At 39.7% G+C, this 144,179-nt stretch overlaps 2 protein-coding genes and 1 pseudogene across 14 annotated transcripts; 2 read left to right on the top strand and 1 right to left on the bottom strand.

The window, feature by feature from the left end:
- The first annotated feature begins 17,864 nt into the window (after positions 1–17,864).
- LOC308262329 (chloride intracellular channel protein 4-like) lies at positions 17,865–24,190 on the top strand (annotated as a pseudogene). The gene is made up of 4 exons: positions 17,865–17,919; positions 20,898–20,949; positions 23,227–23,455; positions 23,502–24,190. The product of its transcript is annotated as a chloride intracellular channel protein 4-like (transcript).
- Positions 24,191–47,574: 23,384 nt separating this feature from the next.
- On the top strand, positions 47,575–67,504 carry SDCBP (syndecan binding protein; the record flags this gene model as incomplete). 5 transcript variants are annotated; one of them, XM_080693540.1, is made up of 8 exons in its annotated part: positions 47,575–47,607; positions 54,775–54,853; positions 57,010–57,119; positions 61,076–61,237; positions 63,196–63,371; positions 65,418–65,589; positions 66,294–66,385; positions 67,450–67,504. In XM_080693540.1, 8 exons carry the CDS (start codon positions 47,575–47,577, stop codon positions 67,502–67,504), a joined length of 879 nt encoding a protein of 292 aa, XP_080549666.1. The 5 variants fall into 5 exon arrangements, with proteins under 5 accessions (XP_080549666.1, XP_080549665.1, XP_080549664.1 ...); XM_080693539.1 differs by having other exon boundaries at positions 47,575–47,625; positions 61,079–61,237; XM_080693538.1 differs by having other exon boundaries at positions 47,575–47,625.
- Positions 67,505–69,825: 2,321 nt separating this feature from the next.
- On the bottom strand, positions 69,826–123,865 carry NSMAF (neutral sphingomyelinase activation associated factor; the record flags this gene model as incomplete). 8 transcript variants are annotated; one of them, XM_080695013.1, is made up of 31 exons in its annotated part: positions 69,826–69,920; positions 71,144–71,253; positions 71,381–71,479; positions 71,786–71,940; positions 72,950–73,033; positions 74,155–74,278; positions 74,698–74,765; positions 75,478–75,545; positions 80,448–80,506; positions 82,098–82,197; positions 83,784–83,947; positions 84,358–84,400; positions 86,182–86,313; positions 86,684–86,804; positions 86,889–86,940; positions 87,880–87,943; positions 88,038–88,128; positions 88,600–88,679; positions 90,119–90,295; positions 92,610–92,718; positions 94,710–94,801; positions 96,638–96,783; positions 99,985–100,037; positions 100,144–100,191; positions 100,483–100,554; positions 102,411–102,461; positions 105,588–105,624; positions 105,704–105,771; positions 105,866–105,944; positions 110,799–110,888; positions 123,807–123,865. In XM_080695013.1, the coding sequence occupies 31 exons, from the start codon at positions 123,863–123,865 to the stop codon at positions 69,826–69,828; spliced, it is 2,790 nt and encodes a 929-aa protein (XP_080551139.1). The 8 variants fall into 8 exon arrangements, with proteins under 8 accessions (XP_080551139.1, XP_080551138.1, XP_080551137.1 ...); XM_080695012.1 differs by having other exon boundaries at positions 86,666–86,804; positions 94,710–94,781; positions 96,654–96,783; XM_080695011.1 differs by having other exon boundaries at positions 84,358–84,421; positions 94,710–94,781; positions 96,654–96,783.
- Positions 123,866–144,179: the final 20,314 nt, after the last annotated feature.

Below are 144,179 nucleotides of genomic sequence, written 5' to 3'. Positions count from 1 at the left end.
GTACTTTGAATTGAGGCCTTTACTTCAATGATTGCACCTTTTATCTCTTTTAGAATCTCTCTGAATTCTTTTTTTCTTCTTCTTTTTTGCAGGTCTGGGGATGGAACCCAGGGGCATTCAACCTCCGAGCTACACCCCCTGCCCTATTTTTTATTCTTTATTTTGAAAGTGGGTGTCACTGAGTTGCATTGGGCCTCACTATGTAGCTGAGGCTGTCCGTGAACCAGGATCCTTTGGTCTCAGCCTCCCTAATGCTGGGATTTCAAGTATGTGCCACTACGCCTGGCTTCTCTGAATTCTTTTCAAAGGTCCTCTATAATTTCTACAGTTATTTTCCTGATTTGATCTTCTAGAGATCTCTGAATTTCTGTGTTATCAGGTTCTGATGTTGTGGTGTTGTGGGCATTCACTGCTCCATTGTTATTCCTCTTTCCCAATAATTTCAGAAGTTTGTGCCCTCTCTGGGTTCTTCCCTGGGTCACTACGTCTTCACTTAAGGTGCTCTGGATCTCGAGTCTGTGGTATCTCAGTCACCACTACTCCTTTACTGGGTTGTATCGCAAAGTCTCCGACCCAGGGAATCAATTGAGGCTACTTGAGACCATGGGAGGTGCCTGGCTGGGCGTTCTCCCACAGGGAACTGCGATTATGGTGTGATATCTCTGCCACCGCCACTCCCCCACCGGGTTGGACTGCAAAATCTCAGACTATCAAAGCTGCGCAAGTCCCTGGCGGTGCAGTACTGGAATTTCTCCTCTAGGGGCCGCAATTTGACTCACGGTTGTTGAGTGTGCTGATGTGTAGCTGTTGCGGACTCAGTGAACTCACTGCTGCCACCTCTGGGAATATGACACTGCCGCCACACCCTCGGCTGTGAGGCTGTTGTATTTCTTCTTTGATTTTGAGCTCCACTCTGAGTCCCTGCAGGGTGTGCTGAGCTCAGACCCTGGGAGCTTTAGATGTTCCTTGCGACAAATAAACCTGCTGAATTACACCCAGCTGTTCTGCAGCTGCTCACCTCAGCTCTCTGTCCACCCTTTCTCTCTGGAGCCTGGTGAGTTTTTGAGTGTGCTGATCTGGAGCTGTCTGGTGAATTCGCCGCTGCTGCTGGCAGTATGGCACTGCTGTCGTGTCCTAGGCTGTGAGGCCGACGTACCTCCTTTCTGGTTTTGAGCTCCGATCTGAGTCCCCCTCCTCTCTAGAGCCTGGTGCTGCGAGGGAAGATGGTGCCGGCGCGGCTCTGCACTGTGGCTCTGGCCGTGGCACTGCAGACTGTTTTCTTTCTGGTGTCTGGTTTTTCTTCCAGCCCTCTTTTTCTCTGTCCCTTGTATTTACAGTTTTTATTTCTCTGCTGATTGTGTTTTCTGACTATGAAAGGCACTGATTTTGTGGTAATAGAGATAGATTGTTAGTGGGACTCATAAACACTGCTTTTCTCTGTTGCCATTTTCCTGGAAGTGCATCATATGAAAATTTTTGAGGTATCAAAATTTTCATTTTATTATGGCCAACCTTCTAAAACTTTTTTTTTTTTTTTTTGGTTGGTGCTGGGGATTGAAACCAGAGGCATTCTACCCCGTAGGGTATTATAATTTTATTTTTCTTCTTGAAACAGGGCCTTCCTCGGTTGCTGAGAATCTCGCTAAATTGCTAAGGGTGTCCTTAAACCGGCAATCTTCCTGTCTTAACCACCATAACCAGCTTAGGGCTATTTTTTTTTTACTATCTTCTCTATTGATATTTTTAATTTGACAACTTTTGATAAAATTTTGGTTATTTATATGTAAGAAGATTTAAATGACACTCTTCCTGTTGTCTCATATTTTCAGCAAAGAACTTTGAAACCAAGAAACACAGGCACCAGATGCCTTCTGCAGGACATTCTAAAGATCTGTGAAAGACATTCTGTAAAACCTCAGTTCATGGCAGACTCTGTGGGCTTACAAGGAAGTGAGGGAATTCTTCAGAAGCTGTCAGCAGTGAGAACGTGTCTTATGACAGCTGTCAGTATCAGTGGGTGGGAAGCTTTCTCTAGTCACCTCTCACCCAGTGACAGGTTTTCAAAGAAGCACTCTAAGACTTGGCTATGTACTCCTTTGGCTTCCGGTAGCATAGCTAAGGGGCCTGCGAAAGTCGCTGCAGGTACAGAGGCTTCAGTCAAAGGAGCTGGTGCCTCTGCACTAGTGCAGAGCCCAGGACATCCTAAACAATCCTTAGTATTGAGTCATCTTGAAAAGGTTTGAAAATTGTCGTATTCACTATTCAAGGTATACCTAAATGAAATTCATATACTGTATAATTTAAATATATTTAATCTTTGACAAGTAAATATTTTTAAGTAAGAAAAGGAGAATAAATCAGATTAGGACTAAGATGAAAAGAACTATGAGTTCTGCCTGCAGACTTGGCTATTCAGTAAAAAGAGAATTACTTTAGCTTGGCATGCTAAGGAAGGCCTGTAACACCAGTACTTTGGAGGCTGGGAGAGGAGCATCACAGGTTTGAGGTTAGCCTCAGCAATTTAGTGAGACCCTGTTTCAAAATAAATATTTTATTTTATTTGTCATAGTGAAGATTGGTCCTAGAGGCATTCTACCACTAAGCTACACCTCCGGTCCTGTTTTATTTTAATTATTTTGTGGTACTGGGGATTGAACTCAAAGGTATTATACCTCTGAGCTAACCCCCAGTCCTATTTTATATTTTGTCTTAAAGTAGGTTCTCACTAAGTTGCTAAAGGCCTAAGTTTCTGAAGCTTATCATAAACCTGTGATCCTCCTGTGACAGTCTCCCAAGTACTGACCTTACAAAAGTGTGCCACCATGCCCAGTTTTATTTTGAAAAGGAGTCTAAGTTGCTGAGAGTCTCACTACTTTGCTGAGGCTGACCTTGAACCTGTGATTTTCCTGTCTCAGCCTCCCAAGTACTGGGGTTACAGGCACATGCCTCCATGCCAGGCCAAAATAAAACGTTTTTTTAAATGGAATGGGACTGGCACATGCTTATAATCCCAGTACTTGGGAGGCTGAGACAGGAGGACCGCAGGTTCATATCCAGCTGAAAGATAGATGCGGGGTGTCCCCCAGTGGCACAGAGAGACACGCGGAGATCCATAATCGGTATTATGGATGTCTTTATTCGTGGGAGATCGGCCTCCAGCCCCCGCGGGGGCTGGTGGCGGGGGAAGAGTGCGTCCCTCCCTCTCAGGCTCCTCTCTGAACTCTCTTCTTCCTGACTGGGAGGCGTGGTCCCCTCCCAGAATCACAGAGCTCCACCTCCTAGTTTCCGGCCCTGCCCCCTGTGGGGCAGGGGCGACTCGAACCTTTCATCCCGACCTCTTTGACTAAGGGGTTGAAGATGGGCGATGTTTTGTTCATCTAGCGACTTCCTGCTGAGAAGGGGTTCCGTCAGTCAGTCAGTCAGTCAGTCAGGGCCCCAGGTCAGGAGAAATTGGAATCTGAGTCACCAGAAGGGAGCAGGTGGGTGTGGTCGCAGCGAGAGTTGGAGGTTACCCTGGAGAGCTCGGTGACTGGTTTGCTTTGAGGAGACTAACAGGCAGGGTGCTATTAAAGAAAAAGAAAATTGTGAGAGCGGAACCCAGGCTGGGCAGAAGCCCTTTTAGATACAAGGCAGTCACTAGATCTACTAACTTAAATAGCAGCATTTTCCTGAGGAGAATGTATACCCATTTTAGAAGTTTAATACTTAGGCAATTTGGCATCTGAGGAGGGAGAACATCATAGTATGTAAAAAAAGTGGACCTGCTAAAATATAAACATCAAAGAGAGTTATGTCGAGAGAAACAAAGCTTAGTGGGTCACAACACTGTGCAAGAGAATTTGTCCTTGCCGTCATCACCCTGGACCGAGATTTGAGAAGGAAACTAAGGCCTGAAAGATCGAGCAGGCCACCAAAGAGGAAACTGGCTTACCCTGTACCTGTAGTTACCCTGGGCCAGCAAGGAAGATGGAGGAAGGAGGATGAGGGATTCCAGGAGCTGTCAGTTCTTGGTCAGACCAAATAGGGCCAGCGGCGGGTCCTTGTCCAGAAGGGTAGACCCCCTGTAGTGAGGTACCTGAGGTCCACCGCTTTTTAAAGGACACTTGCCTTTCCAATGGCCATTTACTCCACACCTGAAACAGGCTCCTAGAGGTGGTTGTCTTTACTGTCGTCCTCTCCTGGGTGGCACTTGCCACCCAGAGGGCTGCCCTTCCTCCTCCGGCCTCAGGGCTGCTATCAGGGCTTGGGACTATAAGTCTGCCATCTGACGAAGATGGAGGGTACGCTCCACTTCGGCCTGTTCCTCTCTGGAGTTAAAGACTTTAAATGTCATGTTCATCAAATCTCGAACAGGGGTCTGCGGGCCATCCTCAGCTTTCTTTAGCTTTTTTCTTATGTCAGGAGCCGCTTGCCCAATGAAATGGGTGGCTAATATGATTGAGCCTGCCTCAGAGGATGGATCTAGATGGGTATAGCGTGTAAGGGCCTCTCGCAACCGGTTAAGAAAAACTGCTGGGTTTTCATTTGGACCCTGGGTGATTTCCCTAAGCTTATCATAATTAACCGCCTTATGGGAGGCATCTCGCATACCATCAAGAAGACATTGTATCATATAATTTCTCATTTCTATTCCCTCCTTTACATTATAATTCCAGTGGGGCTCCTCAGATGGAACTGCAGCTGTACCAATAGGAAGCCCTGGATCTGTTAAATGAGTCTGGTCAGCCCTCTCTCTGGCTGCCTTCAGGATCCGATCACGTTCGTCTGGAGTTAGAGAAGAGGTTAGAATGACATGCAAATCCCACCAAGTTAAATCATATGCCTGCACAATATATTGGAATTCCTTGATAAAACCAGAAGGATTGGTAGAGAAGGACCCCAGTCTCTTTTCCAGTTGAGTGAGGTCTGGAAGGGAAAAAGGGACATGGACCCGGACCACCCCTTCTGCCCCAGCCACTTTGCGAAGTGGGGCCAGGAGAGAGGAAGATGGGGCTTGTAACCCAGCTGGGTCAGACCCCGGCCCCCACATTTCATCGCAAGATGGCGGCTGTGGGTCCGCAGAATTGTAAGCCTGTGACCCAGAAGGGCCACCAGGTGGCGCCTGTGAGTTGCCACGTGGTGTCCAAGATGGCGGCTGTGGCTGGCGGGATACTCCAGCCAGCATACCATGGGCAGTAGAGCCAGTAGAGGGAGAAAACAGAAAATGCAGCCGCCAGAAGGGCTGTACATACTTGAGGTCACACCATTTTGCTGACCACGTACAAAATTCACTGAGAGCCATCAGCGTCCTAGGATCTAGCGTGCCCATGGCAGGCCATCGAAAGTTATTGGTTAGATCATATGTCGGCCAGACCTTAGTGCAGAGAGACACGAGTCTTTCAGGGGACAGTTCCCCAGAGAATCCCAAAGCCTGCAGATTAGTCAACACACGGCCCAGCGGAGACTGAGAGTCAATCTCAATCTTTGATGGCTGACTTCCCCCCATGACTTGTAAGTGGGCAAGAACAAAGGCAGGTATCCCCAGCGTCCCAGGGCCCTGCCTAGTTCGGTAATACAGATCAGGTGTGCCAGAGAGAAGACGTCTCTTTTCTCTTTTACACCACTCAATTGTCCTGAACGATTGGAGAACTGGAGGATACTGGTATACCGGGTTTAATAGCAGTCAGTCAGAATCCTCCGAGTTAGGCAGAACCCACTTATTCCCTTAAGAGGAAGCTTACCACTGAGAGAGGCTGCTGTGGAGATCTGGCCTGAAGATGGCTGCGAAAAGTATTTTAAAAATGGCCGCCAACTCCTAGGATTGGTTCGGAGTGGAAACTAGGAGAGATTAAAGATGGCGAGGCCTCCAGTGAGGCCATGAGGTGGGAGGGGTTAAGGATGGCGAGGCCTCCAGTGAGGCCATGAGGTAGGAGGGGTTACAGATGGTGGGGCCAAGATGGCGGCCCCCCCAGTGATTACACATGGGCCAAAGATGGCGGGCCAAAGCTGGCAGCCTCCCCCCCACAGTGATCCCATGTGGCTGCTTACTGGAATGGCTGGGCCCAGGCAGCGGGGGTGGGCGGGCATAGGGTGAAGGGCGCCAGGGCGCGAGTCCGGATGGAGGGATCAGCAGGAGGGCAGGCTGGACTTGGCAGGCCGGGGGCCGTTTAGCAGAGTGGCGGCCGCCCGGGGCGGGTGGGCGGCGGCACTAAGCGGCACAGTACGGCGCGGCGGCGGGGTCTGCGGGCGCAGCGGCGGGGTCCGCGGGGTGGGCGCGGCGGCGCAGTCCATCCCAGCAGCGGGCGGCGCGGGCGCCCGGAGTGGCGTGGGCGCGGCGCGGCCCATCCAGGCGGCGGGTGGCTCGGGCCACGGGCGCGGCGCGGTTGGACGGCGCGCGCGGGCAGCACGGTCCTGTGTTCTTTCAGCTTTTTGCAGAAGCCGGCAGGGCGGGCGGGTGGCTTGTGCAGGCAGCGTGGTCCTGTCTTCTTTCGGCTTTTTGCAGAAGCCGGCGGGGCGGGCGGGCGGGCGCGCAGAGATCCAAGCCAGGCCCCATAAGTCCGGTACAGGTTCGACACCAATATGAAAGATAGATGCGGGGTGTCCCCCAGTGGCACAGAGAGACACGCAGAGATCCATAATCGGTATTACAGATGTCTTTATTCGTGGGAGATCGGCCTCCAGCCCCCGCGTGGGGGCTGGTGTCGGGGAGAGAGTACGTCCCTCCCTCTCGGGCTCCTCTCCAAACTCTCTTCTTCCTGACTGGGAGGCGTGGCCCCCTCCCGGAATCACAGAGCTCCACCTCCTAGTTTTCGGCCCTGCCCCCTGTAGGGCAGGGGTGACTCGAACCTTTCACCAGCGTCGGCTTCTTAGTGAGAGCCTCTGCAACTTAGTGAGACCCTGTTCAAAATAAAGTATAAAAATAGGGCTGGAGTTATAGCTCGGAAGTAGAATGCTCCTGGGTTCAATCTCCAGTACAAAAATAAAATAATATAAACAAAATAAAATAAAATGGGATGTAGCTAAGGGTGGAATGCCCCTGGGTTCCACCCCCAGGACCCCGCATGTGCTATTTTATATATTTCTCTGAATGAGAACTTATTCACTAAATGGATTCAACATATTTTTCTAGACAATCATTTTATCCACATTTCCCAGTGTGTTGATAGAGGTGTACATAGTATTTTCTTTCGCATTAAAAACTCCACCTGTGGTTGTTTCTTTTCTTGTTCCTACTGTTGTTTATTTGTAGCTTATCGTTCTTCTTGATCAGATCGACTGTTTCTTGTTTTTCAACAAACAAGCTTCTGATTTTGTTGGTCAACTCTACACCTTCTGTTTGCTTTAAATTTTACTAAGTTCTGATAAAAGGGATATTTATTTAATCTTTCTCTGGGGATTGCATTGCCTGCCTTCTTGAATCATAGGCCTTGTTTGTACTTAATCTTCCTAGTTTTCTAATATTTATTTTGAAGGCTCCATTTTCACTTTATTGTCATGTTAGTCCTGATTTAAAAATTTTTTGATCAAGATTGAAGAGACACTCTTTTTTTTTTTTTTACAGTACCCAAATGTATTATTTTATAAGGTAGTGAAATGCAGAAAGCCAAAACACAGGCCTCAGGTGAAATCACTTTCCAAGTTAATCCCATATATTTTCTACTTTAAGATCATTTAAGTTATCAGATATTCCCTGATCTAACTTCTCTGCCATCTTTTTATGTTTTACCACATAATTTCCAAGGTCTGGGAAGTAAACAAGCCCCCCCTTAATGTCTTGGGAGAAAATAAATAAAAAGAGGTATTTTCCCAGACAGGTGCACTACACTCAGCCTGCTCTCTGCTAATTGGCAATGAAAACATTTAATTTCTTAACTGTTCATTTTCCCACTAGGAACACTGAAAGGTGTCATAGATAGGGTCTAAGTCATCTGGTGTACATAAATTGAATTTAGTGCAAGTTATAGTAATTCAACAGCATACTTCTATTTTTATTTACTCTCTTACTTTTATATAAATTTCCTCTTAAGAAGAGATGACCCCAAATTTTGAGGGCTTGGCTCTCATAAGATTTAACGCAAACATCATATTCTCCTTTTGAGGTTCTCTAATATCACAAAAGCAGAGTTTGGTGCAGTGCTCTTTGAAGATCAAGAATGGGCCATGAACCAAAGACTGCAGGAAATTCCTAGAATTGAAAAAGAAATTCCTAGATTTGAAAAAGTGAGTTTATATAGTTTACCCCTCCCTTTTTTCCCTTGTGATACTGAAACGGGGGTTTCTTGAGAGAGAACTCCAGCGAGTTCTTGTCTACGGTGAGCAAAGAATGACACCCGCAGACCTCAGGAAGGGGAGTAAAAGGTTTATTGGAAGCAGCAGGGAATGGGGCAAGGGTGGCTGAACACCCCCCCAAAGGGGCTGAAACTCTGGGTCCAGCAGCTGCCTTCAGGACAATACTTGAGAGTAGCCCAAGACCAATTGCCTTCAGGTGCAGGCTGCTTTCTTCCGGAGTCCACGTGATCTGCCAGAAGGGAATAGAGAAAAGTGGCCGAACACCCCATAGGGGTGGTCGGAACTCCGGGGTTTAGTAGCTGCCTTCAGGGTCACTACCCGAGTGTTGCCCGAGCCAAGTGCCCATCAGTTGCAAACTACTTTCTCCCAGAGTCCACGCGATCTGCCAGGAAAGAGGTACAGGTCACCCCTAGGGGCCTGGTCAGCCATGATGTCCAGCAGAGGCCTTCAGGTCACTACTCGAGAGTCGCCCAAGCCACGTGCCCTCAGATGCACCCTGCCTTCTCTCAGGGCCAACATGACCTGACCTACGAGTGAGAACAGCTCCCCAAAAGGGGAGGGGGTTCCGAGCGGGAGTCCCCACTTTTGCCATCTGACTGGCCGATGCCTGACCGCTTGCAAGTCCATTTGTGGTTAGGGCGACTTTGAGATTTCAAGGAGAATTTGCATAGGACATTTGCAAGTTCTTTGAAGGGTCTCCTTTCAGGAATGCCAGACTTGCTAGGTGGGTTTGTTGATTAGGAAACTCAGGATGGCTTTGTGAAGCTCTGGCCTTCTTATCTCCTGAGCCTTTGGAGTTTCAGGCATTTGTCGCCCCTCAGGAAACTCAGGAAATTAGCTTTTTTTCTACCAAGGCCTTTTCCCTATCTGCCTATTTCTTTTCTATCTCCTCAATACTAGGGCTTGAACCCAGGGATGTTTATCTCTGAACTGCACCCTACCCCTTTTTTATTTTTTATTTTGAAACAAGGTCTCGCGAAGTTTCCTGTGCTGGCCTCACACCTGCCATTCTCTTGCCTCAGCCTTCCAGGTACTGGGAATACATACATGGGCCACTGAACTCAGCTAATTTACTCTTTTATTTTTTTCCAAATGAAGAAAGCTTTGTAACATGGCAAGTTAGCAAGAAGCCGTTCACTTGCAGGACAATATCTAAAGAACTCTTCACTTGCTTTTTTTGTTGTTGTTTTGTTTTGTTTCGTTTTGAGGTACTGGGGATAGAACCCAGGGGCACTGTACCTCCGAGCTACACCCCCAGCCCTATTTTTTTAGACTTTTATTTATTTTTAAAACAGGGTCTCACTAAGTTGTGAAGGGCCTCCCTAATTAGCTGAGGCTGTCCCAAACTGCAATCCTCTGGTCCCCATCTCCCAAATGCTGGGATTACAAGCATGCACCGTGCCGGCCCTTACACTTTTTTTTTGTTTTGTTTTGTTTTCGTTTTCGTTTTTATTTTGCATGTTTCTCTGGTCTACATCCTCCCCTTCAGCATTTGCTATAGGTTAGTGCCACCGTCCCCCCTTGGCAAAATGCAAGCGTGACAAATGCTTGCATTCGGCAAGGCCCATGAAGGCCACGCCCCGAGGAAGAAGTCATCTCTGGCAAAAATACTCCCTGCTCTTAGATTTCTACACTAATAAGAAGCTCCAATGATGTAAAACAGGATCCCAAGAATTAGGACTGTGGAAGAAGTTGAGTCCATGAAAGATAAATTTTCTAGTAAAATGTCTGAACCCTCAGAATTTCTCTATATTGTACCAGCTGTAATAAAGGGCAGCCAGAATTCAGGGGTTGCAAAATTCCTTTCAGTTTTTTCCGCAGGCAGGACCTAATCTAAAGATTAGCTCCCAGCACCTCTCTGCCAGCAGGGGAAGCTGCAAACCTACCTCTTGCCCCATTTCCCAAAGAGATGTAAAACTGTCTCTGGAACCTGGGCCATTTGTTTTCCCTTTTAAGAGATGCTAATAAGCTCTTCTCTGGCCTTAACAAAAGCCTACCATTTGTGACTCAGCAGCAGGACAGTAAAAAACTCAAAAGTCTGCCTCAAAATCATGCATTAAAGAACAATTATAGAAATCCAATCACCTGTGTTATAATGTTTTTGCCCTGTCTACTAACTGTAATATAAGTATTGCCTTATAGGGGATGGCGGAGCAGACAGGACCGGACAAATCTGCAATGCAGCCTATGGATCTTGATAAAGGAGTGTACTGGTATTGAGAAGAGGGTTTAAAATGTATTAATGTGTCAATACTGGGAAAGATGTCCAATTTTAAAATATATCTTCTTTACTAAGAAAGCCAGGGATAGCTAACATGTCCTTGCATTCCTAAGAACAATTGAACACATTTTGGGGGATAAGACGAAAGGTAAAAGTGAGGAGATAGAAAGGAAATAGGCAGATAGGGAAAAGGCCTTGGTAGAAAAAAAGCTAATTTCCTGAGTTTCCTGAAGGGCGACAAATGCCTGAAACTCCAAAGGCTCAGGAGATAAGAAGGCCAGAGCTTCACAAAGCCATCCTGAGTTTCCTAATCAACAAACCCTCCTAGCAAGTCTGGCATTCCTGAAAGGAGACCCTTCAAAGAACTTGCAAATGTCCTATGCAAATTCTCCATGGAGTCACCCTAACCACAAACGTCCTGACTTGCTAGCGGTCAGGCATTGGCCAGTCAGATGGCAAAAGTGGGTCACTTTCCCGCTCGGGACCCCCTCCCCAAAACATGCCTCAGTTGCAGAGTGCATCTGAGGGCACGTGGCTTGGGCGACTCTCGAGTAGTGACCTGAAGGCCTCTGCTGGACATCATGGCTGACCAGGCCCCTAGAAGTGACCTGTACCTCTTTCCTGGCAGATCGCGTGGACTCTGGGAGAAAGTAGTTTGCAACTGATGGGCACTTGGCTCGGGCAACACTCGGGTAGTGACCCTGAAGGCAGCTACTAAACCCCGGAGTTCCGACCACCCCTATGGGGTGTTCGGCCACTTTTCTCTATTCCCTTCTGGCAGATCACGTGGACTCCGGAAGAAAGCAGCCTGCACCTGAAGGCAATTGGTCTTGGGCTACTCTCAAGTATTGTCCTGAAGGCAGCTGCTGGACCCAGAGTTTCAGCCCCTTTGGGGGGGTGTTCAGCCACCCTTGCCCCATTCCCTGCTGCTTCCAATAAACCTTTTACTCCCCTTCCTGAGGTCTGCGGGTGTCATTCTTCGCTCTCTGTAGACAAGAACTCGCCGGGGTTTTCTCGCAAGAAACCCCCGTTTCAAAAGCCTGTGTCTGGAGACAGAGATGCCTCCCCCTCCGGCCATAAATATGAGCCCGTGTTTGGAGAGAGATGCCTCCCCCTTTAAGCCATAAATTCGGCTGGAGAGATAACAGAAGCAGAGTCGGGGTTGGAGATAAGGGGTAACATGATCTCCAAAAATCAGAGGGACCTGCTGGACTTAGGATAAAAACTCAGTAAACTGGAGTTCTTTGGAATTTTCATCCAAATTTCCCCCCATGTGCCCCTCTGCAGCACAGGGATGTAACTATCTCTATATTTCTATCTTTTTAATAAACTTCTTTAAATCTTCAGCAGCTGTCCAAGCGATGAATACTTATTCTTAGCTTAGGACAAGAATCCACAGTTTTTCTGTTTGTCTGTCTGTGTGGTGGTGGTGGGAGGATTACTTCTCCACACACACACCCCGCATATCACCCCCCCCCCAACCTATTCCCGCAACAGGAGGGCCTGGACTAAGCCATAGAGACAAAAAGACTCTGGAAGGATCAAAGGAGATCCTAGAAGATAGAATTTCCCCAAAACAGACTTTGGGTGAGACCCCCGCCTTTACGGATGCCTGCCTGTCCAGGATGCCTTTCCGGACTTTTCCCCCTAGGGCTCACCTGTGAGGACAGAAACCTGATTCCAATGACAAAGGCCGAGGGGGCTGACTTTAATCACCTAGTTCCAGACGAATCTTAAACTGTGACGCCATGGATCTTCTTTTATCCTGTTTATCTTGTTTACACTTAATGCCTCACTATTGTCCTTTGATGCTTACACGGGGTATAGGGTATAAATACTGGTGATGGAAATTAAAACAATTCCAATTGCACAGAAGGCAGTTGTCCGCGTGATTCTCTTCAGACTCCTCTCTCCCAGGTCCCCGGGGACGAGACCCCACACTTATGGGGGCTTGAAGGAGCTCTTACCTTCTAAGAGGGAGGAGTCGCTGCAGGTATTAACCCCTGCAGGACCTCAACCGAAGCCCTTGCCTATCTTTCTGAGGATCTCGGTCCCAAACGGACTCAGTGCCAGATTTATTACCCCCAGGACTGAGCAAGTTTGTTGCAGCAGGTTAGGGCATTACAATCCCTTGTATTTGGCCACTGCTTGAGACAAAGTGACAGAATATAAATGCTGTCTGTGTCTGATGCAAAAGAAAATTAGTACAATAATGACACACAAGAGGGCTGTCACACATGAGTGGCTTCATCCAGCCACCTGGACAAAACCATTAATGAGTTCCAAATAAGCTATTAATTTATGCAATGTGTCTGCCCTGTTAGGTTTGTTTAGTGACTAAAACTATGGTATCTTTATAGTGTATTGCTCTTTTATGGAGTGTTATATAACATCATTTTATTTTTTGCTTTATGTTAATAAAGATGAAGTTTTTAGCTTATGGATCCAATGATGTTAGTATCTCATATGTTTTTTATTTACTTGTTTGTCATACTTAGGGTCAAACAGAGGGGCATTCTACCTCCAAGTTACACCACCAGGCCTTTTGTTTTTTGTTTTGTTTTGAAATAGTCTTGCTAGGTCTCTGAGAGTCTTACTACATTGCCAAGACTGTCTTCCATTCTGCAATCCTCCTGTCTCAGCCTCCCAAGTACTGGGATTACTGGTGTGTGCCACCATCCTGGGCTTGGCTCTCATAATATTTAATGCAAACATATTCTCCTTTTGAGGTTCTCTATTATCACAAAAGCAGAGTTTGGTGCAGTGCTCTGTGAAGAGCAGGAATGAGCCATGAACCAAAGGATACAGGAAATTCCTAGATTTGAAAAAGCAGTGAAACAAATTCTCCCCCAGAACCTTTTGAAGAGACACAACTCTGACAACACCTTGATTTGAGCACATAAGCTTTCTGACTTCCTGAACTATAGAATAATAGATTTGTGTCATCTTAAGTCATTACACTGGTGGCAATTTGCTACAGTAGCAATATTAAGCTAATACAGGTAGCATCTTTCTCCAGAAATACTGATTCTTTGGGTGTGGGTTATCAAGACCATGTTACCATCCAACTGAATCAGCCAAAGTATTCCAGAGAATCCTCCATTTCCTCCTTCCCTGACAGACCTGAAAGAATGAACATGTACTGTGCTAGGCACATAGCTGACAGGGAGCCATGATTGTTTACACTGCAGTGGGACAGAGCTCTAGGGCTTCCTGGCTGATGAATGGCAGAATGACTCAGAAATGCAATTGGGACTTAGAAGGGTGAAGTTTTATTCAAGAAGGGAAGTGGGGAGGAGCAAGCAAAGGATAGGCTGCCTGCCCGATGATACTGTCCCTGGTCACTCGCTACATTCTTCACCCTGGCTACTCTCAGAGATTTTTGGCTGACTCTTAGCCCTGGCTCTACCTAGGAGGAAATCTCCCAGGATTGTGTCTTTATAGTTCTAAACTTTTTTCTTACATCTAGAAGCAAGCTGCTTTTTGAGATGGGTAAGTACTTCTGAAGCACAAGTTGACTGAGAAGTTGGATCAGATCTGATGCCAGGACCCAACCTTACAGGACTCAAAAGGTCCATTCTTCACATCTTCTCTCTGACTCAGCACAGAGCTGGCTCCTGCTCCAGCTCCACAGTAACTGTTGCGGGGGGCGGTGGATGTGTGCGTAGGGAGAAGTAATTCCCCCACCACCACCACACACACAGACAAACAGAAAAACTGTGGATTCTTGTCCTAAGCTAAGAATAAGTATTCATCACTTGGACAGCTGCTGAATATTTAAAGAAGTTTATTAGAAAGATAGAAATACAGAAAATAGAAATACAGCCCCATGCCCAGATGGCATGAGGGGATGACTCGAATGAGTACACCAAAGGGCTTACACGTGGACTTGGCCTTTTTATACCCATGACCTCCATCTTGTTTGTGTGACTCTGACATGAACATCCCTGTAAGGTACCTCCCCTAGCAAAGTGTGGTTAGGTGTCTCCTTTCATAAAGGGCAAGGTCAAACCCTGCCCCATGCCCCCTAGATCATGTAGATGTGTCTTTAGAAAGAGGAAGCCCTAGCTCTCCTCTATTGACTTGTTAAGTACTTTGAGCTAGGTTGATTTACACTGGAATAGCTGCCGTTGTTAGGCCGAAACCAAGTCCTTTCTTTATCCATATCTGCCTCCATTTTGACACAACTATTTTGAAATATACCAATTATTTTCTTTTGAAATATATTAATAATCAGAGCTTTCCCAAATCTTCCTAGGTCATTCCCCATACTGGCACAGTAACTACTTCAGGACTCCATTTGCAAGTCCAAGCCTAAAATTCTCTCTGGTCACCCAGGTAGATTGTGGACAATACCCATGACTTCAAATCCTAGTTCCTTTCCTCCAAGAAATCTCTGGTCTTTTTAAACAAATTGGTTCCTCATTCTTTCACAAAAGAAAACTCTGCTTCAAGGTGGATTTGCTCTCTGGCTGTAACTGGGAAGCAGGAGGCAATCAATTGTAATTTTTGGTCTGTAATTACATTTGTTTAAGACACTCTGCCTTGATGGAAACCTTATTCTGTGATTCCCTGTGAATTTTTATGGCAAAATTTGCATATTATAATGTACTGTATGTTTAATGGCAGGACTCAAATTTTACATATGTTTGAATTTCCCACTACTTAATGCATTTTCGTATACTACACATCTCAGCTCATATTAAATACTTTGGATAACACTGAGGAACAGAGAGTGAAGATTGTCTCACAGCATCCACTGTCCCTTCCTCCTTAATAGCAACCCTCAGGAATTTACTTCACTAGGAGATGATATTTCTTAGATCTCATGAAGCCAGACATGGCCAATGAGATGTAATCTAAGTGTTTTGGAACTTGTGGGAAGGCTTTGTAAGAGGAAGAGGGCCTGTGTTCTTCGGGTCACCAGCCAGGGCTCCTTCAGGCTGTCTGGAATGTGGGTGTGGGGACTCCAGCAGGGCTGGAATGTTTGCATTCTGACATGATTTCACTTTAGATCTCTTTTATGTGAGAAAAATGAATGCGTGCATTGCTTAAGTCACTGTATTTTAGGTCTCTGTGTGTAGTTGATCAAAATACTAACTAAATCAAACAGTTATTTCCTTTGCTTCTGGAGAAAAAAATGAAAAGAAAAGAAATTTGGGGAGAACATTAGAAGGATTAGGAAAATATTTTACCCCCCCCCAATCCCAAATGCCAGGTAGGGTGTACTCTCTAAAGTATTTAAGGGAACAAAACAGCTTGTTCTGTAACCACATGTTTCAGTAATGTGAAGTTGCTCATACAAAGCTGCTGAATGGGTTACAGAAGGGGGTTGTTATTGGTGACATCAGTGTAATAATGCTAAATCGCTTTGGTCATATGCAACTGATTTTCCCAGTATGTGAGTTCACTTAGATTAGGGGTCAACTTTATCCACAATTAAGAGCAATTTTTGGCAATATATAAACACCTTAAGAAAAAAAATCCCATAGTAATAACTTCCTTCAGTGAAAGCAAAGGCTAAGTTAGTGATTTCAGAAACTGCTATGAATTTCAGGATACCTGCTGAAGTATGAAGACAAATGAAGAAGCTGCCAGAAAAAAGGAAGAAAGAAAGAATGAAGGAAAGAAAGAAAGAAGAAAGAAAGAAAGAAAGAATCTCTTTGTTTAAAAAAATGATGACAGCCATATAATCAATTTTTTTTAATAAAACTTGAAACCAAATGCTTCTACATCTCAAAAGACAATGCGCAACCCCCTGAGCTGCTAAAGGTGGGTAGCTAGTGGAGACTGACTGATTGAGCCAGTATTTTTTTAATAGAGGTATTATTTTGTTTTCTTTTGTTTTGCTTTGGTTCATCCTTGTTACAAAATTGAGTGATGTGTTCTGTTACTAACCCTATTTGTTCCATATGCCTTTTTATATACAGTGTACACTTTCATAAAATATTAAAGCTTTATATGTGTGTGATAAGTTGGGGTCCCTCCCTCTTCATGTGACCTCTGCAAGGGCAGGAAGTGGAACCCTGGGATTCCCAGTCCGCACAAGGCTGTGTTCTGGTTATTCTCCAGACTCTGTGTTTATCCAGGGAACTGTGCCCCAAGCAGCTAATTTTTTCCATACAAAGGTTTGGCCAACATATGAATTAGGTAATGATTTTTGATGGCCTGAGATGGGTATGTTGGATCTTAGAATGTTGACTGCTCTCAGTAACTTTTGAAAACAGTCCAGTAAATGGTCAGAGGTGCTGTACATACAGGGTTTTCTGTCCCTGAGTTCCCAGCTTTCCTCCCCTCCCAGCAATACTGCTCGAGTCATGCTGGCTGGGGATTCCTGCCAGCCGCAGCTGCCATCTTGGTCGCCATGTGGCAACTCACAGGCGCCATCTGTTGGTCTTTCTGGGTCATAGGCCTGCAATTCTGCTGACTCACGGCCGCCATTTTGCGATGCCACATGGATGCCAAGTCTGACCCGGCTGAGTTACAGGCCCCATTTCCTGATGACCCTGACCCACAAGACAGTCGCTATCTTATTCCGGGGCAGCCTCTCACTCTAACCCACTCCTTTCTCCCCTGCCTTCCTCCCTTAAGGGACCAACCCTTACCTTCCCCTCGCCTACCCCTGTAGGTCACTATACCCATTCCAGAGACCCCCCTTCCCTCTTGGCACTGCTTTGTGAGGTGGCTGGTACAGAAGGCATGGTCCGTGTCCATGTTCCTTTTTCCCTTCCTGACCTTGCTCAACTTGAAAAGCGACTAGGTTCCTTTTCTGCCAATCTCTTCGGTTGATTAAGGAATTACAACATATTGTACAAGCATACGATTTAAGTTGGCAGGATCTTCATGTCATTTTAACCTCTTCTTTAACTCCAGACAAATGCAGTCGTATTTTGAAGGCTGATAGGGAATGGGCTGACCAGGCTCACCTAACCAATTCACAGCTCCCTACCGGAACAGCTGCAGTTCCCTCTGAGGACCCCCACTGGAATTATAGTGATGGGGTGAAGGAATAAAAAACAGAAATCACATTTTACTATGCCTTCTTGATGGTATGCAAGATGCCTCCCATAAAGCGGTTAATTATGATAAGCTTAAGGAAATCACCCAGGGTCCAAATGAAAGCCCAGAGGTTTTTCTTAATTGGTTGCAAGAGGCTTTTACCCTCTATACCCGCTTAGATCCATCTTCTGAGGCAGGCTCAGTTGTATTAGCAACCCATTTTATTGGGCAATGAGCTCCTGATATTCGGAGAAAATTAAGAAAGGCTGAGGATGGTCCTCAAATCCCTATCCAAGATTTGGTGAACATGGCATTTCAAGTTTTTAATTCCAGAGAGGAACAGGCAGAAGTGGAGCATTCACTCTGATTTCGCCAGATGGGAGATTTACAGTCCCAAGCCCTGGTAGTAGCCCTGCAGCCAGCTGAGGATGGTCAGCCCTCGGGGCAATGAGCACCACCTAGGGGAGGAGGACAGCAATGGCAGCCACCTCCAGGAGCCGGTTTCAAGTGTGGATTAAATGGCCACTAGAAAGACTAGTGCCTTTGGAAAAGCAGTGAGCCCCAGGTGCCTCAAAACAGGGGGACCACCCATCCAGACCAAGACCCATCTCTGGCCCTGCTTGGCCTGGCCGAACACTGACAGCTCCTGGATCCCTCAACCTCAATCCTCCTTGATGGCCCAGGGTAACTCTACAGGTACAGGGTAAGCCAGTCTCCTTTTGGTTGCCTGCTTAGTCTTTCCATCCTTTCAGGCCCTAGTTTCCCTTCCCAAATCTCGGTCCAGGGGATTGATGGCAAATTCTCCTGCCCACGTACTACATGCCCTCTTTTACAGGACAAAAATTGCTCTGTCAGAGGCTTAGGCCATATCTAAAAAGGGCTCCATTACAACAGTCCCATGACAAATTCTCTTGCACAGTGTTGGGGCCTACTAAACTTTGTTTTTCTCAGCATAATTCTCTTTGATGTTTTTATTTTAACAGGTCCAGTTATTTACATATTATGGTGCTCTCCTTCTTCGAATCCCAAACTGCCATAAGTATTAAACCTCTGAAATCCGTTACTGATGCTCCTGACCCAATAGCATGTTTTTATTTGACAGACGGACCCAAACCCACTCACTGGTGAAAAGAGTGGTGTGTGTCTCTCTCAGGAAAATGCTGCTATTAATGACTCTGGTCTAATAAAGAACTGCTAAAAGGGCAGTGTATGTCTTCCTCAGGGAAAATGCTACTATCTTATTAATAAATCTAGTGACAATCTACCTCATATCTGAAAGGGCTCCTGCCCAACCTGGGACCTGTTCTCACGATTTGCCTTTACTTTTAATAGCCCCTCTCCTGTTAAAGTCTCCTTGAACGCACATCACCAAGCTGTCCAGGGTAACCTCTGACTCTTGCTGCAGCTACACTTCCACCTGCCCACTTCTGGAGGACCCGACCTCTCCCGGCCAAGGGGCCCCCTTACGATACCCCTTGACAGCAGGAAGTAGTTCGAGATTCGAATCTTCACCTATTATCATCAGAAGGCCAGGATGGTAAGTTGGAGGTCCCTCCCCCTTCCCCCCGTGACCTCTGCAAGGGCAGAAAGCAGAACCCTGGAGGTGGAGAGAGTCTGCCCCGCAAGCAGTATCTCAAGAGAGGAGCGGCGTTCTCACGTTTAGTCCTACCCCCCAAAGAACTGGCTTAACAGGACTACTTCCTCCCCAGGAACCCAGATGACTGCAACGGCCAGGCTGGGACTGATTCATTTCCGTGGCCGGTGGACCCATCCCAAAAGGCGCTGCATAAAACAGATCGCTGACTGTTTGTCTCCTTAGTAGTTTTTTTCAGTGTGCACATGAGAATTTATAAAGAAATGACTATAAGTAAGAAAGCAAGAATAGCTTCAAAGAAAACTACTGATAAACTACTTCTTCGTAGCCGGATGTGGTGGCGCGCACGCTTGTAATCCCCACGCTTGGGAGGCAGAGACAAGAGGATCACGCAGGTTAGAAGCCAGCCTCGCTGGCTTAAGAGACCCTGCTTCCAAAAATAAAAAAAGTATAAAAAAGGTCTGGGAGTGTAGCCCAAAGGTAGAAGGTCCTCCAGGAACCCCAGTACCACCAAAAAGAAAGAAAGAAAGAAAGAAAGAAAGAAAGAAAGAAAGAAAGAAAGAAAGAAAGAAAGAAACTTCTTCGTAAGCATAAAACACAGGAATAACTTTATGATCATCCATGTTGGTCCCCCTGCGTACCTTTATGTAGACTTTTGGCTGGCTGGCTTACCTCTTCCTTTCAGCTATTTGTGTCTAGCCAGATATTATTCCTGACAGATTTTTTGGGTTATTTTCTCTCCTACACAGATGTTGGGTTTATTGGGATGTCTCCTACTCTACAGTGTCAAATTTGGACTTTCATAATACCAATTTCTGGGGAAGAGTTCACTCCTCAGAAATAAAACTAGAACCCTTTAAGTACATTCAGGCTGTGTACTTGTGTGCTGCTATACACATGAATATGCATGCATCATTATGGCATTCTAACTACAATTCTTTGAAAAGATACTGATAAGTGACATAGTTGGGTCATGTAGTGGATTCATTCCTGTCTTTTGAGGATCTTCCATATTCATTTCCATAGAGATTGTATTAGGGACTTTTAGGGAATCACACCAAGACCTGTGTGCATGCCTGTTGGTATGATTTGAACCTCCCTAGGATGAATAATTACAATACATCAATAAAAGTATATAAAAATATGTGCAGGCTGACATAGTGAATTCCCTTTTTCTACCTAGTGGTCTTGACTTACCTCAATGTATAATCTTTTTGAAAGCATTTGCAGCCACAATGAGGGACCTCAATTAAAGTTAAAAGTTTAACAGAGTACTAAACATAAATAATGTGACTGAGGTGACAGTCTGCTGAGAGGACACCACTGGAGTTGAGTGAGGGTCACACACTAGCAGGCAGAGAAAACAGTCTCAACCTATTCCTCATTCTCACAGATGGAATTTTTTTTTAACATCAATGATTACAGAAACCTTGTTTTAAGTTCTTAGGAATTAGAAAATATTATAATTCCCAAATTGTACATTTTCAGTTCCTTAGACATAGTGCCAAAATCAAAGACCATTTAAAGGCCAGCCAGCCCCAGCCTTGAGTAAGTTCCTGTCAGATGAAAGAATGATTAATACTCAAGAAACAACAGGGATTAAAAAAAAAAAAAGAAGAGTACTTCAGATCATGTGAAAATGGTAATGGTTATAACAAGAGCTGCAGCATTAGGGTCAGATCCAAAGGTCAAATTAATGTGCTTGCTTGATTACCCACACACAGGAAGTTAAACCAATGAAAAAAACTAAAGTGATTTTCCATATGAATACAGTTTTGAAATTATGCATTTTCCTGGCTGTGTAAATATAACTAGTGCAGGTTGATTATTCTGAACATCTGGAACACTTGGCTAGTGTGATATGGAAGTGAGTATTTAGCATCCCTTTTAAGGGTGTATGTACTCACAACTGAGAGAAAAATTCCATGGCAGATTCTACAGTTAAAATAAAAAACAGAGCTGGGAGTGATGGTACATGTTTGTAATCCCGGTACTTGGGAGGCTGAGATGAGACAGGAGGATCGCAGGTTCATGGCCAGACTCAGCTACTAAGTGAGCCCTCCACAATTTAGTGAGACCTTCTTTCAAAATAAAAAATAAACAAAATAAGGCTGGGAATATAGCTCAAAGGTATAATGACCCAGGGTTCAATCCCCAGTTCAGCAAAATTAATTAATTAATTAATTAATTAAAACAAAAATTAAAAAAACAGGTTGTAGTGTACTGAAAAAGTATTTCCCTGTGTACTAGAGAGGGACTGGCCAACACAGGATGGTGCCCAGGCAACTCGAATGTCAATGTGACATACTTCCTGGAGAGTACGGGTTCACTCAGAAACTCAGAGATGTGCATGATTTTACTCCCTCAACAGGACTCAGATGCTCTAAAATATTCTAGGTGTCATTAAAACTTAAACTAAATATAAATGGCCACAAACTATTGAAGTTAGTATTCCTATGAAAACTGTCTTGAACACTGATGTATAAAAAGCACTGCATCCTTTTCACCAACATGGCTATTTCAATCCCACGATAGTATATTTTTGTGTATCACTGATCATCTCTTTCTATTTTTTGTTATAGGAATTTTGTGTCAACTGGATTAATATGTTTTTAGATTTCTCTCCACATAAATATTATTCATGACAGCCAGTCAAAGAAGGTCAGATATAGGATATTGTTAGTTGTTGTTGTTGTTGTTGTTGTTGTTGTTGTTACTGGGGATTGAGCCCAGGGGAATTCTTCCTCCTTGCTACACACCTAGCCTTACTTTATTTTTTATTTTGAAATGGTATCGCTAAATTGCTGAGGCTAACTCCGAACCGGTGATCCTCCTATTCAGTCTTGAAAGTACTGAAATTATGAATATTATGAAATTATGACAGTACTGAAATAGGACTTTAAACAAAACCATTTGACTGAAATGAAACCAGACAACTGAAATGCCTTTAAAAACTGAGAATTACAACTTACTAACTTTGCACTAAAATTAAAATATACATATATGTCTGTTTTGTAGAGGGGAAGCATTTCTAAATACAGTAAAATTTGTTACAGTTCTTTAGGAAAGCAGAATTCAACTCACCTTTGAAAGGAGATCCAAAGATAAGTTAACTTAGCTTATATTTACAAGTTATGTTTTATCTATTGGTAAGCCAACCAATAATATTCCTACCACCTGTAAAGGGTCTGGGGACTCAACTTATATAAGTAAATTAACTTATATTTATAAATTATGATCAACTTATTGTTATGTCATCCTACAATATTTACCACTTATAAAAGTCATGGTGTGTGACTGATGGAGTCTTTAACATCATATAATCTTTTCAATATGACAAAATAATCTGAGGGAAGAACTTTAAAAATTAGCCTTCTAACATCACTATCTGGACAAATATTTAATTTAGCTATAGGGATTGTTACATGGGAATGTTCTCTATTACTTCCAATTTAACAACTATATTAACTAAGGGATAAGTATTTACTTTTCACAGTGTCTGGGCTTTACACATGGTTTATTTTAAAATTCTTTTAAAATAGGGAACACTTTTGTTCACATAGAAGGTAGTTTGGATGAAAAACTATGATTTACAAACTTCTTTTCTGGAACACATATTTTTTTAAAGTAGGATTTTTTAGAACTTACATAAACAAATATGTTCCCAGGAAGTCAGCTGAGGAGTGTTTCAAGTGGTGGTTTTACTGTTTAACAAAACATTGATTGTAATCTTGCTGATGTAGCATGAGAACCTTGCGGGGAGGGGATGTGTCTGGAACACAGGTTGAAATAAGGAGTTTAGGGCAGGCTGGTTTGTCATGTGGCTGAGATTTTTAGAAAAAGAGGAAGTTACATAATTCAACAGAGCAAGTGACTTGCAAATGATTGACTCTCTTTTGAACTTTATGGTGAAATAAAATCTTTAGAAAGAGCAATAATGCTAATTTTGATGATACTATTATGCTGATGTTTTAGGAAACTTAAAAAAAACTCTAGCCTCAGTTCTGAAAATTAAATAAAAACGTACGGTCATTGCCTCTAATTGCAGTCTTGTAGCTAGTGGTCCCGAGTTGCCTCATTGTGCAATCTTTTCAAAGGCGTTTGCAGCCACAATGAGGAACCCCAATTTAAATTAAAAAATTAGGGCTGCGGCCGCCTGCCTCAGAGTCCAGCGCTCGGTGGGTGGTGCGGAGGAGCAGAGGCCGCGGCCAGATGCAGCTGGGATTGGGATGCCCAGCGAGCCGGAGGAGCCACAGCACCTCAGTGGTCGGCGACCAGGACAGCCGGCCCAAGGAGGAAGACAAGGAGCCCCCCGGGGAGAGGCTTCTCCAGGGGCTTCTTCTTCATTGTCCAGGCTGGCCGTGATGGCGAAAGTACAGGCAACTATCCCTTTTCTCGGAGTCCTTCAGTTTTCTTTAGGTCAAAGGAGTTGTGTTTGGCGTCAGAACTGTTGTTCTAAAAAGGAAGCTTGCAGACCTGCAGAATTTGGCTCCCGGACCCATCCACCATTTATAACTTTCAACAGTGAGGTCAAAACCAATGTAAGTAAGATTGATGTGTTACTTGAAGAAGTCATAGACTCTCCCAAGTGCTTAAAACTCTCACCAAAACACTCAGAGTCGAATACTGCCAGAGTGGACATCTTTGCCAATTTCTCTGCTTATAACAAGGATTCAAGGCTAGAAGCCAAAGAAACACTGGAGCAGGCGCTAGGCGACACTGCAGAGCCGGGGTGAGCATCTGAATCCTCCTCTCCCTGAGGGAATGGACGAAAATAGTGTGGAGGACATTAACGCTTATTTCTGGATGGCAATGAAATGACATTAGCAGATTGCGACCTGCTGCTCAACTGTACATCATCAAGGTGGTGGCCAATACTGCGGCTCTGATATTCCCAGGAAGAATGACAGACATCTGGAGATATTTAACCAGTGGCATATAGTAGGGGTGAGTTTACCAACACCTGTCCCAGTGATAAGGAGGTTGAGATAGCATACAGAGACATCAAAAGACTGACCAAGGAAATAGCACCTGTGAGAGAGCTGTCTTCAGGCTTGCCCCTGCAACTGTGTTTTTCCTATCAGATTGCTCTTCTTCCTACACAATAGAAATGCATTTTGCATGAACTTGCAGTTATCCAAGATTTGGATCCAGGATAAACAAGATAGTTACTTTAAAATATATACTCCTAAAAGCCGGGCGTGGTGGCGCACGCTTGTAATCCTCGCGCTTGGGAGGCGGAGACAGGAGGATCGCGCAGGTTCGAAGCCAGCAGCGCTGGCTTAAGAGACCCTGTTTCAAAAATATAAAATAGGTCTGGGAGTGTAGCCCGGACGTAGAAGGGCTTCCAGGAACCCCAGTACCACAAAAAAAAATTATATATATTTTAAAATCCTTCTCTTCCACCTACCTCCCTGACCGATCCCCCTCTCCTTTGATCCAGGGATACTCCATCAAAGCTCTTTTCTGAGGGGCAGTTCACCCTCTCTCTGCTGTCCTCACCATTGTGCCATTCACTGCTTGTAGAGGTCAGAACTTCCGAGGGGCAGCGTTCTGTTAAAGTAGTTGCCATGACAGTATTCGACCCCAAAATGATGGGACAAGGAATATTTATGCCTTTTTTGGAATTTTGAAATATTAGTAAGAGTGCATGGAAGGATTGCTGCTGTATCAGAAATGCTCTGTCTCAATCGGGTCCATCCTGGATGTGTGCTGAAAGATATCATCACCAGAGGAGAGCGCCTTCTACGGAGGTCACTCTGGGCTCTACTCTTCTCTTTGTAGATTGATTTTAATTTTGCCTAAAATCATTTATGCATCTTACAAACTATAACATCTGACACTATGTAGAAGGAAGAAGTTTAGGGGAGGAATGGTGTTGTTAAGATCCTCAAGAATTTCATCCTTATCAGAGAGGCCATGGCACTGGGTGCTCTGTCTGAAGGTAGTGGTAGGTTGATTTTGCCCAGTGCCTTTCACTAGGAACATTATCAACATCTTTATTTTGAAAAGCTCCTTTTTTTAGGTAAACATAGACCTTGCGGTTTGTAGATATTTTAAGCATGACTACATAAACAGATACTTAGTTGTTTTAGCTCTAGCAGTAAATTATTCATAATGTAAGAATTACCACTTACAGAAAATAATTCAAGGAATGCAGAGTGAGTTTGTCAAAATATCAAGTAAATTTTGTTTCTAAAGTGTATTTACTATAGATTAAATCTTGAGAGTGCATTATCCATTCTGTATTCAAGGCAGCAAGACAGATCACCGATGCTCATCCCATCTGCATTCACTGTTGGACTTTACATAAAGAACTGTTCACTCCTTTTGCATTAAGTTGTAGTTGTTATGTTGGGTGTGTATTTACCACTTTTGCCTAATCTCAGTCACTATTCTTTCAATTAAATTTTCTTTCAATTAAAATTTTCTGCAGCTGCACTGAGGAATAACACTTGATATGTGTGCTTTGGCTTCTGTTTTTTAAATTGAAGTTCTAAGGCAGAAATCACTTATGCTCCAACAATGAAGAGTGAACTTGGTGAAAGTAGGACAAAAGTTTGCTGCTGTGTATTTATTCTTTTTTCTTTCTTTTTTCTATTTTTTAACAAGGTAGACTAAGAACCACTCTAAAGACTGTGGCTGTGACTCTAATACATTTTTGGCCATTTTTACACCAATTTGTTTAAGAAGTGCTATTTCACATAGACTTTTTAAAAAATTGTAAATATGTTGCTTTAAGATGGCAATGTTCACCAGGCGTAGTGGCTCATGCTTGTAATCCCAGTACTTGGGAGACTGAGACAGGAGGATCAACAGGTTCAAACCCAGCCTCAGCTACTGAGTGAGACCCTGTTTCCAAATAAAATATAAAATAGGTCTGGGAGTGTAGTCCAGAGGTAGAAGGCCCCTGGGTTCCATCCCCAGAACCACACACACACACACACACACACACACACACACACACACACACACAGCAATGTTCTTCCTTTGATATGCTAACATTCATAAACACTGGTTTGGTGAAAGCCACCTTTTCTAGACATGCTACAGTTTTCAACCTAACAGCAATTTGCTTAGAAAGAAAGAAACAACTCCTCTTTGTCGTATCCATTTGGCTTAGGGAGATCCCTTTGCCTCACCCTCCTCAGTACTCCTATTCCTGGATGAGAAGTTGAAGCACCATTAGCTCTTAGATGAGGGTTGGCTCCAGAAGGAGCACCGTCCATTGCAGAGGAGCGGTTCTGTTGCAGCGCCTGGCAGCTTGCAGAGCTGCAGCACTGTCCACCTACTTTTTGAATATGGCACCTTGGCCTTCAGGTGATACTGACCCAGGCCGTGTGGTTAAGGATGAGAAAGACTCAGAGAATCAGTGCTTTCATTGAATGAGTGCTGGACTGAGAGAGGAGAGTCAGGGCCCCAGGGGAGGAGCTGTGTTCCTCAAGACTGAGTGATGGGAACACCATCTGAAATTTAGTTGTGAAACATTTTCACTTTGGATATTTGTTCTCTTCGTTGTTTTTATTTATCCTTTATTTGATGTAGATTCAGATTTTAATAAAATTCAAATAAGATTGTGTTTATTGGTAACTATGGCTTTCACAACTCTAAACCTTTGAGCAATCTGCATACAAATAAGAGATTTCTGACATTTCTTTCACGCTAAGTGGATCTACTCTAGAATTTAGACATTTTTACTTTGGCTTTTTCAATATTTCCAGAGTTGTGTGTATACAGCTTGTATTCCTGTGTATTAAAAAACAACAACAGCAACAACATTTAGCTGGGTGTGGTGACACATGATTGTAATCCCAGCACTTGGGAGGCTGAGACAGGAGGATCTCACAGGTTCAAAGTCAGCCTCAGCTACTTAGTGAGGCTCTCAGCAACTTAGTGAGACCCTGCTTCAAATTAAAAAATAAAAAAATAGTGCTGGAGGTGTAGCTCAGAAGTAGAATGCCCCAGTAACACGCATGTGCATGCACACAAACACACACACCATTTAGAAAATATCTACAAAATAAAAATTAGGGATAATAGAGCTTATTTTTTCATGAACCTTTTGGTACCCATTTTATCAAGCTAATTGATTCACCAGTTTCTTACACTGGTTATAATCAATATATAATTGGAAGCAAAGAAAGCATTCATTATTGATATTCATAGGCTTTTAAAGTTTAATCTTTTACAGATTGTCGAGGTTGGGGCAATTCTAATTATACTTTTATCATGTAAAACAATTCAGCTCCTCAAATCATAATGTTGAATGGAATTGAAGTATTTTCTTTACAATTTTTGAGTAAGGAAATGAAAGGTTATGGAATGCTTGTATTTTCTTTTTTTTTCTTTTTTCGGTACTGAAGATAGAACCTGGGGCATTCTACCTCCAAGCTATACTCCTAGGCCTATTTTTTAGTCTTTATTTTGAAATAGAGTCTCACTGATTTGGAAAGGGCCTAAGTAGCTGAGGCTGTCCGTGAACCTTGATCGTCCTGTCTTGACATCCCAAATGCTGAAAATACAAGTGTGAACCACTCTGCCCAGCTTTTGTATTTTTTTTTCTGTCTCTGCAACATCACCAGAATACTGCTGGCAGCTATTGTGTTAAAGTATATTTTCACTAAAATAAATAATTTAACATATTTATTTTACATAATTATTCCCATCTTTACTCCTATCCAAAAGTGCAATTATGAGCCAGAAAGAGTTGTAAAAATAATCCGTTTGAATAAAGAATGTTACAATTTAGGCATAGAATGAAATATTAAATTTTATAAGCTGTAATGCCTTTGGTTAGTCATACCCTACCATGGTAATTGTTGTTACAGTATATTCATATTTGTGGATTTCTTTTTGTATCACATTACTGGAAATCCTGAAGAAAGAAACATGTTATACAGAACAAATTAGTATCTGTAGCCTACGATCATGGTTTGAGCTGACTAACAATATGCTGATCTCTTCGTGTTTGCATAAAAATTATTCAAAGATGAGCCACGTAGAGTGTTTTGGTGGTACTGGGGATGGAACCTTTCTACCTCCGGGCTACACTCCCAGACCTATTTTTTTATATTTTATTTGGAAAGAGGGTCTCTTAAGCCAGCGTGGCTGGCTTCAAACCTGCGTGATCCTCCTGTTTCCGCCTCCCAAGTGCGAGGATTACAAGCGTGCACCACCACGCCTGGTGATATTCTTTATATTAGTTAATTTTCCTCATCTTTTCCATATCATATTTTAAGCTTTCATAATTAACTTATCTTCTTTCTTTCTGCTAGAAAAATAAAGCCCTCATATGTGCAAACATTATTTTTCTGGAGATTCTGTCCAGAAGACTTCTCCCATGCAACTCCAGCCTGGAGTTCCGCTTCCCAGGCCTTCTGCATGACAGTCACCCAGGCTCTCACTTCAACAACAGCTGCAAGTTTTCACCCTTCTCTTGCTTCTCTGGATTGTGGGAGCTCTCTCACCCACCCTCTTCTCCTTTTTCTTGTTATAGCCTCATTTTGTGTGTGTGTGGGTCTGGGGATGGAACCCAGAGACATTTGACCTCCGAGCTACACCCCCTGCCCGAATTTTTATTCTTTATTTTGAAACCGGGTCTCACACTGAGTCGCGGAGGGCCTCACTAAGTAGCTGAGGCTGTCCACGAACCGCGATCCTCCAGTCTCAGCCTCCCAAATGCTGGGATTACAAGCGTGAGCCACCATGCCTGGCATAGTCTCATTTTTATAGAGCAAATACTTCATTACATTTCTGACAAAAGGAATGTGAGACTTAAGCTTTTTGATTTCTTACGTAGAATACATCTCTTGATTCTGTTACACTTGAATGATGTACTTTGGTTCAGTATAGATTTCTAGGTAAAAAATGCTATTGTATACAATTTTGCACTATTGTTCCTTAGCTTAAAATATTTCTTTTGAGAAGTTCAGTGTTTTTCAGATTCCCACTCATGGCAGTGTGACTTGTCCTTCTAGCTGTGAACTTTTAGAGCCTTTATAATGTTCTAAATGTTGCCATGAGATGTGATGGTGTATTTTCACTCTGTTGTTGCACTGTGTGTTCTGTTCTCTCAACACTTTGTGCCACCACCTGAATTCAGTTCAGTTCTGACATCAGCTACCCACACTTTACATCAGGTCCCACAAGGTAAAGGACAAGGTCTCAAAACACACACACACACACACACACACACACACACACACACACACACCCTTACTTCCAGCTTCAAATGCAGTCCTCATGCTGTTTACACTGCTGTCCAACTTGACTACAAATTCACAGGCTTTTACACCTCCTCAGGCTCAATAATTAGCTTGGATGACTCAACAGAACTAGCTGAAAGCACATACTTGTGACAACAGCCTTATTATATTATAAAGGAAACAAACAGGAAGATGAAGAGGTGCATAGGGAAAAGTCTAGCAGGTGCAGGAGCCTTTGCAGAAGCCCCTGGAGTCCGTGTGCACCACTCTGTGATACACAGGTACATTCACCAAATATGAAGTTCCTTTGAGCCTTGAGATCAGAAGCATTTTTAGTTTGGAGATTCCTTATGTGAGCATGTTGATTAGATGATAGGGCAAGTGTATAAACACAAACTTCATAGCCCAGGAGCTCCAGAGGTCAGGACATGAGCCTGAAAGTTTCAGCTCTAAGGTTAATCAGTTATAGCAAGCATACTATATTAATATGCAATAGGGAAACCCTTTGAGGAAGTTCCCCATTTTGTTTTCCAAACCAGCAATGAACTCACTGTAGGTCAACTTTCCTGTAAACATTTCTAAAAACAATAAAGATAATTAAAAAACCCCAAAGATAATTAAACAAATAAAGTTCAGGTGAGTGTTTAAAGAAAAATCTCAGGGATTATGAAAACCTATTATAATGGAATCAAACCTAAGAATTCAAATGATCTCCATGTCCCCCAAGCCCCTGGTAACTGCTGATCTTTTTACATTCTTTATAATCTTCCCATTTCTGAAATGTCATATTGTTGGAATAATACAGTCTTGTAGCTATTTTAGTGAAATGCATTTAGGATTTTCCACATATTTTTTGGCTTAACTTATTTTATTTTATTGCTGAAGCCAGTGCATGGATGAAGCATGGTTTCTCTTCATCTATTGAAGGAGCATCGTGGTTGTTTTCAATTTTGGGTAATTATAAATAAAGGTGTTATAAATATTCATGTGCAAATTTTTGTGTGGAAATAACTTTTAAACCAATTTGAGTGAATGGCCAGGAGCATGATTAATAATTCAAATGGCAAGATGATGTTTGGCTTTGTAAGAAACTTCCAAATTGTCTTCTGAAGTAGATGTACCATTGGCATTCCCACTAGCCATGAATGAGAGTTCCTCTTGCTCCACAACCTAGTTGGCATTTGGTGTTCCAATGTTTTAAACTTCAACCTTTCAGAAAGATGTGCAGTGTGCTATTCCATGATCTTAGTTTGCAATTCCCTAATATTATCTGATATTGAACTTCTCTTCATATATCTGTTTGACATTTATATCTTCTTTGGTGAAATATCTGAGCTGATCTTTTGTCCAATTTTTAATTGGCTTGTTTTCTGACTGTTGCGAGTCTGGGGATGGAACCAAGGGTCATTAGACCTCCGAGCTACACCCCTTGCCCCATTTTTTATTCTTTATTTTGAAACAGGGTCTCACTGAGTTGCAGAGGGCCTCACTAAGTAGCTGAGGCTGTCTGCGAACCGGGATCCTCTGGTCTCAACCTCCCAAATGCTGGGATTACAATAGTGCACCACCACGCCCAGCTAAGGTTTAAGTGTTTCATGTATATTTTGAATACAAAGCCTTTATCCAACGTTTTTGCAAACATTTCCTCTTGGTCTGGAGCTTTACATTGTCTTTGACAGAGTAAACTTTTTTTTTTTATTTTAATAAGGTCTAACTTGCCAATTATTTTCTTCCATAAATTGTGCTTTGGTGTTGCATCTAAAACTTTTTTGTTAAACCCAAGTTCACTTAAAATTTTTTCTATGTGGACTAGGATCCATTTTTTTTTCTTTTGGTGGTACTGGAGATTGAACCCAAGGGGATTCCACCTGGGTTACACTTCTAGCCTTATTTATTTATTTATTTATTTATTTATTTATTTATTGCAGTACTGGAAATAGAACTTAGGGGCATTCTATTCCCCACACACTCCCCAGCTCTCTATTTTTATACTTTATTTTTGAAACAGGGTCTTACTAGTTTGTAGAGGGTCTCACTACGTAGCTGAGGCTGGCCTCGAACCTTCATTTCTCTTGTCTCAGCCTCCCAAGTACTGGGATTACAGATGCAAGCCACTGCACCCAGCTCCTATTTTATTTTTTGTATGGAAACAGGATCTTGCTAAGATGCTAACAGCCTCACTGAATTGCTGAGGCTGTCTTCAAACCTGCAATCCTTCTGTTTCAGCCTCTAAGCAGTGGGAATAGAGATGCGCACTATCACATCTGGCTTCCAGGATCCAATTTAAGGTAACTTTTATAAAGGTTCTAGGTCCAGGTTCATTGTTTACATGTGGAAGTCCTTTTGCTCCAACACCAGAAGACCTTCCTTCCTTCCTTCTTTCCTTTTTTCCTTCCTTCCTTCCTCTCTCTCTTTTTGTGGTGCTGAGGGTCAAATCCAGGGCCTTATTCATGCTAGCCATGTTCTCTACCACTGAGATATCACAGGTGAAAGGATTTTTCTTTTTTCTTTTCTTTTCTTTTCTTTTTGGTGTTTTGAATGTCTTTGCTCCTTGTCAAAGATTCATTGAACATACTTGTCAGGTGTGTTTCTGAACTTTGTTTTATTTTCTATTGATGTCTTTATTTATTCTTTGGTCCAAACCACTCTTCTTCTTTTTTTTTTCCTTCTTTTTTTCCGGTACTGGGATGGAACTCAGGGGCATTCTACCTCTGATCTAAATTCCCAGACCTATTTTTTTAATTCTTTATTTTGAAACAGGGTCTCACTATCGTCCCCTAAGACTCCGACCCGCAGGGGCTTAGAGAACGACACAGACACCTCTTCAGCTGAAATATGAATTCTTCTTTAATGGATCCTTAACATGTCTCTTCTTCCTTCTTGTTTAATGCGTACAGCAAGTACAATATATAACAGCATCATAATCCCTCCTTCTATTTCCTACCAACCCCAAGCTTCCACAGCTAGAGCATGCACATTTCTGACTTTCTAATAGGCAGGCTGGTGGTAGGCGTCACTGATCATTCTGCAGGCATGTAGCATGGCACACTGCGCATGCTCAAGGAGACGTCCATCTTGTGAGTCTCATGACTTGGCTGCAAGCCTAGGCGCCATCTTGAATCCACGCTGGCAACAAGCCTGGGTGCCATCTCGGTCCAGCCGAGTGGGCCCCGACATCTCACTAAGTAGATGAGGTTGTCCACGAACCACGATACTCCTGTCTCAGCCTCCCAAATGCTAGGATTACAAGCATGCACCACTGTGCCCAACCAAACCACTCTCTATTGATTACCATGGCTTCATAGTTAGTTTTGAAGTTGAGTACTGCTATGGATAGAACGTTTGTCTTCTTTTCCTTAAGTCGTATGTTGAAGCCTATTCCAAAGCGTGATGGTACTTGGAGATTGCGCATTTGGAAGACAATTATATCATGAGGGTCGATCCCTCATGATGGGCCTACTGCCATTAGAAGAACAGACAGGAGAGAGCATGACTTCTCTCTGCTTTCACCCATGTGAAGATATAAGGGAAAGGTTGTTGTCTGCAAAACAGGAAATGGGCCCGCACTAGACCCCAGTCACCTCTATTTTGGACTTGCCAGCTTTCAGACTGTGAAAGATAAATATCTTTTGTTTCAGCCACCTAATACTTGGTAATTTGTTATAGTAGTCACACTAAATTACTGTGAGGCTTCATACTGTCTCTTTGGCATTGACTCTACAGGTTTCCATTTTTTTCCATCTCAACTTTAGAATCAGTTTGTTGATATCCACAAAATGATTTGTTTGAGATTGTGTCACATCTATTGATTAAGTTGGAAAACACTGACATTTTAGCAATCTTCAGTCTTTCTGTCCATTGGTATTGAGTTTTAAAATTCAAATTTCAGTTATTCATTTCTGGCCATGGAAAAACAATTCACTTTTGTATATTAACAGGCATCCTGCAATTTTGCTAAAACTGCTTATTAGTGTGTGTGTGTGTGTGTGTGTGTGTGTGTGTGTGTAGTGTGTGGTACTGGGATTTGTACTCACTAGTGTTCTACCTCTGAGCTATATCTCCAGCCCTGTTTTTTTTTTTTTTTTTTTTTTAACTAAGTTGCAAAGGGTCTCGCTAAATTGCTGAGGCTGGCTTCAAACTAGCAATTCTGCTGTCTCAGACTCCCAAATACTGGGATTACAGGTGTGTGCCACCGCTCCTGGTTTGCCATAGATTATTATGACCTAAATAATCAAGCTAGAAATACGATGCTTGCGTTTTGATGCTGTTTTGTGAAGGATGCTATAGTATTCCAGGGAAATATGACTGTTTCTTTATAATAAGATACTGCAGCTTATGGATAAGAGTATATACATTATGCTCTTATAACAATGCCTGGCATATAAATAACCCTGAAGAGATCATCGGTCTTTGTGTTTTATCTTAGGATACAACCATTACTTTTGCAAAGTATCACACATAACTCTCAACAGCCAATGAATATTAGCTCAGGTGAAAAAAGAGTAATAAAATCCAAAGGGAGGAAATATATACGCACATATATATGTGGAAGTGTGTATATGGAAATACATGAAATATTTCTTTTATATATGAAAAATCGGTTGGGCAGGAGCTGAGAGCGGTGGGCGGTCTCGGAGCTCGGGCGGGGGGCAAGCGCGGCAGGGCAGAGGGGGCGGCTGCGCGAGGAAATCTCTACGGAGGGAGCTTGGCTCTTGGGGCCGCTTTGTGTGGAAGGTAACGGGAACCAAGTCACCCAGAGCGGAAATACACGCCCAGCGCCGCCCCCGCCGCGCCCCCGCGGCGTCGCCGTGGAGACGGGCGTGGGCGCGTGCGGGCGGGGTGGGCGTCGGGGGCGCGCGTGCGGGCGGGGTGGGCGTCGGGGGCGCGCCTGCGGGCGGCGGCGGGCGCGCGCTCGGCGGGGCGCGGAAGTCGGAGCCCGAGGCGGAGGACGGCGGCAGAGGACGCGGCGCTCGCCCGGGGCCAGGTGAGCCTCGGTGCTGGGGAGGCCGGACGCCCGGACTGCGAGCCGGGCGCGGGCGCGGGGCCGGGCACTAACCCGAGCGCCCCTCACGGCGGCGGCGGCGGCGGCGGCGCCCCTCCCGGGGTCGGCGGGCTCGGGGTCCCCGGCTGGGTGGGGCGGCGGGCGGCTGAGCCGGAGACCCCGCGGCCCAGCGCCCCCCTCGGGCCTCCTCGGCCAGGGTCCGGGGTGGTCAGAGGGGAGCCCAGGTCCCCGCCGCCGCCCCTGGGGCCGGGGGCCGCTGTGAGCTCAGCGACGCGGCCCGACTTTGGGCGGGGGCAAGAGCCGGGGGCCGAGGACCGAGCGGGGCCGGGGGGCGCGGGGCGGGAGAGGATCGAACGGGACTGGGGAGGATCGAGCGGGGCCGGGGAGGATCGAGCGGGGCCGGGGAGGATCGAGCGGGACCCGGGAGGACCGAGCGGGACCGGGGAGGATCGAGCGGGACCCGGGAGGACCGAGCGGGGCCGAGACAGAGCGGGGCCGAGACAGAGCGGGGCGGGGACCGACCGGACGGCTCCGAGCCAGCGACCGGAGAACCAGTGACTCAGAGGTTTCATTTCAGGATTTCCTTCTAATAATGCGGAGGTGAAGGCATGTGGAAAGTTTTCAGTTTCATCAGAATGGAATTATTGAAACACCAGAGTCTGAACTGCCAGTTTTTGAAAGGTGTTTGTACGACGATCTAGTTTGGATATATTGGCATAGACATGTACCTTCTCCCTCCCACTCCCAGTTCAGTACTTAGAAAGTACAGTTGGCATACCAAATTCTTAATAGTCACTTCTTTTAGAAAGCCATTGATTAGACAGGACAGTGACGTTGAAAACAGCTGCAGGTTTTGTAAATTATACTAACTTTTCAGTGTAAATGTGATCAGTTACATCTCGAATTTGTTCATTCTTTTAACTTGCTAATGGCTGACAATTAAATTTACTTTCTAATTAAACAGTTGCTGTGAAATAAGCATGACTCAACATTTTTTCCTATTTTTTTTTTTTTTGCCAGACTTGGATAATTTTTTTAGGTAGTAAATGCCAGGAGATTATGAAGAAAAAATAAAAGACCCCCCTGGAACAACTTTAAAATGCTTCCTACATCCAATAATAATAGTTATATTGGCATTTATTAATTTCTTTCCAGGCGTTACCAGCACATTTTGGAAACTTAGTTTTTTTTTTTTAAGCAGATAAGCAGTCACGTGGCTGAAATATTTAAGCAGTAATAAATGCAGACAGTATAAAAATCTTCTCTAGATAGAGGATAAAATCTTCCTATGTGTCCTCTAGGCAATTATAATCCCTTTGGTAAGCAGCCAGCTTTTTTATGTTTCTTAGATACCCATTCAGGGATATTTTGTTTCTCTGTGGACAGTTAAAACACTTAATCCTCCCCCCCTTTTTTTGCATTCCCCGGGATTGACCCAGGGTAGGGTTCTACCAGAGTTGTATATCCCCAGCCTTAAAAAAAAATTTTTTTTTTGAGCCAGGGTAAGGTTGACCTTGTACCTGCCCTGCTTCTTTTCAACATGAATGTTAGCATACTTTATCTTGTACACTACATTGTGCCTTTATTTTTTCAGTTAGTGACAATATTTTGGAGCTCTTTCAATATTAGTATATATAGAACTTTTTCTTTTAAGTCATTTGCTATTAAAAGTCAGTGCTGTAGTGAATGAATTTTACATATGTTACTTCCTCTGAAAAAGTATATTTGTAGGGTTGAAGTGATACTGGTGAATCTGAGAATATCTGAATTTATACTTTTGGTATGTAATGCAAATTCACTCTCCACATAAATTGTACTAGTTTACACTTCCACTCGTCATGTATGATTTTCTTAATGCCTTGCTATCAGGATTTCAAACTTTATTTTTGCCATTCAGGAGGTGGGAATTGGAATCTCATGGATAAGAAGAAATTATTCTGCACGGAGTAGACTTCACATGGCCATGTTTTTCAATGGCTGGTTATCAAAATTTTCTTGGATACTTATTAAAAAGAACAGTTTCTAAGTCCTTTCATGAAATGTGTGTCAGGCCATGGAACTATTTTTAACTAGTACCCCAGGTAATTCTGATGATTAGCTGAGTTTGAGAAACATTGCTCTGGAAAACTTGTTTAGGACTTTTACAAATTGTGTACCTTGACACCATGGATGAACCACTTGGAATGCTTATTGACCCTCAGCATACTAGAAAACAAGGTCATATTTATCTTACCATGTGGGTCCAGCAGTTACTTTTTAATTGTTTACATTTTTAGATCATTTTATATATACTTTTTAGAAGTGAAAATGAAGATATAGGGAGACACAACTTTGCTAGAAATTTTGAGAATAGTTTCAACACAAGAAACCCAATTATCCCCAAATTTCTGGCTTTGAAGATATATATGGCTGAAATAGGCAACTTTTTTCAGTTCATCTTCAACAATAATGTGTGAATGTGTTTTCTAAAGATTGGTCCCGATTTCAACAATATCTCTAATATGTTCTAGTGTATCATTGCTTTTGGTTCTTCTTGCACTTGGAAAACCACAATTCTGATTTCAGATTTCACATATATCTCTAATAGAGTATCATCAGTATCTGGAAACTTTTGCACTTGCATCATCAAAATGCAGTGCTTCAGCTGGGCGGGGTGGCATACTCCTATATCCCCCCTACCCCCGCTTGGGAGGCAGAGACAGGAGGATCGTGCAGGTTTAAGAGACCCGGTTTCCAAATAAAAGTATAAAATAGGTCTGGGAGGTAGAAGGGTTTCCAGGAACCCCAGTACCACAGGAAAAAAATAAATAAATGAAAAATAAAAAAATGTAGTGCTTCATTCCCTGAATCGCCCAGGATCTTGTAGAGAAAATGACTACCTTAGCACTATAGTTCTGAAGAATTTTCATTTATAGTTAGTGCAGTGAGTATTTTTAGAATTTCTACAATACTATTTTTCATTCATCTTTGTTTCTATATCTGTAATTCATTTAGCCTCTTACAAACAGTACCAGTTATATTTTATACAACAGATGAAAAAAGATTGTGATAGCCTTTTAGTTAAACAGAATGGTCCAGGCACTTATCTCAAAATATTGCACGATAAAGTTCTTCCTGCTGAATGACAAAGTGAAAAAATCACATTTCTTTGTAATTACTAAGTAAAGCTAAATTATTTATTAATTGGTAAGTTTGAGGAATTTCAGTTAGGATATCATATAAAAATGCGTAGTTGCTGGTCATGGTGACGCACACTTGCAATCCTAGTACTTGAGAGGCTGGAACAGGAGGATTGAAGGTTTGTGGCCAGCCTCAGCTACTTACTCAGGCCCTCCACTATTTAGTGAGACTCTGTTTCATAAAAGAGAGAGAGGAAGGGAGGGAGGAAGGAAGGGACAGCTCAAAGGTAGAGTGCCTCTGGGTTCCATCCTCAGTACCACAAAATGAATAAATTAATGGATAAAAACACACAGCCTGAGATATTGTTTATAAGATCAGTTTCTTCATTGCAAAAGCCTAGAGTTTAGCTACTTGTCTTTTATTGGGGGGTGTATTAAGGATTGAACTCGGGGGTATTCTAACACTGAGGTACATCCCCAGCCCTTTGAAAATTTTTATTTTGAAATAGGGTCTCCTTAAGTTGCTGAGGCTGGCCTCCAACCTGCAATTCACCCATCGCAGCCTCCCAAGTACTGGGATTACAGGTGTGCAACATCATGCCTGGCTTACTATTTGTCTTCATCTTCTGATTTGTTTAATAAATGTCTTTCTCCTTAAGTTTTCATCTTTTTTCCACCAGGGATGAAAAGGTAAAATTTCTAATTTTTGTGTTCAGTGAAGATTTTAAAACAAAACTATGGGGGTGGTATTCCCAGACATTATGCCTTCTTGAAAGGTTGCTTTCTCTGGGCAGTGCAAACTGAATGATGTGTAATGTGATTCTTTATGTCACTCTTACATCATTGATCTAGGCAACCCTAAAATTTTTGTTGACATTTGTCTTTCCTAGCATAGTTCATAATAGCTGATGAATAATGATAAAATAATTCCTACATTGATAAACTAGCAAAAATGTTTCAAGATGTAGGAAAAATAAGTATACTAGATCTCATAATGTTTCTTAGGCTTATTAAAGTTTCTAGTGGCCGGGCGTGGTGGTGCACGCTTGTAATTCCAGCATTCGGGAGGCTGAGACTTGAGGATCGCGGTTCGCAGACAGCCTCAGCTACTTAGGTCCTTCGCAACTCAGTGAGACCCTGTCTCAAAATAAAGAATAAAAAATAGGGCAGGGGTGTACCTCAGAAGTCGAATGCCCTTGGGTTCCATCCCCAGACCTGCAATCAATTAATCAATCAATAAAAGTTTCTAGTGGACCTATATGATATTTGTAAGAGAGAATGATTTTACTCCATTAAAATGTTTCCCCTTTTTACTCTTTGAAAAATCTCTAAGGAAACGCAAAAGTCATAGAACTGCTCAAAAAAGAAACTGAAAGATTAAACTTGGGTCTATTGAACCCTGATGATGTATGAAGAAATAAAGGACACATTTCTGGATCCCAACCCAGACCTACTGTTTCACTTTCTTTTGGTAGGAATCAAGAATCTGCTACGAACAAGGTTTCCAGATTATTCTCCTGCACTTTAAAGCACCACTGTTTTAGGAACTTAAGTTCAGTTTTACTGACACCATATGGTAACACTTTAGGCTGCTGCTCTGTGTGCTTTAGTAGTTTTCTGTGCCAGCGCATGTGATTTTGCACTATTTTTATTTTACAGCAATCGAAGCAGATTGAGTTATTTTTTTGTTTAAAAAAGGGAATAGTTTGATATGTTGCATCTGTATGGAAATGATTTATGGGACTAGAATGTTTAAACCTTTTGTTGAAGTTAGAGGAGTCTTGCTTGAGGTAGCAGATAAAGAAGAAAGATGTCCAGACTTACTGCCTCAGAGAAGAGATTATTTTGCTGTTGTTAAATGATTGATCTAAATTGATGGTAGAGCAGGGACTAAAGTGTTTTAAGTCTTGCCATTGTATTTTTTTTTAAGATTAGCGATTCTGCAGTCCTGAATTTTTTATTATCCCAAGATGTTTTTGAATAGCTTATATTAAAGCAAATCAATATTACTTTAATATTTTAATTTTTAAGGGAAACCATTTGTGTTGGGTGGTTCGCACTCATGAGTGTTACCATTGCAGGTGATACTGTTTGGAAAACTTTACCAGTGTGTTTCCTACTTCATCATATTCTTAGTATTCATGGTATTGCAGCAAAAAAGGAAATCAAGTAGATCTTCCAAAGCATCACACTCCGTCATGTAGTATTTGAACTGTGGAAGCCTTTGGTCACTCCTCGTCTCTAAGGACTCCCAACTGCACTGAGGAGGTTGAGGACAACTGGGAAACCTGATACTGCAGTGAAATAGGGTTTTGTGGTTTTGAAGAACCCCCGATACTATAGTCACTGAAAAATCTCTTAATAAAAAATAAGTTGTAAAACTAAGTTGTAGGCTATTTTCCAAGGCCCAGTTCTTTCCAGGGAATTAGTGCAGTGAAAAGCAGCTTTTATGCTCAAGAAAGTTTGATCAAACTTTGATAGAAGGCAGTTGTGCAGTGTTTGCCTACTGATCTCAGGAGCAGTGGGAGTTGCATTGTCTTATTGATTTCTTAGCTGAAAGGAAGACCTGGAAACAAAATTTGGTAGGCTAGGCAGTACAGTAATACTGCCTGATAGAAATTGTGAATGAGGCAAAATGAGAATTCTACCCTAATATCATAGTTGCTTTCAGAATCATCTTAAATCTCATTGGTCACTGCCATTCCAGTGATTATTGGAAGGATTTCCCAAAGCTAGCTTTATGGTTCTTCTTCTGATCCTTTGTATCATATCAAAGATTCAAAGATAATAGACAGGGCTATTATGAGTAAAATTCACATTTACTAGGAAATGCAAATGTAATCTATGGATCAGCCATCTGGCCATTTGTGTGTGTGTATGTGTGTGTGTTTATTCCTTTTAAGTATTATCTTTATTCCTGTATGGTTATATATTACTTTTTTTTTTTTTTACTGGTTTCCGTGTTGAGCATTTCTTCTGTGTGATTATTTTATGTTAAATAGTTTAAGATATTATGTTTAATTCATGTATTTTTATATTTATCTCTTGTTTTTTTCCAACATGCTCTGTAGGCTAATCAATTTTCTTTGTAGGAATGGCAAATTTTTTCCTCCAGGTTGTATTTTATCTTTTTTAGGCAATTCCTACAATTTTATGAATACTACTTAGTTTTGATATAAGTTGGATATATCAATCTTTTACAGATAACTGAGTATAATATATAAGTGATTTAATGGAATCCTTCAGAAAAACTGTACAAGTATCCCTTTGCAAGTATTTTACACAGGTTCTAAGTTATAAACTTGTTCTTTTGATAAATATTTAGTATTTTGAGAAATATTATAAAGACATCTTGTTTACTGATAATATTTAACAAACTGATATCTGTGAGGATAAGGCATTGTGCAGCATAAATTTGAAATTAGATGTGAACTTTGACCCCAACTATTGGAAAAACATGACACATAGCTATTATGCAAGTCAGAGCAAAATTGCTGAATTGAGATAAACAAGTATCAGATTGAGGAAATAAAAAATGGTTAAAGTGGCTCTTGGGCTAGTGCTCATGGCTGACTAGGATTTTGATAGGTGGGAAAGTCCTGAAGGGACACTCCAGGAAGAGAAAGGACCTTTTCCAGGGATAAGGGGACACAGAGCACATGACCTGGCTGGCAAAAAGCAAGTTGTCTGTGGCTAGAACATTTTAATGCTTGTGAATAAACTGGATGAAATGAAGCTAAAAAAGCAAAGTCATGAAAGAATGCTTTGTATTGGAGATTGATGAGAGTCAGTGAATTAAGGTCAACACATGAAAGTGAACCTCAAATGTTAAGTTTTTAACAAAGTAAAATTTGGGATATCTTACAAAAACTATGAAAGTCCATTTCTTTTCTAGGCTTGAGTTGGTGAGTATTGGTAACCTGAGTGTTGTTCATACTACTACAATTAATACTTGAAGTACACTTATGGAGGGTAAAAAGTTAGAAAACTACTCAAGTTGGTCCAGTTCATGATCCTGCATACTGGGATCATGTAACTTAGCCAGCAGTAGAACCCAGACAGTACTATACTGCTAGGGAACAGGTTTTTTTTTTTTTTTTTTTTTTTTTTTTTTTTTTTTTTTTTTTTTGTGTGTGTGTGTGTGTGTGTGTGTGTGTGTGTGTGTGTGTGTGTGTGTTTCTAGAGATTGAACCCCAGAGGCATTCCATCTCTGAGCCATACCCCAGTTCTATTTTATTTTTTATTTGGAAGCAGGGTCTCACTAAATTTCTGAGGCTAGCCTCAAACCCACAATCCTCCAGTCTCAGCTTCCCAAGTACTGGGATTAGTCATGCACCACCACACACAGCTGTTAACATTGTTCTTGGTGCATTTTATTTTTGATACTAACTTTTCTTTTGTATTATATGATATATGTGCTTTAAAGTAAAAATTTGTGTAAGGGACAGTCTCTTAGGGAAATAATCTGTAAACACAAAGAAGGTATTCATTATTGTTCTCTAAATTAATACAGTTAAGTCATATTTGTGCTCTCATAAGACCTTGTATTTTGTTTAAAAAAACATAGGTTCTAGCGGGGCGTAGTGGCACACGCTTGTAATCCCAGCATTCTGGAGGCTGAGACTGGAGGATCGAGGTTCACAGCCAGCCTCAGCTACTTAGTGAGGCCCTCTGCAACTTAGTGAGAACTCGTTTCAAAAAAAAAAAAAGAATAAAAAATAGGACAGGGGGTTTAGCTCTGAGGTAGATTTCTCCTGGGTTCCATCCTCAGTACTGCAAAAAAATATTAAAAAAAAAAAACTAGGTCCTATTTTTCCTGTAACAGTGTACTGCTTCGCTTCTTTTCAGCATTTTACTGGGCATTATAGCCAGGGAAATTGGGCAGAAAATGAAGGTGGGTGATAACAGCAAGAAGGGAGAATAAGAAGCTCAAACCGTCCTTCTTCCCCACAGAGGTACTAATTCAACAGTTCATGCATGAGTTCTCTGAGGAATCCAGATACTAGCTAAAAGGTTCTTAAACTTTATTCATTAAAGTACCTGCGCTGAATCTGGTAGGCAGTCTCATGGCACTTTCTTGCCATTGACCATTCCCCAGCTCAGCATGGTATGAGTAGGAGGACATTGAGGAGGGAAAGCAAAGACTACAACACATATACAGCATTTAGGCTTTTGGGGGACTACCCAAGGGAAATGGCGTCTACTGTACCCAAATGTGAACATTTACAGAAAAGCGAACCAGGTTAGGGGCTCACACACAGGATAGTACTTCCACCTGGTAGTTTCAACTAGCACGCACCATGGTCCTTCTGCCTGGCTTATCTTGGAGCATGCAGGAGAAAACCCCCAATTTCTGGCTTCCCATTAGAGAGTGAAATACCAATTGAAGTGTGGCCAGTATCTATCTTTCATAGGCTGTACAAAGGTGGGTTTTCTGTGTTTCCTGTCTTGGAGCAATGGCAGAAACAAGCATACTGTTTAGCATATCAGTGGACTTTCCAAGGGACTAGGTTTTTTCTTGCCTCTTGGAGCCTCAGCAAGTAGTAAGAGTCTCTTCAATCTAGGGAGACTCTGTTTCTAAATTAGGAATAAAATCAGGCTGGGGCTTTGTAGCTCAAAGGTATATGCTTCTGAGTTCAATCCCCCATATCCCCAACTCTTCCACACACAAAGGGAAGCCAGAAAGTATATTGAGATCAACTAAAGCAAAGATACAATATACCAAATCTTAAGGGATATAGCAAAAGCAGTTCAAAGAGGGAAGGTTATATTGGTAGTCACTTCCATAAAGAGAAAGAGAAAACTTGAAATAAAATAGTCTTGAAAAGCCAGGTGTGGTGGCACATGCTTGTAATCCCAGTATTTGGGAGGCTGAGACAGAAGGATCTAGGTTCCCAGCCAGCCCCAGCTACTTACTGAGGACCTCTGCAACTTATTGAGACCCTGTTTCCAAATAAAGAATAAAAAATCAGGTGGGGAGTGTAACTCGGTGGTAAAATGCCCTGGGTTCCATCCCCAGCACCACAAAAACAATAAACAAAACCAAGAAACAGTGGGAGTATTCACACTTACTGTTTTCAGAAATCAACTATAAATATACAATAATGATACTCTAGTATTGGTAACAGTATGAATATATGGGTCAATGAAACAGAATTGAGAGTCCAAAAGTAATATTTGTGAGCAATTGATTTTCAACAAGGATGCCAAAACAATAGCAAAAAATTTCAAAACCTTGTGTAAGGATATCTGGATTTTCACATAGAAATGAATGAGGTTGGATTCGAATTTCATACTATGTACAAAATTTCCTTAAAATAGATCAAAGACATAATGTAAGAGTTTAAGATAAAGAATTTTTAGAAGAAAACAAGTGTAAGTCTTAATGAACTTGGGTTAGACAGTAGTTACTTAGGTAATATATCTGAAGCATAAACAACCAAGAAGAAATGCAGATTTGACTTCACCAAAATTTAAGACTTTTGTGCTGTAAAGGAAACTAAGAAATAAAAAAGATGATCTGTAGAAGAAAAGTACTTGCAAGTTGTTATCTGGCAGGGTATGTGAGGTTGTCTCATGTTTGTGCCCACCCCCTTTCATATGTTGAGTCCCGTCCTCACGAAGGCTTTTGGGGCCTTTGAGAGTGATGAGGCTACGAGGGCTCTGCTCTTGTAAATGGCATTAGTGAGTGCCTTTAACAGAAAGACCCACCAAGCATGTCCCTTCCTTCATGTAAGGACACAATGAGGAGGTGTCATCTGTTGCACGGGAAATGGGCCTCCACAAGACACGAAATTTATAGGCACCTTGTGTTTGGACTTCCTAGTGTCTAGAACTGTGAGAAATAAAATTGTTTATAAGCCACCTAGCTTATGGTAATTTTTTTTATGGTCCAAATGGATTAAGAATATAGGCAGAATTTTTTACCACTTTGAAAAAGGATAATCTATTTTAAAAATAGGCAGTGGATTTGAATAGACATTTCTCTACAGATAGAAGATGCAAAGATAAAAATGTCAGGAAAATGACCAACCATATGAAAAATTCCTCAATATCATTAGTTCATTAAGTTATGCAAATTAAACTGGTGAGATGTTACTTCACAGTCATTAATATGGCTGCAATCCAAAGACAGTAACAGAGTTGATGAGAATATGGAAACATTGAAGCCCAATTGGTGGAATATAAAATGGACCATTCCTTTTGGAAATCAGGTGGCATGTGCCTTTAATCCCAGTACTTGGGAGGCTAAGACCGGAGGATGGCAGGTTTAAGGATAGCCTCAGCAAATAGACCTTTGTCAACCTAGCAAGACCCTGTTTTGAAATAAAAATTAAATAGGGGTAAGAGTGTAGCTCAGAAGTACAATGCCTCTGGGTCCAATCCCCAGTAGCAAAAAAAGAAAAAAAAGCATAGAGTTACCATATGACCCAGCAGTTATATTTTTAGATATAATATAGACTAAAAGAATTAATGGTATGTTTACATAAAAACTTACATAATAAGCTTGGTGTGGTGGCTCACTCTTATAATCCCAGTACTTGGAAGGCTGATATAGGAGAATCATGGTTTACGGCCATCCTCAGCTACTTAGGCCCTCCCGCAACTTATTGATACCCTGTTTCAAAATAAAGAATAAAAAATAAGGACAGCAGTGTAGCTCATAGGTAGAATGCCCCTGGGTTCCATCCCCAGTGCCGCAAACACAGTAACAAAAATGTACATAATTTATTATTTTCTGATGATGTGAAATGTTTATTTAGTTTTGTCAACAACATTATTCATTATTAGAATAGCCAGAAGTGCAGATAACCCAGATGCCATGAGCTGATGACTACATAAATGTATACATACACACTGGAATATTACTGAGCTATAAAAAGAATTGAAATATTGAAAATGCCTCAGTGTGGATGAATCTTGAAAATACTAATTTTGTGTGAATAAAGACAGATATAAAAGGCTACATAGTCTTTGATCCTAGAAAAATTGCTTAGAATAGGCATATTTGGAGGCAGGTAGTATGTGTGGTTGCTTGGAGCTGGAGGGAGGCTAAAAGAAGGCAGCATAAAATTCTTTTTGAGAAGATAGAAATGTTCAATAGAAGATAGTGGGGATGATTGCATAGTTGTGCAATCATATATTACTAAAAATCATTGAATTGTATGATTTAAAGGGCTGAAATTTATGATGTGTGAATATCAGTAAGAGGAACTACCATTGATTGTCTAACGAGGAGACAGAATGCATAATGATTCTAACAGTGAGAGTGTAACATACCTAATTATTAGCTATAACATGATTGAAGAAAGATTGGCAAGCAAGAAGAAACCTTAAAAAACAGGAAAAGTAGATTTTAGGTTTGAGATAGAGTACCACAGGAAAAACCCATCCATGTAGGGTTTTGATCCAGGACTGTGGGAAAGGGGAGATCTTGCTCAGTGGATGCTCGTGGGAATTCTCACTCGGACATGCCACTCTTAGGAGACATTAAAGTGTCCAGGGGAAAGCTGCTCATTGGAGATACCTTGCTGCTAGTATTGTACTGTGATGCTGCTTGACAGGGTTGCTGGAGTGAGCTGCTGCTGCTTGAGGGTGTTCTCTCTGCAGGGTGTGTGATGCTAGAGGAATGTGTACTGCAGGAGTTTTTCTGGGATATAGCTTACCCCTTTTTGTCCTTACAAGATAACAGCTGGAAAAAGCAATATTTAAAAGATTCAGTGACACTTTGGAGAGCAGGCAATAAAGAGTGAATTTGGAGAATAGAAAGTTGATAGCTGGCTGAAGAATTTATGTCAACTCTCTACCACTTTGGGACATACATACTATGTTGGGTTAAGCAGAAGTACCGAGTATTCATCTTACAATAGCAAAATAAAATTTAAAAAATAAAATAAAATAAATAATAAAATAAATAAAAAATAAAATATGTTTTAGTGTAATAGTTTTTTTTTTTTTTTTTTTTTTTGCGGGTCTGGGGATGGAACCCAGAGGCATTTGACCTCCGAGCTACACCCCCTGCTCTTTTTTTTTTTATTCTTTATTTTGAAACAGGGTCTCATTAAGTTGCAGAGGGCCTCACTAAGTAGCTGAGGCTGTCCAGGAACTGCCATCCTCTGGTCTCCGCCTCCCAAATGCTGGGATTACAAGCATGCGCCACCACACCCGGACTATTATTTATTCTTTATTTTGAAACAGGGTCTCACTGAGTTGTGGAGGGCCTCACTAAGTAGCTGAGGCTGGCTGCAAACCGTGATCCTCCGGTCTCAGCCTCCTGAATGCTGGGATTACAGGCGTGTGCCACCATGCCTGGCCTTAGTGTAATAGTTTTAATATTTTTTGTTTGTATATGGTGCTGGGGATTAAACTTGGACAGTCTACCTCTGAGGTACACTTTCAGCTTTGTTTCATTTTTTAAATTTTGAAACAGGGTCTTGCAAAGTTGCTGACAGCCTCACTAAGTTGCTGAGGCTAGTGTTGAACCTTCAGTCTTTCTGTCTCAGCTTCCCAAATACTGGAATTACAGAGATGCACCACCATGCCCAGCTAGAAGTTTTTAAATTATTGTAAAAAGCAATTCATAGTAACTAAAAAAAAAGAGCAACATAGGAGTGTTTATAATGAAAGGTAAAAGTTTCCCTTTTATTCCTCATTTCTTTACCATCTATCGAAGATAAAACTGTTGGATAAAAAAAGCATGTATATGTATATACATGCTTTTTTCTATATATATATATATGTGTGTGTAAATGTGTTTTTCCTAGTGTGCAGTGCCCAGGAGTGCACTGTATTAAAGGTAGTCTTCAAGTCCTGGTTTAGCAGAGCACTTGTGTAAAGTAGGAGTAAATAACAAAATATCTCTTTGATTTTCTAAACTTGTGAAATGGAGACATTTTGCCTGAAGGGAGTTTAGAATCTGTGATGGTATGGTTTAGTATAGTTTGGTCAGGGAGAGAAAGGTACTTTGATAACTAACTACCCTTAGATAACAGTTAGCAACTTATGGCATAAATGTTCTATTTTCCTCATGTGTTTTTGTAGTACAAATGTTTCTTACCATATTAAACAGTTGTACATATTTATATGTGTGTTGCAGGCTGTACATACTATGTAAATTTCTGTGACACTTGAATAATACATTTTTTTCTTTAGAAAAATTCTGCAAAATGTCTCTCTATCCATCTCTTGAAGATTTGAAGGTAGACAAAGTAATTCAGGTATGTTTAATTTGTTTTTAATATACTGTAACATACATTTTACTCATTTGTGAAGTAAAGCAAGCAACTTGCAGATGTATTTGTTTATTTTTATAATTCATAAACCTTTTGTTCAGTTCCGTTAATCATAGACTAACGTTTTATAGGAAAACTAGCAATTAATTTTCATTTCACTGTGAACTAATGGTTATGAGATATTATTTAAATTTTGACTTAAACTTTTCATTGATGGCTTCATTTATTACAAGGTTTATATTACACACAACAAATTTAAATCAATGAAGTGCAATCTAGCCTTTTATGTGCCTCTAGTTCTGTGTAAAATTGCTATATTTTTCTTTTGGATTTTTAGGTATGACCAATCATTGTAATAATTCTTTGCCTCATGTTTGAAGTTAAAAGCAGAAATAGTGGATATATGCTGCCTTTAAAAGCTCTGTTGTAAGAACATCGACGTGTAGGGATTTCTTCAGAAGTGAGCAGCAGAAATTCTACTTGCGCGTGCTCTCAGTGTCTGCGTCACACAGGCAGTCTTTCTAATTGCATTAAGAAGATGCATTAGCTTTGGAGGCAGATGCTTCTGTGTCTAAAGAAAATGTGGAGTGTGATTAATTCTTGCTATTTTGATTTTGTAATCTTTTTAACTGGAGAAAGATTTGAACCCATCTGTTACAGTTTGCTTTCCATCTGCTGTAAATTCAGAATCTCTTCAGCTATGGTTTAAATCAAACTCTTCTACTTCTTTATTTCCCACTTTATTTACTACTACTATTACTACTACTACTACTATGGATTGAGCCTAGGGGCATTCTACTTTGCAGCTATACCCTAGCATTTTTGTTTTATTTTTATTATATTTTAAAATTTTGAGATAGGGTCCCACTAGGTTGTGCTGAGTCTCAAAGCTGCAGTCCTCCTATCTCAGTCTCTCAGATACTGGGATTACAGGCATGCACCACCATGCCTGGTTCCCACATAATCTTTTTAATATGATAAATGTGAGAAAGTTCTTTTGAGTTGTGTACTATTTCAAAGTGCCTTATCCTAAAGTTATTTTTAAGGTACTGACCTAATTTACTCCAAAGTGACATTTATTTATTACTTTTTGATTAATGAGTAGAAAAGTGAAAAGTCTTAAGTGACATGTACAATAAAGCCTTTTAGGTAGAATACTGACTTTACTGGGGTGAAAGGAAGAATTGACTAGTAATATTGACATACCGGTGGCTGGGATTATGAACCTTGGAGCAGTGGGTGAGCACATTGCCACATGGAGGGTCATGAACAGTAATTTTTCATCCTAAATTCAAGGTTGATATTAAATGTGGTTGTAAAAGTTCTAAAATCTACAGATGGGCTGCCAAGGCTTTTTGATGCCTCCAGGTTTTAAGTGGCTTGTTCAGTAGTCTTAGATTTTTATTTACACAAAGTTCATCTGAATGAACTTTCAGAGCAAGTTTTTTTTTTTTTAATGAATGGGTAAAGCTTTTTCTTTTCATAAAAAGCTTCTATCAGAAATATTTAGCTTTCTAGAATAACCATTGAATCATTAATGTGACATGATCTGATAGGGCTTTGCAGACAGATTTGAAAGAATGACTAATCTTTGCTTTCACCTCTTTTTTGTTAGTTTTTTATGGAATTGAAGTTATGTTAATCATAGCTGGCTTTGAGTAAAGACTTTTGATTTAAAAAATAGAAGAAAAAGTGGTTGATATTAACAAATGTTGGGCTGAAAAATATGATTGCAATCTATACCAGGCTGACTCTCTTAAGGAGAAGCAGGCTACATGGCTATTTCCATTTGAGGACTTTTTATGTTCAGAGCAGAGGGCTAACTGCTAGGAGGTAGAACAGTGAGTTTGGGGGAGCACACATAGTCCTTGGAATCCTTGGATTTTTTTCTGTATTAAAAAATATTACTAATCTAATCATTAAAGTCTTGGACTCTATCTGTTCTTCATTTTTCTAAGATGGATGATACTTATATTGGTTTTTGTTCTTGAAATGCTCCTAGAAAGGTATAGGATTGCAGTATTCATTTTATCATCTATTGGCCTTTTACACCACAGCAAAACTAAGTTGCAGCAATACACTGAAAGTTTCTATTTTATAAACTATTTTATGATGGCCATTAGGCCATGGCATTCAGCTTCACATAATCCCTTAACCTCTGTCCACTTCAGATCTTAAGTTCCTCTCTCTGTATTAAAAAAAAAATTTAAGAAACAATTGTACAGAAAATTAGTGCTTTCAATTTCCTGCTGTATTGTATGGTGAGCAAAGTTTGATGGAAGTGGCTCCGTAAGTGTGGTTTCTTCGGGTGCTTTCTATAAATGACAGGAGCCACAGGCCCTGGAGTAACTGCTTATTCCTGAGGCACCCTCTTTTGTGTACTTTCTTCCTCCCTCCTCCCTCTATCTCTCTCTTCTTCCTCTCCCTCCTCCTCCTTTTTTTCTCCTTTTTTTTTTCTTTTAACAGCTTGGCATTTCAAAGCTACATTTATATTTAAGCTTTTATTCTTTTTTTCTACAAATTTCATGATTAAGTTTATATAACTGTAGAGAGCTTAGTATGTATATGTTCTTAAGTATTCCTTAGATAAGAATAGTAATGAATGAATGAAAAATAACAAGTATGAAAAGAGGCAGTGTTTTTTAAACTAATGTTCTACATTTTAGAACAATTTTAGGTTTACAATGAAATTGAGCAAGAAAACACAGTATGCCCTTTGTCCCCACACAAAAGCAAGCTTCCCTACTGGACATGTGCATTGGAGTGGTCCATTATTTTTTTTAAATTTATTTTTATTGGTGTATTGTAATCATATATCACATTGGAATACAAGACTTGAGAGGATATACAAGCACAAATCATCCAATTAGCCCTCATCCTGTCCCCATCCCATTCCCTCCCCCTCCCTCGATCCCATGCTTGTTTGGTGATTAACTTTGACACATTTGTTTATGTACCTCCTTTTAAAGAGGCTCCTTCCTCCCCTATTTCATACCCTCTGATTGGTCACCTTAGTTGCTTCACTATAGGGCCCTTTCTATAGCTCGACTTCTTCCTGTTGCCCCTTTCCTCCTAGTTATTGCTGATTAGGGGAAGCATCTGGTTTTTATTTTCTGCGCTATTTCTCTGTGCATGCTGCGTTGCAAGTACCAATCCCACGCTTGACGGTCCCAGTAGTGGCCTGGCTACCCAGTGGACTGATCCAGACCTCGCTGGCTCAAGCAGCGGCCTTGCCTCATGGGAGGCCCCGATTCTGGCCTCGCTGGCCCCCACACCGGCCTAACCCCTCGGCATGCTCTGATCTCAGCCTCTGAGGCCCCAGCATTGGCCTTGCCTCATGGCAGGCTCTGATCCCGGCCTCGCTGGCCCCAGCACCGGCATAACCCCTTGGCAAGCTCTGATCCCGGCCTCAGAGGCCTCAGTACTGGCCTTGCTTCACGGAAGGCTCCGATACTGGCCGCTGGCCCTGGCACTGGCCTAACCCCTTGGTAGGCTCTGATCCCGTCCTTGGAGGCCCCAATAGCGGCCTTGCCTCATGGATAGCTCCGATGCCGGCTGTTGGTCCTGGCTCCAGCCTAACCCCTCGGCAGGCTCTGATCTCAGCCTCGGAGGCCCCAGCACCGGCCTTGCCTCATGGCAGGCTTCGATCCCGGCCTCGCTGGCCCCAGCACCGGCCTTGCCTCACGGCAGGCTCCGATCTTGGCTGCTGGCCCCGGCATCGGCCTAACCCCTTGGCAGGCTCCGATCTGGCCTTGGAGGCCCCAGTAGTGGCCTTGCTGCACGGCTGGCTCCGATGCTGGCCATCAGCCCCAGTACCGGCCTAACCCCTTGGCAGGCTCCAATCCCGGCCTCAGAGGCCCCAGCACCGGCCTTGCCTCACGGCAGGTTCCAATCCCGGCCTCGCTGGCCCCATCACTGGCCTAACCCCTCGGCAGGCTCCAATCCCAGCTTTGCTGTGTCCGTCGCCGGCCTCACCTCTTGGCAGGCTCCAATCTGAGCACCCTCTTCGCCCAGCCATTTGTCCCACGTTCTCAAGGGTGCATGGTGGTAGCATTCTGCCTCTGGGGTTATTACTACAAATGTTCCAGGTGTAATGCATCAGATCTCTGCCTCCCCTGAGTACTGGCCACTGCCATTGCCACTGCCTCCACCATTTCAAATCTTTCCCAAGCTCTTTTTCCACTCTGAATGTTGTCCAGTGTTCCTAAGCATGCGCGATGGTAGCATTCGATGTTTAGTGTAATTTCTCCAAAAAATAAGGTTGGTAGGATCCGATTTCTGCTTCTCCTGAATACAAGTCTCCATCGCTATCGCGGAGACTGCTTCCAACACCGCCTTTCTCCTAGGTCTCCGCTAAACTCTCTCCTTACAGGTGATGTCCAAGATTCTTAAGTATGTAGAAAAGAAGCAGTCCTCCTTCGTGGGGAATTTTTCCAAAAGTTCCAGATCATTTGGATAAGTTTTGTCTGCCACAGTCTTCTTGACCCCTCTCGGATACTTTTCTTTTTTCTTTTTCTTTTTCTTTTTTTTTTTTTTAAAAAAAAATAAGAGAGGACAGTATGTGTGGTTTGAGGTGGTTGTGGGATCAGGCACTCAGTAGCATAGTGACCAGGGCCCGGTTTCCCCAGGGGTCCAGCGTGCTCCACAGGACTCCGCCTAGGGCCCAGAGTCCTGCAACCTGGGCCCCGGCTCTTCCAGGGGGTCCGGAATGCCCCACCTGACTCCTGCCCAGGGCCCAGGGCCTTGCAACCGCGCCCTGGTTTCTCCAGGGGTCTGGCGTGCTCTGTGCGATCCCGCACGGGGCCCAGAGTCCTGAGACCCAGGCCCCGGCTCTTCTGGAGTCTGGCGTGCCCCGCCTGACCCCCGCCCGGGACCCAGGGCCTTTGTGACCGGCCCCGGTTTCTCCAGGGGTCTGGTGTGCTCTGCGCGGTCCAGCCCGGGGCCTAGAGTCCTGCAACCCGGGCCCCTGCTCTTCCGGGCTCCAGCGTGCCCTGCCTGGGACCCGGGGCCTTGCAACTGGGTCCCTGTTTCTCCAGGGCTCTGGTGTCCTTTTTTTTTTTTTTTTAATTGAGAGTCTTGAGGATGGAACCCAAGGACATTCGACCTCCAAGCTATATCCCCTGCCCTATTTTTTATTCTTTATTTTGAAACAGGGTCTCAGTAAGTTACAGAAGGCCTCACTAAGTAGCTGAGGCTGTCCGCAAACCGAGATCCTCCAGTCTCAGCCTCCCTAATGCTGAGATTACAAGTATGCACCACCACGCCCAGCTGAGTGGTCCATTGTTAACAGTTAATGGATCTGCATGATGTGTCTTCACTTCCCTAGGCCCATGGTCTACGCTAGGGTTCACTGAGTGTGGTTTCTTCTGTGGGCTTTGAGAGATGTATAAACACATTTATATACCAGTAATTTACTGCCCTACTAAAGAGCCTGTGTTCTGCTGTTCAAACCTTTATCCCCACAACCACTGACAAGCACAGTCTTTTTACTCTGTAATTTTGCCTTTCTCAGAATATCATGTAGTTGGAATCAACAATTTATAGCCTTTCAGATTGGCTTTTTTCATATTGTATTACACACTGAAGTTCTGCCTATGTCTTTTCATGGCTTGAAAACTGATTTCTTCTTAACATTGAACAGTGGGTGTTTTATTTTTTTCCTTTCTGAGATGATTGAAGAAAAAAATCCTGAGTCAGATTATTGGCTTTATTGAGTTGATAATTAGTAAAAGAACTTTCAGAACTCACTTTGGATTTGTTCTTTGTTTTGGTGGTACTGGGGGTGGAACCTAGAGGATTTCTACCTCTGGGCTATACTCTCAAACCTATTGTATATTTTTTTTTATTTGGAAATAGGGTCTCACTAAGTTGCTGAGAGCCTCACTAAGTAGCTGAGGCTGGCTTAGAACCTGTACAATCCTCCTGTCTCAACTTCCCTAGAGCTGGGATTACAAGCGTGTGCCACCATGCCCCGCTTCACTTTGGATTTGTTGATTGCTACTTAAAATTACAAAGATTTTCATGCTGCATTTTGTTTCAGTTTAGAATGTTTAACAAATCATAAAACCAACTAGAAAGAATGGCTCAATGATATGTCTGAAAATTTACAATTCATTGAGTTGAATATATTCAAAGTAGGCTGCACTTATTTAAATGAGGGTTCCATCTCTTTTGGCACCTTTGAGAAAAGTATAAACTTTATTTCTCAGTTTGGCATTCAAGTTAGTAATAATTAATTAGTGATAATTAGAGATTGGCAATGTAACTTTTAAACTTGTTTTGTTTGTGAAAGCTAAAGTGTCCCAGGCTTATAGCCCTCAGAGGAGGGAGCAGCCTGAGCAGTAGGAGCACTGAGAACATAGTTTTGTCAAAGTGATTTTGGCAAATGTGTTTGAAACTTACAGATTATATTATAATCATTCTTTTATGTCTGTTTATGCTTTTGGCATAGTTTAACCCTCCAAGTGAATATAGAAAGTATTTCAGTTAGGACACATTAATATGGCAAAATAAAAATTAGCAACCTGAGTATGAATTTTTAGGTGTTTTTCTGATAAGTAACTTATGTGAATAAAGTTGAACTTTTTTTCTTATGCAAATAAAGTGTTTTGTTTGGACTAATTAGTAAAAGAATAATGAAAATTTAAAATATATTGCCATCTATTTCTGAATTCTTTTTGAAGACAGCAGTGTTAATTTAAGCAGTATTATTAAACACCAGCTATCACGAGTGGTTATCTACAGAATGGTCACTGTGGTGTCACACTTCTGTAAACCTCGCTTCTCCTAAGCTGAGGCAGGAGGATCACAAGTTCAAGGCCATTGTAACTTGCAAGAGGCCCCAGGATTAGTCTCCAGTTCTAGGCTGCAGCAGGTTAGGGTGAGGTGGGAGAGAACAGAAATGTAGAGTGATGCTTATTCAAATTTTTTGATAGTCCTAAGATATTTAGAACATGAAATATATTTTGACTTGCAAATTTCCTTTGAAAGTTTATTGCTATGAAGTGTTTGAAATAAAACAGTCTTGAATAAAGCTTCAGGTTTTAATTTCTTTTTGGAAATACTGGATTTAACTTGTAAATTAAGAATGTTAAGAATTTACTGCATGATGTTAAAATTTTCTTCTTTTTTCAGGCTCAAACTGCCTTTTCTGCAAACCCTGCCAATCCAGCGATTTTATCAGAAGCTTCTGCTCCCATTTCTCAAGATGGAAGTAGGTTTATACTTTTGAGTTTATTCTCTTAGGACAGAAATGCGTACTAAGCCTTCTCTTGATGAAATAGGAAACTTTATTACATGCTGCATAAAATTGGTGGTTAAAGTTCTAATAACAAGGAAAAATATATTTCAAAAAATCCTTTATTCAACTGTAAAAGATATATTTTTTGTCTTAAAGAAAACTGATTTTAGTCTGATCATAAGTCCTTATAATATGGTAGATTCATTTATGAAAAAAAAAATCTTATATGGAACTACAGTTTTCTATACTGTTGCTCTTGAACTTCCTGAATCCCTTTTCTTTCTTTCCCAGGGGAGCTTCTAAAGTTTACAGCCACCTCTTTGGGATTCTTCTCATGTCTTAGAGTCTCATTTAAATCTCCTCATCCTGTCTTTACTCCCATTTCCTTAACGTTTCAGAGGGATTCAGGACAGAGCTTCTAAATAATGTGACTTAAGATACAAAATAAATATTAAATACATTTTTGTGACCTGTTACCTTGTTTTATAGCTATTTATAACATTGTTCCTTTTAGAGAATCCATTTTAAGTCACCAATAGATTTGTAAAAAAGAACTTTCGTAAATAGTATACAATTACTAAAGTTAAAAACTTTTGATCTTTAAAATAATGTTTCTAGGATTTCATTGGAATGTAGTTAACATTCTTTAAATGATATAGCACTAAACGAATTTTCAAGCTTTCAATTTTTTTGATTGTTTCTATTTGAGAAGAATCTTTCCATAGCCATGTTTATTGAATGAGTTATAATAGCTCGCTTGACAAAAGATATTTTGGCTAGTTTTTGTGTGTGTGTATTTGATAATAGGGTGGAACTCGGGGACCTTCTACCTCCAGGCTATCCTCCCAGACCTATTTTTATATTTTAGTTTGAAACAGGGTTTTATTAAGTTGCTGAGAGCCTCACTAAGCTACTGAGGCTGGCTTTGGACCTGCAATTCTCCTGTCTCCGCCTCCCAAGTGCTGGAATTACAAGCATGTGCAACTACACCTGTCTCTCTCTATTCCCCCCTCTCCAGTACTGGGGATTAAACCCAGGGGCAATCTAACTTCGAGCTACACCCCCAGCCCTATTTTTTATTTTTTATTTTTGAAACCGGGTCTTACTAAGTTGCTGAGACTGGCCTGGAATATGTGATCTCCTATCTCAGCCTCCCCAGGTTCTGGGATTATAAGCGTGTGCCACCATACCTGGTGTTGGTCAGTTACTCTGAATTGGAGAAATCAGTGGTATTCTTAAAAATTCCTAAATAGGTTCATGTTAAGATACAGAAAGGGAAGATAATTTATTTGGAAAAAACTATTGCTACTTTTGAGTAGTTGGCCCTCTGTATCTTGTGGCATCTGTATGCACAAGTTCAAACAACCACAGACTGAAATTTAAATTTCAAAAAAAATTGTGTCTTTACTGCTCATGTACCAAATGCTTCCTTGTCATCATTTCCTAAGCATAATATAACTATTTAGCCGGGCGTAGTGGTGCACGCTTGTAATCCCTGCACTTGGGAGGCGGAGACAGGAGGATCAAGCAGGTTTGAAGCCAGCTGGGCTGGCGTAAGAGACCCTGTTTCCAAATAAAAATACAAAGATAGGTCTGAGAGTGTAGCCCGGATGTAGAAGGGTTTCCAGGAACCCCAGTATCACACACACACACACACACACACACACACACACACACACACACACTATATATATATATATATGTATATATATATGTATATGTAATAACTATAACTATATAGCACTTGCATTTTATTAACTATAAGTAATCCAGTGGTTATTTAAAGTATACAAGAAGATGCGAATAGGTTATATGCAAATACTACACTATTTTAAATTGACTTAAACATCTGCACATTTTGCTATCTGTCCTTGGGCACATAGGGACAACTGTTTTGGAACTCTAAGATTGTTTCAGTTCAGATGTATCCATATTTTATGGCTTTTACCTTAAAGATGTTCTATTTTTTCCATTTCTAATTATTACGTAGATGGGGAAGTGCTCTTCCAAATTTCTATTTTGAATTCATCCTAGATTCTGTAACATAATTGTTGGTTTTTAACAATAATTTTCATTTTGAGTATTCTTCTAGTGCCTCCTTCATTCATGTGCTCATTTATTTATATTAGGTCTCTATCCTAAACTGTATCCGGAGCTTTCTCAGTACATGGGCCTGAGTTTAAATGAAGAAGAAATACATGCGAATATGGCCATGGTCCCAGGATCACCAAGTCAGGGGGTAAGTATTGTAAGACCCCCGCTGAGGGGAGACCCTCAATCAGCCTCGGGATAAGCGACGGCAAGAACACACGAGAGACTTTATATTCCTTGATGCAATGAGCAAAAGGTAAAGATTTATTAAGGAGCCAGTGCACTGGGGCCGACTCGTATAGGAGTTCGGCCCCGAGCAACTGAAAGTGTGGATATTTATAGGGAAAAGACCACCAGTTAGGGGGGGTTGGGCCAAGTTACATGCGTTTTCAAAATATTACAGAATCATTTGAAAAAGTACATTCTGTAGTCAAGTGTTAGGTAAGATACCAGGTGTAGTCAGCAGGTTCCCGGCACAGGGCGCGCTGACCCGGTCAGTATAGATAAGATGCTAGGTACGTTCCTGGAACAGGGTGGGCTTATTGCATGTTTCTCATTCTTAAGCTATGCTTCTTAAGCTGCAAGCTGCAGTAATATATACTTTTCTTTTTAACTATTAGCTGGCTGTTTTAACTATTAGCTGGCTGCTAGGGCTTGTGATTTTTCTTCTAAATGGGGCCTTTCAGTATAGTGTAATTAAGTTTTAGTTATACAGTCATACTTTATACATAGATATAAGCTTTCCTTTGTGTAACTAACGCACATATTTGTAGCTTTAGAATTGACCTCTCTTCTCAGATTTCAGACTTGCTTCTGGACAGACTTTCTTGCATTGTCTATTCCCTCTGTGCTCTCACCACCATGGGACTCAATAGGACTTTAGGGTTTAGTTGCCTTTTACCAGCTCCATCTGCATATAGTCAGTTTCGAAGACTATTGGAGTTTGTCTCTCATATTTGTATTCATTTTATCATTCTAGTCCTACTGTAACCATACAGTAAGTAGGCCTTCTTTACTTCTAGACTATTACAGTAACCTGTTCCATTTTCTGTAATAACTTATTTCAAACTTGTTGTGTTCCAGCTAGATTAATCATTTTGAGGTATAGATCTGTCACATTTCTTCTTTGCTTATAAGTTCATAACATTCCTCTGAAATACAAAGCTTAGACATACCTGATTAAAATCATTGCTATAAGACCATAGTACTTTCTAACACTTAGCTTTAATTAATAGCAAAGTTTGTCATGACAGAATCCATGTCTGTCTTGTTGCCACAACCCCAGTGCTTATTAAAATAAATATCTGGTGTTTATTTACCAAATATTTATTGAAAACTTGCTTGTGTAGTTAGGGTCTAGCCGGGAAAATAAATCATAGCAAATATTTCAACAGAGACAATTTAAGAAATAAGATAAAGATGGTGCGTTATAAAAGCAAAACTGGAACACAGGTGCAATTGCAGAAAGTTAGCTGGTGTTTCTAGGACTCTGGGTACCGTGGTGAAGAGATGGGAGAGGGTAGAACCTTGAAGCTTAGGCAGAGTCATAGAGCTGGGACTCAGACCTTGGTGGAGAGGACGTGAAGCTGGTCGTGTGTCAGCAAAAGCTGGAGACTGGAAGCCAGCTGCCACTGGCTGGGCTCTGCAGTACTGACAAGGAAGAGTGCTTGTTCCTCAGTTCTTTCTTCAGGCCTCATCATAGAAGCTGACAGGTCAAGTAGAAGGTAGATTTGGGGCTGATGGTAGCTTAATACTTACTATCACTTACTTTTTTTTGCTCTGTATATTCTCATACTTCTAGAAATATTTCAACTTCAAATAATAGTTTTATACTTTTTCCTTAAAAGATGCAGTTCTCTTATAAAAGAGAACTTGGTTACAAACCAAGATTTAGCAAACACTATTTTAAAGTTTTTTAAAGTGTTTTAGGCCTTAATCACTAATTATCTCTATCGTGTATTATTGTTGTTCATAACTTTTTTGTATGTGTGTACCGGGGGTGGAACTCAAGGGCATTCTACCTCTAAGCTATACCCCTGGCCATAGTTTTTATTCTTTTAAAACAGGGTCTCACTGGGTTACAAAGGGCCTAAGTAGTAACTGAGGCTGTCCACGAACCCCGATCCTTCTGTCTCAGCTTCCCAAATGCTAGGATTACAAATGTGCACCACCACGCCTTGCTTGTTCAGTTTTTAAAAGCATCAAAGACACTCTTAACTAGGGAATATATAAAATCAAGCCAAGTACCCCTGATGAAACTCTTAAATGACTGTTACCCTTTCTCTACTTGTTATCATGGCTTTCTCTGAGCAGTGGTCATGGTATTTATTACTGTATGATATTACTCTTAAACTATTCATAGTCCCAGTTTAAATATCTTAAAGACAAAGTATAAAGTTAACCAGTACAAATATAAGGAGGTATGAAGAAACAAAAAGGATTCATTGCTCTGTTTACAGTGCACTTACAAATAAGAGCAGAGGAGACAGTCCTAGCTGTTATGATTATTTTAGTAATTGGTTATTAGGCTGTAGGTAGTATTTATGATTTCCTTTGTTTGCTAAACATATTCTTTGTTCCTTTGCCCTTGGCCTTCAGCTGCACCCCCCCCCCCACACACACACACAAACACTCACCATAGCTAGTGGGTGACCTAAACCTTTACTTTTGAAGTTTCTTACTCCTGGACTCCCTGGTGCCTTTTTTATTTTATCTTTATTATGTTTTAATTTATAGGAGGTTTCCAGAAATAATTTTTCCTGTAGTGTATTTTTCTTCTCTTTGTGTTCCATCTGGTTCTTAACCACCCCCAGCTTTGCTAGGATATAAATGACAAAATTGTGTATATTCAACAGGATATACTGATAAATGTGTATATACTGACTTGATCATCATGATGAAACACACTTGAAATCTGCTCTGATTGCAAATTTCAAGTATGTGATACAATATTATTCTAATATTATTATCTGTGGTTCCCATGCTGTAACTTAGATCCCCAGAATTTACTTGTTTTATAACTGAAAGTTTCTGCACATTGACCAACATTTTCCCACTTCTCTCCCTGCCCATCCCTTGTCCCTGAGGACTCCTTTCTGTTTCTGTGAGTTTGACTTCTTTTTTAGATTCCACATATAAATGAGATCAGATGGTTTTTGTCTTTCTGTGTCTAGCTTATTTCACATATTATACCATTTGAAATAAGCAAGGCTCAGGCTTAAATCAATAGATAATGTAAGTATTTTTAGTACCTATTTGAATATATCTAAATAGCTTATAGAATAATAATTAATGTTAGAATGATTTGAACTTTAATTCCTTTAATTGTAATGATACATCAGTTTCATCCATGTTGTTTGAATGGCAAGATTTCTTTTTAGAGTAGTCTGGTTTGTGAATTCAGTTTGTTAATTCACAGATGGTTATTAAAAGGGGTAAAAAATAATATTTGACTGCCTTGCATGTGCTAGGATCCATATGGCAATTACCCTTATTTTAATCCCTCACAATAACACTGTGAGTTAAGAATGTTGCTCCCTTTACAAAAACTGAGAAGGTAAGTAGGTCATAAAGATTACACCACAAATAAGAACCTTGTGGAAAAATGCTAATCTTCAAACTATAATATTGCTTTAAGTTCAAGGAAAATATATTTGAGAAGACAAATCAAAGTAGAGTCGCTTAATGATGGATACATTCTGAGAAATGATTTAAGTGGTTTCATCCTTGTACAAACATCATAGAATGTACTTAACACAAACTAAGATGGCTGTGACATCACTAGGGAGTTCTTACAAGACCACTGTAATATAAGTGGTCTGTCATTGAGTGAAGTGTTATGCAGTGAATTACCCATGAAACAAATGCCAGTGATTTTGAAAAGGCCCAAAACAGTAAGTCATTGACTCTACTGAAATGGGAAATAAGAGTTAAGTTACCCAAGGAATTAGTAAATAAAAAACACTATTTTTGCAGTAATTGGATTTTATCTGAAGGAAATTAACTGTATATTAATTTTGGAAAACAATCCATGTTCCAGTTAATTATTTTATAAACTTTCAAGGAGAATGTTTCTAAATATTGACACATGCATGTTTATGTCAGCAGTTGGTAGCAAGATCTTCCAGTATGAACTACATGGTGGCTCCTGTAACTGGTAATGATGTTGGAATTCGTAGAGCAGAAATTAAGCAGGGGATTCGTGAAGTCATTTTATGTAAGGATCAAGATGGAAAAATTGGGCTCAGGCTTAAATCAATAGATAATGTAAGTATTTTTAGTACCTATTTGAATATATTTAAAAAGCTTGTAGAATGTTAGAATTATTTGAATTATAAATCCTTTAATTGTAATGCTACATCAGTAATTGAGAATATTATAAATATGCTAACTCGTTTGTTCACTTGGAGATGCCCTATTTTGAAGAGACAGAATTGGAACTTCCAAGCACATTACTTCGACTTTTTTGAGTATCTAATTGAAATACAGTTTACTGATTGACTGACATACATTATAAATGTGTGTGTATATGTGTATACACACACATATATAGCAATATAATTATATATGTGTATATATATGTGTGTGTATGTATATATATGTATATATCTGTTCTATGACATATAGAACAGAATAGAAATCAGGCACTGAAATAGTGAAGTGTATATGAAAGTTAAACTGACCTATGAGAATCAAAGTGTATACATTTTTAAACAAATGATTATTAACATCTTTGAAATTCAAATTTAAGAGGTCATTGTCATTTTCTGAGCAAGTTTTTTTTCTAATTAGGGCAACTATTTCTTGCTGGGGCAGTATGCTGATGTTGGGATTCTTTGATCTGGAGGACTGAGGACATCTATGTCTGTACATTATAACTTATTCACAACACCTCATTATGCTTGGTTGGGAATCCCTGACATCCCTGCATTTATTTATTTATTTATTTATTTATTTATTTATTTATTTATTTAGGTACTAGGGGTAGAACCCAGGGACATTCTACCTCCGAGCTATACCCTCAACCCTATTTTTTTTTTTTTTTTTTTTTTTTTTTGCGGGTCTGGGGATGAGATGGAACCCAGGGGCATTAGACTTCTGAGCTACACCTTCTGCCCCATTTTTTATTCTTTAATTTTTGAAACAGGGTCTCACTAAGTTGCAGAGGGCCTAAGTAGCTGAGGCTGTCTGCAAACCAGTCTCAGTCTCCCGAATACTGGGATTACAACTGTGTGCCACCACGCCTGACTCTGGGCCCTATTTTTTATTCTTTATTTTGAAACAGAGTCTCACTGAGTTGCAAAGGGCCTCACTTAAGTAGCCGAGGCTGTCCTCGAACTGTGATCCTATCTCAGCCTCCCAAATGCTGAGAGTCCAAGCATGTGCCACGACCCCTGGCTCCCTTCCTCTTTAGTGAAGAGTGTACTGCTGCCCCTTCCACCAGGATCTCCTTTCTGTTGTCTTTTCCTAGGGCCCTTTGCCCTGTTGTAGTTTCCCTTGCAATGGATTTATCCTCTGTGTGGTGTGGCCAAAGCACATCAGTCTGTTTCATGAGGTGCCACCTACTTCTCATCACCTTACATATAATAGACCCATGGCAGAAATCACATCTGACCCAGCCTAAGATTGTAGAAAGGTCTAGCCTTGTCAATGTGTTTGTATCTCCCCAGGTTTACTTTCTTTTATATTTGTTAATATTAGGTTCACCATCTGATTGAAAGTTTACATAAGAACACCCATGTGGGTTTAGTTCTAGTTAATGGTATTTGAGTTTTCTGCTATTTATTTCATAGTGAATTCCTTGTAAGAGCTCATTTAACATGCTTACTATTTTAGGTTGTTAAACCCTACTCTTACTTGATTATGCATAATTACACAAATGAGTAAAGGAGCCTTTCAGTCCAAAAAGCATAATTATTTATTACCTTCTTTTTTTTCTCTCCAAACTGTAAAATGAATCACTAAACTTCTAATACTTGACTTGCTGTCCCCCAAAACAATGATCACATGCTAATATCTGTTTGGTGTTCTGTGAGACTCCGAACAGCTCATTTTGATTTAATCTGTCCTTCATTCTCCTTAGTGTTTTTACTCCCAGTGGCTGATTGAGATTAGTTGGGTAGGTTGTGATTTAGGGGAGAAATTACACTGAGATCTTAATATTTTGCCATAGTTATTGCCTTATGACCGTATCATACAGTGGAAATTATTTTCTTATTATCCAGGGTGTATTTGTTCAGCTGGTTCAGGCCAATTCTCCAGCATCACTGGTTGGTCTGCGATTTGGGGACCAAGTACTCCAGATCAATGGAGAAAACTGTGCAGGCTGGAGCTCTGACAAGTCACACAAGGTGCTCAAACAGGCTTTTGGAGAGAAGATTACTATGACCATCCGAGACAGGTAAGCTGTTAGAAGAGTTCAAGTGGAAGTTCAAAATAAGGTTTCCATTTTCTTGGCCTTTAGGATTCTGTGACTAGAGTGTTTTGTTGCAGAAAACAATCAGATGTTATTAATGAGCCTTAGGGTCTTGCATTTGTGTGGTGTAGATTATTCTTTCATAGTTTTTTAAGAAGCATTCTGATTTTGCTTATACACCCTATTTCAGAGTTCCGAGAGCTCTGTCTTTCAAGCAGGTACTGTTCTGTCTTTATCTCTAGAAAGTAGGAAAGGTAAATTGTTGAAGTAACTAAGGAGCAGCATTGCATGTCTGGCCTCACTTTCTAACTTACTGTTTAAATACCCAACTTCGGTTATTCACACACAGTGCCAGGGTCTCTCTTTGTCAGGGCCGGAGCCCACCGCGAATGCTGAGAAGTCTGAGATTGGAAAACCAAATCTGGCCTTTTGGGTGGTTATAAAGCCCTGGTTTTTGAGAGGTTAAAATGTTTGCAGCAGTTAGTTCATTTATAACTTTTAAACATCTAACGCAAGAAGTATATAAGAGGTTTTCATTTCCTTCCTTTCCCTTTTGATTTTATCTATTCATTTTTGTGTGTATATGTGTGTGGTACTGGGGATTGAATCCCCCAGTAGCATTCTACCTCTGAGCCACACCCAGCACTATTCTATTTTGAAACAGGGTTTTGTAAATTACTGTGCACTTACCTGCAGTCCTCCTGTCTCAGCCTCCTAAGTACAGGGATTATAAGCATGTGCTGCTGCTCCTGGCTCTTACATTTATTTATTTTTGCTTATCCTCATTAGTGTTAAGGAGGGATCTAAATTGCACAGCTATAGTAAGCTATTGATTTTTTTTTTCCAGTAAAACTTTTATTTTCTCTTTGTTTCCAATTACTCATTTATTTGAAAAATTTCATAGAAAAATGTTATTGTTATGTTATATTTAAGCAGAGATTCAGAGAGGAGGTTAGACTAACAGAAAGATATGGCTGTTTTGAATTTTTTTCTTCTGAAAGAATCCAGGGGCATTCTTTTTCCAAGCTATACCTATTTTATTTTATTTTACTTTTTTTTTAAAGTAGTCTCGCTGTTTGGCTGAGGCTGTCCTCAAACTTGTAATCCTCCTGTCTCAGCCCCCCAAAGTACATAGGAGTGTGCCAGCGTGCCTGGCTATTCAGAATTATATATATATATATATATATTTTTTTTTTTTGGTGGTACTGGGGTTCCTGGAAGCCCTTCTCCCTCCGGGATACACTCCCAGACCTTTCTTAAAAATTTATTTGGAAACAGGGTTTCTTAAGCCAGCGAGGCTGACTACGAACCTGTGCGATCCTCCTGTCTCCACCTCCCAAGCGCAGGGATTACAAGTGTGCGTCACCATGCCCGGTCAGAATTTTATAATTTTAAGCACAAGTTAATCATAAAACATGGTAGCAGAGTTGTAGAGAAGTGAACAAATGTAACTGGTGTGACAGCTTCTAAAAGCAGATGGTTGGCTGTCTTTATAAGACAGCTGTGCTGTCTTTTTCAAATGGGGATTGATGAACTGAAGTCTTAGTGTGTCTGCAGTTTTTCTTTAAAAATAGCAAAAAAAAGGAAAGGAAAAAAATGGCCTATTTTATAAATATAAAAGTTATAAGTAAGTTCTAAGAGCACTTAGGCTCCAGAAAATACTGAAAGTTAATAAAAATAAAAATTTTACTTCTGTGATTCATCTCAAAATCTATCACATTGTTAATGGAAAGAATGATGAATTTTAAAGGAAAAAGCTTATCAATAAGCTTCATCAAGCATTCACTTGTCTGTAATATTAATCAAGGTTTCCTTTTTCAGATAAGTTAAAGTCACAAAGAAATTTAAAACAATATTTTACAAAAAGATTTTCTGTGTATGTGTAGTAGCAGAGCCATAATCAGTTATTGGAAATACTGAACATTACTATAATCAAGATTCAATATGACAATTTGTGGTTTATGAAATCCATTGAAATGTTCACCTCTTTAGAATTAAAATCTTCATTGAATTTCTCCATCACGTCAACAGGCCTTTTGAGCGGACAATCACCATGCATAAGGATAGTACTGGACACGTTGGTTTTATCTTTAAAAGTGGGAAGATAACATCCATTGTCAAAGATAGCTCTGCGGCCAGGAATGGCCTCCTCACTGAGCACAACATCTGTGAAGTCAATGGGCAGAATGTCATTGGGTTGAAGGTGAGGAGCAGGCTTTTTCCCTGGTTCTGCTCTAGTTTCATTTTAGAAAATATCTTTTCCTTTGGCCACTTAGCACAACACTTTAGTGGTGCTGTTTTGATTACTGGTGCCCAAAATATCAAAACTTGAGGGGAGATGGTCCTCTGGCTCTGTCCCCATGCTACCTGTGTCTTTGAATCAATCATGGGATTTCACATGGATGTTATCTGGAATTATCTTTCCTTTATGGAGCTGGACTGAATGATCCTTGAAGTTCCTTGAGCTAGAATTCTGTGGAGATATGGGTAGTGAAAAATTTGATGACATTCCACATTAATGGTTGTCCAATATTTTTCAGTCCAGGAATGCAGGAATTGATATTTTAGTTGCAGTAATAGCTTTTTTCCCCTCTACAAATCATCTATCTTAAGGTATTAAAAGTTTTAATTAGACTTTATTTCATAAACTTTAGGATACACAGTTAGCTGATAGGATATGTATATCAGGAAAATTATTCTCTTGTAAAGAATGAAAAGATTTATCTTGTCCAGTTTAATCAACTCAGTTTAGTGATTTTATTATTGCTGTAAAATTGTGTTCTGTAGGACTATAGTTGGTAAGAAAAGCTATTTAAAAATTAGAAATACCAAAGCAGAATGTATACATTGTTTTTCTTTACCAAGAAAAGCTTCATGAAATTAATTTTCATTATGTATTTTCTTCAGGACTCTCAGATTGCAGATATACTGTCAACATCCGGAACTGTAGTTACCATTACAATCATGCCTGCATTTATCTTTGAACATATTATAAAACGGTAATTACAGGATTCTTCAACTTTATGCGTATGACCACATGACTTAATATAATCATTTCATTTGGAATTTCCAAACCTTTGGATCTTTTACCTAAGGAATGTTACTGTTTATATAGAAATTTGAAATATTTATATGTGTTTTTATAGAAATTTGAAATATTTAAATCAGAGGAACTGGTTGGTAAGGATGACCCCAACACTTTCCAAAAATGAAATAAAATTCACTGTATCTTTTATAAATTTTGATAGTGCTTAGTAAACAAAGTGTGTCCAAGCATTGGTGGCTTGCTTTCAATTTGCAGTGTAAATGACTGCAGGGGCATTCTGCTCAGTTCCTCCATCATGGTGGATCGTGATGGCAAACTCTTGCATATAGGCTATTAAGACTAATAATTTCAGCTGAGTGTAGAGCACGTACTTATTAAGTCCTGCTGCTTGGGAGGCTAAGCCAGGAATTTCCTTTTAGGGTAGAAGTGTAGAAAACTGAGTGAAGAGAATTGAAAAGGCTGCTGAGAGTTACTTTATCTAGAACTTTTCAGATTCTACCTTCTCTCATAGCTGTTTTTACCAAGCCAACTTGGAATCCTTTATAACTTCTGTCACACATGTGGAAATGAGGTTTCAAAAATTCACAAACATGGTTTTTGTAATGAAATTCTTGTTTATGTTGGCTTCTGAGTAATTGAATGCAGCTGCCTACTCTTAGGAGAGTTACTGTCAAGACTAATTGTTCTATAGAGTTCTCTCTTTTTAAATCACTATAGGTCCCTCCCCCATTTCTTCTCCAGTTCACCTTATTTTTTTAAAATCAGCAGTCTTAATATATAAGTATTCATTTGAATGCTTCTTAACTTGTTTAGCCAAGATACAGAGAGCATTTCACATTGAGTATTTGCCAGTAGCTAGATTATCAGACTTTTAGATTTGAGCTCATGAAGACCTTTCTCCTCTCCCTCCATCTAATTGATGCCAATTGATGCTGAATTGAAATTGGAGTTTGCTTAGATTAACATAGGATTTTTAAAACAAAGCCTTAGTACGTAATGGAAGTGACTTTCTTGTAGGATGGCGCCAAGCATTATGAAAAGCCTGATGGATCACACCATTCCGGAGGTTTAAAGTCGCCGCACAACGTACACACAGCTGAACTACTCCAGTTACCTTCCTTGGCACCTTCTGCATTGTGCACTTGAGGCTTTCCCAGTGCCAGGGAGCATATGCTGCATGAGGACCTTTATTCCTTCCATCATGACTGGGAAACTTCCTGTTGCATCTGATAACCTTCTTCAGACTTAAAGATAGTTGTAGCCTTATCCTGGTTTTACATGTGTGAAACTTTCAAAAGATGTACTAACTTTCCTAGAATAGTTTCTCTACTGGAAACCTGATGCTTTTATAAGCCATTGTGATTAGGATGACTGATACAGGCTTAGCTTTGTGTGAGAACCAGTCACCTCTCTCCTACGTAATGCATAGTGCTGTTTATACTACTGTAGTTGTATGGTATATTTGCATTTCTAACATGTTACCATAGTACATTTAGGATGACTGCCTTTGATAGCTTTTATTTTTTAAGTTCTATGTGCGTATGTATGATACCAATTAAGTAACACTGGTTTCATTCCATATAAGCATCTTTCAGTGTATGTAGGTTGCAGGAGACTATGATTGTCACTAAATTTTAACTACCTTCACTTAACACGCTGGAACTGTCGCCTTAACTATGTGAAGCATCTAGAATAAAAGCCAAAATGTAATCATTGCTGCCTTTTTAAAGCTCAGAACATATTCTATTAAATTGAAATGTACACTAGCCCATAATAGCTAATTGTACTTACTGAGCTGTAGTGTAGCTGCCTAGTTATATTTGAGATTTTTTAGTCTTTGCATAATGGAAACTTCTTTCTTCTAAAATTTGCCAGTATCACTTTCTGAAAAACAAATTGCTATATATTTAATGTAAAAATTCTTACTCTAAGAGGAATAACTGTGGACTCCCTTTTTTTCATTTGTAGATTAAGTGGCATACTACTTAGTTTTGGTATTTAAATCTTGACATTATGTAACCTAGCTACTTCAGGATAATCTTTAAATGCTTTGCTAGTAATTTGTTCTATTCTCTGACTCTTTCCTGAAAACAAAATGGCATTGACACTTTATCCTGATTCTGTTTCTTCTTTTTGTTTTATGCCTATCCTATTTTAATTAAACATATATAAATAAAGTTAAATTGTAGTCTGTTATTGCACTACTTGGGAACTTAGCCATCAAACTTCCTTGTGGCCTTGAAGATGGACATGTGAAACTCCACCAGCTGTGGAAGACAGAGCTCTCCCCTAACACCTGACATGTGGGGCCTGAGAACTGTGCTCAGAGTCACAGACAGACTGAGGGTCCAGGTTTGCTGCTAGCCAGGAGACCTGACTGCCAGCTCCAAGGAACTGGTTCTGGGTGCCCCAGACCACACAGCAGGAGCGCAGCGAGGTTCCTGATCCTCTCAGCAACACCGGATACCATGTCATACCTAATGGTACTTTAAACTGACTAAAAACTCTTATTACCTTAGCATAATTCAGGATTTTTCTCTTTATCCCATGCCTACAATATATAATGTTCTTAGAGAGTACAGGCAATTTTAAATTACTTACATATACACACTGTTCATAGTTTGAGCATGGAAGATAATCAGGTCTGTTGTATAGTTTTGCATTTTCATCATCTGCCTGGCTATTGGACTTGGATCTGAAGGTGGTTTCAAAGGCAAAGAAGGATCAATACTTGTGATTCTTAAAAGCTACTAGTCTTTGTAATAGATTATTTAAATAAGAAAATGAAAACAGCTCTATTACAGAAAAATATTTTTAATGTAGAAAAGATGAGCATTTAATAGCTTAATGAAAAACCATTCCTATACACAGTAAACTTAACTGTTTATAAGAACTGCTGATCCTTCCCCAAGTTCTTAGAAGCTGGGTTCAGCATTACAGAAAAGAACCACTCCATGAAAACACACATTCCTAAGACCCAGTGGCAGCAATATTTGTAGGTTTGGAAGACAAAGCAGAATGACTCAAAAGTAGCAGAGGATAATTGCACATTTTCAAGGGGCATTCTAAACTTTTCCATTACCTTCTGATGTTTCCCTGTCCCAGTTTTTATGTCTTAGCTTCTCTCTGCCACTCCATCCAGTCTTGTAACCATCATCACAGTGGGATGACCATCTGCCTTACAAATGTAATGTTTTCTCCCTAACACTGCCTTAGAGGATGACAACTAATGGCTTTCAATGAAATCATGATTTAGAAAGTTTAAAACCACACATTTTCTATGTAGTTCAAACTTCTAATGACTAACCATTGCACATTCACCAGTTCATTTAAAAGTTTGGTTTAGAAACATTAAGTAGAATTCCACTTAATATTCAAGAGAGGAAAAGGCACTTAATACTGCACTTTCCAGAACAGAAGTTGTCTGTCTTCCCCTCCAGTGATGACGCTGCTACACTGCTCATTCATCCACATGCACGTCACAGCACCTGAGAGGAAGACATGTTTTGGTTATGTGGGAAGCTGATCAGGAAGCAGCCAAAGGCACGCTCACTGTAAAACTTACTCTTGCTCTTCATTTACAGAAAAGTGAGATGAGTTCCCCTTTGTCTTTCTATAATACAGTCCTTAAATAACTACTTAGTATATAGAGCTTGGGAAGAATAACAAACCTTTGAAATGTAAATCTAAAGCTAAAACAGCTGGGAATTATAGATAAGAGAATGCAAATAATGTGTTTTAGCAAAATGGTATAGTAAAGCCCGGAGACAAATGGGAGGGGAAAGGTGGCCAATTGTCCAAGTTTGCTGATTTCCTTCCTCTTCATTGGAAGGGGGAAAATGCTATTAAAGCTATTAGACTGAGGGAAAATTTGGTATAGATATGTCATTTTTAAGGTAAAAATTTAAGAAGAAATAACCATATCCACCTGTGATACAAGGAAAGGGAGGGTGGGAAGTTACTCCTCACTGCAAAGAGTCAACAGGGGCAAAGGTGGCTACTAGAAGAAACCAAGTCTTCCAGATGACCAGGATGAAAGCATACAAGTGTACACAAATACAATTAGCCTCAGGACACAGCACAGTGAAAAATGGGAGCACAACAGTTTTATACTTTACATGTTATACGTGTTATACTTTACATTTTATCTACATATACTTAAGAGGACATGTGTGGGGGTGAAGTTCCCTCAGGAGGCCTGGGATACGGGAGGCAGTGTGACAGCAGTAGGAAGAAGCATTAGTGTTTTCATTATTTTTTTCTTTTTAACCATATATCATCTTTAAAACCAGTTATGTGATTTTTACTATGGAAGCTGATGTTAGGACCTCCTTTCTACAGTCAAATATCTGCCATCATACCAGCCTCAGCTACTTAGTGAGGCTCTCAGCAACTTAGTGAGACCCTGTTTCCAAATAAAATATAAAATAGGTCTGGGAGTATAGCCCAGAGGTAAAAAGCCCCTGGGTTCCATCTCCAGTACCACCAAAAAAAAAAAAAAGAAAGAAAAAAAAAATCTGCTAGCATAAATCTAAATCCCAGTCACCTAAGAAACATCACTCACCAACTATGACACTTGAGAGTTGAGGGCAATGTTCACAGCATTAAGAACACATTGGGTGTTTTCTGCATGAGAGAAAGTGTTCCCCAACAGAAAAGGCAGTCTTGAGTATCAGGAACAAAGACTAAGACAACTGTGGCAACTGCTTACCTGTATGGCCCCGTATTCTCTCACTAATTTTTGCTCCAAGGAGGTCCCAAACGAGCAGCTCACCAGACTGACTCCCAGATAAAACGTTATTTCCATCCCAGATAAAGCACCTGCAAGAATCATTTAGACCTAATCACTTCACCACGAAGGAAGGGTATGTTATCCTGGCCATACAGCCCAACTGACATGCTCATGCTTGTGTCTGTGAATGTCTTCACTAATACCCAGGAACTGTACCTCTGGGGCTTATCTGACGTCATGGAGGAGATGAGCATTCCAGTCTGCACATCAATTACATTCAGACATCCATCTGCTCCTGTGCTGAGGACATGGCGACTATCTGCAACCCAAGATGAGACACAGGTACAGAGGACAGCTTTAAACCACACTGTTCATTTTTCTTGAGCTCCTTGTACTTAAACAGTGACTATACTGTTCTTGATATGTATCCATCCGTTTCTAAAACACTGGGATGAGATGACCCTTGGGTATGAGTTCACTTACATCTTAATTAAATTATTAAATTATTATATTAAATTTTCTAAAGAGCTGAGGAGTTAAGGACACTATTATCCAACCCTTTTATACTAATTACCAATGCCACAGGTATACCTGTTATCATCTGTATTAAAAGGATGATACCTGCCTGGGCTAAAAGCAGTATCACACACAGTTCCTGAATGGCATGGAATCTGGTGCAATAAGGTGGCCGTAGTGAGGTCCCAAATATTCACTGTGCCTTCTTTGGTGCCTGAAACCAGCAATGTGCTTGCAGCATTTAAACTGATTGTATCTACCTAAGGAAGAAAACACAGTGATTAATACTCCACTTAGAAATTGCAGTCATTAGCCAGGCGTGGTGGCGCACGCTTGTAATCCCAGCATTCAGGAGGCTGAGACGGGAGGATTGCAGTTCGCAAACAGCTTCAGCTACTTAGTGAGGCCCTCTGCAACTCAGTGAGACCCAGTTTCAAAATAAAGAATAAGAAATTGGGCAGGGGGTGTAGCTTGAAGGTCAAATGCCTCCGGGTTCCAGCCCCAGACCCGCAAAAAAAAAAAAAAAAAAAAAAAAAGAAATTGCAGTCATTAGCTGTTTCTTAGGCTAATGCAAATATATGGTTGTATGATACAGATTCAAATATTGTGCAGTAGGCTGGCATAGGTAGCAAATACAAATGTTTTCAACAGCACCTGTTGAATGATTTATTTATAATGAAGTAAAATTCTTCAGATGCTGGTAAATACATGTAGAAATTAAAATGAAAATGAAGTGCTGTTAGGGGTAACGGTAACTCTTTTTCCAAACATCCTAGAAGTGATAGTCTCAGAAAGATGATTCCATGAATAAAAAAATAACACTGAGGGGCCAGACTGCCTGCAGCAGGGCCAATCCATGACTGTTCAAAGGATCTGTAGAGACCATTTCTTCACGTATTATATTTGAGCCAGACTAAGTTCTCTTTTGATTCTATGCCATCAATGCACACAGCCCGGTCACTGTCCCCAACTGTGAGATGTGTATCTAACGAACAGATGGTCCCTTCTGCCTTCCAGGTCAGAGAATTTTAGCATCAGAAACTGACATTTTGGAATCCTTGCTGGATAAAACAAATTCTCAAGGCAATGTGTAAAGCAGCAAATTGAAGGGAAAAAAACAAAACAAAGAAGGTAGATTCAGAGATCTAGTCAACTCAAAAGAATTGAGAGTTCCTCTTAATCTCCAATAAGCAAAATAAAGCAAAAGAACTCACATTCACGAGTGAACGAAAGAAGGCCCCCGCCCTGCCCTCAGCTTCTGGCACTCACACTGACATCATGCTCCAGTTCAGCCAGCAAGTCAAACTGGTGTTTTTTGGTGCCTGGCATCTCTGCAGGAACACCGGACCACACCTAAAATGGAACATATTTCAGAAGGTATTTTCAAACTTATAAAATTATTTCCAACACCTTTAGGAAAAACTGATCAAGTTCTAATAACAAACTTGTCAATAAAGTTAAGCTGATAGCAGTCCAGCCCCTTCTCCCCAGTGCCTGCATTTCCCTCACCAGCATGTGCTTGATACAGGTGTCTTTATCTGTTTCCAACACCTGTTGCTTTGTGTGATTTAAATATTTTGTGTATGAAGGAAATAGGAGCACTGAAGCATATGGTATCAATTATATGTTTTGAGAAGACATAAAAAGGGAGTCACCAAAAAGGGGGAAATTAGATATAGGCAAGTAAATATTTAAAATGGAGAAAAAAGGGTGTAGTCATTTCAAGTCACCCCTCCATGCCAGTCTGGTATGGAGCTGTATTTCTATTTTCTGTATTTCTATCTTTCTAATAAACTTCTTTAAAAATTCAAAAAAAAATAAAATGGAGAAAAATTCCTGAAAAACTCCTGAAGGAATTAGTTTTAAGTTTCTTGCTTTGTGGTTTACATGAGAATGTTATGTAAGATTCCAAAGAAAAGGCCTTGCAGAGTCCCAGATCAAAAGAATTTTGTTAAATGAATATGTATTTGTATGTTTTTGGTTGAAATAAAATGTATCTTTTAATCTTTCCTCACTTTCACTTGAAATTTTCTGATAATGGATCAACTACCAGATCCAATCATCATCAAATGAATATGAGACCTTTCAGCTCCCAGTCGAACACATAGAGAAATTGGGATAAAATTCCTATTATGAGGCAAACAAATTTTAAGAAAAACCCAGGTAAATAATCTTTATGTATTAGTTATACACTCTGTGAAATGATAGAATGTATTAACAACAGGTAGCTGAATGGCTTATTTTATTTTTTGGTGGTACTGGGGTTCCTGGAAACCCTTCTTCCTCCGGGCTACACTCCCAGACCCATTTTATATTTTTCATTTGGAAACAGGGTCTCTTAAGCCAGTACGTCTGGCTTCCAACCAGCACAATCCTCCTGTCTCTGCCTCCCAAGCCTGGGGATTAAAAGCGTGCACCACCACTCCCGGCTGAATTTTTATGCCCAAATATTTAAACTAAAATTATATATAAACCTTCACTGTAGAGTCCCACGATGCAGAATATAGCCTGTTATCATGCCAACAGATCTTACTAACAGCATCATCATGTCCCATTAATGTGTCTTGGCATCTTCCAAATGCTATGGAATAAAAATACCTAAAAGATAATGAGAACTGTTAAAATAGTATTCCAGCTTAATTTTTAAGATACTTAAACATATATTAATATTGTTTAATTCTACACCTAGTAAGGCCCACTAAAGTTACAAATTGCTAGCATCACTGATGTTATTAAACCAAGATATTCAAAATCTGAATTTTAAACTAGAAATTTTCCACTCTGGCTCATTTCTATTTTCACCTCAGTTTAAAACTTAGAAAAAAATAGATTCCAAAGGAGAAACTATTAGATTCAAATAAAGATATTTTAATCTAGTTTTTATCACTGTCTAACATTTGTTGTCTTTAGAAGATACGCAGTGTCCTAGCAATGGAATTCTGTCCTTTTATATCTCAGGCCTGTAAAGGCAGTTACTCTACATGTGGAATTACAAAGGAGCACACATAGTTACATACACGTTATTATCCCAAGAAGAACTTATGACAGTGGTGTCTCCTGGCAAAAGTAAACAAGATGATAAAGCCTGAAATACAAATGATTCGACATTAATAATGTGCAATATTTAGTAAGTCCCTTACACGGTAAAACTAAATTGCCCTCCAAATTAATACTCAAAATCTCTTTATGGTGATTCCCTCATAATCAGGTTTTCTGAACTGGGTGATTCCAGAGTATGGTTTCTTCCCTGTGTGCTAACGTGTTGTATCAGGACCTAGCTTGGTGACTCTCAGACAGGTGGCCCTCACTGCTCTCGCCTGGAGGCAGTCCTGAAGATGGTAAATTGTGAGCACACAGGGCTGGGGATAATTCTCAGTAGATATAATCTCTGGATTACAGATTTATGTGAATAAGGTAAACTTAAAACAATTCTTTAAGGAAATGTAAAATATTTTAGATGATTTACATTGAAAATAAAATGTGTTCTCATAGAACTGGTTTTGTGACATTGGGTATCCCACTGATTCAGTCTGACAGTTAAAGAAATTTTAGTAAGGAGAATTCTACTGAATAGCTCTTCAAGGCTGAAAATGGAATCATAATAGTAGGCAAAAGAGGCAACCTGAAAACGAATTTTAAATTGGACTTAGAAGTGATCTAAATAATTAAGGTATTCTGTAGATACCACACAAGAATAAACCGAGTTTTCCTGGCAGAAATGAAATACCATTACAAATGTATATATAAACCAACCAACCACATGAATTTCTACCAATAATCTGATAAAATGAACTTACCATATTTGAAAATGATATGCTTCTTTGTAGCATTTTGGATTCTTTAGAAAACATCTTCAAGGTGGAATCTAAGTTAGTAATGAGAAAGCAGACATATAAGAAAGATTTCTTAACCATAACAGATGTTAAAGAATGGCTGCCCTTCCTGTTCTTGGAGATGAACAGGTAGTGTGATTCCATGGGGAACTGGGTGTAGATGGGGTTGGATGGGCTAGGCCTTGTCCACATTAAGATTCTACAATCTGGCTATTATGAATTGTGCTGCCATCAAACTGTTTTCTGGGGTTTAAATTGATTTCCTCATCATGGAGTTACAGATTGTAGAATCTTTTTTTTTTAATGATGGAACCAAAGCAGATGTCCATCAACAGATAAATGGATTATAAAATTAAAAGTAAAAATATATATATATTAAATTAAAATTAAAATTTTACTTATATATATACACACACACACACACAAAATGGAATCCTACTTAGCAATAAAGAACAAAATTAAGTCATTTGCAGGAAAATGGATGGATCTGGAGAATATTAAATGTTAAGTGAGATTAGCAGTCACAGAAAGTGAAGTCTTATGTTTTCTCTCATATACAGAAGCTAGGGAATAATTGGGATATAAGAGGGACCTTAGATAATGGAGGAGAAACTCCAGTGGAATAAGGTGGTGGTCTAAGGGAGGGTTGTAAGGGATGGGAGGAGAGGGAGAATTAATGAAGGAAACTGACAATGTACAATGTGAGAATTCAAATGCTAATCTTAATATCTTGACTGGGAAGGAGGAGTTGCGGGGAGGAACTGGGGGAAAGGTGACCAAGTGCTGTGGTCATGTATGTCACTATCCTTGTGAACTACATTATGATATGAGACTATGTACCAATACAAGTATATATAACAAAAATGAAGAAAAGAAATGAACATGTAAATCACATGATAAAAATACAAATAACACACATATATGTATGTATGTTTGAAAAGAATTCAGCTTCACTAATTATAATGCAGATGAAACCAAACTCTACTTCACTCATCAGATTGGAAGCACTTTTTAAAATGAGATGATATCAGGAGTAGTAAGGGTATGAAGAATGAACTGTCAAAATCTCACATAGGGCAATTAGAAATTATCTTTCAAAAATTTAAATATAAATACTCTTTTACCCAGCATTCCATTTTCAGGAATCTATTTGATAAAAATACCCATACATTTGATCAGGTTTTATATAAAGTGATCATTGTAGTGGTATTTGTAATAATGGAAAATTAGAAAAAAATTAAAATTAACCATCAATTAAAGAAATAAACTGGAAAAAAAGACTCTACAATATATAACTCCATGATGAGGAAGTCAATTCAATATAAGTTCCAGAAAAAACAGCACATATATGGTACACTGTTGATATTTCAGTATAACTACATATCATAAAGCCTGGTAACTGAGGTAAGCTAAACGTTAAAAAGGAGGCAAATAGCAATCTTAATTTTGATATTAATGAAAACAAAAAGATCTTGACATATTATTATTATTATTATTATTTTTTTTTCAGTACTGGGAATGGAACCCAGGGGCATTCTACCTCCAGCCCTATTTTTATTCTTTATTTTGAAACCAGGTCTCACTAGGTTGCAAAGGGCCTAAGTAGCTCAGGCTGTCCTTGAACCACAATCCTCCTGTCTCAGCCTCCCAGGGATTACAAGGGTGTGCCACCACACCCAGCTCATTTTTTAAAAAAAAAACACATTCCAGCCTGGTGTGGTGGTGCTCATCTGTAATCCCAATACTTGTGAGGCTGATCGGAGGAATGTAGGTTCAAAACCAGCCTCAGCAACTTAGTGAGATTCTCAGCAATCTAATGAGACCCTGTTTCCAAACAACAACAACAAAAAGAAAAAATGAAAAAGGGCTTAGGGTATAACTCAGAGGTAGAAGGCCCCTGGGTTCAATCCATAGGACCACAATAAACAAACAAACATTCTAAAAATGGTATAACCCTCTTGTACTGAATTAGTATTTATGGAAGACAACAATTAGTTTTCAAAAGAAGAAAAAAGTAGAAATTAAAATGCCCTTACCTAACAGAAGTTTTCAAAGATAACCAAAATACCTTTTTAAAAAACAAGGCTGCCGGGCATGGTGGCGCACGCTTGAAATCCCAGCATTCAGGAGGCTGAGACTGAAGGATCCTGGTTTGCAGACAGCCTCAGCTACTTAGTGAGGCCCTCTACAACTTAGTGAGGCCCTATTTCAAAAATAAAAGACTACAAAATGGGGCAGACAGGGGGTGTAGCTAAGAGGTCAAATGCCCCTGGGTTCGATGCCCAAATCCACAAAAATAAATAAATAAATAAATTAATTAATTAAACAAGGTTGAGCCAGGGGAAGTGATGTATGCCTGTAATCCCAATTACTGGGGAGGCTAAAGCAGAAAGATGACAAGTTCAAGGCTAGCCTAGGCAACTCAGACTCTGTCTCAAAATAAAATATAAGACTGAGACAAGAGGATCCTGGTTTGTGGACAGCCTCAGCTACTTATTGAGGCCTTCTGCAACTTAGTAAGACCTTGTTTCCAAACAAGGGATGTAGCTTGGAGATAGAATGCCCCTGGGTTCCATCCATAGTAACACACACACACACACACACACACACACACACACACACAATATATATATATATATATATATATATATATATATATATATGGCTGGGCTGTGTAGGTAGCTCAATGGCAGGGTGCCCCTGAGTTCCATCCCCGGTACCACAATACAGACAAACAAACAAACAAACCAAGACTCATAAATTAATGTGCTACAAAAATATGTCACAGTTGTGGCTGGGGTGTGGCTCAGTGGTAGAGTGCTTGCGAAGCATGCATGAGGCCCTGGGTTCCATCCCTGGCACCACAGGGGGAAGAAACCCATTTCCTAACTTACAAAAAAACATAAACATGATAAAATGTCAGAGTGAGTTTTAAACAACTTCTTCTGCATAGTAAAACATATTTCAACCTAGTCTTTGTGATATGAACATATAGAATTCTTAAGAATTTATAAACCTGAGCCTTGGACATTCCTCTCCATTACCTTAAAAACCAAGACAGACACATGAACATAATAATATTGCTTCAATTTCCCCAGAGGGGTATATTAACACTGATAAAGCCTTTCCAACTGTGTTTTTTGTCTTATTAGGCTATCCTAAGTATCCACTATAAAGTACTGAAGGCATCAGTACTACACATCATCATAAGAGAACATAAAAATATGCTTCTCAGCCAGGCATAGTAGCGCATGCTTGTAATCCCAGCATTCGGGAGGCTGAGATCAGAGGACCACGGTTCCTGGACAGCCTCAGCTACTTAGTGAGGCCCTTCACAACTTAGTGAGACCCTATTTCAAAATAAAAAATAAAAAAATAGGGCAGGGGGTGTAGCTCAGGGGTCGAATGTCCCTGGGGTTCCATTCCCAGACCCCCCCCCCCACACACACACAGAAATGCTTCTCAAAATGAAAGCTTCCCTTCCTGTCCTGGAAGTGATGGGGTTCAAGACTACAGTAGGAGCTAACCTCACAGTGGAGGGTGCTGTGAATGTTCACAGAGCCGAGGAAGAAGAATACATATGAATCAGTAACATACATGAAAATCTAAACATGGGAAGAAACAAACAGAAAAAGCAAAAGCTTTACTTTTTTTTTTTTTAAGTCTTTCCCCTTTATTTGGAAAATCTACAAAGTGACCTAAGACTTTGTTATGAAGCCTTCATGCTCATAAAGCTCACGCTCGCAGGGTCACCCACATACAACAAGCTCAATGATTTATCAAACCATGCCAGACAAATCTGGCTAACAACATGGCCTTTGTGAAAACATAAAACATTTTTTCTGGTGCTGTAAATGTTGGCAAATGCAGCAGATAGAAATCCTGGCAAGCACAGACTGCTTTCCTCCACCAGAGCTCCTTCTTAGGGAGCCTGATGTGGCCAGTGTGGGTCCTGTATGTGACTTTCCTTATGGCTTCTGTAGAATCATTTTCTATGCTTCCTGGAAAATTCTGTTTTGTGAAATCTGAATTTGTAGTTGAAAATAAAAGGAATAAAATGCTACAGAAAGCAAACCACAGTAGTAGAATTTGGGAGTAGTAACTGGTAGTATTTAATTGGATAGAATTATTTAACTTAATGAATGAAAAGCATAATCTCCTATGATAATGGCTTATGAACAAGCAACCTCATTAAAAATGGCTACTAACTTTGTCAGAACTGGTTTTCTTAGCCCTGAAACATAACAGCTGATATATTATACCCTCTATCTCCATACCTCCCAGGGTGCCAACTAGTGCTCTGAACCAAATGGGACAAAACATACTGGAATTAATTATAGTTACAAATACTACCAGGAAATCGAATGTACAGTAAGATTCATTTTGTTAATTTTTTAAAAGTTCAAGATAGCCAAATTCCCATGTATCATTAAAAATATGGTTATAAGTCTAATCAACTATGTATTGCATGGATTTTTAGCATTCTGATACTGTAAAGTACATTAGCAATATATGGATTTGATTTCAGGCTAAATCCTACAAAAACCATTCCAAAGAGACTGACACTGAATGACAATGCTGAGAAGCATACCCGCAAGTCTTTGCCTCCCTGTGCCAACATACACACTGCCACATCAGCACAGCATGGACTTCCAGCTTCATGCTGGGTTTATGTACAGCCAGCAGGCAGGCCCAGCACCCTCTCATGCAGGTGGAAAACTGTATCATCTGCCCTATGTCTTTAGTCCAGAAAACCTATCAGCAACAGAAAGGCATTTCATCTTGCTTTTGGCAGAAGGCAAGACAATTTTTATGTAATATGCCACAAATAAACTTCTCTAAGTCTTCTCTGTGGAAGCAGCATATGCAAGTAAAGCTGTTGATCAGGAGCTGAGAAACGTGGATGCTGCATGGTTCCATTTAGAAAAACGTACCTTGTGAGGTTGTAAAGACTGAAGACCCATTACAAGAGACCGCTATCCCTGTAACTGCCCTGTGTAGAAATAAAGTTTTATAAATTATTGTCAGCCATATGTTAGGACATTTGCTCTGTTCCAAGCCTTGTCTTACTTTTACCAAGTTTCCCTAGTTTTTTCTTCAGAGCTTGTCTGCTGGATCTGTCCCTTTGTGCACTTGATATCACAGGTCATCGCTTGGCCACATCTACCTTTGCTCTCATGACACTTTGAGGCTAGACAACATTCCTGCTCTTAGCTCTCCAAGCTACTAGAGTCCGTATTTATTGTAGTTGACAATTTCTAGTAACTGGAAGGTGCTTCTTCTTTAAGCCAACCTTATGTCTTCAACACCAAAATGACTGAACCTTTTTTTTTATAATCACCTTGCTTGCATCATTCCTGAATCTAATACCCCGAATGTCTGGTCTGTCAAGAATGATACAATCTGGTTCTCAGGTGTCCTCTTACAGGACCCTCAAGGGTCATCAAACATTACATGAATGGACACTGGAGGTTTATTCACATTTTCAATGTCTTGGATTACAAGGTCCCTTGTTACAAGCCATTTAGAGAAGTTGAGAAAAGAAGCCATTGTTAAGATAACAAACAAGGTAGAACTAGCTGTTTCTTTTTGGAAAGCTGTACTCTTCCTTGTAGATGTGCATGTCTAGCACATTCAGGTCTACTCATGAGCAATGGTGAATGTAATCACCAACTGTCAGCCAGGCTGTTGATGGCCATGGAGCAGGACTCTAAGCTCCACATCTGGCTTTTCTTTCAGTAGTAGGATACATCAAGCTAGGTTGGTGCTTCGCAATCCTACCAGAGCACATGGAACCATCTTATCTGAGAAGACAGGGAACAAGCACTTTTCCTTTGGCTCCAGGAGCAAGCACAGTTCTTTCAAGTATAGGTATTATTTTAAAATGTCACGTGATCTTTGCAATGTCTTTGTGGAATATGTATATGTATGTCTGTATATCCATTCACATTTGTTAGCAGTTTTCTTTTTTTTTTTTGTACTAGAGGTTGAACATGGAGGTATTCTAACCCTAAGATATATCCCTAGTCCTAATTTTTAATTTTTTATGTTGAAACCCAGTCTTGCTAAGTTGCTGAGGCTGGCCTTGAACCTGTGATCCTCCTGTCTCATCTGACCAAGTACTGAGATTATAGGCATGCACCGTGCCTGGCTTGTTATCATTTTTTTTAAAAGATATACTTCCCCCTAGATTACCAGTAAATTGAACACTTAAGAAACAGACCACATTTCTCCCACAGCTTTACTCCATCAGACTTGAGGGGTTGTGTATCTGGTTTGAGACATACAAAACTACTTGGTGTATACAGACCCCAACACATAGCATAAAATGACAGACAGATGGAAGCATGAGTGAAGGGAGGGCAGATGGGGGACATGAAACACATCATTTTTTGCCCAACTTTACCCTCATTATACCAACTCCAGGTGGCAGCTCAGTATATTTATTTTTTTGGAGGGGGATAAAAAGCAATCAACATAGCATCGAAAGGAAACACTCTCAGCTTAAAACAGTTTGATCTTATGCCACGATGCTAATTTTTCTAAAGATTAGCAGCTGCAAAGAAACACAGAGGCAGTCTTACTCTTTGTGGATTTTGTGCTGGTCATGTAACTGCAGCTTAGTGATGTTATTCCAGGCCAGTGTTTTACTTTCTTCTGTCAAGTCTTCAAAAGACTCTTCACCTGGAGAGACTAAATTAAATTATTGCTAAATGAGTCAACTAAACTACTGTTACCTATCAGATTCACAGTATTTTCTACTGGAATCAAGTAACCACAAAGACAAGACACCCCACCAAATTATAACTACTTTCAATGTACTTGTTAAACAGTTCCATGTTAGGCAGGGGAAAAAAACCTTGTAGAGAAAGATAAAGAAGTACTTTTGAATTCTAGAGCCTTACTAATGTTTGCAAAGCTTTTGCTTGACAAACTAATGAGTTTCAGAAAAATTGACTAAGTAATCATTTTTTTGTCAGCTATCTTTACAAAAACTGAACCACTCCTAAAAATGCTGTAGTTTTGTTTTTTGAAGTGGAAAAAGCTGAGAAGAAATCAGCTCACAGGTTTCTGGACAGAAGTAATGCTTTCATTTCTGCTTCAGGAAATGCTGAAACAATGACCCTCTTACAGCAGTCATATGACAGTGGTTTGGCAGATGACTAAGCAGGGCATGGGAGAAAACAGCTTAATAAGATAACCCTATAGTCTTTATGACTTAACCATGTGAAACACACTGTATGTCTTAAAAAAGTATGGCAAGCTACTCCTGGATCAAGTTACTTCTGTGTGCTAAGAAGCCTGGATGTGCTTGGGACAGAGAGCAAAAGTGGGGATAAGAAATGTGGTGGTTTGGCTGCCAACACACCTTATGGTGTGTGATACAGCTCTTCTTGGAAGGCTGCAAAGTTGAGGCTGTCGTGTGTGTGTGTGGGGGGGGGGTACTGGGGATGGAACCCTGGGGCTTTCTACCTCCAGGCTACACTCTCAGACCTATTTTATATTTTATTTGGAAACAGGATCTTACTATGTTGCTGAGAGCCTCAATAAGTAGCTGAGGCTGGCTTCTAACCTGTGCGATCCTCCTGTCTCAGCCTCCCAAGTACTGGGATTACAAGTGTGAGCCACCACGCCCAACTTGAGGATCTTGTATGAAATAAAAGACATGAATAACTGGGTGGAAGTGAGCATTCATTCCTTCTTTTTCATGTCTTAAATGTAAGAAATGGTCAAGTTCATTTCAGCACCCAAGATAGGCTTGGACAGAAGAGATACACTGCACATGTCTATCAAATGCTAACTAAGAAAACAATAAAATAAAGAAAATTAAGCAGTTGGAATTGAAGATCTGCATGTGGGTCTGGCAGAGAATCAGGGATGGGGAAAGTCTTTCCAAAAAATATTTAGGTGGATTGTGACTGCTGAAGCAGCCGTGGCCAGGTCTTAAGCATGAAAAGTAGGCTGATAACAACTGAACACCAGCTTGTAAAACCACAGAAAACAAAATGAACCACAGCACAAAAATACAGCCATGTCTCACTCATACTAAATTACAGAAAATAAAATTGATTTCTCTTAAAGTCAATAGTTAAAACAAACAATAACAAAAGGAGGAAATAAAGATCTTTCTCTCTCTCTCTCTCTCTCTCTCTTTTTTTTTTTTTTTTTTGGTGCTGAGGATTGAACCCAGATGTTTTCTTTTTAGAAAAACCTTAAACATTAAAAGAGAAACAAAATGTGTTCACATTTTTACTCTTCACAGAACTTACCTGGGGAATCTGCTATAGAAGCATTATAACTAGAGGTATGGGGGGAAGTTTTAAACTTGGGGGTGATCCTTCGAGGATGTGGTGTCACAAACAGCTGTTTTGGTGTCTGCCCAAATTCCAAGATCTGGGTCAGCATGGCTACTTTCTCATCAGGGTCCTCGATGCTTTGGGACAGAACACAGATAATGCAGTTAACTCCCAGGTTTAAGTTTCCTGGAAGAATATGTTTCAATAACACAGATCAACAGGAGAGAGGAACTTTCAAATAACAGTATCAACTATGGGCCAGGACTGTCTATATCTCATGATAAACCTTTCTATTATTTTTTGAGTCCGAGTAACTAACATGATGGTGAAAACAAGATAGGATTCATTTTAAAGTTCCCAAGCCCTAACACGATCACACAACTACATTAATAACTCAGAGATTTTTCTTTGTTTTTACTATGCTTTTATTGGTGTACTGTAGTCTCACATCATAATGTAACTCAGAGTGGTAGGGGCACACATGACCAAGGATTTAGTGAGAGAGATTTTGTAACACAATAGAAATGCCTTATCGATATATACGTACCTGTTGAAGTCGACACCTCCTTCATAGGTCAGCGGATGAAACACTGAAAAGAGAGATATAAGCACTATTGAAAGATGTACGGTTAAGTTACAATACTCATCGTTTTTTAGAATTTGTTTTCCAGTAGTAGGAATTGAACCCAGGGTATTCTACCTCTGAGCTATACCCGAAGCCCTATTTTTTTAGTCTTTACTGTGAAACCAGTGTCACTAAGTTGCAGAGGACCTCATTAAGTAGATGAGGCTGGCCATGAACTTGATATTCTCCTGTCTGTCAGCCTCCCAGGTAATGAAATTACAAGCATGCACCACTATGCCTAGCTGTTTAGAATTTAAATAACTCAGTGACTTAAAACTGTTCAAAGAAACTGATTTTCACTTTGCAAAGCAGACTAATAGTCACATTGAATAAAGTCAACTTGGATTACTATCTTTTGATGAATAAAATCTGACTGGTAGATTAGCAGACTTGTTCTGGGTGTATTTCTCAGCCCTGTTTTCTCCCCTGGGAAGCATAGGTTAGTTTTAGTCTGCCTCTGCACTGCCAGTAGAAATCAGGTCTGAGTTTCCAGCTAGACTTCCTTGCTACTGACACAGGAATGTGGCAGCAGCTAAGCACTGAAGCTGAAGAGGAAGTATATTGCTATTTTCTTTCTGTTTAGTTAAAAAGAAACTCTGAAACCCTACATAGAAATCGAAGTCATTGGTCTATTACATAATGATTGTGTTTCACATGAAATTATTAAATTGGATAAAGGGTATAGTCAGTCTCCTGTATCTATGCGTTCCACATCTGTGGATTCAATCAACTGCATATATTTGAAAAAATTTGCAGTTATACTAAACATGTACAATTTTTTTCTTTGATTATTCTCTAAACAATATAATATAGCAACTACTCACAAAGCATTTACACTGTATTAAATATAAGTAATCTAGAGATGATTTATTTTTATTTTATTTTATTTTTTGCGGGTCTGGGGATGGAACCCAGGGGCATTTGACCTCTGAGCTGCACCCCCTGGCCAATTTTTATTCTTTATTTTGAAACAGGGTCTCACTGAATTGCAGAGGGCCTCACTATGTAGCTGAGGCTGTCCGCAAACCGCGATCCTCCTGTCTCAGCCTCCCGAATGCTGGGATTACAAGCGTGCACCACCACACCTGGCTTGAGATATTTAAAATATACAGGAAGCCAGGTATGGTGACGCACACTTATAATCCCAGTACTTGGAGGCTGAGACAGGAGGATCACAGGTTCGAGGCAAACCTCAGTAACTTAGCATGGCCCTCAGCAGCATCATAGTGGGACTCTGTTTCAAAATAACATAGGGCTGGGGGTGCAATCAGAGGTAGAACACCTCTGGGTTCAATCCCAGTACTCTTCCCATAGTATGTGTGTGTGTGTGTGTGTGTGTGTGTGTGTGTGTGTGTGTGTGTGTGTATATATATATATATATATATATATATATATATGAAAATATACGTAGGTTATATGCAAATACTTAAGCATTCAGATTTTGAATTAGGCTTGTAATTCCTAATCACAAGGATTCCTGGATCCAATTTCCCAGAGATACTGAAAGATGACTGTGTATATACTACAATCAGAAGACTCCAGAAAAGAGACCTCTTGAGACCATGATGTTGCTTAGGCAAAAGCCCTGCCTCCTGGGTTACTCTGCATCTAATCCAGGGAGCCAGTGGACACGATTTCCTGATATGATGTTTCGGCTGAAGAAATAAGCTTGACTGCTCTGGCCAAGTTTTTTGCTTCTTTTCATTCTCACAAACACTAAATGAATTGTCAGTGAGTGTTACCTACCATTATTGGCCTCGACAGCATCACTCCCTTTTTGCTTGTATCCAAATACAAGATCAATCCACTCATGGAGGTGCTCTGAGACATAGCTGCTTTCCAGGGCATCCTTACTCTTCTGGAGAAAGTCCTGGGGACCTGTGGGACCAGACTTGATCAGAATACCACACAGCCTCCACTTCATTTTCCTTCTCATTTCTTTCCTCTATCCACATGCAGTAAAGCTTCTAGGATAGGCTAAAGGTGCATATTTTTTAAAGAGCTTTTTCCTGTCGTATGCAATATAAATTTTGGGGGGGAAAAGGGTAAGAATCATGTTCACAACATTTAGGTCTTCTCTCAAATACATATTAAAGTTTTTATATCATAAATTCATAATACTTGTGATTTGGAATAAGATGATATTGCCTCACCTAGATATAGAATAATACTATTATTTTTAAAAATCTAAGCAATGAAATAATTAATGATACTTGATAAAAAAATGCATATTTAAGATGGCACTTACTGGAGGCCCATGGGGGAAGTTCTACATCATCAACCATCTGTCCTCCTTGTCTCTTCCCTAAATCCAACTTCAGACTATTGATTAAAAAGCTGACATCATCACCATAGAATTCTGGTATTAACTGAAAGTTAAAAAAATTAAAAAATAAAACAACAACATGTTTTAGAATGGTTTAAGCCGCATTAGTGCTTTGTTAATTGCTTACCTCCTTAAAATCTGTTGCGCCATCCAAACAGTTTTTCCAGGTTTCTGCAATACTAAATATGAGAAAACATTACATGTGACATTTAATCTGAGCTACAGAAAGAGCAGCAGCAGTGCTTCCCATATACCCACCTAGGTGATACCTGTTGTTCTAGTTTTACCATATTAACTCATTTTCTCATTCACTCACTGTTCTCAACATCCATGTGACTATCACTCTTGAAGGGCAGGGGCAAAGGGGACCCAGGGAATTGACGTAACTTCTTTGGGGTTACACAGGGATGAGTATGGAGTCCGAGTCCACAATAGTATCTCCCCATACATACAACCTTATCCAAGGTGGCCAAATACAAAGAGACCAGTACAAGTGTTTAAACAGTTCATTAAAAAGGAGTTTTTTTTTGTATGTAAAGAGCTTGGAAAAAAGTAAGAAAAACAAACACCAAAAAATTAATCATCATTAACCTGAGTGTGCTGGAATATTAAGGGAATATTACTTCCTTTTTTAATTTTAGTTTTTTTGGTAACAAAAATGTTACTTTTACTCTGTGTGTGTGTGTGTGTGTGTGTGTGTGTGTGTGTGTGTGTGAAAAGCTATTTAAATACTCTCAGAGTTATATTCAATTCATAAGAGAATTGTTAAGAATAACAAAATGTTGGAAATAATCTAAGTATCCAGCAACAGAGAAAAATAGTTGAAATTAATTGTGGCATATGCTAGAATGTGAGATAATAATTTTAAAAAATATTGTTTTGAAGGATATCTAATAAAAAGGGGAAACAACACAATCTAATATTAGGCAGAGATTTGAATTCAGAATATGTTCACGTGTTTAAACACACATGTACACATACTTGTCTTGAAAAAGCTTAAAAGGAATAGCAATAATAATTAGTGATTTTAAAATATTCCTCAGTCCAGTTATAGACAACACACATACTGTGGGCATATAATCAGAAAGTGTTACAAATGATGAAGATTTATATCACACCTGTTGAACATTCTGTCTGCATTGTCAAATCTGCCATTCTGCAGGCACAGCATATACTCTGGTGCTGGAAGGGGAAAATAAAAGTTGTCAGATTGTAAAATCCTTTGAGAAGTCACGTGGAATAAGATGTAACTGAGGGTAATGCTAAAGAGTCTTACCAATCCTGACCAGGTAAAAGAGCACGTAACCTGGGGAAGAATAGTGACTTCCATACATGAACCTTGGCTCGGGCATTTCCTGGTAGCGTGTCTATAATATAGGAAAATCAGTGCTAAGCGTCGGCTAGGATAAAAGCCTAAAAAAGGAGATCATGGCAGGGAATACACTACATTCCTTAATTTCCCCCCTCTTAGGAAAGGCAGAGGATAGAAGAGTAAGGACTTTTCTGAGTAAGCATTCTTGTGACAGGGTTTTGGTTTTCTTGGTTTAATGGTAATATTGGGGCTGAATGAAGTAGAACAGATTTTATGCATTTCTTGTGGGATTTACTACTAAACACTCATGAAAATAACTCAGTAAACCTTCAGCAGGCCATTTCCTGTGGCCAAAATGCAATTGGTGAGCTTCCACACTACACTGAGGCTGAGCAGTGAGGAAACACATTATGGCGGCTCAGTGAGCATCTCCACAAAGCCTGGGAGAAAGGAGTTTCAGCGCCTGTGAAAACAAGGCTACTGCTCCTGATGTAACTTGAAAACCAAGAATCTTACATCCACGTACCAGCAGTCTCTCTAGCCGTTCCTTATTTAGGGCTCCCACTGGCTTACTTAGATCCCGGAAGGTTCCTGGATTTGATAAATCTGTAGACATAAATAACTTTAGTGCATGCCTTCCTACTGGACTGATTCCAATTCACGTATCTACTACAAAATAGTTTTTTATAAAATTGAGATAAATCTAGCATTTCTGTTAATTATTTATATAACTATAATGAAAAGATTAGTAACATGTACATAAGAGAAATTTCTTTACTTTGACAATGCCATGAACATTGATGTTTTCAAAGGTTTTCTGAGAGCCAGGTGTTGTGGCACATGCTTGTAATCTCAGCATTTGGGAGGCTGAGGCAGAAGGATCCAGGTCCATGAGCAGCCTCTGCTGCTACTCAGTGAGGCCCTTTTCAACTCAGAGAGACCCTGTTTCAAAATAAGAATAAAAAATAGGGCTCAGAGTGTAGCTCAGTAGAATGCCCCTGAGTTCCATCCCCAGTTCTGAAAAAAAAAATATAAACTTTATATATATATAAATTTAAAAAATTTTTCTGATTGCCGGGAGTGGTGGCGCACACTTGTAATCCCCGTGCTTGGGAGGAGGAGACAGGAGGATCGTGCTGGTTCTAAGCCAGCCCTGCTGGCTTAAGAGACCCTGTTTCCAAAAATAAAAAAAGTATAAAATAGGTCTGGGAGTGTAGCCCAGATGTAGAAGGGCTTCCAGGAACCCCAGTAACACCAAAAAAAAAAAAAAAAAAAAAACTGATTAAAAACAAAAAAACATATACCCCAGGCAAAACAACAAAAAATGTAAACATTTAAAAAGCTATTATTCTTCTACCAAGATTTAGTTTCTTTGAATAACAGTGATATTGGCATAATTTGTGAACTAGGGACTTTAATATTATCAGAGAAATAAATTCTCATATTCCTAGAAAATCTATTTTCTATTTTATTTACATAGGTTCAACTTAGTAAAGTGTTAAAAGGAACTAATTGCTCACAATATACTACAAAATAAATTTATAATCACACTTTTATTGAAATAATTTGATGAAGCAAGAGTTAAGTACACATGCTAAAAATTAAAATAGTTCTCAGTAATATAATTATGGATGATTTTTATTTCCTTTTTTGATTAAATGTTCCATAATCAAGTTATTTCTTTTGGCAATCATAATTTTTAATATGAATTTAATATGATAAACTGAGCCACGGTTTCCAGTGAGAAGCTTAAATATTTCAAAACTTAGTACTTACAGATAACAATAACACCAGATTAAAATTATGCACATATTTGTGTCTCCAGTTGCTATAGTGGAGAAAACATATATAATACCCTTATATGATATATATAACAGTAATCATGGAATGGAAATCTGCAATCTTTAGTAATGAAAACATAATGAATTCTGATTTGTTCATATAGCACATTGTAATTCTAAAGTAGAATTGATTCTCTGCTTTACAAACAATAGAGATGACCATTTCCAACTCAGCTTTGTCAGAATCCATGCCATGGCGTTTACCTAATTCTGAGCTGCAATAATCACTTATCACCCATGGGAACACGGGATATTGGGAGAGGTCGTTGCAGCTGCGGTCGGCCAGGTTGTTGAGGTGCAGGAGATACTGGTAGTTGGAAAGGTGGCCTCGCTGCCACTGCAGCATGTAGCTCTCAGCAGTGTGCTCTGCGATGTGGTGCTCTGTGGGAGGAGAGCACCCATGAACCTGTCATTTCGCTCTGTAAATGGGTGGCTACCTTTTGTTTAATATGTAAACACTAGGTGCTTAACATATAGACCCTTCCACAAATTTTTGAAAAATACTTTTCACAAAGTAGTTGCTCAACTAACTACAACTATCTATAATATTTAGGAGGGGAGATTATTAAATATGTTGAACTATTATTATCCTATCTTCAATATATGATATAATCGAAACAAATATAAAAGTATGAAGCAGGCATACAAATATTACACTATAATAGATAATATTTATATAATAAGCAAAAAAGAATTTTCCAAATGTACTGAGTTTTAATTCATTTTTTAAAACCATGGCCATTTAAGTTTTCATGCTTTTTAAAGAATCAGAACAATCTTTAAGTTTTCTAATGACTATCTATTATTTATGCATGTGAGGACTAGTGAAATTCTTAAAGAAGAAAAAAGTACTGGCAGAAGAATTAATTCTCAAACTGAAAGAACTAGATAGGTCCCTATGTCTAGAAAAATGAAATCACAGCATGTATCAATGAGACCTTTCCTTCTTGAGCACAGAATAAACCAACTGTCCTACAAATGGAGTTTTCATTTTGACCAGAAAATTCTTTCAATTTCTTACTGGATGCATCAAGCAACTTAACTCATACATTGTCCCAATATTTATTCTTTCTTACTTTAACCAAGCTTCTTTTCTAAGTGACTACAGAAAAAGGCTTAAAAAATTAAAACACTTTCCTCATTTTACACTCTTGAAAATACCTCTGAAAAAGTATAAACAATATTAGGAAAAAACCTCCAAGGGACCTGGCAGCTTTAGAGAAGACAGATGTTTTAGATCATGGCAAGGCTTTTGACTGGAGATTTTAGGACTCACCATGAAAGTTAAATTCCCTATTATAATCTTGTTATAGTTAGAAAAAAAATAAATCAGAAGTCAAAAGCTAGCAGAGAACTTGTAGCAAAGCATACTTATATATTAAATAGCTCAATTAATAAAAATATTAACTATAAGCTATTATAATATATTCATTATTGGAAATAAACTATTCTTCCGGGAAAGAAAATTTCATTCTAAGGGAAGAAATACTTCATTATATATCTCATAAGTGATTTTATTGTACTTTATAGAAAAGCAAACAATCAAGACTGAATAAAATCTCAATGTCTATATTTAAAAATATTTTCATTCTAGTTATCTGGCAACTTCATAAATAAGAATAATTTATCTTAATAACACAACTTAGCCGGGCGTGGTAGCGCACGCTTGTAATCCCCGCGCTTGGGAGGCAGGAGGATCGCGCTGGTTCGGAGCCAGCCTTGCTGGCTTAAGTGACCCTGTTTCCAAATTAAAAAAAAAATAGGTCTGGGAGTGTAGCCCAGAGGTAGAAGGGCTTCCAGGAACCCCAGTACCACCCAAAAAATAAAAAATAAAAAAATCACACAACTTAATAAAAAGTGTATACTTGGTAAGAAACATACACATGTTCTTTCTGATAAAGGTGGTTCTTTCTGATAAATGTGAAAAAATTCACATTTTCCATGAACACTGAGGAATCTTCATTAGTGAAAAGTAACTTCTAGTCTGAGGGTGCTATATGAATCACAGGGGTTCACATGTTTCTTTGGCATGGTTTTCCAGCTTTGTGATTCTGATCAAAATTAGTGATCACAAGCCAGGCGTGGTGGCTCACGCTTGTAATCCCCGCGCTTGGGAGGCGGAGACAGGAGGATCGCGCTGGTTCGGAGCCAGCCTCGCTGGCTTAAGAGACCCTGTTTCCACATAAAGTTAAAAAATAGGTCTGGGAGTGTAGCCCGTGGGAGTGTAGCCCGGAGGAAGAAGGGCTTCCAGGAACCCCAGTACCACCAAAAAAAAAAAAAAAAAAAAAAAAATAATGATCACAAATGGACAACTGGATACTTCATTGTCTCATATTAAAAAACTCAATCTTAATTTTCATAAGGTACTAAAAGACATGACAATATAAAAACACTTGGGTAGATTCTTTGTAATTCATTTGAGTTAGAGGTCATTAAAATATTAAAAACACTTAAATACGTTTATCAGGAATTTTAAAAACATGTAACAGGAATAAACTATTCCCAGAATGAATGTGCATTTCTCTCAGTTTTTCACACAAAATTTGGCAACTATAGTTAGAGATGACAAGAAATAAGAAGCACCACAGAGATACAATGGAAACAGAGAATATTTCTTGACCTAGGTGCTGCCCTAGCTCCTTAGGAGTTGGACAATCTTCATATTCACAGACATAATGAAGAGTGAGCTGCAAACCTAGGTAGGTGGCAATGTAGAAGTAGAGGTCATCTCTATCTTGAGGCTCGTAGAACTTCAGGTAGATGTCAGAACACAAATCGTCTTCCGTGCAAAATACTTCTAAGCCCTATCAATCCAGAAAGACAAGAAAAAACACAAGAAAAAACAAACAACATCATATTGATCTTGCAATCCCTACAAATACATAATTACAAAACCTTTTCAGTTAAATATCTGTATTCTTGATTTTTAGATCATGTAGTTCAATTTTTCATTTATCATTTGATTTGGGGATTTAGATATGTTTCTTTATATGTATGCATATTGTGTTCATAAACTTCCTAAGAATAACACAAGCATTTAGCGTGAACTATAAAATCCTTTTTTTTGGCACTGAATGTTTTCATTCACAATAGCTTTGGTAAATTTATTATTTTGAAATTAAAAATTAGCTGGTTCATGCCTTCAACATGTCTTCTAAATGCAAATTTTTATCTTTCTCTTATAAATTAAATAATTATATATGCCTAATGAAGTGATAATTGAAGAACCCATTCAATTAATGAATTATAATTACTTTTAAGAAATATGAGCTTTGTGAATACTGTGCTGGTAAGGCCAATTTAAGTCAGAAAGGGACAAAGATGGGATGAAAGCCCAGAAATTTCCTAGGTTCAAATTCAAGCTTTTTTTTTTTTTTTTTTTTTTTTTTTACCATTTACTCATTATAAAAGTTAACTCCTGGAATCTCACCTTTTCTTTCTTTCTTTCTTTCTTTCTTTCTTTCTTTCTTTCTTTCTTTCTTTCTTTCCTTTTTTGGTACTGGGGATTGAACACAGGGGCATTCTACCTCTGAGCTACACTCACAACCACTTAATTTTTTTTTTTTCATTTTGAAATAGAGTCTTGCTAAGTAGCTGCAGCTGACCTTGAACTTTCGATCCTCCTGTCTCAGCCTCCCAAGTATTGGAATGTTAGGTCTGTACCACCATACTCAGCTGAATCTCAATTTCTTTATCTGTAATATGTAAGATTATCCACCTCACAAGGATTGTGATGGCAAATAAATAAAATACTATATATAAATTGCCTGGCACTTGGAAGGCATTTACTAAATCTTTATTTCTTTTCTTTTTCTGACTGGTCCTCTGTGCCTATAGAAAGAGATTTTTAATAGTACCTGTTTCCCTGATTTTCTATTAGCTCTGGAAATGGAGAGGTTGCCCTTTACATAAAGCTGGCAACAAAATTTCACAAATTAAAAACACAAAAATGAGCCAGGTGTAGTGGCACACGCTTGTAATCCTAGTACTTGGGAGGCTGAGACAGGAGAATCATAGGTTCGCGGCCAGCATCAGCTACTTAGTGAGGCCCTCAACAACTTACTAAGACCTTGTTTCAAAATAAAGAATAAAAAATAGGGCTACTGGGGTGGTAAAATACCCCTGGGTTCCATCCCCAGTACCACACACACAAAAAAAAGCTAAAATTCCATAATGCTTTTGTAATGCCATCAAGCCACTAGTTAGTCTTCAAAGGAGGAAAAAAGTTTTGATATTGGTGTTGAATCAAAACATCTTGGAATTACACCTTCTACAGGGACTGGTTTCTTGTGCATACAAGATAGCTGTAAGTATGTACATCTGCTATTCAAAGGAAAATGGGAAGAACTGCATGTATGGTTTCAATGGTTGTATTGTCTACTTTCCTTTCACACCAAGCCCATGGGTTGAGTTGATATGAGTTAACTGTGTCTATACTACCATTTCAATGAAGAGATAATTTCATAGTGTTTCTAAATTTAACTGTGAGACCTCACTGCAGTGAGCAGTACATGACTCTGTATTTATTATGCTTATCTAAGCTAGAGACTCTAAGAATTAGAAGTGAGAACCTACAAGGCATTCTAGCCCTCTTATTCTTGTAACCTGTTTACAGAAAGGAGTTATTCCTTTATCAATCTCTAGCTTATGCAAAGAAAGAGCAGCAAGAATCAGTGTCTAGTTGCTTATAATACGTCACACTTGCACTTTTCAGAAATGCACTGGGGTTACACTACCAGCTAAGCCAAAGGTGTAACCATCATCCACCCAGAACCAGGACTGTACTTAGACTCACCAAAGGCATGAGGCCATGCCTCCTTTTGTAAATGCGGCGGACATCTTGGAGTGTTATCTGGACCACAGGTTTCTTTAAAAAAGAAAGACAATCTCAAACATCATCATTTTAACATAATTAGAAGTTTTTCTTTAGTATTAGAAATGGGGGAAAAAATTATTAAACCTTGCCTTCCCAATGTGTTTGCAAGGGAACTGGGAAGAAAGATCTTGGACCAAGACATATCTATTTTACTTTAGTTCAGTTTTTGTGGTACTGGGGATGGAATCCATGGGCATACCTCCCCCCCACCCCCAGTCCTATTTTTTATTCTTTATTTTGAAACAGGGTCTCACTGAGTTGCAAAGGGCCTCACTAAGTAGCTGAAGCTACCCACGAACCTGGATCCTCCTGTCTCAGCCTCCAGAATGCTGGGATTACAAGTATGTGCCACTACACCCAGCAAGACATATCTATTTTATCTTCTACCCTAGCATTTTCACCAGTTTTATGGCATTAGCTATGTCTCTTACCTCTACTCAGTGCTCCTAAATGATAATGCAATCACCTGTCTTCCAGCTTACTGAAATACTGTTGGGTGATACTGAATATTAAAGGACTAGTATATATATACATACACAGAAGTTTTGTTATTTATTTTATTTTAGCAGATCAGTGGTTTTCTTAGCATTGATATACACCTTTTTTATTTTAAAAAAAAAGAATCCTGTCTTTTATCTCCTTAACAATTAAAGTATACTAAAGCTCACAAATTACTACAGTATAAGGCAAGGCCTCTGAACTGTTCCTTAATAAAGAAGAAAATTTTCTTCTCTAAAATTGAAAATACTACAAAGAGAGAGAGAACAGGTGCTGTGATGGCTGAAAGGTAATGCTGTACATTCCTGCTCCCAGGGAGAGGGAGAAAGCCTGCACAGGCCAGGTGATGGAACGGTGGATACTACCTTGACGACCCAGGTCAGGTCAAGGATCCTGGCCCAGAGATTTGAGGAGGGATAAGTTCACATGATATGGATCCCAAAATGTGGCACATACTGTTTTCTAAAGTCTCTAACTCAAGCAACAGTAAATGGTAGCACCAAGCCAATTTATTTCCCCTATCACTTTGATCCAGTGCACTAGCTACTGGAGAACTTGTCGAGCATGGCCCACCACCTAGTGGACAGAATCAGCATAGCATCATACTTGACTGTCTTGTAAAGACCAGCCTGGAGAATATCAAGGTGTTGCCTTTTATGGCAGAAAACATTCCTGCTTCTTAAAGCTGCCCTGCCAATGGCCCAAATAGATTTTCAGAGGATATTTAATGAGCCACTACAAAAAGATGCAAGTTCTAGGGATGCAATCATTCTTTATAAATTTTAATATAGAAATCTGAGTTTATCTTTACTTTCTGGTCTAGTAATTGTAATATTCTTAAGAAAGAGATGGTTTCTGAGATCACATACAGGGCCCAATGAGGCTAGACTGCAGCATCTCTACACATACCTCCATACTAGAGAGACAGGGCAGGTTTTTAGAGCTTCTTCAAGAAACAGAACTACTGACTATGTTTGTGATTAAGGAGAAACAAGAAGAAACACCGTATGTGCACAAACAGGCAAAGGTGTGGGAAACATCCAGCTCTTATTAACAGTAGTGTATTTCCTTGGTCTCTTCCAGGAGTGCTTCCTGACAGAAAGGTAGGAATCTCCACTGACCCCTGACTAAAGTCAGAAGGGGTAGGGTTTCTTTCCACAACACGGAGCAAATGCCCCCACAATGACTGAAAATACATCAGAAAGCATAAACTCAGTGCTTCATGTTGGTATTATACAGGGTGACTAAAATACACAGGTGCTAGGGGAGGAGGAGGAATGATTGGGGCCAGCACCAAAACGTGAGGACATTGTAACCATGAAGTCAGGCTTCAGGAAAATCAAGCAGACTCTGTGGCCTACATACCGGGTACCCATTGAGAGGCTGAAAGTAGAGGTTGGTGTCTGTGATGCACACGTGTCCAGGATTCGTCACCAGAGGCGTCACCATTTCTGCTTTGCATTCCATATGGATCTTTTCAGAAACACTTTGGAATCTGAAAATTTATTTTTAAGCAAAAGTAAGAAAATCAGAAATTGATCTACTTTCTAGGTTTATCTACAATGTACCTTTGTGTGACATTTGTCTAAAGAGGAGTGTGTGTGTGTGTGTGTGTGTGTGTGTGTGTGTGGTACTGGGGATGGAACCCAGGGGTATTCTACCTCCTAGCTACACCCCCAGCCCTACCTTTTAGGCTTCTTATATTTGAAACAGGGTCTCAGTGTTGCAAAGGGCCTTGCTAAGTAGCTGAGGTTGTCCATGAACGGTAATCCTCCAATCTCAGCCTCCCAAATGTTGGGATTACAAGTGTGTGCCACCAAGCCTAGCTTAAAGAGAATGTTTGATAAAAGAAAAGTGGTAATATAAATTGACTGCTTAGGTAAAGCTGAAATCCTTGTAAGTGGCATAATAAAAACTTGATTTTAAAAAAAATAAATGAGTTTATATATCACAGAAACAAGGATAAACAAATAAATACTACTATTTAGCTGGATTCTTTTTTTTTTTTTTTTGAAACCAGGTCTCACTGAGTTGCAGAGGGCCTCACTAAGTAGCTGAGGCTGTCCGCAAATCGTGATCCTCCAGTCTCAGCCTCCTGAATGCTGGGATTACAAGTGTGCGCCACCACGCCCGGCTTTTAGCTGGATTCTTACTCCTTCCAAAATAAATTGGCCTTGGAACTATTTTTACATTCATATAATTTTCTATTTTTGTGTCACTAAGACCTACTTTATAGTCATATAAGCCACTCTGACATAGGTGGCATTGATTTCACATTTAATTTTATCAGGCTATGACTATATAATTCCTTGAATGCCAATTCTAACACCCACTGCTAAAAGGTTTAATCCATAAAATCCTATTCTCTTCCTGCTTTATTAATTGTAAAAAAATAGTAGGAAAATGACCAAATCTGGGCTTGGAGGTGTAGCTTAGTGGTAGAGCACTTGCCTATCTTGTAGGAGCCCCTGGATTCAATCCCCAGCACCAAAATAAATAAATATGTCTCTTTATAAGTGACAGGACATAACATAGAGGAGCAGAACTGAATTCTAAGTTGCTCTATAGAAAATGACACATTCTAAATAGGCCAGGGGAAACTGGCCTTCCTATTATTCCCTTTTCTTTGACTATTCTTCCATGTTATTCCCTCAGCAATAACCTGCCATCATAAACACAGAAAGAAAATTAATGCTATATGATATTAAAAACAAACAAACAAACACAAAAATCATACTACTGGACAGATACGTTTATGGGCAAGTTCTTCAACATCTTAAAAATATAGGGGTAAGGTCAGGATGATTCCTTTTCCCAAATCTCACAAAGACAGAAATAAAACTGAGTATTACAAACTACTCTCTTTTTTTTTTTTTTTTTTTTGCGGGTCTGGGGATGGAACCCAGGGGCATTTGACCTCCGAGCTGCACCCCCTGCCCTATTTTTCATTCTTATTTTGAAACTGTGTCTCACTGAGTTGCAGAAGGCTTCACTAAGTAGCTGAGGCTGTCCGCGAACCATGATCCTCCGGTCTCAGCCTCCTGAATGCTGGGATTATAAGCGTGCGCCACCACGCCCAGCAAACTACTCTCATTTATAAACATAGGCTTTTAGCAAAATCCTAGCACATAATAATCCATACATGATCAATCTATTCCACCAATACTTTCTACTTTGTCCCAAGCATGAATGATTACAAATGTAAAAATCTTAAATAAAAATGCCAGTGAAAAGAGACTGCACAACTACACAGGTTACCTTTTGTACATTCAAGGAATCTAAATATAAAGTTAATGGAACTGAGCAAGGAGATGAGTAAACCAAAATGACTGCATTCCATATATTAACAATAAACAGAGAATAAAACTTTTAATAACATGCCACTTATATTACCATCAAAATACAAAGAATTTGGAGTAATTTCAACTACTTCAAAAGAAGTAGATGTGTATTATAAACAAGAGGGAGCATGAACAAGGCTATGGGTCAAAGAAAATCTGAGATAATCTAGGAAAGAAAAAAAGACAGGAAAGATCCTTATGAAGAAAATCATAAGGAAGATCTTAGGGAAGATCTAAATAAGTGGAAAGACGATTATAGATTCACTGCAGTCACAAATGAAAGCCCAGCAGGCTTGCTTTTATGGAAACTGACAAGCTGATTCAAAGTTTATGAGGAAGTTGAATAAGACCAAGATTAGCAAAGACACATGTTTAACTAGGGAAATAAGATGTGAGGCCTGGTGCACACCACCAGGTGTCAGTAGTTACTGGTATCAGAGATGAAGACGTAGACAAACAGCCCCAACCTAATTAATATAAGGCAAAAAACAAGTAAAGGAACAGGTTAATGCAAAAGCAACATTATTTGCAGAAAATACATACTTAGTAAAGCTAGAAAAATCAAGGAAAAAACCATTAGTGTAGTAAGAGTATACATACTTTCTCGGTCCCTATGAGGCACACATAAGAGAGTACTTAAAACAATCTGAAGGGTCAAGAAAGACTTTCTAGAAGAACTGACAGCTAAGCTGAAATCAGAAAAGCAAGTTATCCAGGTGCAAATGATGAGAGTGTGTGCTCTAAGCAACATGGAACCTGAACACAGGCACTGGGGCCAGAGAACACGTGGGTGACAGGGGCTACACGTAAGCAGACAGCTAGTGCACAGGGCTTAGAGCAGTCAGCCGTGGGAGCGGTAAGCAAGTGCTAGCACAGGAGAGGCTTTGGCCATGTTTAGGTGTTCAGACCTTCTGAAGACCGAGGGGAGTCCTGAAGAACTTTAAACAGGCACACAATGTGATTAAGTAAGCTCTTCAGTCAAGAGAGCATATTTTATAAGGGTACTAGGTCCAGGTGAAAACAGGGGTAGAAGAGGGAAGACTAGAGTTGGTATGGACTATGAGCTGTTGTGATGCTCTGGGCTGGAGTTGATGGTGGCCTGAAAAGGGACAAGTGCTTATAGGCTGGAGAGACTGCAGGGACTATAAATAATCAAGCCTTTCTGAATGCTGGATATCAAGGTGAAGCTCGAGGAAAACCCCTGATTCCTCCTGCACTGGGATTGGTACATTCCCAAAGGGAGGCAAGTAGGAAAGAGATGAGGATGATGACACCAGTTTTGGAAATGCTGAGCGAGGCCTATGGATGAAGATGCCCACTGCTCTTCTAATCAGAAAAAAACAGGAAAAACTTACCTGTTTTTGTCAAATGATGTTCTTGCCAAACGGGACTGCAGGATAGCTGTTATCTATGAGACCAGAACCATATAAAAAGTATGCATGTAAGTATTTATAAGTAAAATACCCAAACAAGTTAATTCGCAGGCAAAGGCAGTAATGGCTAGAAAAACTTACCATGGCAGTCTGATCACCCAGCTTGTCAAGGCAGGACGCTCTGTGAAGCTGCAATATCATAAACACACATCAGCCTTCTCGTGGATGACATCAAGTATTTTTTTAGAAGCAACAAAATCCATCAATTATTTGGTCACTTAATAACAGTTCAGATTACTTCTGACATATCTATGGCTACTTCCTAATATACAGTTTGCAAATTCTACGTATTCAATTGTTTCTGCTACATATTTAGAAAAGAGACTGTGGTTTGGATAATATGAAAATATGAAATAAAAAAAGGTTTCCACCTGTTTGCTTTGAATTCTTCTCCAGTGAGTGTCTAAGTCACTGGCTTACCTGAAGAAGTGTCTCCACCACGTCTTCCACTTTCCCTGAAACATCCAATTCAAAGACATATTCCATTGTGCCCTAAAGAAAAGGGGAAGACACCGAAATGATGGAAAAGGAGCACAGAGGAAGTCAACCCTGTTGCTTTAGAGCATTTGCAGAGCACCTGCTACATTCTGCCATTGCCCCTATGCACTCCTTGGAATGAAACCTCTAAGGAGTGTGCCTACCAAATCCACTACTATTTATTTCCTGCCTTCCACTAACTTTGAGTTTACTCTGCTCTTCTTGTTCTCATTCCTTGAAATATAGGGCTAGCTAGCATTTTTATTTTGAGATGTCTTCTATTTTAACGTAGCAACTATCTTTATAAACTTCCTTGATACTGCTTTGCTCCCATATGTTTTTATTCTCATTTAAAATATTTTAAACTTCTCTTTTGCTTCTTTGATTCATTGGCCACTTGAGAGTGTGCTGATTGCTGTATCCCTGTGAATTTCCCACCTTTCTGCTATCATTTCTAGTTTCATTTCATTGTGGTTGGAAAATACATGGTATTTCAGTCTTTGTAAATATATTTACTTGTTTTGTGATCTAATGCATGATCTGTCTTGGAGAATGTTCCATGAACTTCAGAAGAATGTGTATTCAGCTGCTATTGGGCAGAACCATGTTTGTGTGTCCATTTGGTCTTCCATTTCTCTGTGGATGTTCTATCTGGATGTTATGTGTGTTGCTGAAGGTGGGGATGTAAAGTTCAATCATCATGTTGACGTCCACTTCTGCCTAGAGTTCACAGACAGGGGCTCTGAGATTAGGTGTATTTATAGTGTGAGAGTTAATTCTATATGCCAACTCGATTGGGCCACAGAGTGTCAAAATATGTGGTTGAACATTGTTTCTGCATGTCACTCTGAGGAAGTTTCGGAATGACATTAACATGTGAATCAGGAGACTGAGTAAATCAGATTACCCAGCCCAATGTAAGTAGGACTCTCCGGATCTGTTGAGGCTCAAAACAGAATAAAGGGCTAAGTATAAAAAAAAATTATTTTTTTCTTCCTCTCTGTCTTCAAACTGAGATATCAGTCTTTTCCTGCCTTCAAACTTGAACTCAGACTCAGCCTGGAATTCACACCACTGGCTCTCCTGGCTCTTTGCTTCTCAGCCTCTGTGATCACGTGAGTCATTACTTGCTTATAATATAATATCTCTCTCCTCTCTCTTCTCTTTCTCGTTCTCTCTTACAAACACACACAGCTATGCATGCATGTATGTATATGCCCTCATATGTATACATATATTTATACACATCCTATTGTTTCTGTAGAGAACCCTAATACATATATTTATAAGTGTGCTGCCTGTACTTGAGGTGAATTTTGGGAGAGCTTTATAAGAAAGCACTCCAGTGAGTGGTTTGCAACTCGAAAGGAGGGTATCCTACTGCCTTGGGGGCTATATCGATATGTGAGTTGCCCTTGCAGCATTTAAGCTCTCTCCCCAACTAATTAGGTGCATTTATTTGTTTTTTAAGTTAATTGAATCCTCTTAGACTAAAGTCTTTAGCTCCCTTGTGTAATGTTGTCATAACTGGTAAATAACTGGTAATAAGCTTTTTTTTTTTTTTTTTTTTTTTTTTTTGGTGGTACTGAGGATGGAACCCTTCGACCTCTGGGCTACACTCCCAGACCTATTTTATATTTTATTTGGAAACAGGGTCTCTTAGGCCAGCAAGGCTGGCTTCGAACCTGCTCCATTCTCCTGTCTCCGCCTCCCAAGCATGGGGATTACAAGCGTGTGCCACCACGCCTGGCTAAGCTTTTAAATACACAATATTATTATATTTGATTAATGATGTTAATAGAGTCACAAACTCCTTATTGCTCATAATTACTATATAAATTGTTGGGAGATAAATGACAAACTTTACTTACCCTTTCTATTTTATATGGTGCAACAATATTATGTTCTTTAATGAAATATACCTGAAGGAGACAGTACAATACTTGTGAAATAATAACCAAAAGTTTTCATCATAAAGAGAAACTATAAATTAAGACATTATGAACTAAATGTGTTAGATCACTGTTACCTAATCCCCATATAAAAATACCTGCATTAATATTAGTATGGTTTTAAAGTTCAGACAGTAAAATAACAAATATTAAAAGAAGAATCATCAAGGAGACAAGGTAAAAATGACTGGATAAATGAGAGTCTAAGATGTTTTAAGAATGTTATCATTTGTACCAAGTAGGCAAGTACGAGACAGAAGGGAGCTAATTCAAGTACTGATTTTCTAAGAAGTGGGTAAAACCAGTTATTGTGGTGTGAAATGCATGAACATAAAGAAACATCTCTTTACTAGACGTGATCTGTACACATGGTGTTTTCACCAGGACTGGTGCTTGCACCATGTACTCATAACTCCGTGGACTGAGCAATACTGTCCCCACAGCATGGACTCCTATGACAGTGAACCACATGGACTCTTAAAAGCCAGCTGCTCAACAAGGGCACAGAAGCTGGACACCCCACACCTAGTGTTACACAGGGCACCCTCTCCTACTTTACACAAACCACAGGTAGCCACCCCCACTTGGTCTCACATTCTCCTCTGGAGGTTTCTCTGTTCCTTTTTGTGGCCAAACTCTTAGGAGGAGCAGCTTGTACCTTCTCTTGGGCCCATGACAGATTTCCACCCCACTACACTATTGAAGCCACTCCCCTGATGGTCACATAAGGTACAGAAAATTCCAGGTCACCAAATCCAATAATCAACTCTCAAGTGCTCTTTAGCTCTCCTTCTGGGAGTGTGTGGCAGAGCTGATGGCTCTTCCTTGGGTTTTCCACTTGGTTCCCAGGACACTTGCTCCTGGTTCTCCTCCCTCAACCCAGTCTTGAATGCTAAAGTGCTGTAGGGCCTGAGAACTCTGTCCATGCTCAGTCCCCAGCAAACATCATCCAGCCACAGGACCTCAAAACTATCTGGGAATTTCCAATGCCCTCATCTATTTTACTTGCCTCAGCTTCCTCTCTGGAGTCCAGACAAATACACCCAACACCTGTTAGACTTCTCCTGGAGAAGCCTGGCCCTCACCTTCCAAACCAAGCCTGTCCTTCCTGCACATCTGTGTCTCCTAGCCACAGTCCCTCCTGATTACTCTCCTGTATGCAATGCCACTAACCTATTAGCCCATCTGGTAGGTTTTTCTTCAGAAAATACCCATAGACCACCTCTCACCATCCTCATCTAAAACATTTGGGTTTCGGCACATTCTCAAGGGTCCTCTGACTTGCTCAGCCTCCAGAGAGATTTGAAACTATGTATAAACCAGATTGTGCCCCACCCCTTTCAGTTCTCCAGTGGCTTTGTTCTTTTGCCCTTTATTTATTTTCTCATAGCACTTGGGATTGAACCAAGGGGGTGTTCAACTTCTGAGCTATATTTGCGTCCTTTTTATTTTTTATCCTGAAACAGGGTCTACTAACCTGTAATCCTCCTGTCTCAGCCTCCTAAGTATTGCGATTACAGGCCTGCACTACCATGCTGCACTTGCCCTTTATTTTCATATTTATTTATTTATTTATTTACAGTACTGGGGATGAACCCAGGCGCATTCTATCTCCAAGATATAGCCCCAGCCCTATTTTTTATTCTTTATTTTGAGACAGGGTCTCATTAAGTTGCAAAGGGCCTCACTAAGTAGCCAAGATTGTCTGCAAACTCCGATCCTCCTGTCTCAGCCTCTCGAATGCTGGGGTTACAAGGGTGGGTGATCACGTCTGGCTCTGTACTTGGCCTTTAAAACCTTCAAACCTTACCGTGGCCCAGAAGCCCTCTGTGACACAGTCCTTGCCCCTGCTCCTGTCTCCTTCCCAGCCCTCTTCGTCACTTTCACACTCCAGCTCACTTGCCCTCCAGTGCATGGCCCACCTCAGACCTCCCCCTAATGCTCCCCCTCAGGGCCTCCCCACACCCATCAACCTCAGGGCCTTCCCCTACTGCTCCCCAGCCCAAGCCCTGATCATCACAGGGCTGACTCCCTCCTGCCTGTCTGTATTTAAGGACACCTGCTCAGGGCAGTGCCTAACCACACTACCTAAGGAGGACAGTGCTATTCCTATCTGCTCCACACCTCTGTCCTTATCCCTATCTGACACTGGAGAAGACATTTGTTTATTGTCTGTCACCCCCATTGAAAAGCAAAGTTCATGGAAAGAAAGTCTTTTATTTCCTCTCTCTCTGGGTCTGGGGTCTTGAATATAATACACACTGAATGCAAGAGTTAAAATTACACACACACACACACACACACACACACACACACACACACACCTTGTTATTCTAGTAGCAACAAATAATTAAGAAGAAAAACTCTAAATATAAATCTTTATATTTCTGGGACCTTATGACCTAGTAAGCAATCAGAAAACATAAAATTTGCCTAGTTGTGGACTTGACATGGGAAGTTTAAAGTAACACTTAAAAGGGAGATTGTGTCTTGGCACCCTTTAATGTTTGGCTGATTTTGAGTTGGTTGGGTTTGAGATCTAAAATTTATTAGAAGGGAGTAAAAGGATTTGGGGGATTTATTTCTAAGCCCAAATTTGATATAGTTTTACTCAAATAACTAAAGGGAATAGTTTTATAATGGATGCTTTACTTCTAGCTGAGAAAGTACTTTTTCTTTCCAAGATGTAGATAATCTAGAAAATAGTAAGATAAATAGTATGTAAGAGCTCAGCGGTGGACAGAATTACTAATACTTGTATTCCCTCTTCAAAGTAGTAGATGGATGTAACTGTTTTCACCCATCCAGTTAAAACAATATCAAGTTGAAGACAGCCTATGAAATATTTTCTTTCTTAACATTAATAGACTCATGAAAGGCAGACATAGAAAAATCACCTAAACATCATGGGATTCAATGGGAGAGAACACCTTTTTAAAAAACTTGCTTCTTAAAGATTCAATTTTAAAAGAATTTAAGTATCCAAGTGTCTTCATTTGAGATTTCTACAAACAAATAACTTCATAATGTGAAAAATTACATATATTTATAAATGTTCATACAAGTTAGGAAAAAAATTTACAAGGTACTTCTTACCTGATTGAAAATGAGTGAAATACTCCCAGAATTTGCCCTAAAAATGCAGATAAACATCATCAGATATATAAAACTTTTTTAGTCCAAGTAAAATTAAACAGTAAAAAATGGCATACTTTGCAAAGGGTCTGTTGGCTCCATTTTCTCCATGTTTTCCTATTTTTATACAATCTCTCAAAGGAATCTGGAAAAAAGAGAGAGGGAATATTAGAAAATAAGCAAAGGTAAAATATACACAAAAATTGAAATGTTTATGTTAACATTTAAAATGTGTTTACCTTAATGATAGGCTGGGATATTGCATCTGGTTCAAAAATCACTGATTTTGAACATATTTTTAAAGAGCCTCTGATTTTTCTAAGAATCAAAGTAGAAAAGATTATTTAATAAACATTACAATAGTCATAAAAATCATGATACATTTCAACTAGAAAGTAGGCTTCTAAGGCATTGGTTAATAATACACACACACACACACACACACACACACACACACACACACGGGAGGGCTGAAGGTATAGCTCAGTGGTTATTAACAGACTGGGAAAGAAAAAATTCCTTTATCTCCACCTCCTTAGGTGTTAGAGAATTCTGTACATGTTGTCATTATGGTTTGATTTGTTGAGCACTGTACCATGCATTCTGTTTGTACCATATACTTTATTTGGTTCTCACAATTACACGACTAGAGAAACTAAGAAATCAGAAAGGGTAATAAACACTGACTATTCTGCTTTCTGTAAACTCTATATCTGACCAAAACTATTCAGAAGGTGATATTAAACTCCAGAAGGTGATATTAAACATTTAAAATTAATTAGTTAAAGCTATTTTTTACTTAAAATCAGTAAAAATCTAGAATCTAAATTTATACATAAAATGCTTTTAGCAGTGATTTTAGACTATGGAAGAATTCAGGAAAAATCAGTTTCATGATAATATGCAATTTTAAAGGCTATCAGTCTACTATTATATAAAATCAAATAAATCAGTTATCGACTTAACTATTTTTGTACTTTTGGGGAATACTTGTATGGCTTCAATAAGTTGTAAAAAGAAATATGCTTAAGATTGTAGAAATGGTTGTTAGTTTTGGCCAACATGCATTGCCTGCCTGATGCTAATGCACACTTTATTTCCAATTATTGATTGGGTGTTTTTTGTTAATGATAAAATCAAGACAACAGTTAATTATGTATTAAGAACATAGGCTAGAAGATACTGGAATATTACTATTAAAAAGTCACCTTAAGCCGGGCGTGGTGGCACATGCTTGTAATCCCCGCGCTTGGGAGGCGGAGACAGGAGGACTGTGAAGGTTTGAAGCCAGCCGCGCTGGCTTAAGAGACCCTGTTTCCACATAGAAAAGTATAAAATAGGTCTGGGAGTGTAGCCCCGGGATAGAAGGGCTTCCAGGAGCTCCAGTACCACCAAAAAAAAAAAAAAAAAAAAAAAAAAAAAAAAGGCACCTTAAGAAGCAGGGCATGGTGATGCATGATGCATGCTTGTAATCTCAGTACTTGGGAGTCTGAGACAGGAGGGTCAAAGGTTCTAAGTTAGCCTCAGCAACTTAGTGAGTCTTTGAGCACTTAGTGAGACCCTGTTTCCAAATAAAAATAAGTCTGGGCTATAGCCTAGAGGCAGAAGATCCCTGAGTTCCGTTCCATCCCCAGTAACACACACACACACACACACACACACACACACACACACACAGTCACTGTAAGGCCAATTTCCAAGAATATATTTTTGTCTACAAGTAGAATTTTAAAGATCTCAGGTTCCTGAAAGTCACTTCAATGACATCTGGATGTTTCCTCTGGCTAGTCCTTGCACTGGTGAACTCTCTGCCCATTCTAGAGTTCTTTTGTCTCCTTGCCTTAACTGAAGCAAATACAGTTGGCTCTGCATATCTGATATTCTGCTTCCATATATTTAACCAATCTTGGATCAAAAACACTTAAAAAATTGCAGGAAGTTCTAAAAAGCAAAACTTGAATTTTTCACACACTTACACTAACTGAATCCATGAGAATGAAGTGATTGGTTGGCACTGTAATCAGTTATTGTAAGTAATTTAGAGATGATTTAAAGTATGTAGGAGGTGCATAGATTATATGCAGATACTATGTCATTTTATGTAAGAGACTTCAGCATCTAGGAATGGAGTGTCTGTGGGGGTCCAGTGACCAATCCGCTGTAAATGTAGGAGGACAACTGCACATCTGAATTGGTATATATCTTAAAGGGTCTTAATTGGTTGAAAACTTAAAGCATCACATTAAGAAACACAGGCTTAGCTGGGCATGGTGGTACATGCTTTAATCCCAGTCCTTGCAAGGCTGAAGAAGGAGGTGGACAGTATTGGTGGACAGTCTCAGCTACTTAGTGAGACACTGCAACTTAGTGAGACACTGATTCAAATTAAAGAATAAAAAAATGGGGCTGGGGGATGTAGCTTGGAGGTGAAATGCCCCTCGGTTAAGTCCCCAGCACCACAAAAAAAAAAAAAAAGAAAGAAAAGAAAAGAAAATAAGAAACATAGGCTTATAGTCTGAGCATGCCTCTTCTTACACCTCCCACCAAAACCAGAGTAGCACCCCCTGTTCTTTTGTGGGAGGTATTTACTTCAGCTTTCTTTCTTCAGTCCTCAATATATATGTACTAAATGGGTCAGAAAGTCCATTATGCTGGCAGTCGAGATTTATTTTATAATTCTACTCCCTTAAAGAGTTTTTAAACTGGGCGTGGTAGTGCACCCTTGTAATCCCAGCATTTGGGGGGCTGAGACAGGAAGATCAGGGTTCCCGGACAGCCACAGCTACTTAGTGAGGGCCTTTGCAACTCAATGAGACCCTATTTAAAAAATAAAGAATTAAAAATAGGGCTGGGATTGTAGCTCAGAGGTAGAATGCCTTTAAGTTCTATATCCAGTTCTGAAAAAAAAAAGAGTTTTTAAAAATTTGTACCATTTTTGCATATTGTCAAATGCATTTTTTTTTTAATACCTAAACTTACTCAACAGGAACTTAAAAAAAAAAAACTTCAGAAATTTCTAAACTCCATTACACCAACTATCCACCTAGCTTTGGCAATTGTCATTCTTATTTCAGGCGTGAGCTCCTAGAGACCTGCTGGACTGCTATGGTCTGGTGACACCTTCCCCAGAAGAACATGTGTTAAAGGCTCAGTCCCCATGAAGCACTATTGGTAGGGCTACAGGTCACTGGGGCATGCCCTTGAAGAGGATAATAGAGTCCCAGCTCCTTCCATTTCTCATTGCTGCTTCGGAACCCAGGGTGAGTGATTTCCCTCTGTCACATGCTCCTGTCCTGGTGTTGTGCTACAGGCTCAAAAGCAACAGGACAAGCCAATCAAGGGCTGGAACCTCTAACACCATGAGCCAAAACTCTTGTTCCTTTATAAGTTGATTATCTGAGGTATTTATGATAGTAATGAAAAGCTGACCAACACATGGACTAGAGAGGAAATTCTCAACATCATTCACTTCTTTTATAAATGTTTAACACCGAGTCACTCAAGATGCACTTTCTTAAAAATAACCTATCTTTATAGGCCCTATCTGATCATTAGGGCTGGTCTGGGTGTGCTAATGCACACCTATAATCCCAGCTACTTAAGAGGGAGAAGAAGACAGATCACAAATCAAAGGCTGGCCTGCTTAACAAGTAAGACCTTCTCTCAAAATAAAAAAATAAAAATAAAAAGGCTGGAGATGTGGCTTAGTGGTAGAGGACATGCCCCTGGTTTCAGTCCCCATTCACACACACACACACACACACACACACACACACACACACACACACACGGGAGGGCTGAAGGTATAGCTCAGTGGTGGAGTATACTCTGAACTTTTGCACAAACCTCTGGGTTTCATCTTCAAGTATAAAAAAAATTACTAATTCCTTAATATAATCAAGTATACAATATTCAAATTTTTTATTGTATAATAGAAGTATTTTCTTACTTCATATGTGTTCTCATAGTCAGTTTGCTCAAATCAAAATCCACAGTCTGTAGCGTATTTAGTTGACATGTCCCTCATAGCTCTTAATCTAAACTTACTTTCCCACTGTTACAGATTTTGCTGGATGCATCTCCATGGTATTCCTCTGCCCATGTACTTTCACTATCAGTCAGATATAAAGGCTTGGTTAGATTACTGACTTGATCTGACAAGAATACTTCAGAGGAGGGGTGCTGGGCTTCAAGTGACAGCAATCTTAATGTATCCATTATAAGATTTCCCAGAAGCTTCTTACCTAATGGTTTTAGCACTGAAGGTTACTATCTATATTAAGATCCTAGCAAACTTTGTCTACAGAGAACTAAAAAGTAAGTATCTCTGGCTTTGGCACAGGTCATAAGGTTTCTGTCACAACTGTTCTCCTGTAAAGTTGCAGAGCAGGTCAGTGGCATACAATGTCAACAAATAGGTGTGGCTATGATCCAATAAAACTTTACTTAAAAAACAAGTGGTCAGTCAGATTTGGCCAAAGGGCTATAGTTTGCTGACCCCCAACATGGATCCATTATTTTATTAGGGATTAAAATTTCATCATCTCTTCTATATTTATTAGCTAGAATTTGCCAACAAAGGAAAATTTTAAGTACTAACAATTTGGCAACACTGAAGTACAATTTGAACAAGGAAAACAAAGTCCTTATATACTTTTGTATACAGCTTTCAAAATTACAGTCATAGAAACAAAATCTATTTTTAAAGTGGCAACTGATAGTAATTAAAATATGCCTTAAACTAAAATTAATATGCATTAAATTAAAATTAGACTTTGCTTCTAGTTCAAACTGCATTATTAACTTATTCATTTTGGAAGTGTTGATTTTATATCAGTCTTATATTTTGGGATCATTACTTTATAATATCAACCCTAATGAATAAAAGCAGAAGAGCACACTGTATAATTACAAGAAAAAAAACAAAAAACAAAAAACAAAACAAGCATGGGCTTCATCAGAGTCCTATCCAGCAGCCTTGAAGGAATTAGAATGAATAAACATGAATCTGAAAAATATCTGAAGTTATGAGACCAACTTATAGATCTAATTTTGTTAGTTTTCTACCTAATAAGAAATAAGGGAGAAAATTCTTATGGGAACGTACATTGATTTTTAAAATATCAGACATCAGAAAGGTGTTCCTGTGCATAGCCCTCCTGCAGCTCTCACCTTTCATCCTGGCCGCCTCTCTGCTGAACATGAGTAGCTGTGTGCTGTTCAAAGTAGTACTCCTCCAAGTTCAGCAGCAGCAAGGAAAACCTAAATTTGGAGGAGGAAGAACACCTTCTTTTATGATTAGTTTTAAGAAAGTATAAAGAGGGAGTACATTTAAAATCCTCGTCCCAAAGTACTTTCCCATTAATTAAGAAGCACATATTGTATTCTAGGCACTCCCTTCTCCCCACTGGGAGAAGAAGCACTCAGATCAGCCTGCCCCATGCGCCAACAAACCACCATGCCAACAATGAAGTCCCTCACCAAGCAGATGAGCAATTTCTTTACAGAATCCCAAATTTCATGAAATTAAACATTTTCTTGCCTCAATGCTCTCCCACCTACAGGATTTTCACCCTGTTTCCAATGGCAAAACATGCCAGCTTCCCTACCTCCATCACCTCTGCCAGTGATGTGAGTTCATCCTGTAAGACTTGTGGCTCTGGGAGACACATCTTTAGGGTTATGATCCATGTCATAACCTCATGCTTTTATACTATGGTGTTCAATAAGTAAAAAAAGTAAACTGAACAGAACAGAGTTCAATTATTATTAAGTTCTTTCCTCCTCCTCCTCCTTCTTCTCTTCTTCCTTTTGGTACTAGGGATTGAACCCAGGCATGCTCTGAGTTAGACTCCCCAGGCCTATTTTTTTTGGAAAGAGGGTCTCACAAGTTACTGAGACTGTCCTTGAACCTGCTCTCCTCCTGTCTTGGTCTACCAAGTATTGGAATTACCTAGAGTTAAGTTCTTTAAACTTTCAAGAATAAGGTAGACAGTAAGACCAAAGACCAAGTTGCTTGGCCACAGAAAACAAGTATATGGCAAAAAGGTGAAAACAGAGGTAGTTTGTTTCATGGTAAGGATAGGAAACATAATGGCAACCAGAGGCATGGGGGAAAGTGTTGCTGTAAGTGGAGGACTAGAGACGGTTTTTAAGGGTGTTAGAAGAAGATTTTTAGGGTTAGTGAAGCAGATTACACACTTCTATGCTTATTTTCCTTCCTTTTGAAACACCACTGAAATGTGAGCATAAATACTTTTCAGTGGTAAATCCAAAGATCAAAGCAAATTGAAGAAATCAAAGCAAGGAAGAGATTTGAGCAAATTGATGGGAGAGAAAGTAGGTGGGTCCAATAAGCTGTGCTCAGAAAGAGAACAGTGGATGCCTGAGAGAAGGCACCACTCAGGAGAAAATCAACACGAGTCACAGGACTTCTAAACTGTCCAGAAAGTGCAGACATCAAGTACCAAAAAGACATTAAACATCAATGGACAGCCGGAGGTCTCCAGCCTGTAACATGAGAGAACAAGATCAAAGCAAATGCAAAGAACACAACTTGAAGAACTAGAGACAATGCAGAGAACAGAAGGCCTAACGACTACAATTAATATCCTTAAAAAGAAGAAATTATATGCATGACACCAGAAAAGACTGCTCATAAAAAAGATCTAAACCAAAAAAAGAATGACTCAAAATTAATGATAGTGGGAACTAGTTTTGCTATCCTAATAGGTAACTTTTATTGACTTGTTCTCCATTTTTTTTTTTTTTTGGGGGTTTGGGGATGAAACCCAGGGACATTCGACCTCTGAGCTACACCTCCTGCCCTACTTTTTATTCTTTATTTTGAAACAGGGTCTTACTAAGTTGCGGAGGGCCTCACTAAATAGCTGAGGCTGTCTGTGAACTGTGATCCTCTGGTCTTAGCCTCCCAAATGCTGGGATTACAAGTGTGTGCCAGCATGCCCGGCTTGTTCTCCAATTTTAATCCATGAAAAAAACTAGTCATAAATTGGGTTCGATCTCCAGTTTATTTGTAAGCTAAACTATTAAGCACTATATAAAAATGTTCAATACTTAATCTGAATTTTAACATAATCAGAAGATTTAGGGTTGCTAAAAAGAGTTCTTTCAAACATCAGACACTTTCCAGAAAGGTGTTAATCAGGGAGATACTTATTGCTCTGCCCTTTATTTTTAGCATATATACATATACATATATATATATACATATACATACATATATATATATATATATATATATATATATATATATGTATATATATATATCCCTTGCTTGGGCCACAGCTGTGCAATCCTTCCTTCTCTCCTGGCCTCCCTACTGCTTTTCCAACAGAGAGGGAAAAATTAATAAGGTTCAATGAAACAATGGCATAATTTTATGGCTATAAAGTGCAAGTCCCCTTCAGGGACAAATAGTGCTTCTATGTATTTCAAATATTAAAATATGTTCAAATCAGCAGGGTGTGGTGCCACATTCTTATAATCCCAGCATTTAGAAGGTTGTTGTAGGAGGATCATGGTTCACGGACAGCTTCGGCTACTACATAGTGAGGCCCTTTGCAACTCAATGAGACCCTGTTTCAAAATAAAGAATAAAAAATAGGGCTGAGGATGTTGTTTGAAGGTAGAATTCCTCTGGGTTCCATCCCCAGTACCGCAAAAAAAAAAAAAAGTTCAAATCAAAGAACTTATTTTATTTGGTTAAATAAAATAATTAGTTAATAAGCAACACAATGAGTTAGCTTGATTTACCAATATGCAAATTTTACAAGAAATGGAAAATACATAAAGGTATAATCAAATAATACTGCTCAAAATTAGTAGATTAGGAAACATTTCTTTTTATTAAGTGAATAGTTATAACTGCTTTGAGCTTTCCCTATAGAAAAACTATTATAATTAAGTTTCATGGTTTGTGTGTGTGTGTGTGTGTGTGTGTGTGTGTGTGTGTGTGTGGTACTGGGGATGGAACTCAGGGGCATTCTACCTCCAAGCTACACTCCCAGCCCTATTTTTTATTCTTTAGTTAGAAACAGGGTCTCACTGAGTTGCTGAGAGCCTCAGTAAGTAGCTGAGGCTGGCTTCGAACTTACGCAATCCTCTAGTCTCAGCCTTCGAAGTACTGGGATTACAAACATGCGCCACCATGCCTGTCACGTTTCATGATTTTTACTACCATTTTAAAACTCTATTCTCTAGAGCAAAATAATTCATGCTTTAAAAATTAAAATGACTGTTCTGTCATTTTACGGTCTCATTCATAGACTGTAAATTATTACTTTAGGAGACTCTGGGCCCTAGTCCTGAATATTCCTAGTTTAATGCACCTTTAGAGAAATGTGGAGTCATTCTCTTTATATAAATTTCCTCATTGAGCAGGTCAACTTTTCTAAAAAGATGCTGTCCTATCCTCATTTCATGTGAATTCTAAAGCACACTAACATGTTCAACATTGCCAACGACATAAAGCAGCCCCATGCCAGGCAGCTTATTGGGATAACCCTGCATTCACAGGCCTCAAATTATTACACATTCTGTTGATGGCAAGTACTCACAGTGGATCCAGGTTCCACTGCTCAATCCTGTCTTTAAATTGTAGATGTAACAGAGGCTTTGCTGAGGAAGGGCGTGATGTGAGCTCAATGGGAGAAGTGCTGTGGTGGCCGAGGGAGGTGTGCGGGACAGGAGACAGCCCACAAGTGTCCTGCATTTGCCATCTATACTCTGCAAACCCCAATGCCATCCTTGGATTAAACTGTACTACAGAGCTTAATGAGAGGTGGTCCAAATTGGACATTTTTAGCTTCTCCAAATGGTTTCTGAAGTAAGGAAGAAATGGAGAAAACTGGTATACAAACAGGGCAAGATTACAGTTCTGTGACTGCCACCTCTGTTGGAAATGCCCACAATAATACATTTGACAGCAACCTCTGTAGAGAGTTGTGGATCAGAACTAGTTTTGACACCTCTCCTCCCCTGTCAAAAGGGTCCTATAGCAAAAGACAGGTTAAACAGAGGAGAAGCATAACAAATGTATTTAAAGTTTTACATGACATGGGATCTTCAGATATTAAAGCCCAGAGATATTATGAAAACTGCCCATTTTTTATGTTTAGGTTGGAAAAAAATGGATAATTATGTAGAAAATAATTGGACAAAAGGTAGTAGCCTGAGAAGGAACCCAGCAAAGCTTTTGTCCTAATTCTTCCCGGCACCTCTGTGTAACACTCCATCCTCCTGGGTGTGGGTAGGACCCCTCTGGAATGAAGAGGGGAGGAAGGAGAGAATGACCTTCCTAGGTGTGGTGACTTGCTTTGGAGAAGAAGAGTTCTAGTTCTGGGGGAGAAAGACGTTGGAGATGGAAAAGGAGGCCAGAGACTGCTTCTGAGGCTGCTTATAAGGCCTTCCAATCACTTTAGTTTAAAATATTCAACACATCAGATAAAGTGCCAGACTTTGGAGTACCACTTTCTGAGCCCCAATACAGTCATTCAAACAACATTATTCCAACTAATACTAATTTATACTTTTTTAATTCTGCTAATAAGATATTACACACACACACACACACACACACACACACACACACACACACATCCTCTGCCAGAGTTTAGATGATCTAAATCTACACATCTTCTTGAGCTATTGGTCAGAACTCTGTCAAGATTAGAATAACATGATGTAACTTTGTAGAGAATTCTTACTGAAGACTGGTTGTAGCTTCCTCTTCTAGTGGTTTATAAATAATCTGTTTCATCTTGAATTAATACTGAACCTATTTATGTGCACATTCTTTTAGCAACTTTCAAAGTTCCTAGATCACTAAAATAGTTTCCTGGCTCTATGCTTAAACTCTCCCAGGGCTTTATACCTGGAGATATGAGCATGTGGGTAACCTCTGCATCTTCATACATCTCTCAAAAGTTTATCCTGTGTCTTTTAATCAGATGGAATTATGAACAAAATTCAAAATAAGATACACTCTCTCTGTCATAAATCAGTGTTATGCCACCAGGCTGGGCGCTAGGCAGCAGCCAAGTACTTCCTCATTTCAGACACAACTTCACTTAAAAAAAAAAAAGCAAAACCTTCTAACTTGCATTTTTATTTTATTTATTTATTTTTATTTATTTTTATTTTTTTAAGCATTTGCCACCACACCCAGCCTATCTTTTACTCCTTTTTTGTGTGTGTGTGGTATTGGGGGTGGAAACCAGGGGCTTTTCTACCTCTGGGCTTTACTCCCAGACCTATTTTATACTTTATTTGGAAACAGGGTCTCACTAAGTTGCTGAGAGCCTCACTAAGTAGCTGAGGCTGACTTCAAACCTGTGTGATCCTCTTGTCTCAGCCTCCCAAGTGCTGGGATTACAAGCATGTGCCACCATGCCCGGCTAACTTGCATTTTTTAAAGTCTCTGCTTATGTGGAGATTTAACCTTCGAGATACTAATTGTGTGTAAAATTCTTGCCTCGTATTTTTATTTATTTTTTTGTGTATGTGCTACTAGGAATTGAACCCAGGAGCATTATAATCTGAGCTACACCTCTAGCCTTATTTTTCATTCTGTATTTTGAAACAGGGTCTCATTAAGCTGCAGAGGGCCTCACTAAGTAGCTGAGGCTGGCCGGCTTCGAACCTCCTGTCTCAGGCTCCCAAGTACTGACATTACAAGTATGTACTGCCACACCTGGCTTTGCCCCATATTTTAAAAAAATAATTATAAGCTTAGAGGAACACCGTCTATAAACTATTCTGTTCTTTTGCTTGTCTGTTATCCTATACTTCTTGAGAAAAGGTCATTTGGGTTAGAAATTCTGAATTAAAATGTTGACAGTTTCCTAACTTCTTTGGGTCAATGTTTTCCAGAACTGACCAATAATAATACCTTATATTTCTCCTTGAAACTTTCAATAAGTGCTTTCTTAAAAATCTAAGTTCTACCTGGGAGGCTGAGAAAAGGACTGTAGGTGCTTTAGCAACTTAACAAGGCCATCTGCAATTTAGTGAGACTCTGTTTCCAAATGAAAAGTAAAATAGGGCTGAAGGTGGCGTTCAGAAGTAGAATGCCCCTGGGTTCAAGCCCCAGTACCACAAAAATCAATCAATCAATGTAGGTCCACTTTGGCAGTGTCCTTTCTTATTCCCCTAAACTTCAATAACAAGCAATCTGATGTGACTTTTTCTGAAGACTTCTCCATTGACTTGGTTAATAAATTTACCTTTAATGTTCAGAATTAAGTTCCCAAGCTCTCTGAATTAAGATAAATTAAAACTTCAACAAAGGAAGTCAAAGAACTGTTAGTAGGTCTTGCTATGCATGTCAGCAGGTATCAGTATCACCACTTCCTGTTTCCTTATGGACACCAGGTCCACATCCTCCATTTTTTACCCACTTACACAACCTGTAAAAAAATGGATACAATTATTTTGTCTCTGTTCCTCTTTCCAATAAGTTCTCTGTGTTTTTCCCCTTTTGGTCATAAATTTCCTGTACTAATATATATCTTTTTGATGTTCAGAGTTATGACCTGTCCCGCTAAAAAGTCTTTCTTTTTGTAGAAATGGGTAGCTTTTTGGCACTAGATTGCAATCTTGAGTCCCGTCTTACCAAGTTTCAGTGATGCCTAACGCATACAACATTTTTTTTGGTAATAAAATCCTGCTTGTCTTACTATCCATGTTCTACATATTTGCATAGAGACATTTGAGTGACTAAGTGTTTTTAGTTCCTGTATCCACTATTTTTGCATATATTTACTGGCCCTTCATCCCCTGCAGAAGACTTTATCTCATGGCTGCTGTCCTCTAACACAAATAATTTCACTATTTCTTCTGGCTGTTTTGGACCTTCTTACAGCTCTATCAATCAGCCAGACTCTACAAAATGACATTCTTCTCTGATTACATGAGATGTACTTTCCCTACCAATACAGTTCAGACATCAAAATTCCTTTCATTGACACCATCCACAAAGCTAGTTATTTCTTTTCTTTTTTTTCTTTTTCTTTCTTTCTTTTTTTTTTTTTTTTTTGGTGGTACTGGGGTTCCTGGAAGCCCTTTTATCTTAGGGCTACACTCCCAGACCTATTTTATATTTTTATTTGGAAACAGGGTCTCTTAAAGCCAGCGTGGCTGGCTGCGAACCTGTGTGATCCTCCTGTCTCCGCCTCCCAAGCACAAGGATTACAAGCGTGCGCCACCACGCCCGTCAAAGCTAGTTATTTCTAATACCAGGACTCAACAATCTATGAGACGAAAGGTAAAATACATTACCTATGCTCTTTAAATCTTCTGCAAACTAGGCGTGGTGGTGCATGCTTGTAATCCCAGCATTTGGGAGGCTGAGACAGGAGGATCACTGTTCTCAGACAGCCTAAACTACACAGTGAGGCTTTTTGCAACTCAGTGAGAACCTGTTTCAAAAGAAAGGATAAAAATTAGGGCTGGGTGTAGCTTGGAGGTAGAATGCCCCTGGGTTCCATCCCCAGTGCCAAAAATATTTTTATTTTCTCAAGTGTCATAGGATGGTTTCACAAGCCTTGTCTACACTAAGAAGATAAAGAAGTGCAGTCTGAAAAACAAATAGCAAACACCCAGGATGAATGCAGAGTCACTGTTATCCGGAGCAGTATGTCTCACACTTGAATGAGCATATATCACTTGGGCATCTTGTCAACAGGCAGGTTCTAAGGCGGGTCTAAGATGGAGCCCAAGATTCTGCATGTCTAACAGGCTCCAGGCAAGCTCATTCTGCTGGTGGGTGGACCACACTTTCAGAGTATCGTGGTTCCATTATTAATAAAAACCAAGTTTCGACCACTCCATAATTTTTTTTTTACATGAACATTTTAAAAACTTTTTTTTTATTGGTGCGTTGTAGTCATACATCTTGGAGTACAAGGTGGTGGAGGCATACATGCACACATCACTCATTTAGCCCTTCCCCAATTCTCCCACCTCCCTCCTTCTCATGTTTGGCTTAGTGATTGCCTGTGATATGTTTGTGAATGTACATCATGTATATTAGGGAATCATTCTAAACTTCAGAAAAACCATAAAAATAAGCACTGGCTAACAGACCACATGCCCCATGTTTAAAACAGAGGTAGTGTGTTACACTGGAAAGGGCTAAACTTGAGTCAGAGAATACTAGTGCCAGCCTTAGTCTGACCATGACTTAACTATGTAACCTTGATCAAATCACTTATTTAGGCCTTAGGTTCTTTAACATAAAATTGAGAAGAGATATAGACTAGATTCCCTTTATAGCCAGTGAAACTTTAGAGTTATTAAATACGCCTGAGCTTGAAGAAATCAGTAGGAATGCCATTTCAGGCATGGCAGTTCCAATGTCTAAAATACTACCTCACTAACATGTGTTCTAAAATTGCTAGAATAAATTCTAAAAAGTCTTTTCAAATGCCTGGCTGAGGTGGTGAATAAGAGAGACTCTCAGAAATATAAAAGAAACATGAAACAAATCCAGCAGGTATTGGAACAGTCTTTTCTGGGGACTTCATTTTGCCCAGCCCTTCAAAAAAACAAAGGCTGAATTTATCATAGACAAATCCAGAGTGCAGAGTATAAAAAAAACCCCAAGACAAATGGAGTCCCTCTACCTAACAAATGTAAGCTTTCTGGGAAAGTACACTTTAAACTTAGGCGTGGGGGAATTCCTAAGGGAGAACTTCCAAAGAACAAGGGGCCACCAATAAAAATCATAAAACACATGAGAAAGCAGAACTAATGATTAAGAGCCAGGCAAGCAAGCCAAGCATGGTGGCATACACTGTAATCTCAGAACTTGGGAGGCTGAGACAGGAAGATCACAGATTCAGACCAACTTCAGCAACTTAGTGAGACCCTGTTTCAAAATAAAAACTAAAATAGGGCTGGGGCTGGGGCTGTAGTTTGGAGATAGGATGCTCCTAGGTAGAATGTTCCACAAAATGAATTTTTAAAAAATTAAATAAAAAGGAGCCCAGGAAGCAACAAACACATAAAGTCCACAAATATTAAAATGATCAAGCAGTTATTAAAAATGAACCAAGTAGCTAGGTGTGGTGGCGCATGTTTATAATCCTAGTACTTGGGAGGCTGAGACAGGAGGATCACACAAGTTGGAAGCCAGCCTCAGCTACTTAGTGAGGCTCTCAGCAAATTAGTGAGATCCTGATTTCAATATAAAAATAGGTCTGGGAGTGTAGCCCAGAGGTAGAAAGCCCTTGGGTTCCATCCTCAGTACCACAAAAAAAAAAAAAAAAAGAACCAAGTAGAAATTGAAATTAAAAATAGTTGACATTTTAAAAAGTAATAATAGGTTAAATAGTATAGTAGGCAATTGCAGAGAAAACTGGTAAACTGTGAAATTAGTTTAAAGAATCCATAATGTACCACAGAAAAATAAAGATGATAAATATTAAAGAGGCATTAAGAGACATAAAAGGAGAGAAGCAATATTTCAAGAGGCTTGGCTCCAAAATTTCCAAAATTATTTCAGCTTTTGGAACTCCAAGCAGTACAGATGAAGAAAATCAATATCTAAACAAACAGCAAAAGACTCTGAAGATAAGATCTTGAAAGCAGCTAAAGAACAGACTTGAGCAATGCTGGAGAGCTGCCTTGCCAGAAGAAAAATCAGCCTCCTACAAAACCCCACTGAAACCTGCTGTGGCTTTGTATTTCAGACAATTGATCATCTTGATCAATCACAGACTCACTGGGACCCCAGTTTCCTGATGCCAGGGAACATGTGATGTTTTCCTACTTAACCCTGAACACTGACACAATAATTCCTGCCCCTAACCTACCACATTATAGACTTAGGACCCCCCCACCCCCCCAGTCAAGCTGCCAAAGGCTGAGGACAACCAACAGCCACCAGTGCTGAGCTGGATAGGGTGAACCAAAATTCAGTGTGACCCTACTGCATCCTGGCCCCTGAGCCAGGTTTCTCCTGGAGTCTGAGGACATGCTACACCAGGAGGTCATGGTGGCACAGCTGCTACTGATCCTCAAGTGTCCCCCACCTATAGCTGCTCCAGCAAATTTGGGGGCTATTCCCTGGCTATTTGCCTTTGTTTGCTCAATCTTCAGAATGCTAAGAAAAAATGACACACCTGGCAAAACTGATTTTCAAAAGAAGGGCAAGATTAGGATATGTTCAGACGGACAAAAATGAGGCAGATGTTATTATCAGACCTGACTGGAAGAACTTCTAGAGGATATTCTTCAGGAAAGAAAGAATAAGTCCAAAGGAAAATATATCATCCAAGAAGGAATGTTGTGCAAAGACAATGGTAAATATGCATGTAAAACTGTACAAGTATGAATTAGACAATCATAATGCCTAACGTGTAAATTTAAAATATAGATCAAGGGCTAGGAATGTGGCTAAGTGGCAGAACATTTGCCTAGCATGCACAAAGCCCTAGGTTCAAGCCCCAGCACAGAAACAACAACAAAAAATATGCTAGGATGCTGGAAAATATACATAAAAAATGCTGGACAATATCAGACTCTTAATTTAGGATAGGGAAATAGGTTTCCAAGGTTCTATGTCATTCAAAAGGAGGGTAAAGAGAACGATTAGCTTTGGGGATTAAATTAAATGTGTAAAAATGTCAAACTGAGAATACAAGCATGTACCATCATGCCCAGTTCAACAAGTGTTTTTAATATAATGAATACAGATTCAGTTGATTAAATAAGCATGCTGAGCCAAAGAAATTTAATATAAGCATAACCACGAACGAGGCAGCATCGGATGTCTGAAACAAAGTTAAGTATTAGAAATGCCCACAAAACTATTAATGTAATATGCAGGAATCCATATAGGATTCCAGATCACTCGTGTTTTTGCCTGAAATGACATCTTACAAACCACAATGATGCAATTACCCTTTGACATTGTAGAGATAAAACTATGACTCTCTCTCAGAAGAAATATGACTCAACTATCCAAATTTCTACACCACCCGGGATGAAAACACTAGCCCCATCACCACAACTAGTTGTAAAACATATTTAACAATTAGTCTACTCCTAAATCTTAAAATAGAAACATCTTAAATAGTAGTAGTTTGTGAAATATCCTCATCTGGCAAACCACTGACCACATCTGCCATTCTCAACAATTCCAAAGGATGAATACAGATATAGATATATGTTCTTTAAATTTTTATTCCACTTACCTTCATCAACATGTACACAGGAAATTTTTAATAACTTGTAAAATCAATATGATTGCTGACATCTAACTCTTAACCAGGATACTAATACACTTATTTTGAATAGCCAAGCATCTATTTGTTTCCTAATCTTGAATATTACCAAATTATTTCTTTTGAAACATCACCAATAAATGGCACCATTATATAACTACATAAATAAGGAGCCTGCAGATAGGAGCAACATGTTTAACAAATAAAAATATAGGATGGGCAACTAAATTTGAATTTCAAATAAACCATATATTTATACTAAGAATGTTGTAATATAAGTATGTCCCAAATATCATCCAGGATATGGCTGCTAATTATACTAAAAAAAATTCATTACTTACCTGAGACTTGAATTTAATGGGACATCCTATATTTACCTGACAATCCCAGCTGGGATTCCTCTTCTGTCATCTCTTAGGTGAGGTGTTTACCTCACCAAAACCTGTCAATTCTGCCTCCCATAAATATCTAGAATTCGTCCACTTTTCTTCATTTCTTCTGCTACCACCTTGGTTTACACCACCAAAGCACGAGTCTCCCAGCCTGTTTCTACTTTTATAGAAATACCACTTAATCTAAATGTAGCAGTACTAACGCAAGAAATAAATTATGATTTCAACTTTCTCTTATCTGGGGTCATTATCTGTTAATTGTAGAAATCTAAAATTCTTAACTCTTCATGAGAGGAGCCAGTAGGCTCACACTACCGAGACTAGGCCGTTCATGGGTAACCTCTGAAATAGTCCTTCAAGTTTCCTGAGGAAATGATCAGTTCTCTTGGTTCTGCCCAAGCCAACATCCTCTGTCAGTCTTGATGGTATGTGTTGATTATTTCAAAGGGATAAGCCAGGAAATATTTTGCAGATGTTGTTAATTTGGGTTCCATAAAGGTTTAAAATATTCTTGTTATTCAAATGAATCTAAATCTCATAAAGAGACTGCCTGATTCTAATCCATACCTCCTCCTGTAATTCAAATAGATACTCTGTGAATTACACTCTGTATTCAGAGTATACCCATCAGCCCAGGGTTGCAAAGACATGGGGCAGAACATGAAAGAATCTAGGCAGTGAATTTAACTAAAATAAGTGTAAATTTATTTGAACCAATTTGTTTTTTAGATTACTGATGCTCAGCAATAGTTAAGGCCTCCCGATTAATTAGTAAATATAAATCAATTATTATCTTAAAATGCTGTGGCTAAACCTGTCTTTCTGATCAATGGACATTAAGAAAGCAGCTTATTGACAGAAATACAAGCGCAGGTTTTTGTGACCCTGCAGAGCTGTATAAACCAACCAAAGTAAACACAAATTATTTCCATCTAAATAAGAGGCAGGCCTAAGGAAAGATTTCCCTGTATATTAAAGAAGTCATACAATTGTTATGGCCCCTAGTTCATAGAACATGATGGCAATTTAAGTGTTTAAAAGTTCTTAAGACCTTCAAGTGGATGTTCATTATTTAATGCGGAGGACCGGCATGTCTTAATATAGTTGGTACTAAACAAAGAAAGTCCACTCGAGATCTGCCCACATGAAACAGGCCTTACAAAGGAGTGGGTCGTTTTATTTTTGGCCAAATTACTGTTTAATAAGCATGCGTTTCTGTCACTAAAACCTTATCACAATACCAAAAGCGCTTTAAGAAGCCATAGCCAAGATATGTTTTCTGTTTACTTTCTTTTTTGTAGGAAAGAAATGACATTTCAGCACAGCCCGCGGGCCGCCGCAGTACAGGTGCGGGGTCCCGGCGGGGAGGCGCCGACCCGGCCCCGGCCCGGCCCGCAGGGAAGCGCGCCGCGGCCTCCGGGCGGGGGGCCGGGCCGCGGACCTCGGGGGGCCTCGGGGGCTCGGCCTCGGCGACCCCGGCCCGCCGGCCCCGCCGGCCTCCCCGCCCCGGCCCCGCCGGCCTCCCCGCCCCGGCGCACCTCTCCTTGGAGTAGAGCTGCAGCTGCCGCTCCCGCCGCTGCTTCCGGATGAACGCCATGGAGGGCGCGCGGCCGAGCGCGCGGGGAGGAGCGGCCGAGCCCAGGAGCCGCGCGGGCCGCCGCCGTGACTCAGCCCGCCGCCGCCGCCGCCGCCGCCGCCGCCGCCGCCGCCGCCTCCTCCTCCTCCTCCTCCTCCTCCTCCTCCTCCTCCTCCTCCTCCTCCTCCCTACGCCGGCCTCCCTCCTCCCCCGGCCTCCTCAGCCTCTCTCCCTCCTCCTCCCTCCGCCGGCCTCCTCCTCCCCCGGCCTCCTCAGCCTCTCTCCCTCCTCCTCCCTCCCCCGGCCTCCTCAGCCTCCCTCCCCCGGCCAACCTCCCGCCTCCCCGGCGCCCGGGCCGGGCCCAGGTCTGCGCGGGGAGCCCGCCAGGCCCCGACCCGACTCCCAGGCAGCGGCGGCAGCAGGGGACTTCATCCCACATCTCAATTGTTGACATGATTGGTCGCATGACTGTTTGCTTTTTTTTTTTTTTTTTAAATCACAGATTGAGGTATAACTCACATACCAAACAATGCTCCATTTAAAGTGCACCCTTCAGTGGTTTTTAGAATTTTCACAATTATGTGCAACTATCCCCAGTTTTAGGACATTTTCCTGAGTTCAAAGAGAAACATGTGCCCTCTGGCTATCACCACTTCGAACTTCCCTCCCCAGACCCTTTCCCTAGTAAACACTAGACATCTTGGCATATTTGTCTAATCTGGACATCTCATATCAATCCAGCCATACAATATGTGGTCTTTCCTGCCTGGCTTTTTTCACTTGGCATAAGGAGTATCAACGCTGTAGCATGAATCAGTACTTCCTCCTTATTGCTGGAGTGTATCCCATTGTATGAATACACCTTATTTGGCCTATATATTCATTAGCCGGTGCATATGTCAGTCTACTAGTTGGCTATTAAGTCCATCGGTTGCCTATTAAGAATAATGCTGCTATATACATTCATGTACCAGCTTTTGTATGAACATAGACTTTCATTTGAGTAAAATTGAAATCAAGGAGTTGTATTGTTGGGTGACATACTCACTCCATCTCTAAACTTTGAAAAACTGTCAAGATTATTCTGGGAAGTGGCTACAACCATTGAACACTCCCCTTGCCTTGGAGAAGGGTTCTTCCAAATTCATCAATACTTGATTAGAGCTCCTCTAGTGGGCATGTCTTGTATTTCATTCATAGTAGTTTTGACCTAAAATACCCTGACAGTGAACCAGTGATTATCTGTGAGGGATGCTCGATTAACAAGCCTCTAAATTCCATGTATGCTGACACATACCTAATATTATCTTAAGGACAAGATTGTGCAAGGTTAGATGTTTTTAAAACCTGGTTAATACACATCTCAGATCTCTAGTAGGTGGCAAGACTCGTGGAAGGTTGGGGAACCAAGAATAAAATGGGAATCTGGGGCCGGATCTTTTGATCCCTAGCAGCACTGGACAAAATGCAGAGTCTAGAATGGACACCATGGATGTAGGTGCCCAATACCCTGTGACATATCCAAGTGCTGCACTGAGCCTCTAGCTGGTAAACAGATGTCATTGGCTGAAAGTTCCTACAAAAGAAAAAAAAAAAAGGTGATCTTGTTGGATATACAAGATTAAATGCATGAGCAGCTACATGATGAAATAAGAGGATAAAATTTTCCAAGAGGGACCACATAACAAATTTCTAAATGAGAGGAACTGTGTGTTCAGAGGACAGAAATTTATTTGGCTGGAATAAGGCAAATATACAAACAAACCAGAATGGAAGCTTTCTTCTTTTCATTAAACATTTAAAAAAGATGTACACCTAGTAATTGGAGAGAGACCAAAAATTCATCTTGATCACACCCTAGCCAGGTTCCTCTGAATCCACCTAACTACGCTTTGACCAAGGCCCATAAAAACTAGACTCAACACAAATGAACTTGCTCCCTCCCTCCCACACATTCACAGACTTAAACAAGCACCGGCACGGTGTGGTTCCTAATAGACCCTAGACTGACCCTGACTCCCTTAGCTCAAGGCTGCCGAGGAACTCAACATGGGCCCCTCTTCACACTTTCTTAGAACATTTGCTAGAAAGGGATTACAATTGTGAATTGCTCTTTGTCCCTTTGAAATGTGTCTTCTATAACTCAGAAATATCTTTCTCAAGGACCTGAAAGCCATTCCTTTGAAATGTCATCATCAGGACATCTAGGGCCTCTGTCTCCCAGTCTCTGTGGGAATAAAGAATCCAAACTTCCATAATTGCCAGGTAGCAGACACAGCAGCCTAATCACATTTATGTGACCAACTCTTTGTAGTCTTTCATTTCCATGACTCTACTGAGCCTCAGATTGTGCCCCTCCCGAGACTTCCCCATTGGTCTTGTTCATTTTGCACAAATCAATTTTGCATTCAGTTCATACTGAGCCCTATTCCCTATTACAACAGGATATTGCTGATTAGAAGTTAACCTTATCACTTTAACTAGTGTCTGACTTTGCTTATCTTGGATAGAGAGAGGAAGCAAAATACATCCAAAATGGTTTTTTTGATAAATACTTCAAAAAAGATTTGATCTGCCATAACAGAATTTGTGCAGAATTAAGAGAAAACTGACCCACCCCATTCCCACAGGCACACAGATGCACACTTGCTGCACTTGGTTGCAGATGAAGAGGATGAGTAAATTTACGTAGCTCTCATTCTCAAAATATCAATTATCAGATTAACACTAACATATTTACCTTTGTTCTGTTTGTTTATTTCAAAAAAGTCTTTTGCTAGTGAATATTTAGGAAGAATCCTTAAGGTTTTTTTTTTTTTTATCTTATGAAGGCACGCACTTGAATGATCACTCTTTTTTCATTCAGAAATACTTTTTTTTTTAACTGAAAGAACATGTTGCAATCAGCATTTTTTTTTTTTTTTTTTTTTTTTGGTGGTACTGGGGATGGAAACAAGGGGCCTTCTACCTCGGGCTACACTCCCAGACCTATTTTATATTTTATTTGGAAACAGGGTCTCTTAAGCCAGTTGAGGCTGGCTTTGAACCTGCATAATCCTCCTGTCTCAGCCTCCCAAGTGCGGGGATTACAAGTGTGCACCACCACGCCCGGCTGCAATCAGCATTCTTTCATGTATGTTATGACTTCCTTTATGCCTTTACGCCTTTAAACTCCTGTTTAAACTTCAGTCTTTCTGTGTGAAATACTTTCTACCTCTCTCCCACCACTTTTCCTACCTGTTCTTTAGGCTCCCCCTCAGGCCGTCCTTGTCATCTTCCCTGACCCACCATGGTGGGATTCATCTCACAGTCACTCACTCAGGACACATGTACTTCACACTGATATACGTCCAGCACTGAGCTGGACACTGGTAAATTTCTTCATAGAGCTTACAGTCAAAGAGGGATTTGAACAGTGATTATATCCTAACTTATTATGAGAATCTTTCTCCCTATTTAGGCTAAAAACTCCTTGGAAGAGGAACAGTGACTAGTTGGTCATTATTTCCACACGATCACTCAACAGTGTCATACTCTTAGTGATTGCCCAATAAATATTTGTTGGATTGAACATTGCACTTTTGTTGTCACTTGTCTGTTATAATCCGTCACACTGTAAGTTACAGACAACTCAGCCAACAGCAGGAGTTCATTTTCTCATCGCTGGCATCAGCTGGACCTCTCAGTGGTAAGTCTGCCATTTCTTTGCTTAAGTCCAAGATCACTCCTCCATCACCACTTTGCCTCTAGCTTCTGAGTAGAAATAAGAAGGAAGAGAAGAGTCATCCTTGTGCACTCCTTTTACCAGGAAAACAAAAAGATTTCAAGATGTACACCTCAAAATTTCATTTACCTTTTGTTGTTACATAGCAGCTATGGAAGCTGGTAAAGCAAGTGTCTTACCCCTTGAAGGCTTAATTATAGAGAGCAGTCAGGCAGAAGGAGGTTGGGATGGCTCTCAGCACATGGATAGTTGCTTCAGCAAAAATAGGCATCAACTGCTAATGGTGAAAATAATCATTACCTGCTAATGGTGATGTCTTCCACTGGGAAATATTCTAGGTGCTGGAAACAGAGTCATAAATAAAAGTCCTTGTCCTTATGAATTTACATTTAGGTAAAACCAACATATCTTTAAAAATTAAAAATAAACTTCCTGATGGCTAAATAAAATTCTGTTGTGTATATATCCCACATTTTCTTTATCCATTCATCTCTTGATGTACCCTTAGGCTGATTCCATAATTTGGCTATTGTGAATTGTTTTGCAATAAGTAAGGGTATGTATGTTTTACTTTAATATTCTCACTTTAATTTTAAACTTGTATAATCTGTAGGAAAATGGATGGAACTAGAGAATATTATGCAAAGTGATATCAGTTTGTCTCAGAAATTCATGTTTTCTCTCATATGTGGAAGCTAGAGAGACAGAAGAAAACAAAAGGACTTCAGATAAAAGAAAAGACAGACCAGTAGGATATTCAAAAGGGACTGGGGCAGGGGGAAAGGATAATTGAGGAAGAAACAGTTCAAATAATATTATGTCACATATGTCCACTCGCCAGTCTCCGAAAGGGATTGGGACGGGAAAAAGGAGCATTGAAAGCATTAAGGGAGTGGATATTCCATTACATCAGGGGTTCAGAGAAGTCCTTCCGATGATTGATAGTTGTGCTGGTAACTACATGATTGTGAAAGTCTTGGGGAAGGGCATTCCAGGCAGGAGGAACAGCAAATGCAACAGCTTTGTGATAAGTCAGAGTCCCGTACACATGTGACCTCTGCACCAGGTAACCTCTTCACGGGAGGGCGGAACCCTCGGGAGAAAAGCGCGTTCCCACAAGTAAATCCCACCCCCGAGATGCATACCTTAAAAAGGGAGGTCCCTCCCTTCTAGCCTCAAATGGGCAGGACTGCTCAGCCCCCATCCCTGGGAGAACCATTCCATGTGTACTGGACCTCTCTCATGTTTTACACTGTGCTGGACTCACTCTTTATCTTACACGTTGAAACAGAGATTTAGTACAAGAACATAACAGAATAAAAGGTGCCAAGGAGGGAAGGCACAGAATAAACAGGGCCAGGAAGGTACTGGATTTGTCATCATACTGTTATTGTCATTAATATGTGATAGAAGCCACTGGAAGTTTAAGAGCTGGGGCACACCATGAATAGATTCAAGTTTTTAAATTTGACCACTGTAACTAATCTAATAGAAACTTAGAACTTACATGAACAGCATGTAAAGTTAGATAGCAACAGTGATTCATCCGTTCCTCTTTCACTTTTCACTTAAATAAAAATGGGAATTTTCCAGATTATATGAAAAAGAGAGATAGTGTGGATTCTCAAGATTATATAGTATGTATATTTGTAGTCGTGTATTATATAATCCTATTGGTTATTGAGATATATATCTTAGTATTAATATATAATGAATATAATATATATAAAATGTTCCATTGGTTCTGTTTCTCTGAACTACTAACAATAATATCGACCCCCTACTACTACCACGTATATGTTCATTCCAGTCAGAGTCTAAGAACATGAAATACTGGAGGGCTGATGGTACAAGCTCCAGTCAAAGCCTGAGACTGAAGGCAGCAGAAGACCAAAGTCGCAGCACAAAGATACAAAGATAGGTGAAGAATGAGCATTTTCTCTTACTGCAGCTTTTCATTCTATGCAGGCTTCTGTTAGATTGGATGAGGCTTATCCATGATGGTGGTGACAATCTGCTTTACTCAGTTTACTAATTTAACTCTCAAACAGAAACACCCTTTATAGACATACCCAGGATAATGTTTACCCAAATATCAATGCTGCCCACAGTTATATTCAATATTATGTAAGAAGGCATCCTTAAGCGCCATTGAAAAAAAGTAAAATTGTATACATTTCTGCTGGAAGAAGGCTGATTTGGAGAGTTTGCCAGGTTCTGTGGTCAGTTTCAAACTACCAATTTGAAGCCACTGAAAGCAGAGTAGGGGGAAAAAAATGGGAACTAGCTCTTCTGAAAAACTATTTAAATAGATAGCGAGACCTAGTGAATCTAGAAATTATTCTGAGAGAAATGTTCAGCAATTTAAAAAAATGAAGCAAGCAAGTAAGAGAGAGAGATGATAGAAGGAGAAGAAGGGAAGGGAGAAAGAAAAAAGAAAAGAGAGAAAGGTTGACTGTAGCAGTGATATTTGTGTCCAAGAATATTCATTATAGTTTAGTTCTTATAGGTAAAAACCCAGCAGCAATTTAGTGTCTAATAAGAGGTCAGTGGTTAATTATCAATAATCTATTCAACAATATGATTATTTAAAAATCCTATTTCTAATGAATATTTGTCTATGGAAATGACTAGTGTATTTGTAAAAAAAATCACAAAATGATGTATAGTATATAGCCCCAATATATTTTAAATGTACTAGAAAAAATATAGCAAGTGTTCACAGTAGTTCTCTATAAGACGAGATTATGGGTGGTTTTTGTTTTCTTCTTTATACTTTTATGTATTTTCAGAGAATATATATGACTTCTGAAATTGGAAAGCAAATATCATTTTAACTCATTTTGTTATGCAGAAAATAACACATAAGTTGCATTTGGGGCTATATCAAATGTATTCTCTCTTTTTCACTTTTTTCTACTTAATTCTTACTAGGAAAACACTGAATGTGGTTTTCTTTACATTTTTTCTTCAAGTTTCAAGTAAATAACTATATAAGAGCCACTGAGGGCCCAGGATTATTTCCCCAGCCCAGGCCTGCCTCCTGGGTCTCTGATTTCTCTCCTTTTGCTCTGGCCTTGAGACTTTAGCATGTTTTCTTTCTCTGGTAAATTCCAGCACACACTGTATCCCTTATGGTTTATTTCTCCTTAACTTAGCCACATCAGAAAAACAAGTTCTCTTCTTTATATATTTTCTCCCAAACACATTGACACATGCCATACTTTCTTTTACAGGCTGGAGGCTGGGAAGTCAAAGACCAAGGTGCCATTATCTGACCAGGGCCCTCATGCTGCATCTTAACATGGCAGAGGGTAGGTGAGCAACCGAGACAAGAAGAATCAGGCCAAACTCATTCTTTTTATCAGGAATCTAGTCCCATGTAACTAACCTACCCCACCTTTATCCATTCATGAAGAAAGATTAATCACATATTAACTGTTGCACTCTTAAAACAGTCATACTGGATATTCAATTTAAAAATATGTTAAAATGAGTTATATTTGTTATAAAATATGTGATAAGTGTTTGCAGTAAAATGTGAGCCCCCACAGACTAGTGTATTGGCTGATACCAGAGCTGAAGTGAAGGGGATGGAGCTGCTGCTCCTTTTGAAGCCTGGAAAAGAATTTCTTGTTCTAACATAGTACTTTTGTTTCTTGCAGTCCTGGAGATCTAACCCAGAACCTCACACATACTAGGTAAGCACTTTACCACTGAGTTTCACCCCAGCCCAAAAGTTATATTTCTTAAAATGCAATCTCAGGACCATCGTGAGCATTGTCTGTTTGCTTAACAAAAATGCAGATCCTCAGGTTCTACTTCAGACATACTAAATCAGAAATGTTCAGGTGGGCCCAGCAATCTGTGTTTTCAGAAGCCCTCCAAGTGATATTGATGCTCAGTGAAGTTTAAAACACCTGCTCCAGAAAAGCAAGGAAGAGGAGGTCAGAAAAGAGAAGACAGAGAAGAAAATGGAAAGATGTGAGCCTGGGCTCCTTACGAAGACAGCAGGAGGAATTCTCAGAGGTGGGCTTAAAATCTAAGTGAGAGACTGAAAATAATTAATATACTTTTTTTTTTTTGCGGTACTGAGGATAAAACCCAGGGATATTTTACCTCCGAGCTACATCCCCAACCCTATTTTTTAGTCCTTTTATTTTTGAAACAGGGTCTCTTCTCTCCTGTCTAGTATACTTAAAAAAAATTTTCAAAAAAGAGAAGAAACAATTTTAAGCGTGGTGGCACATGCTTGTAATCCCAGCATTTGGGAGGTTGAGACAGGAGGATTGCGGTTTGTGAACAGCCTCAGCTACTTAGTGAGGCCCTTTGCAACTCAGTGAGACCCTGTTTCAAAATAAAGAATAAAAATTGGGTTGGAAGTGTAGCTCAGAGGTAGAATGTCCCTGGGTTCCATCCCCACTACCATAAATAAATAAATAAATAAATAAGCAAGCGGTTTTCACTGTTGGCTCTCTACCCTGGGCTCATAGCCATCCTGTGAGGACTGTAACACTATGGGGCCTGTCAAGGGTCTACGTAGGTAAAGCATAGACCATATGTGGAGAAGTTTGACCTTGGAAGACAGAATAAGCCATAGAAATAGATCCTCTTGCCCCAAGAAATGGGAAACATTTTGGAAAGAACTTTAAATTCCATGAGTCTTAGAACAATTCTATCTACAAGCCAGGGAGCTGGAGTTGAAGGCCCCAGGCCATGCATGGGCGATTGTGTTAGCTTTCTGTTGCTATGACAAAATACCTGAGAAAAGCAATATAAAAGGAAGAAAGATTTATTTGGCGCCTGGTCTCAGAGGTTTCCATCCATAATCAGTTGGTTCCACTGCTTCTGGCCTCGGTGAAGCTGCACATCATGGCAGGAGCACAGTGATGCAGAGCTGTTCACCTCCTGGTGGCCAGGAAGCAGAGAGAAAGGAGGGGCAGGCTGCCCCACATCCCCTCCCAGGGCACGCCCCCAGTGACCCAACTTCCTCCCACAGCCCCCACCTCTAACAGGTTCCCCCACCCAATAGAGTCTTCAACACGTGGGCCTCTGAGGGACAGTTAAAATCCAAACTGCAACAGCCGTAGGAATACAACAATAATGAATTCAACAGAGGCAGTGGGTGCCATATGGAAGTGTCCAGAGAGAAGTATTCCTCTCTAGGCCCAAACCTATGTGGTTTTCACTAAAGGTAAGATCAGAAGAGGAATGAGGAAACTCATTTTCATCAGAAGCATCACCCTGTGCTTCAGTTTCCTTATTAGTAAAATGGGAGTAATAGTCCCTGGAACATAGAATTGTTATAAGGACTAAATGAATCAATACCTATAAAATAACTTACCTGGTCAGTGTTATTTTCTCATAGCAGTAGAGAACAGATTAAAGTGCTATTTAGAAGGACTGGTGGTGCCAGGTTTAAGAACATATGCCCTTGGTTTTACTATCTTACCTCATCATCATAATTATCAATGCCAATGCTACATAAATCTGAATTTATTATGTTTGTAGCCAGCACTGAGCTCAGAATTTTGAATTCACTTTTCTCCTATGATCCTGTTGGGAGAATATGTCCTATGAGTTTTCCATATTTCTCTATGTCTAGCATCAACACTTAATTTGTTCCATCAATTTATATCATAGGTTAGAGTTTATTTTCTCTCTCCTCTCCCTCTCTCTCTCTCTCTCTCCCTCCTTCTCGCTTATCTTTCTTGCTCCTCATCTTGCTCTCCAAATAAGAGAAGATAAAAACCTCACTTTCCCTTAACAGGAAAGATTTCTTAACATCCCAAGATAATGAATATAACCTCTCTTTCCAAAGGACTACACAGGCAAGTTGCCAGCAGCCTCTGTGTAAGGGACTCCTAACCTTGGTATGTTCCAAGTGTGAGAAAGAACCACTGAGTTCAACATCCACCTGCACCCCTCTGCATCTCCCCCAGGAGACCTGAGGGACAAGGGAAATTAAAGTAAAATGAAGCTCATGATCCCTTCTCTGCCTTAAGTAACAAACTAATTTCATTTGGGCTGTCTCCTTAGCCAGCTCTGGAGACATCTGGCCAGCCAACCCAACATGGATCACCTGCTGCTCCTTAGGAACCGTTTGAATTCAGAACATATTTTCAAGGTTGTTAGTGAATTTATTCTGTGGTTTCCAATATCCAGAAGAGGTCATCTCAGGCTTCGTGCAGTGTGATGACATGCACAATACCCTAAACGACTAATTGGCAGTGACAGGATTTGATTCCATCACCGCCTGGCTCCGAGTCTACTTTCTTTGCATTTATATGTTCCCAGTGACAATTCTGAGGCCTTAAAAAGAAGTGGGTAATAATCAGAAGTCCTCATTGCTTGGAGTAAAGCTCTAAGAGCCTTCATGGAAATAAAACAAATCATTCCATTCCTGTCTATACATACAAGGAAAGTCCAGTAACTTATGTGTAAGAACTGCTACTAAACAATTTTATCTTACAATTCTTATCTCAAAAGCCTTCTTTGAAAAGAGGCCTCACAGGGAGGAGGAAGGAAAGGGGAAGGTCTGACATAAGTTCTGACATCGATCTTAAAGTTGCTTTTCCTTAGGTTCTCTTAATTCCCATTTAAAATATATATACATTTGGGCTGGGCGTGGTGGCGCATGCTTGTAATCCCTGCGTTTGGGAGGCAGAGACAGGAGGATAGCGCAGGTTCAAAGCCAGCCTCGCTAGCTTAAGAGACCCTGTTTCCAAATAAAAATATAAAATAGGTCTGGGAGTATAGCCTGGAGATAGAAGGTTTTCCAGGAACCCCAGTACCATCTCTCTCTCTTTCTTCTCTCTCTCTCTCTCTCTCTCTCTCTCTCTCTCTCTCTGTGTGTGTGTATACGTATATGTATACATATATATGTATACATTTGTATATCCATTGTAATTGAGTTTACTGAGGTATAATTTTTAGACAGTAGACAATAAGATTTATCACCTGCAATTGGGTGAGTCTTGATAAGTATATGCAGTCATGTAACTACCACCATGATTATGAGAGAAAAGATTTTCTCACTCTAAAATGTTTCTTTCTGCCCTGTAGAAAGATATCCTCATCATTCCTGGTTCATAGCAATCATCAGGCTGCTTTCTGTCACAGTATGAAAACCTTTTCTAGGTTTTCATGCCAATGGAATTATACAGTGTATAATGATTCACATCTGATTTTCTTCTCTTGGCATTGTGTTTTTAGGATTTATCTATAGTGTTATGTGGAACATTAGTTCATTCATTTTATATCTAAGCAGTAATTCAAGATAGAGATATACCAGTTTATCTCTTCCATTGATGAACATTAAGGTCGTACACAGTGTTGCTTTTTTTGTGATGCTGGGGATTGAACCCAGGGGTGTTCTACTTCTGAGCTACATCCTCAGCCCTATTTCATTCTTTATTTTGAAACAGGATTTCACTGAGTTGTGGAGGATCTCATAATTTTCTGAGGCTGGCCATGAACCCGGGATCCTCCTGTCTCAGCCCCCCAAGTACTGGGATTACAAATGTGTTCCACCATGCCTGGCATATTTAGTTTTTTCAGTTTTTTATTATGAATAAAGCTGCTATTAACATTGATGTATAAATCTTTGTCAGAATACATGTTTTTCCCTGCCTTCTGGGAGCCATCTCCTGGAGGCTCTCTCATACCCTCAGAAAAAATTCCAAGTCTGTAGTGAAACACTTGATATGCTTTAAGAACCTTTCTTTGCCTACTTTCCCCACTCATCTGTAAATATTTTCTCACACAATTTCCATAGGTTTTTCATTCATTAATTCAACATCTATGCACATGAACAATGCTAAAGGCTAAAAGTAAGCATGAAAAGGGCAGATACGGTTTCAGTTCTTAGAGTTCCTAATGGGTAAAACCAACTATAATCAAACAAAAATGTAAACTCATTGTAGATCATAGGTACTACACAGAAAATAAGAAACAGACAAGGTCACACTAGCAAAACATAGTTGTATGGACTGAATTGTTCTCCCTCTCCAAAGTCATAAACAAATGTCCCTATCTTCAATGTGACTATATGTAGAAATAGTTTTTGGCAGATAATGATGGATAAAGTCGGTACTGAATGTGGAACACTAATCTAATGAGACTATGGCTTTTTAAAAAGAGAATGAGGAGCCGGGCATGGTGGCACACGCTTGTAATCCCTGCGCTTGGGAGGCTGAGACAGGAGGATCGCACGGGTTTGAAGCCAGCCTCAGCTACTTAGTGAGGCTCTCAGCAACTTAGTGAGACCCTGTTTCCAAATAAAATATATAAAAAAAAGGTTTGGGAGTATAGCCCGGAGGTAGAAAGCCTCTGGGTTCCACCCTCAGTACCACCAAAAAAAGAGAATGAGAGATTTTTTTCTCTCCCTCACACTCTTTCTGCCAAATGAGACTTAGTAAGAAGGTGCTCTTCAGCAAGCCAAGAAGAGACCTCATCACCAGAAACCAAATCATCTGTCACCTTGATCTTGGGCTTCCTAGACTCCAGAACTGCGCAAAAGCAAATGGATATGGTATAATCCTCTACAGTATTGAGACACATGGTTGGAATGTTACCAAGAACTCTGTTGGGATAAAGTGGAGAAGAACTCCGTGGTCTGGAGCCAAAGCCTTTTCATATATCACCTATATTTCCTAAGACATCAGCAAATAATAACTAACACAAATGTTAGGTGTTATGGCTTGGTGTCATTAACTTTAAGGAATTCTGATTTTTATAAGGAGGAAGGAAAAGCCTTGGTCTCAATGCAACAAAGTGGAGCAAGGAAGACATTTAAAACTTGGCCCCCTATCTCTTGACCCTCATGTACTTGAGGGGTGAGAACTCAGGGTTACAAAGGACAAAGGACTAAAAGTTTGGGAGAGAAGAGAACTATGAGGGACAGGCCAAGACTGAGGATGACCAACTACCACTTAATGGCCAAAGAAGCTTGGATTTTTTGTTTTGTTTTCTGGTACTGGGGATTGAACCCAAAGGATCTCTACCTATGAGTTACATTCCATCTCAGCCTCCCAACTAGTAAGTACTAAAGGTATGTGCCACCATACCTGGTGAGAAGCTTAGATTTCTCATGTTGACAGAAGCAAACAGAGGAGACATGGGAGATGGGGGTGGGGGTGTAGTAGTTGGTCCTGAATATATGTCTCACTGTCTTCTGTCTACTGTTCACTTCTACATCTCTCCAAGATGCACAAAACTAAAAAAAAAGATGCCTTTACTGGAGTCACAAGCTGTACCAAATCCTCATGCTCATTCACATACCCAATGCTTTGTGAAACTTGTTTGGATTTGGTAGCCCTCCATCCTCCAACTTGTCATTTTTTTTTAGTACTAGAGATTGTACCTAGAGGTGTTGTACCCTGAACTACACCCAAACCCTCCTTATTTTGAAACAGGGTCTTGATAAGTTGCTGAGGATCTTTCTGAATTGCTAAGGCTGGCTTCCAATCTGTTATCCTCTTGTCTCAGCCTCTCAAGTCATGGGATTATAGGCATGCATCACTATGCCCAACTTGCAACTTATCATTCATGATTCAAGCCAAAATTCACCTTTTACTTCAGTCATGCCCATCACCAGTTTTTACCTACCAACATCTTATACAGAACAGGGTAGATATTCTCATAGTTTTCTATTGGTGGTCCAAAATATGCTATAATGTAATTAGTTATTTATATTCTTATATACCCTTCTCTAATAGTTAACTTAAGGACAACGAATATCTTACTCGCTTTTGGATTCCTATAAACAACATGGGTTTCTGTCCCACACGTATCTCATCATTGAATGTTGGTTGAAAAAATGCAAGATCCATCTGCATTAGCCTATCGCCTACTTCAGAAGCTAGATTTCCTCTAACGTATTTTACTTACCTTGTTTAAGTTTCAGAGAGTGTCCCTTAAGCTAGTTTTTTGAGGTTAGTAAACCCCTTTTTTTTTGTTGTTGTTGTTGGTGGTGGTACTGGGGTTCTTGGAAACCCTTCTACCTCTGGGCTACACTACCAGACCTATTTTTTATACATTTTATTTGGAAATGGGGTCTCTTAAGCCAGCGCGTCTGGCTTTGAACCTGCACGATCCTCCTGTCTCCACCTCCCAAGCGCAGGGATTACAAGTGTGGGCCACCAAGCCCGGCTAAATCAATCCTTTTGATCCTGTTCAGGTGGTTTAGAGTTTTGTGGGGGTGTGTAGATGACTTTCTAGTCTGTACCTTGACACATCAACTGAAGAAAGCACATTTGGAAGCCTGTTTCATCAATGCAGTTTTTCTCTCCCACTGTTTCTAAGAGAATATACACTATTTTATTGTTTTAATATAGAAAGGAAATCAAGGTAACAATTTCATTTGCAGTAGCAGCAAATAGAATAAAATACTTAGGGATTAATTTAACCAACAGATAGAAAACTTGTGCAAAGAAAACTTAAAAAACATTGTTGATAGAATTCATAAAACATAAGTAAATGGGAACAAATTCCATGTTTGTGGAGTAAAACATTGAATTGTAAACATGTCCACACTAACCACAGAGTTCTATAGACTAAATAAAATCCTTTTCAAAATTCTAGTTACTTTTTTTTCAGAAATAGAAAACCCTATCCCAAGCCAGGTGTGGTGGTGCACACTTGTAATTCCAGCATTTGGGAGGTTGAGATAGGAAGATAGTGGTTTGCATAGCAGTTTGCAAACAGCCTAAGTTACTTAGTGAGGCCATTTGCAACCCAGTGAGACCTGTTTCAAAATAAGAATAAAAAAATAGAGCTGGGGGTGTAACTTGGGGGTGGAATGCCCCTGGGTTTCATCCCCAGTGCTGAAAAAAAAATCCTATCCTAAAATTTATATGCAACATCAAGAGGCCCTGAATAGCCAAACAATCTTTTAAAAACAGAACAAAACTGAAAAAATAACCTTCTTGATTTCAAAACTTAGTACAAAGCTACAATAATTAAATTGTAGTACTGTCATAAAAAACAGACATATATATCAGTAAAATAAAATAGAATATCTAGAAATAAATTCTCATACATGTAGACAAATAAATTTTGACAAAGGTGCCAAGGCCACTCAATGGAGAAAAGATAGTTTTCTCAAAACATGATGATACTGAGAACTGGATAGCCATATGCAAAAGAACTAGGTTGAATCATCACCAAATACTTTAAATAATAATAAAAAACCTCAAGTGAGTTTTTTAACCTCTAGCTAAGATTTAATATTATAAAACTCTTAGAAAAAATGACAAAAACTTCACAGCATTGTATTTGGTAATGATTTCTTGGATATGACATGAAAGGTACAAGCAACAAAAAATACAAAAATTGAATTTTATGAAAATTTTTTTTTATATAACAATTTTTTTATTGAACATAAATAGTATACATTTACACTATATTTGGTGCCCTCCCCCCCGCCCACATTTCCCCCCCACACACACACCAATGGTTGTCCAGGTTAACCATGTCTTATTCATAATTTTACACATGTTCAAGTGTAGACCCTTATTAATCGAGACCGGCCTTCCTCCTCTCCTATCTTACCATCCAAACTTAGCTAGTATTTCCCCTTCAATATCTGGAGTCCCTTTGGTATTCTTTGTGTTTCCTAGTTTGGGCATATTAGAGGAAACATATATATCTTCTTCTTCTGTGCTTGGCTGATCTCACTTAACATAATGTTCTCCAGGGCTTTCCATCTTCTTTCAAATGATATAATTTTGTTCTTCTTTATGGCTGAATAGAATTCCATTGTGTGTATTTCCCATAGTTTTGCTATCCATTCATCTGTTGATGGTGATCTGGGTTGGTTCCATATTTTGGCTATTACAAATTGTGCTGCTATGAACATAGGTATGCATATGTTGCTGTAGTTCTCTGAATTCAACCCCTTTGGAAAGATACCCAGGAGTGGTATAGCTGGATCATATGGTGGATCTATTCCCACCTTTCTTAGGAATCTCCACACAGATCTCCATAGTGGTTGAACTAGTTTGCATTCCCACCAACAGTGTAAAAGAGTTCCTCTTTCCCCACATCCTCGCCAGCATTTGTTGTTATTTGATTTCTTTATGCTTGCTACTCTGACTGGGGTTAGATGGAATCTCAGTGTAGTTTTGATTTGCATCTCCCTGATGGCCAGTGATGAAGAACATCTTTTCATGTATCTATTAGCCCTTTGTATCTCTTCTTTTGTGAAGTGTCTATTTAGTTCATTTGCCCATTTCTTGATTGGGTTGTTTGTTTTGCTAGTGTAGAGTCTTTTGAGCTCTTTGTATACTCTGGATATTAGCCCCCTATCAGAATGGTGGCTGGTAAAGATCCTTTCCCATTCTGTAGGCTTCCTCTTTAGGTTATTGATAGTTTCCTTTGATGAGAAGAAACTTTTTATTTTGATGTTATCCCACTTGTTTATTCTTGCTTTAATTTCCTGAGCTTTGGAGGTTTTGTTGAGAAAGTTACTGCCTGTGCCAATATGTTGTAGTGTTGAACCTATGCTTTCCTCTACTAGCTTCACAGTCTCAGGTCTAATTTCTAAGTCTTTGATCCATCTTGAGTTGATTCCTGTGTTTGGTGAGATATAGGGGTTTAGATTCATCTTTTTACAAATGGTTAGCCAGTTCTCCCAGCACCACTTGTTGAAAAGGCTGTCTTTTCTCCAGCGTATGTGTTTGGCCCCTTTGTCAAAGATTAATTGACTAAAGATGTGTGGGTTTGTTTCTGTATCTTCTATTCTAATCCACTGGTCAGTATATCTGTTTTTGTGCCAGTACCATGCTGTTTTTACTACTATTGCTCTATAGTATAGTTTGAAGTCTGGGATTGTAATGCCTCCTGCGTGTTTCTTGTTATTGAGAATTGCTTTGGCTATTCTAGGTCTTTTCTTTCTCCATATGAAATTCATGATTGATTTTTCTAGGTCTCTGAAGAATGTCACTGGTATTTTAATGGGAATTGCATTGAACCTATAGATCAGTTTTGGCAGAATGGCCATTTTGATGATATTTATTCTGCCTATCCATGAGCACGGGAGATCTTTCCATCTTCCAAGGTCTTCTTCAATTTCTTTCTTTAATGTTTTATAGTTTTTGTTGTAGAGGTCTTTTACATCTTGGGTTAGGTTTATTCCTAGGTATTTTATTGGTTTTGAGGTTATAGTGAATGGAATTGTTGTTTTTATTTCTTTCATTGTGGATTCGTTGTTGGCATAAAGAAAAGCCACTGATTTCTTTAGGTTGATTTTGTAACCTGCGACTTTGCTGAATTTGTCAATCAGCTCCAGAAGTCTTTTGGTTGAGTTCTTTGGGTCTTCCAGATAAAGGATCATGTCATCTGCGAATAAGGATAATTTTAATTCCTCTCTTCCTATGTGAATTCCTTTGATTTCCTTCTCTTGTCTGATTGCTGCAGCAAGAGTCTCAAGGACTATATTGAAAAGGAGTGGTGATAGTGGGCATCCTTGTCTTGTTCCTGACTGTAGAGGAAATTCTTGCAGTTTTTCCCCATTCAATATAATGTTGGCTTTGGGTTTGCAGTATATTGCCTTAATGATGTTGAAGTACTTTCCTTCTATCCCAATTTTTTGCAGTGTTTTTAACATAAATGGGTGTTGGATTTTGTCGAATGCTTTTTCAGCATCTATTGCTATGATGATGTGGTTTTTGTTCTTGGTTCTATTTATGTGGTGAATAACATGTATTGATTTGCGTATGTTGAACCAGCCTTGTTTTTCTGGGATGAAACCGACTTGGTCATGATGTATTATTTTCTTGATATAGTTTTGAATGCGTATAGCTAGTATTTTGTTTAGAATTTTTGCATCTATGTTCATTAAGGATATTGGTCTGTAGTTTTCCTTTCTTGAGGTATCTTTATTTGGTTTGGGGATTAATGTGATACTGGCCTCATAGAAGGAATTTGGAAGAGTTCCATCTCTTTCAATTTCCCGGAACATGTTATGCAGTATTGGTATTAGTTGTTCACTGAAGGTTTTGTAGAATTCAGCTGGGAACCCATCTGGGCCTGGGCTTTTCTTTGGTGGAAGAATTTTTATTGCCATTTCTATTTCTTTGGTTGTTATTGGTTGGTTTAGGCTTGCTATGTCCTCTTGGCTAAGTGTAGGAAGGTTAACTGTGCTTAGAAATCTATCAATTTCTTCCAGGTTTTCAAGTCTATTGGAGTATAAATTTTTAAAGTAGTTTCTGATAATATTTTGAATTTCTTCACTATCTGTGGTGATATCTCCTTTTTCATTTCTAATTTTGATAATTTGAGTTGATTCTCTTTTTCTTTTGGTTAGGTTGGCCAGGGGTTTATCAATTCTATTAATCTTTTCAAAGAACCAACTTTTTGTTTTATTGATTCTCTGAATTGTTTTTTTGTTCTCTATTTCATTTATTTCTGCTCTAATTTTGATGATTTCTTGCCTTCTGCTGGCTTTGGGAATAGACTGTTGCAGAATTTCTAGATCCTTGAGCTGTGTCATTAGGTTCTTTACTTGGTGGTTCTCCGTCCTTTTTATGTGGGCACTCAATGCAATAAACTTTCCTCTTAGTACTGCCTTCATGGTGTCCCATAGGTTTTGGTAGGTTGTGTCTCTGTTTTCGTTTGTTTCCATAAATTTCTTTATTTCTTCCCTAATTTCTGCTCTTACCCATTCGTCATTCAATAGTGTATCATTCATTCTCCATGAATTTGAATACTTTCTTTCGAGTTTCCTGTTGTTGATTTCTACTTTTATTCCGTTGTGGTCTGAAAAGATGCAAGGAATTATATTACATTTTTTGAATTTGCTGGTATTTTCTTTGTGTCCCAGGATGTGATCAATTTTGGAGAAGGTTCCATGGGCTGCTGAGAAGAAAGTGTATTCTGTAGTTCCTGGTTGAAATACTCTGAAAATGTCTATTAGGTCCAATTGGTTTATGGTTTCCCTTAGTTCTAAAACGTCTTTACTCATCTTTTGTCTTGAAGATCGATCCAGTGGTGTGAGAGGCGTATTAAAGTCTCCCAGAATTATTGTATTTGGGTCTACTTGGGATCTTATGTCCAGAAGGGTTTGTTTTACAAATGTGGTTGCACCCATATTTGGGGCATAAATATTTACTATCATTATATCTTCTTGGTATAGTGTTCCTTTTAGTAAAAGGAGGTGCCCTGATTTGTCTCTTTTGATGTGTTTTAGTTTAAAGTCTGTTTTGTTGGATATTAGGGTTGCTACCCCTGCTCTTTTTTGGTCACTGGTGGCATGGTATATCTTTTTCCATCCTTTCACCTTCAGCCTGTGAATGTCTTTGGCTGTGAGGTGTGTTTCTTGCAGACAGCATATATTTGGATTATGTTTCCTAATCCACATTGCCAATCTATGTCTTTTGATTGGTGAGTTAAGTCCTTTGACATTAAGAGATATTATTGATATATGATTTTTGTTTTCTGCCATTTTGTGTTCTGTCTACTCTTGGGTGGTGTGATCTTTCTTCTTTACTTAAGTGGCCCACTTATTAACTTCCTCTCTTCTCTGATTCTGAAGTCTGCTTCTTTTTTCTTCCTTATGGTTTATTTCTTTAAGAATTTTCTCTAGTGTTGGCTTTGAATTCATGAATTTTTTGAGATTCTGTTTATCGTGAAAGACTTTGGATTCACCATTGATCTTGAATAGTAGTTTTGCTGGGTAGATGAGCCTTGGTTGGAAGTTATTTTCTTCCAGGGTCTGAATCATGTCATACCAGTCTCTCCTAGCATTCAAGACCTGGGTTGTATAGTCTGGGGTGATTCTTATTGTTTTGCCTCTATATGTCACCCGTCCTTTTGTTCTCGCTGCTTTTAAGATTCCTTCCTTGGCCTCTATATTGGTCATTTTGGTTATTATGTGGCGTGGAGTGGTCTTTCTTTGGTCCTGTCTCAGTGGAGTTCTGTATGCCTCCTGGACTTGAAGATCGAAGTCTCTTTCCAAATTTGGAAAATTCTCTGAGATTATTTCCTTGAAGATATTACAGATGCCCTTGGTCTGTACCTCTATCCCTTCCTCAATGCCTATTATCCGTAGATTAGGGCGCTTCATATTATCCCATAATTGCTGGATGTTTAGGTTTTGTTGCTGTAAAGATTTCTGTATATCGCTGACTGTGTTTTCGGTTTGGGATGTACTGTCTTCTAATATTGATATTCTGTTTTCCATTTCATCTAATCTTCCAGAGTTTCTTTCAATTGCTGTCTTCATTTCACTTATTGCCTCTTTCATTTCATTCCAGACCTCTTTCTGATTCTTTTTTAGTGTTTCTAATTCACCTTTAACCTCCTCTATACTTGTTTTGAATCCTTTCATCATATTGAACAACAAGATTCTGAACTCCCCTTCTTGCATTTCTAGTAGGTCAGTATTCGTGATTTCTGCTGTCTCTTCGTAATTCCTGGTTCTCATATTTGTAGCGTTCTCTGTCCTGTTTTTCTGGTTTCTACCCATCGTTCTTGAGTATTATGCTTAGTCAAATCTTAATATTAGGAGTTGGGGTATCGGCTAGTCAGCAGAGCCTTTCCAGTGTTAAGGGTGGGTGATGTGGGAGGAGCTGGGGTGATTAGTAAAGGAGTCAGATTAGGTAGAGGATA

This window comes from Muscardinus avellanarius, assembly GCF_963383645.1.
Source record: "Muscardinus avellanarius genome assembly, chromosome: 4".
Lineage (NCBI taxonomy): Eukaryota > Metazoa > Chordata > Mammalia > Rodentia > Gliridae > Muscardinus > Muscardinus avellanarius.
This window is presented reverse-complemented; position numbering and strand designations above follow the sequence as displayed.